General features: G+C 41.1%; 3 protein-coding genes and 1 long non-coding RNA gene across 7 annotated transcripts in view; 2 read left to right on the top strand and 2 right to left on the bottom strand.

Moving 5' to 3' along the window:
• Positions 1-14,203: 14,203 nt before the first annotated feature.
• LOC127352597 (uncharacterized) lies at positions 14,204-14,975 on the top strand. 2 transcript variants are annotated; one of them, XR_007881144.1, is made up of 3 exons: positions 14,204-14,459; positions 14,552-14,695; positions 14,925-14,975. It is a non-coding gene; the product is annotated as an uncharacterized LOC127352597 (long non-coding RNA). The 2 variants fall into 2 exon arrangements; XR_007881143.1 differs by having other exon boundaries at positions 14,552-14,709; positions 14,925-14,972.
• Positions 14,976-68,043: 53,068 nt separating this feature from the next.
• Positions 68,044-136,911, top strand: LOC127352591 (voltage-dependent calcium channel subunit alpha-2/delta-4-like). The gene is made up of 40 exons (XM_051381112.1): positions 68,044-68,712; positions 79,964-80,045; positions 84,181-84,297; positions 85,744-85,803; positions 86,897-87,059; positions 87,146-87,277; positions 87,593-87,653; positions 88,928-89,078; positions 90,061-90,135; positions 92,028-92,117; positions 93,076-93,189; positions 93,381-93,459; positions 93,565-93,698; positions 93,916-93,933; positions 95,608-95,685; positions 96,502-96,582; positions 96,698-96,772; positions 96,993-97,079; positions 98,307-98,378; positions 98,630-98,691; positions 99,895-99,962; positions 100,579-100,624; positions 100,848-100,945; positions 101,203-101,293; positions 101,975-102,067; positions 103,118-103,239; positions 103,332-103,400; positions 120,970-121,031; positions 123,859-123,873; positions 124,032-124,076; positions 124,159-124,221; positions 130,081-130,151; positions 130,262-130,337; positions 131,147-131,199; positions 131,829-131,884; positions 132,589-132,609; positions 132,747-132,864; positions 134,133-134,248; positions 134,421-134,503; positions 135,378-136,911. The coding sequence occupies exons 1-40, from the start codon at positions 68,612-68,614 to the stop codon at positions 135,477-135,479; spliced, it is 3,300 nt and encodes a 1,099-aa protein (XP_051237072.1). The 5' UTR covers positions 68,044-68,611; the 3' UTR covers positions 135,480-136,911.
• On the bottom strand, positions 104,423-115,035 carry LOC127352563 (leucine-rich repeat and transmembrane domain-containing protein 2-like). 3 transcript variants are annotated; one of them, XM_051381053.1, is made up of 4 exons: positions 114,558-115,035; positions 107,252-107,391; positions 106,142-106,816; positions 104,423-105,836 (listed from the first exon to the last, which is right to left on the bottom strand). In XM_051381053.1, exons 2-4 carry the CDS (start codon positions 107,295-107,297, stop codon positions 105,355-105,357), a joined length of 1,203 nt encoding a protein of 400 aa, XP_051237013.1. In that variant the 5' UTR covers positions 107,298-107,391; positions 114,558-115,035; the 3' UTR covers positions 104,423-105,354. The 3 variants fall into 3 exon arrangements, with proteins under 3 accessions (XP_051237013.1, XP_051237011.1, XP_051237012.1); XM_051381051.1 differs by having other exon boundaries at positions 106,142-106,825; positions 114,558-115,033; XM_051381052.1 differs by lacking the exon at positions 114,558-115,035 and adding an exon at positions 110,279-110,507 and having other exon boundaries at positions 106,142-106,825.
• Positions 136,912-139,831: 2,920 nt separating the features above from the next.
• The window catches only part of afg3l1 (AFG3-like AAA ATPase 1), a 10,487-nt gene continuing 6,139 nt past the window's right edge, over positions 139,832-144,179 (bottom strand). The window contains exons 9-16 of the mRNA XM_051381012.1: positions 144,090-144,179; positions 143,903-144,010; positions 143,042-143,167; positions 142,796-142,906; positions 142,594-142,709; positions 142,038-142,238; positions 141,741-141,935; positions 139,832-141,619 (exon numbers count right to left, since the gene is read on the bottom strand). The exon at positions 144,090-144,179 is cut by the window's right edge and continues 64 nt beyond it. Coding sequence (XP_051236972.1) covers positions 141,368-141,619; positions 141,741-141,935; positions 142,038-142,238; positions 142,594-142,709; positions 142,796-142,906; positions 143,042-143,167; positions 143,903-144,010; positions 144,090-144,179 — 1,199 coding nt within the window. The 3' untranslated portion in view covers positions 139,832-141,367. The remainder of the gene's footprint in view (positions 141,620-141,740; positions 141,936-142,037; positions 142,239-142,593; positions 142,710-142,795; positions 142,907-143,041; positions 143,168-143,902; positions 144,011-144,089) is intronic.

Below are 144,179 nucleotides of genomic sequence, written 5' to 3'. Positions count from 1 at the left end.
GATTAATAACTGGAGGTTAAAGTTCTGGAAAGTCCAGGTTACTTCACGAAGGGCACGAATATAATTAAAGACGTAAATGAAAGTAAACATGCAAATGTAACAGTTTTATTTGTATTCTGATATTGATTCTGTTGTGTTGTTAGTGTCAGTGTTGTTGATGGGATGTTTAAAAACAAGAAAATGACAATAAACATATTGTTGGGGGGGGAGTTAACATTTATAAGTCCTGTTGAACTTCCTGATGGTGCTGGAGGAAAAGTCTGATGATCCTGAGGGGAACCAACTCCATCCAACAGTTGTTGAGACACTTTCAGTCTGAACCAGCAGACATTGCAATGAAAAAGGTTAATGTAGCTTCAAATAGATCTGATGTTATTCCGACTGAACGCTGTTTGTTTCCTTGAATTCTGTGTTTTTGTCTAACCACTGCAACCTTTCTGCAATGTTGTTTCCGGCGAGTTTCACCAATCACAGCGGTCCCCAGCACTACACATTGAGTCACATAACAACAAACTATCAGCAATTTTATTCTCACTGGAACTGGAACAACAACTATTTTGGCAACTTTCCCTTTCTCTAAGTATTTCATGGCAGTTATTTTGGTAAAGCTGTAGTGAAATCAGACATTTTAGGACGCAACTATCCCAAAAGAAACTAGCAAAATCCTGGAAGGGACTGAATAGCACATTTAAAAACAACAGGAGTTGAGCTAAAGTGCTTTCCAGTCGAGGCAAATGGGTTAGAATCAGTTTCGATACAGGAATACAAGGCAAGGCTTAAAATGGCAACCTAATGCAACCAGATTAAAGTGCATTGAGCGGGAATCAACACAACAATGGCTACAAATGTGGATCAGATGGACATAACCAACATATTTCTTTAACGATAAAGTCTGAAGTGTTTTTATCTGTCTTGTGCTTTATGTCTCTAATACTGCAGTATCTGACCTCAACATAAACGTGTTTTCAGGTATTTCTTAATGATGTTTTATTAGAGTTTCATAAAAAACAATAAAAAGATTTGGGTGAAGCTGGATCAGATTTTATGGAGGAAATATTTCCTGGTTTTCCCTCTGACGTTCTCCAGCTGCTCAGCTTCAACTCTCTGTGATTGACAGAGTTTCCTGATGGACAGATAGACTTACCTAAAGTAGCTAACTGCTAATTAACGACAGCCTCCATAACGTCACAGTACCGAGGTCATTTACAGAGTTTCCTGATGGAAAGATTGATAAGTAGCCAACCGCTAACTGCCGTTAGCTCGATCAGCCGTGCAGCTAACCTAACTGACTCAGCCCCGGGATGCCAGGAGCCAAACCCGGCAAGAAAACCACCTCGGTACTGGATTCCTCTGTCAGACTGGCACCAGATTGTGTTCGGAAAGTTAGACGCTGACACTAGCTCATAGTGCTAGCTGCACACTGGGCCAGTGCGCCTCCTATTCGGCTCTCTTCCTCTCCTCTTGGGGTGGCAGCAGTTGTGGGCTGGTCCCGCTGATTACAACAACACAACCCTCTCAGACATGAAGTTTATGTCACTAACATAAAGAAACCGAATGATGATTAAACCTTCAGCGGGTTCGACCTTGTATAAAACATCTGTGGCTCTCAGCAGCTTCTCTCCGCAGACAGAAATATAGAAAACGAAGGCTCCCTAACACCGCTCAGGAACGCCGCCTCTCATTTCGAATTCCTGTCTCTCATCACATGACCCGACTTATAAATGCGTCCCTGCTCTGGGCTCACGTCGGGCCTCATGTCTTCGTGCTTTAGACAGAACAGCTGGTGCACGAAACAGGACAAAAACAGATCGTCTGACGCTGCTCAGGATCCGATATTTACTTTGTTTTATGAATGAGTTCATCCTGAAGTCATCAAAGAGGTTTGACGTCTAATTGCACATTAAGAAACTAGAGACACTAACTGAACAAGTTTTTATGATTTTAATATCTTAAAATATATAATATAATAATATAATATCTCGTCTGAACGTGTGAGGAACTTGTTTAATGCAGTTCGCTGGATGCAAATCAGTAAATATCGATTTTTATAAGGATTATCAAGAAATTAAAGTTTGCAGTCATGCTAACCCACAGAGAAAAGGATAAGTCAGTATTTATTGAATTAACATATAAACGATATATGCAGTTATTTATTTACATATATACATACACGTATACACCCAGTAACAAGGTGTTACAAAGAATCATCGATGTAAACATAAAGTTTGCCTCCTCTCGTTTCTCGTCCGTTGAGTGTTGATGGAGCAGGTCTCTGTAAAGACTGACATTATCCAGGAGCAGCCTTAACTCCAAGCGTGGCTCCTATCCGGATCTCTTCCTCTCCTCTTGAGGTGACAGGACCCGCTGTGGTGGAGCTGGTCCAATCCGGCTGATCTTGCTCCGCCGCTCTTCAAGCCAAAACCCAACACTTTTCTCTTTGTTGGCTGAAGGATATTTTATCATCTTCTAAGACGTCATAGCTATCAACCCAACACTTATTAAACATACAATATGTAAGTTCTCCCACTAGAAGGTCTCTAACAACAGAGGACGTTTGATAAGGTGGTGAAGCAGCGTGGGATCATGGGAGTTGTTGTCTTCACCACCATTGGCGTCATTGCAGTCAGCTTCTCCCGGTTAGGATTCCTTCAGTGTTCATGGTTCAGGAGGTTTCTACCGGGAGCCCAATGATCCACAGAGGTCTCCTCCTCTCCAACACAAACAGACCCGCTGATTAAAACCACTAAACACACTGAATAAAGCAGTTCCACCTTAACAATCACTGAATAAAGCAGTTCCACCTTAACAATCACTGCTTCTCCCACGCTGTTGGACAGACAAAGGACGTCCCGGAGGGGCTGCGAGCCGAGCTGCTGCCAACGTTAGCTCAGCTTGTTTCTCTGATAACTTAAGATCCAGACGTCCGATGACTAAAATCCTTCATCCGGTTCAAATCTAGAGTTAAAAAGCACCAAGATCTAAACAGTGGATGGTAACAATGTGGCTTCAGACTGGATAAACAGTCAATGTGTGACAGCTTCTGGCAGACAACCACAACGCTGACGCAGGCACAAAGGGGATATGACGCCATCGACAGGCGACCGGAGAAACACAGCGTTACCTGAATAAAATGACAGATTTCTCTACAACTACATAGAGAACATAGAGTTTATACACTGTTTAATGATCTGTACACTGTGTGTTTCTCAATATCACCTTTATTATCTGATATTCTCCTACATGGACAACCTACCCGGCTGGATTAAAACCTGCTTTATGTCTGATCGGCTAGCGTGGCAGGCGTTGGCCGCCGGCGTTGGCCCCCGGCCTGCGGCGGGTCACAGCTGTCAAACAGATCAGCAGGACTCCGCACCAACAGCTGTCTATTAAGAATCCTCCGGATCGTCATCAGCGGCAAACTCCTCAGCTCACAACTCGCCTCATTACCGCCCTTAATGGAGGGAAGACAGAGACAAGGTAAATACAATTACTGATCAGAGCGCGGGACACCCGAGCCTGCAGTGGTGCCCCGTTTCACTGCCGGTACCCGACACCAGAGTCTGCCTCGTTACGGGCACCATAACCCCGTCACAGCACCGCTCCTGCTTTCATGGGTCGCTGTTTTTGTTGTAAACTTCATCGGACGAACGAGCGTTTGAAGCGCGTTGTTGCCGTCCGAACATGGGTGGAAAGTAAATCTGAGTTTGGCGCTGAGGCCCTGGTGAGGACACCCCCTCCTCCACCCTCGCCCTCCCCCAGGATGCCTTTTGTGCCAGACGCTGTGATTACCCAGAAAGCCCCTGGAATGCCCCCCTTCCTCATTAAAGAGACAAATATAGCGCGGTGTGGTCCAGGGAGGGTAAATGGATGCCGCAGTGTTATGTGGCAGAAATTAAACAATGATGAATGATGACGCTCAGAGGATGGAGGAGGAGGAGGAGGAGGAGGATGAAAACAGCGACTATTTCCAGCGATGGCAGAATTCTTTACACATGTGAGGCGTTTGGGGTCTGTGGGTAATCAGATTCAGGTCTGCCTGAGGATCATCACTGCTGTTATTAATAATACAGACATTATTAGTTGTATTACAGAAACTATACTTCTGTTGTGGAAGAAGTATTCAGATCTTTTACTCAGTTACAAGTAAAGTCCAGCATTTAAAAACTGTAATATTTCACATTATTAGGATCAAAATATATCTGATTCTAGCCGTGGATGCCTCATTTCTTCGCTCTCTGGTGGTTTTATATTGTATGTATTTAATATTTACTACTATTGACTGCTGTTTGCAGTACTGTACTGTAACATCCACCACCTCCCAGTACAAGGTACCATTTAAATCCAAATCACCACAGGAGTCATGGTTTCACGCTTCCTCTGCCTGAAACTGCTGTTTTCATCATCTACGTCGGTGAATTAAGGATTTATTTCCACCAAACCAGAGTCGGTGATTGTTGGAAACACTAACAGAGACGGTTTTGGTGAGTTTTCTTTTATATAAAAAAAAGTGCATTTAAGAAAAACAACTTTCAGGCTGATTTCCTCGTAAACTCTCAGTCACTTTAATTACTTTATGTTGCATTTAAACACAAATTCAGATTGAAAACTTTAATTTTTAGTGTATGACTTTAATTTTAATGCTTTACTGAATGTGAATTAATACAGTGATGTGTGATTTTTATGCAGTGAGCTGGTTGTTTTTGTGTTGATCAGATTAACGTCTCCTGTTTCTCCACATAGTGACGATGACCCAGATATCGCGCTGAGACGATCGCTGTTACACTCACACCTCGCTCTGCCCAGAACAGATAACATATCAACACGTCTCTGATATCGGTTTCACTAATCTCTGTAAAACACGTCAGGAAAATATGTTTGTGTAAACCATCAGTGGGAAAACTGGTTCAGGTTGTGACTGGAGGCCAAATGTAGATTGTTCGTTAGAGGAAATGTGATATAATGATCCAATCGTACACTGATATCCTGGGAGACATAACTTGCTATAATAATAATATAAATAATAATATAATAGTTGTTCAAGGTGCTCACAAGACATGAACGTATGTGTATATATTTATATATATATTAATATATAACAACAATATATATAGAGCTAGCAAGTATTTGTTTTTCTTTGTTTTCCTAAGCCCCGCCCAATTTTGTTCCTAAGCCCCGCCCCTTTTTGTTATAACAGTTGAGCAAACCTTCTTCCTTTCCTGTGCTTAGATATGCTATGTGCTAAGCTAATCTATGTTGAAAAGACAACCACATGTTGAAGATGTTAAAAGATAAAAGAAACTTTATGTATAGTCACATCTTAAGTTAGCTAATGTTAGCAAAACACTAGTTAACCTACAGCAATCGCTAACGTTTTGCTAACTTCCGATGTAAATATTTATGTCGCTTTTTTAACCATCTTCAAAATGTTGTTGTCTTTTCAACATAGATAAAAGTTGGCCGAGTCTTTCTCAACTGTTACTGGAGAACAAACCAAAGAGGGGCGGGGCTTAGGAAGGAAGTAATTAGCTGCTAACAAGCTAACATGCAAATGTAAACAAGGAAGTCAGAAACACGTAATCGGCTGCTACAAAAGTAAATGTGTTAAATTTGGGATGAGCAGAGTATTTGTTTGTAAGTTCTCTGAATAAATATGTTTATTATTATATTTCCCAGCATGCACTGCAGCTCAGAAACAAAAAAAAGACAAAAAATACGAAGAAAATGTAGAAAAAAGCAGCTAATAATCTCATAAAATCCCAGTTTGGATTATCATTGTATCCACTGCAGCTTCACTCCAGTTCCAGAAATATAATTTTAATAAAGTTTTATTCTTTAAATCCTCCTGCTGCTGCTTTATTTGCTGTTAACAGCCGTTTGTGTCTCCGTCCGAGAACCTCGGGATGAACGATTCTTCACGGTTGCACAAACTGAAACCCGATCGCTGGTCGTTCCTGGGGGCCTCCCTCGGCCTCACCGCTCAGCGTTTATGGCCGGCGTGCTACGGTTACAGCGCCGCGGCCAGACGGCTCTTTACTGCAGTCAACCCCGGCATTCCTCTGCTTTTGTCACAGCCACGCTCTCCTCGCCGCCGCGCCACGCTGACGCAGGAAACAGAAGAAGAAGAAGGCAGGAAGTTGGGTTCAGTTTCCATGACTGAGGACATTCTTCAGTAAAAGATTATAAACAGCTCCGCTGACTCAGTGAGCGATGAGAGGAACACGGCAGTCCGCAGATGAGCACGTTTTTACATCGTTGGCCCTTAAAACCAACCCAGCTGATGAATAATGATAAAGTTTCTCAACAGGGTCTCATTAGAGTCCGCCACTACACATTTAAACACCGCGACGAACGCCACGTTCGTTACCGGCAACATCGGCAGTAACAACAGTTGATTTTCTGTGTTTGAACGTTTAACTGGTGCTAATAAAGTTAATATAATAACCAAAATATGGACAAAACAGTTGATAAAATCTAAATCTTGTGTGATGCTGAATGTGAGAATCTGACTATAAGTATTGTTGTCTATAATAATCGATTCGTTTTGATGCTTTAAAAGTTTCCGTTGGCTGTTCGTTTGTTCTGCGCATTATTTAGCATTAGCCTCAATAGAAGTTGAAAATCAGTTAGTTCACGCTGACGTAAGCACGCGTCACATTTAGTTTTACAGGAAGACACAATGATTGGATTTTAATATAAAAATACAAATAGATTAAGTTTTTGTGAATGTTTTAGTCTATATTGTTGAATAGGGGAACAATATAAAGAAGGATGTGATCTTACTGACTTTAAATACTACATATTATATCTGATATATAATAATAGTGTCATTTGTGAGTGTGAATGTGTGTGTTATGATATTGTTGGTTGTATTTGAGTTTTAATAAAAACAGCACCCTCACTGTACCACGGATGTTCGGTCTCAGTCTGGCAGGTTTTTCGAATCTTGTGTGGCTTCGGATTGGAAACGACCGGCGTGACGTCGAAGTGTCAAGCAGGAAAGCATTGTGGGAGGTTTGGAGGTGTGATGACGTCCTAATTACGGCAATTCAGAGACAGTTTGAGTCCGTCGCTGCAGAGGAAACACATCCTCACATTGGCTGAAAAACTGAAGGAAAAACCAGAGAAACTCAGATATTTTACCTTTTTCCTTTTCTATCATCGACTAAACTGACAACCCCGACTTCATTACATATATTATGGATATTTAATATTATATATTAACAACAAAGTACAGAACAACTGATAAACTGAACTCAGTAACAGGAAGTTTGTGTTAAAAGAGCAATTTTTCAAGCTGATTATTTCCTGTGAATATTGAGTTTACTGATATTTTGAGGAACTTTTTATATAATTTTCTGTCTGTATTATCTATTTTTAAATTTTGATCATACAGACTACAGGATTCTTTCTTGACAAATTCAGTGTTTTCGTCTCCCTGATGGTTACAGGAAGATGAGATATAGACCTACTGTGTATATATTTGGACTATGATGATTAATAAACTGAACATAATGTTTACGTTTTTATAATGATATAAATGAGTCAGTGGAACAAACTGGAATTAAATCACCAATAATTAAAATACTGCACAAATTTAAGTTCACTCAAAACTGAGTTGCTTTAACAATAAATGTTTTAGTTGAGATAAATTAATGTGAAGCCTTAAATAATGCTAACTTACTTCTTCTATCAAGATGCTTTCGGGTTTTACAGTGACGCAGTAATTAGGAGGTTACTGAGGGGAAATAAAGCATTAATAAATACTTTATAATGACTAATAAAGGGCTAATATGCTGCTAATATGGACACTAACAACCAGCTAGTTAAAGGTGAACTTGTTTCCTTTAACATGAAGTTTTTCTAACCGCTTCAGGAATGTTTCGTCCAACTGTCGACGCTCTGCTCATCAAATGTTCCCGCGGAGGTGTCGACGTTCGACAGATAATTCACCATTTGTACGCAACAAGAATGTAACAGAGTGTGTGGACCACCAGGACGGAGAGGACACCTCTGAGCCATCGTTAGGCTCCAGAGGACCGGGGTCCAGTCTGTGTCAGCTGCTGGTCCCGTCAGAGCCGCCGGGCCCCCTTTCCTCCCTCACCCGTCCAGCCTCACCCACCCTGAGAGCTCAGCTGGAAGTCCGAGGGGGACGCTGGGACTCAAACGGCCGGAGCTGAAGGTAAACACTGAGCTGCTGTGATCTTAGCTGAGGTCTGATGATGTCCTGCAGGGCCGAACGGGAGGGGGGACGCCGAGTCTGCAGGGATCAGACTGAGGACCGACCTCAACCTCTCCTGGGTCCAGTAGTTCAAAACCTACATCTACACTACCCACAGACTTTTCAGATCAGGATCACAGAATCAAATCAATCAAATGTTCCAGTTTTTAGTTTTAGTGAACAACCTCGGTCTCTACATCCACCTTGGATCCAGCCTTCAGGTGGGATCTGTATCGCAAGATTTAATCCTATCCGGATATTTATGATCTAGATTAAAAGTTTTGAAACCCTGGTCCCTGGAGGTATTGATTTCATATTAATAAACTGTTGTCTCAGTTATGTTGTGGTGACAGTCGTCTGTTTTAAGCTCACTGACATCGTTTACAGAGCGAATGGAGTTCATGATCTGTATCAGAGTCACAGTGAGGTGGTTGGGGACTGATCTGCAAACTGAAGCATTATTGGATTAATCAGGAGCTTTTATCTGAGAGCAGAAACAAACACAATGTGACTCCTGAGCAGATCACAGTGGCAGGAAGTCAGACACAGAAAAACCACAGAGAATCCAGTTAATTTTCAAAATAAAATGCAACGTGCAGACTCTGGATTGAACATTGTGGCACCAGACAGGAAGTCAATCAGTCAGAGGAGATGTGAAGCGGAGAAACACATCATATTGTTTCCTTTTTAAGGACAAAATACAGAAAACAACTGATTTTAGTCATCGGACGTCTGGATCTTAAGTTATCAGAGAAACAAGCTGAGCTAACGTTAGCAGCAGCTCGACTCGCAGCCCCTCCGGGACGTCCTTTGTCTGTCCAACAGCGTGGGAGAAGCAGTGATTGTTAAGGTGGAACTGCTTTATTCAGTGTGTTTAAGGTGGAACTGCTTTATTCAGTGTGTTTAGTGGTTTTAATCAGCGGGTCTGTTTGTGTTGGAGAGGAGGAGACCTCTGTGGATCATTGGGCTCCCGGTAGAAACCTCCTGAACCATGAACACTGAAGGAATCCTAACCGGGAGAAGCTGACTGCAATGATGGTGAAAACAACAACTCCCATGATCCCACGCTGCTTCACCACCTCATCTAACCTCCTCTTTTGATATTGTTTTGATGTGAGAAACCCTCCTAGTGGCAGAAACTACAGATTATATGTTGAAGTAAAAGATCAGAAACGTCTCTTTCTGTGGTGTTTAAAGTGTGAAGAGCAGCAGCAGCGTGTTGACTCAGACCTGCAGGTTAAAGGGTGACAGACCACACAGAGAGGACGACCACTTCATGGCCACACACACACACACACACACACACACACACACACACACTGAGTGTAATCTGACTCTCATTAGTCTGTGAGGGATTACTGTGATCTGCTCTCCGCTCATCACAACACCGACTGCTGTGTAACACACAACCAGCTGAGTGTGTTTACTGTGTTAAACTACACACAGAGGAAGTTCTAGTTCATCCTCAGTCACAATATAGTTTATATTATATACAATGTTCTGTTAAACTCCAGATGTTTACTGTAATAAATACGACACTATTACAGTAAAAGGATATTAGTACTGTGGATTTTATGGTTGTAAATTGGAGTTTTCTTTCATATTTTAGCGTATAAATAAAAGTTTTTACCATCAACAGAACCCGTTTTGCCACATGAGATATGATGGTAGTTTTTTGTGCAATTTACAGTAAAAAAAACTGACTTTATTCTGTATAAATTCCTTTAAAAATACCGTATAAATAAAGCAATTCTTTATTAAACCGTGAGAAATGGCGGAGTTTAAACTGTATTTAACCTATTGAGAGTTGTATTATTGTATTATTTAGATATATTGATGATGTATAAGATGAGACTTTATGTAGAAGCAGATAAATTAACATACTGTTTAATAAATTGAACCCATTTGTGAGTTTTTTCTTATCCCAATATTTTTAATCTTTAAGCAAAATTCCCTAAATAAGCAATAAAAAGTGAAATCGTCATCATCTCCACTGATTAATAAGGGATCAGTGGATCAATAGTATTTATTTATCCCACAAATGTAATAATCCAATCATTATAATTACTCTAAAACATTTAATCTCATCTGATTATATGATATTTATGTCTTTTTTATGCGTCTATGAGAAGAGTTAAAGTAATAAAACGTGTGAAAGATTGTTTGTCCTCTCGTTATAAACCTGATTTAAAACGTAAAAAAAGACTTTATTCTTGTAATCTAAAATAAAAACGAACCACACAAACTCTTTGGGGGGCTCGCTGTGTTTTTAAAGAGCTCGTCTTCAAAGGAGGTTTACAGGGAGGACGACACACACACACACACACACACACGCACACAGACACACACACAGACACACACACACACTTAAGTTACTTCTACTTTGAGTATTTCCATTTTATGCGTCTTTATACTTTTTCTCCACCACAAATATTCTACAGCTTTTATATTTCAGATTATTTTGTTTATGTTTACTTTTACTCCCCTTAAAGTAAATGAACGATTTATAAACATACAACATTTAACAAACATTTAAACTCTGGTTCCTCCTGCTGCTCCTGATTGGATAAGGATCAATCGGCCCGAACGACAACAACCAATCAGAGCAGAGGAAGATATTGATTGTTGTGTCTCATTCTCAGGGCGACAAATACAGACGGACTCAATAATCAATATTATTCAACCCTCCAACCCAGTAAAGTTTATCTTTATGGATGATATTGATCAGAATACACTGTATGTTTATGGATTATTGATCAGAATACACTATCTTTATGGATTATTGATCAGTATACACTGTATCTTTATGGATTATTGATCAGAATACACTGTATCTTTATGGATTATTGATCAGAATACACTGTATCTTTATCGATGATATTGATCAGAATACACTGTATCTTTATGGATGATATTGATCAGTATACACTGTATCTTTATGGTTGATATTGATCAGTAGACACTGTATCTTTATGGATGATATTGATCCTGTATTGACAGTCAGACTGTGGACATATGACGGCCTTTAGCTCGTGTTTCTAGAGTTACGTGTTGTTACTAACACATTAGGAATTGTTAGAATGTGATATTTCTTAAAGGGAGTTTGGTGCAGGGAGCTTTTAGTTGGATTCAAACTGCTGATATGGATCATTGTTAACGTTTAGTCTCCACTACAGAAACACTAGCTGACTGCTGAAGGCTGATCAGCTTGTCTGACATTGACTGCTGTTAGTTAATAGTCTGATTAATGCTTTAATAATGTATGTATTGATTACTGACGCTGGCTGATCAGGATCATTACCAGCTGATTTCACTCAGTTTCTAACTGCAGTGTGCTGTAAATGGCCCTTTGTGTGTGTTTTTAACCTGCTCTCCTAATTAAACATGACGTGTTTGTTATTAATGGTTTTATTTAAAGACTCCTGATGAAACTGAGTCAGACTGGTTGTGAAAGATCTTTGAGTGAAAACAAACATCGACTTTAAGACTCCAGATTAAGTGGAATTAGTGTGAACATGATCTGATGACTTTTAAAGTTTTCTAGTGACAAATACTTTAATGTTTCACTGGTTGCTGTTATTACCACTTGTGGCCACAGGGGGCGCTGTTCAGCAGAAGTCACAAAGGTCACCACAGGTCACTGTTTGAGGGAGTTTCTTCAGTTTTTGGGAAAGTGTGAACCACATTTAATTTACTACTTTACATATTTAGACCCAAACATAATCAGATTTGTTCACTTTAATAACTCTAATATCTACATAACCGCAGCTCTATGAGGATGTTTGTTGCAGTGAAAGCTGATCCGACGGGACTGTAACGCTTCACATTATTCTGGTTTTAACCTGCCGTCCAGAGAGGAACACTTCCCTCCCACATGAGCTCATCAGTCTTCTGAAGAACAACAGCGTCCACAACAGAGGATATTTTCCACTGGCAGACTCACCAGAACCGACGCCGCTCAAACACACTCTGGCATTTTTTAGTTTTTTCAGGCTGCCATTAGCCTCTTGGCTCGCGGTTCGACTCTGCGTTATGGAGTTTATCCCTATCAGCACCTGCCCGCCTGCCAAAATCTGCCCCCCCACCACCCACCCCGGCCCCAAACAAAGGTCTTTAAGTAGCAGAGGGTCGGGGCAGGACGGACACATGAAAGTTGGAGAGCGCTGGTGGCTCTCAGAGAGGCGAAACACGAGCTCGTGTTTTTCCAAAACAAAATTATGGAAGAGAGAAAAAAACCCCGGAGAATAAAAGTGAGTGTGTGGAGGAAGTCGAACCAGTTGGCTGTCAGCTCCATTTGGCTCCTGTCACACTCTCTCCATTTCTCATAGAGAGCCATAAGGAAGGCCTCAGCATGACCAGTTCCCAGAATGCCCCTCTGCAGTTCCCAACGGCAGCCATTCATCTCTTCCCTCCTCCTCCTCCTCCTCACCGCTCCCCTGAGCCCTCATTTAAACCCATTTAAACCCCTCCGATGTGACCGGGATCGAGTGTCCCGTGCAGCTCCGACGGGGCAGAGCAAGGCACTGCTGAGGTCGAGGGTTTGAGTCCCACTTTAAAAACTGCTGCAAGGTGCTTCACGCCGGATACATGTTCAACATGAGTCCAGTTCTCTCATTGTTAGTATTTATTCATTACACTGCTTTTCCTTAATGGACCCTTTTGTATCATTTAATAAACATATTTTATTAATATTTCATATTATATTAAAACTGTACAATGAACCCAAACAGTGAACTCTGCAGGACGTTTGTGTAAAACCAGAGATTTGGATGAATTTTGAGCAGATTATTTCCTGTTTAGGGAACTTTTTATATAATTCTCTGTCTGTATTCTGTATTTTCATATTATTTAACAATCATTCATACATAAATCTTCTATTTGACAAAAATACATGTTACAATACAATACAATACAATACAAGGGGATACCCTTCAGCTGCTCTGTCAAAACAAAGGCAATAAAAACTTCCAAAAAGTTTATATATAGAGTTTAGAGTTTATTGTTGTAATAAAATGTTCCTGTCATTTTAAAATACAGTAAAATTTGTTAAATCTATTTAGAAAAACATTGGAATTAATTTTTTTTAAAGCTCAGTAAACAGTTTCCTGATGAGTTTCTGGTCTCAGTCTCTAGTTTCAGTCTTCTTCCATACAGCATGATGTTCATTTAGTAACTGATGGTCCCATTTAGAGTAAAACAGACCATAAAGCAGGGTATGCTTTAGGGCGGGGCTACCTTGTGATTGACAGCTCATTCTCAGTGACCAAACTCAGACTGAGAAATGTATGGAAGCCCATTTATGCCAATATGATGGAGGAAAAAGGGATTCTGTAAGTGATTATAATGAGAAACCTTCTCTAAATATTTATAATACTGCTTTTATATTTTATATTTCTTTATAAAACAAGGTCCTATTTCAGTTGGTTGATACTTTGAACTGTTTATATCATTAAAATGTTTGAGTTTCAGCCTCGTAAAGCTCCACCTGCTGCAGTCAGTGCCCGTCGCTCGGCTCTCTGGCAGCTGAATACCTCAAATGTTCTGTAATGGTGTTTCAGGCTCTTAATCAGACATCAGCCTCAGAGAACCACAGTGAGAGCTTTTCTTCTCCCCGGGTCAGTGGATTTAGACAAACCGCAGGATGTAATCCTGTTTTCCACTCACAGACGAAGCTGTGAACCCGGCGAATCTTGGCCCTCTAAGTAGCCGAGGCGCCGTCCTGCTCTCCGCGGCCCGGCACTCAGCCAGGGCAGGGTGGGGGGTCCCCGGGCTCGAACCTACCAGGAACAGCAGGAACAAGACCCATCAGGGTATCTGAGAGTGTTAGAGAGAGAGAGAGAGAGAGCAGTGTGGGGTCCAAATGATGAAAGAGAAGAAGAAGCTGTGGCTCAACTGCTGGAATACAGAAAGTTTTTGCCATTAAAGGTTTCATAATGTGAGATTCTGAATCATTTTACATTTTATTTCTATGTATTATTTATTGTTTATCAGCAGAGAGTGAACGGGTTGTAGTGTAGCTTTGTCCCTCTGCTGCCTGTGGACTGATCTCTATGTGTCTCTATGTAGGATGAGGGTCAAAGGTTGTGACCTTTATGCTCCCGAGTGCCAACAGTGGGCAACACAGAGTCCAACACAGAGTCCACAACACAGAGTCCAACACAGAGTCCACAACACAGAGTCCAACACAGAGTCCAACACAGAGTCCAACACAGAGTCCACAACACAGAGTCCACAACACAGAGTCCACAAACGCAACACAGAGTCCAACACAGAGTCCAACACAGAGTCAACACAGAGAAAACAGAGTCACAACACAGAGTCCACAACACAGAGTCCCAACACAGAGTCCAACACAGAGTCCAACACAGAGTCCAACACAGAGTCCACAACATAGAGTCCACAACACAGAGTCCACAACACAGAGTCCAACACAGAGTCCACAACACAGAGTCCACAACACAGAGTCCACAACACAGAGTCTACAACACAGAGTCTAACACAGAGTCCAACACGAGTCCAACAACCAACACAGAGTCCAACACAGAGTCCAACACAGAGTCAACACAGAGTCCACAACACAGAGTCCAACACAGAGTCCAACACAGAGTCCAAACTAACACAGAGTCACAACACAGAGTCCACAACACAAGAGTCCACAACACAGAGTCCACAACACAGAGTCCAACACAGAGTCCACAACACAGAGTCCCAACACAGAGTCCAACACAGAGTCCAACACAGAGTCCACAACACAGAGTCTAAAAAGAGTCCAACACAGAGTCTCAACACAGAGTCCCAACCAGACACAGAGTCCAACACAGAGTCCACAACACAGAGTTCCAACACAGAGTCCCCAACACAGAGTCCACAACACAGAGTAAACAGAGTCAACACAAGGTCACAAACCAGAGTCAACAAGCAACACAGAGTCCAACACAGAGTCCACAACACAGAGTCCACAACACAGAGTCCAACACAGAGTCCACAACACAGAGTCCACAACACAGAGTCCAACACAGAGTCCAACACAGAGTCCACAACACAGAGTCCAACACAGAGTCCAACACAGAGTCCAAAGTCAAAGCTAACATTACTGCAAAGCTCGTGGAACATATTATTATATTGTGCTTTTAGCTGGATAACATTATATAGGAACATTGCAGATAGTAACGTTATTCTAAATATGATTGATACTGAACCTGTTCACACATAAACTACAGACTGACAGAAGGAAATCTTCTGTTAACAGGTGGACTTTCGGTTCTATATAAACACTGGATGTTACGACCAGCAGCCGGTTTCAGGTTTAATATCAAACCTGCTGAAGCTCTCGTTCGCTGCACCTCGGGGGGCCGCGGGCCGGGCGGGGCCGCAGGGTACGGTGGCGGTAACCTGAGCGGGCGTGGAGAATCAGACTGCACGCTCAGGTGTGTTTACAATGATTCAGGTTTCTCCAGATTTCATCTGCAGTGCAGGCTGACAGCTGGAGGCAAAACAGAGGAGAGTTTTACCTTCAAACACTCACTAGTGCTAATTAAGGAGAGTTTACAGAGATTACGGAGAAGCCCATGATTAAAATACAATTACTGAGATAGTAAGTGATAAACATTTGACTATATAAGTCAAACAAATGCACAAAGTCACAGGAATGTACTGGTGGTTTAGGGGTTAATGTGTCAGTAGATCCTGCATCCTCAAATTTGCAATAAAAAGAAGAAATACTTGTTGTTGATCAGTAAATTATAGTAATAATTATAATATAGTTATATAGTTATAGCATTAGAGAGCAAAAGGAAATCAGGAAGTCATTTTAAAGATCCAGAAGAAACTTCTCTCTCTCGTACATATTTATTATGGATGTTTATTCTCTGATGATCCGTCGTCTCCACGAACCTCCATCACTTTTGTACCGTAACAGACAGTAAGATACGCTAATTATTGTAACTTTATTATGATATATTAGATTATTTACCACTGTGAATATGTCTGCAGCTGAAACTGTCAGAGAAAACCATGTTTCTTTCTTTCTTTCTTTCTATCTTTCTTTCTGTCTTTCTTTATTTTTGCAGCACACAATTAAATGTAACTGAGTTAGCTGACAGCTAATTAGCATCTGTTGTTTCCCTGTGCAAGTAAATAAAAAACAACTACAGAACGGTAAATAAATACATCAAATATCCATCAGTGTGAGATAATAAATAGAATCAATATGATAATGAAGAGTCTGTTCCAATCAGTGCTTACATACAATATACAATCCTTCATTAGGAATGATTAGGGAACTTGTTAACGATTCATTAACTGATCAGTTCATTAGTTCCTCGTTTGTTTCCAGCTTCTCAAAATGTTGTGTCTGTTACACTGTTCTTTTATTTATTTTGTAATCATTATTTTATTATTTTAAAGATTTGATATATTTATATATTTATAGTATAAAACTGGAGCCTTCCTGCATTATTTCCACCCTCCAGCTCCCAGACTTTCGCCCTCGTACTCCGCCGGTGTTTTGGGTTCCCAGGGCGGCTGTGGAGAGATTGGTCTACCACATTGAGTCTGATGTAGAAAACAAGACTTCCAGGTCGCTGCGTCCCGTTCGGTAACATGGCAGGATCGTTTGTCCCCCCCGTGGGAGTTTCCCCCCGGGTCACTTCCCTCAGGGTCCCTCAGGCTGGCTGCTGTCCCCTCCAGCAGGGTCCTCCACCCTGCAGTGTCCCCCGGCCTGCAGCCTGCTGGGGGGGTGGAGGGTGGACGCAGTGTCAGAGGTGGAAGTGGATGAAGTTTCCAGATGCTCCACCAGTGTTTGCACTGCTGACACTGCAGCTCCGCTCTCTATGTGCGCACTTAAGTCCACGATTTACGGTTTATTGTGTTGACTTCAGGACATCCCGCAGTCCCACAGTCCCACAGTCACCTGAACCTCACAGATCCACCATCAGTTCATCTCTTCATTAATGTTGGACCTCTAGCTCAGACCATGAACCATAATGCTGCCGCATCCCTCCTTCCCTTGTCAGTGGTGTAGTAGCAGATAGATAATAATAAGAATATTACTTATATCTGATACGAACCAAATGATATATGTGTTTAGAATCTAATCGATCTGATGGTGTTCGGTTTGTTCTTATTGATAAAAGTTTAAACACGGGAACATATAATACCAAACTCCCTTTAAGAAACACAACATTTTAACAGTTCCTAACGTGTCTGTAAAACACAAAATACCTCTAGAATACGTCCACACTGTCAATTCAATATCAATATAATCCATTAACAGACAAACTGTGCATTTAGGATTTATTCTCCTATCTTGTCAGTCTCTGTTGGTTCGTGTGTTATTTTACTGGGAGAAGACTGTAGAATGAGAGGCCGATTGTTTTATAAACAGATGATTTCTCAATAAAATAAGAGCTTTTTGGTGGATCGATATACGCAGAATTAAACACAGACTCATTCAGTATCTGTGTGATACCATAGTAACTACACGATTCGCCGGTTGCTGTTTTTATAGATCTGAATATTTTCTTGTGAAGAAGATTTTGAAGTTTGTGAGTACGCAGTGATTTAGGATGGAAGCATAATGGAAATCTTAGGATATTCAAACTGTAGAAACACGGCGGTTCAACATGACGGACTCTGTAGAAGAGGACCAGCTCATTCAGGTCATTATACACTAATGAAAAACATCTATCTATCTATCTATCTATCTATCTATCTATCTATCTATCTATCTATCTATCTATCTATCTATCTATCTATCTATCCTGTTCTGAAGTTGGCCAGTGTTTGTGCTGCTCTGTGACCTTTGACCTGCTGACTGGGGGTCATTGTCTCAGTACGACAGGTGTCTGTCCATCTGTGAAAGACATAACAGCTCTGACTCACTGCGAGTGCAGGAAACTTTACTGTTTACAGCCTCAACTCATCCTCATATAGACGGACAGATAATATATTTTTTATATTTGTAAAATTCACATAGATACAACCAAAACATTACAAAACAAACAAACAAACAAATAAACAGATAAATAAGTTACTATGTAAATAAATCAAGTTTAATGCTACAGAGACATTTTGTTCTTCATTAAACATTAACAATAATAAATAATAATATAATAAATAATAATAATAGTTTTCTCAAGTATTTTTTTACTTCAGGACATATTTGAGGTATTTTACTTTTAGACTTTATGCCACTTTATACTTCAAATCCACCACATTTTAGAGAGACAAATACATTTTACCTTCTACCCAACACTATAATAAGTTGTTAAAATAAGCTCTACCTTTAAAATTTTAAAATGCTTCTTGCATAATTAGTAATATTCCACTAATATATAAAATAATATATAAAAAACACTGATTGGTACTCTTATTTCTGATACATTAAGTACTTTTAGCTGCTAATATTTCTGCACTTTTAAAAATTTTTTTGAATGTATGACTTTTACTTTAACTTTACATTTATTTATTTTTATTCATTTTAAGGTGGCATTGCTTTTTTTGTCCAATAACAGTTGCCACCATCTTTCCCTTCAGTTTCATTGAGTTCTTTAAACGGGTGAAACAGCGCCTCTCTGGGTTGTAACGGCAGGTACATGTAAGTTAATGCGAGCGGTCGAACAGGGTATTGCACCCCCCGCGGTGGAGTGATCATCGGAAGACGGCGGTGGTATTATTACCTGTTGATTATTAAAGGGCTCCTTCCGTGGCGGAATGATCTGATAACGGCGTTTTGCTCGAGGTGGTTGACTGGGGTGGTGTTTTTGGTGTGGTTGACTGGGGCTGGTGTTTTTGGGTCTGATGGTTGACTGGGGCTGGTGTTTCTGGGTCGTGATTGACTGGGGCTGTGTTTACTGGGTCTGATGGTTGACGGGGCGGTGTTTTCTGGCTGTGTTGGGGATGTTTTGGTGTTTTTAATGTTTAACTTTGGGTTTAAAATATTGTTTCTAAATATCTATAACGAATAATGAGAAAGACCCATTTCAGAATATTATATATTATTGGATTATAATGATTGATGCATTAAAGGGTGGTAAAGTTATTAGACGACATCATTTATTTTTTAACTATATATTCAGGGTTCCTACACATCCTGGAAAAACCTGGAAAAGTTGCAAATCTAGAGACTAAGTTTTCAGGTCATGGAAACAACCTGGAAATTAATTGAAATGACCAAAAATCCTAAAATAATCTATGTTGTCCTGGAATTTACTGTATTTAAGTATCATGTAGCACAACATAGAGTACAACTGGATTCCTATACAGTGTGGAAAAAAACATGGAATTAGATTTGAGTAATTTCCAGGTCTGGGTAACTATGGAAAAAAGAAAAGGCAGTATAGATACAATATTTATGTTTCCAGATTATTGCACTTATCATGTTTTCTAAGTATAATATTTACATATTTATGAATTTCCCAATGTAAATATTAACGTCTGATTGATCAGCCAGCTAAACTAATCCACATATCTGTGACCAGGTTAGTTTCAAAATGTGGCAATATCTTTGATTGGCATTTAAATCAATAACATCACAAATGATCAAATATTTTCATGTTTTTCTGCGCGAGGAAACCTTTACTGCTGCGTTCACTGTTGTTGCCATGGAAACAGTGAGTAAACAAGGCTGCACAAACGCTGTAATAGCAAACAACAGTTATTTACATGACAAACATTTAGATATTTGTACTCGGATGTCACACACAATATGTAGGAACGCTGTCAGTCATACTTTAAGTACAGTACTTAGTTACTCTCCAGCACTGGTTATGGAAGTCGTATTGAGCCTGAATACAACTGGAGTTTCCTCGTCAGATAGCACGTTGACTCCGATTGTTTGTTGCCTGTATGAAAGCCTCCTAGCACCCTTTATTACCCTTTTTCTGTTTGTTGTAGTTGTGTGTGTGTTGTTGCTAATACTGATCAATAACCTTGTAGGTGGACCAACGGCTGATAATTGTGTCTCAATATAGCAGATACATACACAAAGAGATAGGGCTGCACTATTAATGAATTATATTAGATAAAATGTGTGACAGACAGCATTATAATGGAGAACTGTAGTGCTGCAGAGATACTCTGACCTTGTTTGTTTGTTTGTTTGTAACAGACACAAACAAATGTCACAATATTTTTGATTTTAATAGTTTGTTTGCTGGAAATTAGCGGTCGCCAAAGCGTCACTGATTTTAAGGTGTGTAAGAAAACTTTAGGTGAACACAAACCCTGGGTTTATTAAAAAAGAAGCCTGTTCTGAATGATTGTTAAATAAACATAAAACAATACATAATACAGATATAACTGTGTTAAAAGATCCTAAAAGTATCAGGAAAACTGATCTCTGATCAATATTCACAGGAAATAATCTGCTCAGAATTCATCCAAAATCTCTGGTTTCTGCTGTTATTGTTATTTATTGAATATAATATACAATATGAAATATAGAAAAGGGTTCCTTAAGGTAAAAAGGTTGTTAATCACAGCATTAAAAGAACATTATTTGCATTAAATCCCATTTCAGGAACGCTTACAGAGTGTAGAGGAGTGTATCTTCTGTATTTGATTGATGCTTTGATATTTGTGATGTGAACATGAGCTCCAATGAATGAATGAATGAATGAATGAATGTGTGTCTGTGTAGGTTGAATGAGGCGTCTCAGGGTCGTTGTTATGTTTGTGTTTGAACTCTTTAGGTTTCACTCTCCTCCTCTAACGGATCCTTCAGTGTAATCGCTCCCCTGTTTACGACTCATTCATCTTCATCACCGCGGCATCCATTATAAATCATACTCTCATGATGTTTTGTCTCTGCTCTTCCAGGCTAACAGGTTGGTGGGGGGGGGGACCTTAAGTTACAGGTTACTTCCTCTGCCCCCCCCCCCGGGCTGCTTTCTTTGACTAACAGCTGTAACTCCCTCAATTATCACAGTGTGACAGCTTCAGGTTCAAAGGTGTGTTAATATAGTAGTTAAATAAAGTATAATTACTTCACACAATATACTACGACCAGACTAACTACTAACTACTTTTTTTTGTTTTTTGGAAATTGCGAAAATAAAGTTGCAATATTGTGAGAATAAAGTCGTAACATTACGAGAATAAAGTCGTAACATTACGAGAATAAAGTCGTAATTTTATGAGAACTGTCAGCCTGTAATTTCCAAAATGTTATTTATTTATTTTTCCTCTTAGTATGGCCTTAATACTCCGTCGTAATATAGCGTATCTGCTCTATAAATTATTACTATGGCAACAAATTATAATATTATTAATTAAATATAACTGTTTTGTATCGAGTTAATATAAATAAACTAGAAAGCCAAAAGGAATTAACACCTTAAGAATAATACTGAGTTGATCTGAAACACAGAAACTTATAAATTGGTAAATAATCACTAATATAATTTAATTTCTACATATTAAGGATAAATAATTGAGTAATAATGATCTACATTAATCAGAGTATTGCTTTAAATGTATTCAATACAGTCAATTATTACGGGTTGATTGACGACTGGGTGATTTTATCTTTTAATATCAGTTGTTATTGTTATTTATCACAATATAACTCACACAGTTAATTAGATTAGCTTTGTTTCTTTCATCAATATTTATATCCGTTCACTTCATTCATGTTTTCTTTTCAATGCTAATTAATTAAATCATATTTAAAAGCAGATAAACAAACACATGACATTCAATGACATTGACCAAAATCTTCATTTTATGCACAAAAAAAGTTTTTTTTGTTTCCCTTCAGATGCAAATGTTCCCGTCTTAAACCATCAAACTCCTGCAGCTAAAGAGAATCAGTTACCAACATTACGAGGAACCAAACAGTAAACAGGTCAAAGGTCAGTGTCTCTATATATTGCAAATATTCCTCGGTTCACCAGCGCTATGAAGAAACCGCCAATTAACCGAAGTGTAAATTCCTGCAGAAAGCAGCTCAGGACGTCTCTCTTCACCCAGGACGCTATTTTAAGTAGGAATCTGGTCCCGGGGCTTAGAGGGCGTCCATAGCTCACATTCCCAACCAGGAGCACTCGAGTCTTCAGGCTTTATTTTGAGACACGCCGGCTCTCCCGAGTCCTCGCTGCAGCGCTCTGACTCCTCTAACTCGCCCTCACTTCCTGTTGTTACGTCGTTCAGCGTCTCTGGTTCAGCTCTTTGTCCTGTAAAACATCGTTCTGCTTTATTACAGCTTGTTTATTACAAACACAAACATATTTCCATTGAGTCTTTAACATGGTTGTAACATTGCTCCATTGTTTAAGCTGCTATTTAAATTGTTTATCTCAATATTATTTGGTTTCTCATTCGTCAAATCTTAATTAAAAGAATAGGTTTTGTTAGTGTAAACAAAAAAAGTTTAGAACAGTTTGTTGGAGCCAGCGGAGGTCACGTAAAGCGAGTTGAGCTGCTCTCATTGGCTGCTGAGTTTCGTGAACATTTGTATTTTTGTGAACAGATTTGAGGAGAGAAACAGTCAACAACAGAATCTGGATCAATATCTGATCAGCACCGTTTGACAGTTTGATCTGAGTTTGGTGCGTTGAGCTGGACGGACTCACTGAGAATGAGCTGTCAATCACAAGGTAGCCCCGCCCTAAAGCATACCCTGCTTTATGGTCTGTTTTACTCTCAATGGGACCATCATTTACTAAATGAACATCATGCTGTATGGAAGAAGACTGAAACTAGAGACTGAGACCAGAAACTCATCAGGAAACTGTTCTACATAAGACTGAATGGTATCCATATATATGTATATATTTACTGTCTAATGGTGCCTAATAACTTTTATGTTTTACATTTTGACCTCTCAGCCAATTTCAAATGAACCATTTAATGCAAATGACCTAACCCCGACCTGTGACCAGCGAACCAAACGGTTCAGATTCTTGTGTTTAACTTGTGTGACCTGTCTGTAGATGTACTGCATGTACAGTATGTGTTTGAGTATGTACTTGTGTGTGTGTGTGTGTGTGTGTGTGTGTGTGTGTGTGTGTGTGTGTGTATCCTGTCTTCGCCTTCATCGAACATCTTCCTCTGACACAACCAGCTGCAGTCGACATTCACCACTGAAAATAGACACAGGTCACCTTTTGGGTTTTTTTTTCAAATATATATATATTCGATATTCTCGCTGTATCGGAAACGACGGAACGGACTCACGCTTCTCTCGTTTCTTCAGCTTCTCAAGTCAGCCTACATTTTAATGTTCAGTCAGTGAACGTGATGTGTGACTCCTGTTCTGCTGTTACTGACCAAAAGATATTAAATCATTCAGATTAATAAATTGTAGTAACACGGCACAGAGTTTTTATTCTTTCTTTATCTTAGTGTTTCTTCTCTCTTTGTAAGTCCTGATTTTTAGACCCTGGAGCACTTTTATCTTTATCTTTTATCATGTTTGTACAAATAAATTAACCATGAACCTTTTTTATAGAAAGACACATTAAAGGCTTAATCCAAATAAAACTACTCTTGAAGACAGTAGAGTCCGACTGCTATGGGATTTTTTTATACCAACACAGATTACCAACATGAGGCTGCTCTCATAAACAAATAACTAATAACAAATAAAGTTCAATATTCTTTAACATGTTAAATAATTTAACATATAGACACTGTCAACCAATTCTAGAAATGAACCCTGAGAAAATAAAGAATAAATAGCTTTCATATTGGAGCATGTCGGCTATATATACGTCTGTGATTGTCTGATAGTAACGGGCTGACGGTGACGGTGATAAGTTGGCGGTGATGTTTTTACCATCAGTACATCATAAAACCAGCTCACCGCGACACTTCTAGTGTCATAAACCTTTTCTTTTACTAAATAACTGAACTTGAACATGAACATCCAAGTCACTGAACGCCGCCACAGAAGAATCCCCCAAGATGGCCGACCTGTCAGCGCCACCCGGCTCTGAGTGCTTCGGGCTGTAAGAGGAGAAAAAGTCGACCCCCTCCTCGATGAAAAGCTCATTTAAAGCTCCGGGGGGGTGCGGGTGCATATGGCGGTTCCATTTTTAAGAATCTCTCTTTTAACACTTGGCAGAGAAGTGCAGGAGAACGAGTGCTGCCCTGCGAGCTCGGGGTCGGGTTATAAATGGCTCCCAGGGGCCCGCTTCCTACTGACGAGGTCCAAACTCTGCACTGGGGCCCCCCCGGGGGACGCCGTGGTACGAGCCGCAGGATTCAGGCCGGTGAAGAGCTGAAACCCAAGCATCATTGAATATTTCAGCGGCCGCGCGGTGAGTCGCCGCTGTTTTGGAAATGTGATAGTTTAGTGTCAAACAGTGAGAAGACGACGCCAAGTTCAATGCCAAACCAGGACCAGCAGCAGATAATCCACAATGTGGTGTTCACTGCTTCCTACCAGCTCCTTAAGACCTCAATTCACCAAAATCAACGTTGGTTTTTAAACCTTCACGATACATTTTTAATCCCAAACTCTTGAGAATGAAACAGGACTGTTTGTGTGACTATAAAAGTGACCTTTGCATCTCAGCTTTTAGTGAATGTAACTTCTTATTGTTTGCTGTGTTTCACAGAAGTTTCATTACTTGATTGTTTTAGGATTCAAAGTTTTCCTACTTTAGAAAAAAGGTGAAACTTGTTTTTATCACATCTTGTGCTTTACGTCTCCTCTACTTCAGTGTCTGACCCAACAGTCACAAACAAAGTCATGTTTTGGGTGTTTTCAGGTATTAATGATATTTTAGAGTTTCCTGAAACTGGGGCATATATTAATTTGACGTTTTCTCTCTTATGAGTGTTTCTAAAGGCCGACGTGTTAGAGACGTCTCTGATTACTGATTACTGAACAAAAGCAACAACTTTCTAACTCTATTCGGTGATTTTGGTGAAACTGGATCAGATTTTATGGAGGAAATATTTCCTGGTTTTCCCTCTGACGTCCTCCGGCTGCTCAGCTTCAACTCTCTGTGATTGACAGAGTTTCCTGAAGGACAGATAGCTTTAACTAAAGCAGCTAACTGCTAATTAACTGGTGTTAGAGGGCGACAGAACCCGGACTGACAGAGAATAACGTTACAGTACCGAGGTTATTTACAGAGCTTCCTAATGGACAGGTTGATAAGTGATTAAAGCAGTGAGTGCAGTGGAATTAAACTGTTGCTAATATTTGTTTTTTATAATCTAATTATTTAGCTTTTCAGCTCCAGACTTTGTTTGTTTGTACTTTATATATCAAAATGTTGAATAATGATAAATTCCCATCATCATTAGCCCAAGCTGATGTCTTTAATTAGGTCCAAAGTAGTCTAAAAAAACCAAAGGACATTTACAATAGTGCAGAATGAGACATTAAAGTACTCACACTGAAATAACATTTAATTTAAGAAACTGTTAAAAATGGCACCATGTTTGTTTGAGGTTAAATCCCACATTAATGTATGTTTGGAGCAACCTGCAGGCTGAGGGTGTGGGTTAGGGTCTGGGTCTGGGTCTGGGTCTGGGTTAGGGTCTGGGTTAGGGTCTGGGTCTGGGTTTGGGTTAGGGAAGAGGTTTTCCCTCCTGACAGGTTCGGATTAACTCACTAACAGACTCGTTTATCGGCGGACTCAGAAACACTGAATCTCTCCTCGGCATCCGTGACCTTCTGATTGGACATGAACCCCCGGACAGCTGAAAGGTCGCAACCTTTCTGACCGTTTCCTCTGTTTGGCTTTACGGAGTTGATACTTCAGAGCCAGCTGGGAATTCACATACGCAAACAAAAACAAGCTTCTGACCCGACTGACTCACTGACCAGGAAAGAAACCGCCTCCAGCCTGGAGAGAGGCGATGTTATGGAGGGTATGTTGGTTTCATTATGATGTGTTCAAGCACTATTCAGTAAAAATGAGTATTGGTGAAGGCAAATTATGACCTTATGGTGCGTTCTAATGTAATCTTGTACAATTAAGTTTTGTTGCGTCATTGCTAGAACTGTAATGGTATTATTAAGGACTCATAGTGGTACTCAGTATTAGCAAGTTCCCAAATGTAAGTACTTGTACATGGTGTCAGTTATCAGCTCCTGAAAGTCGACTAAGACTCTTCACTTCGACTAACGATTAAGTCGACTGTTAGTGGGGAACCTGAGTATCAGTGCATCCCCACTCTTATCAGTCTAAGATGGACTTTGTGTGTGTTTAGTAAAACTGTAAGCGAACATCAACCAAGAGTGAAAAGCGCCCCGTTATCTCCAGCTAAAACGTATCCTGCTAGTTAACCCTTTCAAAACGGACCTTGTTTGCATGATCCTGTTTAAATCGATCTAAAACAAAAACCACAATAGCTAGAGAGGTTTTGTTCGTGGGCGGTGACGATAAATTACGAGGAAGAAGCGCTTTCCTCCGGTCCGGATTCCTTCTTCAGTGAGGATGAAGATCATTTTGTCGAAGGCGTCGATTATTGTGGTTCATTGACTTACATAACCTTTTAGCTTGGGTTGTACAGATTTTAGAAGAAGAAATTACATCACAGTAAGCAAAAATACCAATGTAGACACTGCCGGACCATTTCTATTGCAGAGTTTAAAGGGTTAATTAGCTGTTGTGGATGCCTGACTTAATGTTTCGTCGTACCTGGAGGGTTCAGCCTCTGTGCTGGCTGCAGGCGTGCTAACAATAGCTGTGTCTACTTAAGGGGACTTTGCTTTCAGGCTATGTGAATCGACACTCTGTTGTACCGGCGTAATTTGGTCGTTTCTCTTAAAAGTAACGAGTTCGGCACCCAACCCGATTGCTAATGGAAGTATTCTGACTTGTAATCACACTAAGCATTAAACTTCAGTACTTTTTTGGTATCAATTAAAATGTGTCTTTAGCACTGATTATTGACAACTGATAGAAAGTTAGCATTCAATGTCGGGTCAGATGGTTCAACGTTGTTCATGTTTATATTCCTCCAATAGAAGGTGCTGATACTGGTGCTGATACTGGTGCCAAACAGTAGTCGTATCGGCATATTTTTAATCAAACCAACAGATGAAACCTGTCAGATTTAAGCCGCCTGTGTTGGCGTTCAGGGGTCCGGGTGCAGCAGGTCACAGTCTGACCTGCAGTGAAAGCCTCCACTCAGACAGGACACCAGATAGCACGAGACATAAACACCCCGTCATCATCTGTCTGCTCGCTGAGCTTCCTCCTCCTCCTCCTCCTCCTCCTCGTGTGTTTCTCAGTCAGTCTGACAGAGATGAGACGGTATTTTAGCGTAAATCGCGGGTCGGTTTGATACCTGAGCGGCGAGCGTGGACGCCGCCTCTGTTTACCCCGAGGTGAGGCCCAGCAGCCGGACTGAAAGCGATACCCCGACTGGTGTTTACTCAACTGCTGTGTCCTAACCTTGGTACCTACGGTGGCTCCCGACATGATCCACCTTAATGCTGACAAATGACTTTCTGACCAGGAAGTCCCAGCAACAGAGGGGGGTTGTGGGTAATCGATCTGTGAAGAGGAGACTAAAGATTTTTTATTACTAAGTTGAAGTTCAGCAGTCCGTCGTTGATCAGGACGAAGGTTTCATCCGAGACAGATCAACGTGAATATTAAAATGACAGACACACCAAAACTTATTTTATGACATATTAGTGAGTAAATGCTCATTTATTAAGTATTTAAAATGTACACATTGTTAAGTTAATGATGGAAAAATTGTAGTTACCGCTATTATGACGAAAAAATGAAAGCCTCTTAATCAAAATACATTTATTTTATCTCATCTATGAAGCATTTAAAATGTTTTTTGACATTGTTTTACAGATTTTTGAGATTTATCTCTTCAAGAAAATATGACGTGAAGCAGAAACCGCCGTAAAAATGCTCAATAAAACGTTTATTTCTGCACAAATTCTCTGTCTACCTTCAGAAGTCTAAGAATCCCTCCACAGACCTGCAGTCAGATCTCAGTGTTTGGACTCTTTTCCTGCGACACTTCGAACTCATCGCCTGCTCCTGATATTTGGACTGTGGCTTTGACCTCGGCCTGACCTCCCCCCTCTGACTGGTTAGTGTCGGGTTTCTCTGTCCAGCTACTGCAGAGGATGCTGGGACAGCGGAGGACAACCAGATGCTGTCGGTCCAACTTAAAGAGTGATTTCCTGTAATATCAGTGCGTTCGTGGTCCATTCCTCTGAATAATCGATGACGTCTCCGCTCTTCATCCCACCTACAGAACTCTGGTTGTTTATTTTTCCAACCAGGGAACCGCCGACAATAAGCACAACAGAAAGGTCGGTGGTCGGCAACTGTAAGAGTCAATTAATGTTTATGTTGTGACCACATTTTCTACAAGTTCTAGAATTATTTATACATTATTTATGTGTATTTTTAATAGTGTAATATAGGTGCGCTATGCTAAGGTATTTATATTTATATTTGCTATTCTATTTTAAGTGGTAGAATACGTACATATAATCTTTTTATGATAGGTCAGAGTTCTCTTAAGCTGTTTTTAGAAAAAACCAACACACAGACACACACACACACACACACACACACAGACAGACAGACAGACACACACCTGTCTCTCTGTGCTGCGTATTGAGAACACATCAGTCGCCTCCTTCAGACCACATCGGCGCTTTTTCCTGCCGAAGGTTACGACTCCTTCGGACGCCGCGTTCAGAAGTGTTGGGTCACTTCCTGCGGGGCAAAGGTCACCGCCCTGTCACTGCATCATCTGGCCAATCACTTCACTCACCTGGTTAAAGCCCCGTGACGTTTGGTAAACTCCACCTGTCTGCTGAGGTTAAGATCAGGTTGATGAAGGATTAACAATAAAGTTTTCTTCTTTAAATTAGCTGTGACATCGGTTAGCGTTACCATGGAAACTCTGGTTTCACGTAGTACATATAGGGGTTGTAATCAATGATTTTTATCATTATTTATTAATCTTGTTGTTGTTTTCTTGATGAATTAATATTATAAAATTGTGAATAATGTGCCTCACAATTTCCCAGAATGCATTTTGATGTATTCTGATTGCTTGTTGTGTCCAAAAACTGTAATATTAGTCGGTTTGCTATCGTAAAGCTGAATCTTTTTCCTGCCCACCGACTGATCCAGAGGTTTCATATCAAAGAGGATCCACATTGGACAACTTAAGCCTGAAGGAATCTCCTCAGCAACCTTTTTATTTTAGTCTTCACTCTAAATTACAATCGATAAAAACAGCCGACCCCGCTTCTTCCGCCGTTCGAGCTTCCAAAAAAAAAGTGATATTTAAGTTAAAATATATTGGACCCCCCCCACCAACTGAACTCATCTATAAATCACCTCATCGTTCCAGCTCTAATTACACGGCCACCCACCGTCTCACTACATCGCTGCATCAACAGAACCAGTTAAATAAAATGACCTGTCAGACACACAGGCTGAAAAACGGATTTTATTTTGGGTTCTAAAATAAAAAGTTTCCCACATTGTGCTGAGGTTTTATGTTTAAATCTCTAAACTCTCTCTTACTTCACTTATCTTACAGTATCACCAGGTTCTGTTCCCCACTTCCTGCTCAGTACTGAAATATTGATTAGCTCCTGGACAAACAACACTGCTATTGGTGTTTATATTACAATATCGAACACAATATTTATAGAACATAGACAATGTATTTAGGTTTGTACATATAAAAATATATAAGCGTATGTACATTATATACACACAACATATAGAGATAGAAGATGTATGCAGTGTGTCGGTTCACTTTACGAAATCTGATGAAAATGAAGCTAAATGCAAAAACTCGGAACAATCAACGTATATTTTAATAAGCAGTATCGATATCGGTATCAATAAGACACGTATCCCGACTGCTCAGTGTTGTTCCAGGGGTTCACGCTACCTCCTGGTTTGGCGCTAAACGTTGGATATATAAACGCTGCAGAATCGACCAATAAGAACGTTTCTTATTGGGCTGCACAGATCCGGCTTTGTTTGCACGTACAGCTTCGGTTCAGCCCTGGTCAGCCCCTGTGTGTGTGTGTGTGCTGGTATGTAAGCTAACACCGGTTTAGTGAAGCCCGCCTCTCGTCCCAACAGGCTCTTTACACGTCCAGCTGCTAACTGCAGGATCAGACCCAGAATTATGTTTCCTTGTTGTTGAATCTATATGGAGTCTTTTCTTCTGCCACAGTGGGACTGAAGGAATGGTGTTTACTGCACAGAGCCAACTGGACTGCGCTGCCGACACACACACTCTCTCACACACACACACACACACACACACTCTCCTACACACACTCACGTACATGCTTCATACAGTTCGTGGAATAATCTGGATCTAAATTTCCCAGGTTTCATCGTTTTCTGTCCATTTTATTTACAAGTAAAACCGACTTTTATTTAATCCTCGCCACTTGATACGACCAGCCTCACACACACACACACACTCACACACACACACACACAGGCCAACACACACACACACACCCCCGCGCCCCCCAAAGCCTCCCCACCCACTCCCTCATTGGCCGATCGTGTCGTCACGGAGACAACAGCTGTCTCCAGGATGAAGAAGCTACTTTGAGGGTGCCAGCCAGTCTGCAGGCCTGCAACTGGAGAGTCCCATGGGTCCGTCATGGCCTTCAAAACACACACACACACACACACACACACACACACACACACACTGGCAGTACAGCAGGATTAGCGCCCTCTAGAGACGACAAGAGTGTTTTCCCTCCGTGAAGAACATTGTGTTCGTCCTTCATGTTTGTCCTCAGCAGAGGGTGAAGGGCCTGAGTGAGTCCAGCTAATAACGATCATATTATTAGTGCGAGCGGTACGCGGCGGCGATACGCGGCGGCCATACACGGTGGGGGGGTTTCACGCTGATTGTGTAACAACTGAAGTCATGTTTGGATGAGTCTCATACAGAATAATGTGTGTGTCTGTGTGCTTTCCGTTGAAATAATGGAAGCTGATTTCATGCAAAATGTGCGAACTGACCATGAAATTACACATCAGAGACTCGCTGTCACCACCACAGTACACACACACACACACACACACACACACACACACACACACAGTGCAGGACCCACCAGTGTGTCCATCATTACAAACATGTTCAGCTGAGTTTTGTTTAAACTGTTAAACTGTTAAACTGTTAAACTTTTGGGGGACTTTTAAATGAAGCTGAATGAAAAAACAAGAGAAAGTGTCCCTGAAGCTCACACATAGTATAAGTATATAAACCCTAAACCGGTGGTTCCCAACCTTAATCCTTAAGGGATCCCTTTTCTATTTTCAACCCCTGACTAAAGAGTCAACTGCACAGTGAACACAACCCATGAACACAGTAACTGCAGGAAGATTTGGATGAATTTAGAGCTGATTATTTGAGTTTTCTGGTGGTTTTAGGAAACTTTTTATACAATTCTCTTGTATCCAAGCAAACTTTATCCAGTTATTTTCACAGAATTAAACAAAATGCAGACACATCTGCTTACTGTGTAAATGTTTTAAGTTTTTTTCTTACACCCCTTAAAATCAAGAAGGCCTTGCAAACCCCCCGTAAATCTTTGGCGACCCCTTGTGGCGACCCGACGCCGAGGTTGGGAACCAATGTCCTAAACAGTTCCTGTTAAAAGAGAGCTGTACGGCAGTCTTTTTATTTTTAATTCCATGAATCAACGTATTGGCACACATTGTTTTCTGCAGGAATTCAGCAAAAAAATATCAAAATGATTTAAAACTTAACATCAAGGTAAACATATTCACCTTTTGTTTATTGGTTGTTATTAGTTATTATAAGATGAGTTATGATAGATGAAGATGAATCATATCAAGGAGAAAAGAGGAAAATATTTTTATATTTTTAGTTATTTATTAGAGTTAAAATAAACTCTAGTAGTTGTAGAATACAGTAATAAGTTCTTTATAATGACTAATAAACAGCCAATATGCTACTAATACACATGCTAATAACAGTTCAACCTTTATTTCTCTGGAGTACATTGAGGGCTGAACCCTGATCGTCAGTTGATAGATTAGATTAGATTAGATTAGGCAACAAAAACAGATAAAATATTAACAATATGAACAACAAACAAAAACAATAAAGACACAAACATCAACATTAGTTAAAAACAGACTCATTATTAGAAAACTTACCTGCAAAATCATTAAGATTAATAAACTCATTTTTAATCTTCTATAATCTTCTAACTTCTAATATGAGTATAACTAAAGTTCTAATTTATAATATTTGCATAAAAATGTATATATAATGTAGATTTGCACAATAATTAATAATTATTTTCTATTCTAATTATGTTTTGCATCATTCTGCAACATCAATACAACAATTAGTACAAGATCATTTAAAATAGGCAAATAAATAATCCAATTTACTGAATTGAAGGAAAGTGTGTTCAAAGTTTACACACACACACACACACACACACACACACACACACACACACACTGTGCTGACTCACTGAAGGAGCTTTGTGTGTGTGTGTGTGTGTGTGTGTGTGCATGTGTTGCATGTGTTGTTTTGGGTCGGCTGCAACTGTCAGGACAACGACCCATCTAATCTGCACCTGCCACTGACACAGCAAATGTACGTCTACACACAGACACACACACACACACACACACACACACACACACACAGACACAGACGGAGCCGAGCGTCCGACTGACCGACTGCAAGGCATGCTGGGATACTGACTGTGGTTGTTTTCAACTTCAGATCTTAATATTTTGTATCTGTTGGTCTTAAATCTTAAATCAGTGTGAACTGAAACTGATGTTTGATCTCAGGAGGAAACAGAAGAGGAGATTTATTGTTATTTATTTATTTATTGTGGCTCCTTTTAACTCTTTGAAGCTGCTTTTATAACAACACACAGACATAATACAGACACTGGTAGCGGTATATCTGTGGTAAAACCGCAGGAACCGGCTTAAAGATCACGTTTTAAATGTTTCTCTCTCTACTTCTTCTTCATTATATATATATTTGGGGTCTTTTTGCCCTTCTTTACTTTTTAAAATTGTCTAAAAAATACTGTAAAATACCAGAAATTAACTAACGACTAAAGAATGAAAATACCGATTAGAACAATAATACTAATAAAATGAGACATTAAACTGAGCTGGAGTAAATAAAAGGAGATATATGTTGTAAGAAGTGATTTTAAAGATGTCACTGACTCATCAAGGTCTGTTTAAACCTGTCTGTCTGTCTCTATCTGTCTGTCTCTCCTCTCTCTCTCACACACACACACACACACACACACACACACAGTCTCACACTCGTGGCTGCCAGTTGATTGACAGGCGGGGCAGGTGTGGTCGCTCTGTAGCAGCGTCCCACCTGTCGATCCGACCCCCCCCCCACACACACCCCCTCGACCCCTGACCCCGTGACCAACTTCCTATTCCCGTGGGCATGGTAACGACTCCCCCTGTCGCCCCTGGCAACCACAACCCAGTGCCGCCGCGGCTGCAGCTTCATAAATAACACTGAGGCCGTACCTGCCCGCCGCGGCCCACCACTGCTGTTTACAGCCTCCCCCGTAACCCGTGACCCCTGACCTCTGCACCCACCTCACCCCCCCTGCTGACACCACTGGGTGGGGGGGGCACAGACACTGCTGCAGTACAGTGAGGCCTTCATGTAATCCTCTAATCACATCTATAACGCTCTGATACATCGATGAGGATCAATATTAACAGCTGCTCACTTCTAGGGATGATTAAGGGGATTATTGATACCGAAGCCATTATTGATTCTGCTTATTGGTTCCTGGTTGGCCTACTCAGATTATCAGTTAGTGCTTCATAATTAATCTCAATAATCAGAAGTTATTTATTCTGTCTGATGTTTCACTGTGTAAATGGACTAAAGGTTCAGTCTCCTCGCTGGTTCACAATCGTTATTTAACAGGCAGCAGTTAAAATCTGTATATTTAATATTTCAATTAATATCATAAACCTGCTGGTCGACTATTGGCTTCATCTTTAGTCGGTACAGCGCCCAACAAATGTCACATCATCAGGATTTTAATAGTTGTTTCAGTCCAAATTAAATTCTTTAAGGCTATTCTTGAATCATATCTGTCATTCTAACAGCAATATGATGTTTTTACTACACTGTATTTATAGTAGAAACAGAGTACAGACACAATCTGTTTATTCCTCTTCTGTCCAACTGTCAGAAAAACATCAATAAGATTAATTGATAATCCGATGGATGGGGCAATCTAGAAACCGGTCTCTGTTTTTGTCCAAACAAAATGATCCTCCCATCGGAGTCGTGTTTGTGTAACCTGATGAACGTCTGATATTCAGTCTCTTTTAGCCCTTGTTGTGGTCTCTACCAACTCTTTACCAGCTAACTGTGTCTGTCTGCTATTTATTTATTATTAGGAAAAACCAGGAGCTGAAAGAGGCAAAAATAAATATAAAATCAATAACTCAGCTTCCTAACATAACTTGGATTTATTAAACTAAACTGCAGCAGATTCAGCCACAACTGAGTAATAAACGCAGCCCTTACCATTAACATCACCTGTAACCATGGTAACTGTAGTCTCAAAATGCTCAGAAGAGCTAAAAAATTAAAGGTGCCGTGTGAACGATTCCTCTGGGTGCACGGACTGCGTACGGAAACTACGGAGGTCGTAGCAACGCCCGTCTACAGCCAGTGTTTGGTTTGTCCACATAAACATATTCAACATGGCGGACTCCAATGTAAGGTGACACATCTCATTCTAAGGTGATTATACACGAATGAAAACACACCTATGAATATTATATTTTATGTCTGCCAATAGATTCTCCTCAGTGGTCCTTTAACCTCTGACCATGTAGGTAAAATTACCTAAAAACAACATTTACTCAAAGGTAAATTGGTCTCATTTAAAAGATAACACTGTAAAAAAAACAGCTGTTCATGGTCATTTATCTACGTGCTCATGTAGTGAGTGGATATATTGGACCTTTGGTACTGAAACAGGACTGTTCTTGTTGGATTATTACTGATTCCTGGATTACAGTGAGGCTTCTTGGGTGAGTTGGCTCAATTTTATGATTGCTTGCTAGTTTGAGGCGCAGATTGTGCCCGTTGTTGTGACTGTATCCTAAAAGCGTTTTGATCAATAAATAGACGAGATTCTGAGCTTTCCAATGATGCATGGTACTGGTACTAAATCCAACATGGCGGAATGTAAACAACACGGGGGCGAGAATATGACGTCAACAACCCCGATGCGGGAGAAAGAAAATGTTAAAAATGCAAAACAAAAGTATGAAATTACTAAAATTTGACTTAAACGTATCCACAGTCTCATCAGAAATCTGAATCCGGTTCAGAAATAAAGCCTCCAGAGCAGCTTCAGAGCTCTTCTACACGGGTTTAACAAGCCTCCGGAGGCACGAACAGAGTTGTTGTCCGTCATTAACCTCCAGCCCGGGAAGCACCGAGCTCATTACCGACCCGACAGTAAACTGGAAAGAATGTCTCTGTCGGAGCGTTCGGGCCTCTTTACCGTGCAGAATCGGTGAGGTAATCCTTGTTTTTAACAAGCGCTGACTCTACTCTCAAAGCATGAGGGTGTTTCACAGCGATGAGTAGGGAACTGCATTGTTCTCCAGAGCCGGAAGGTTTTCTCTCTGATTCATGAGCCGAGACTGATGGATATGTTCACATATACAGAACATACATACACTGTATTCTATATTATCCCACAGGAGGGACATCAGGGCTTTAATTACCTGAATGTGTTAAAGCTATGATCTGTAACATTCCCACATTAAACAGTGTATAAACTCTATGTTCTGTATGTAGTTGTGTACTTACTTTATCTCAATGTTCAAACTCAGAGAAATCTGTTATTTTATTCTATAAGTATTCTTATAAGTTATCAGAGAAACAAGCTGAGCTAACGTTAGCAGCAGCTCGGCTCGCAGCCCCTCCGGGACGTCCTTTGTCTGTCCAACAGCGTGGGAGAAGCAGTGATTGTTAAGGTGGAACTGCTTTATTCAGTGTGTTTAAGGTGGAACTGCTTTATTCAGTGTGTTTAGTGGTTTTAATCAGCGGGTCTGTTTGTGTTGGAGAGGAGGAGCCCTCTGTGGATCATTGGGCTCCCGGTAGAAACCTCCTGAACCATGAACACTGAAGGAATCCTAACCGGGAGAAGCTGACTGCAATGACGCCAATGGTGGTGAAGACAACAACTCCCATGATCCCACGCTGCTTCACAACGTCAAACTTCCTATTTTATTATCGTTTTAATGTGTCCTAGTGGCAGAAATTACACCGAGCCATGTTTATTTTTACCATACACTTCCTGTTGTTACTTTTAAATGCTCTCATGTGCTTTCAGTTTCTTAATAATAGTTTTAAAGCTTATATTAGCTCTGTTCATTCACAAACTGGCTGTGTTTTGAATTACGAGCTCCCAGAGTCTGTGTTGATGAGGTGTTTTTGTCTAAAGAGAGAACCAGCAAATCCTCACAGTTGAGAAGCTGCAATCAGAAGATGAAAATACAATGGGACTGGAAATGTTTCATTTACATTGTTGGTACGATAACCTGCACTGTGAGACACTCTGAGGCAGGTTTACCCGATGTGGAACAAACACTTCTTACTTTTTAGTTGTCTAATAGATGAATTTTCTATAAAATAAAATAACTTTTACTTACAGACTCTGGACAAAGTCTTGTTACCGTAGTCAGTTCAGTGGAGACGGACGGACTCAAACACTGACCACCGACCTGTAATGAACCTGAGACACTGGATCGCAAATTAGCTTACATGCAACATACTTAGAAATAAACAACAAAATACATATATCGCTGCATATGGAGGTCAAGCAGGTTGTTTTACATTCCTTATTTAATAGATTTTAATAGTATTTTCTGTGTAATACTGCCTCATATATGTCCTACATACCAAATAATACAAAATATGCTAAACTTAAAATCACATGACAACTTGAAAACCCAGTTTATTAAATTACACTTATTCTTAAACACACATTAGTTTAATGGGTTTTGGTACAATTTTAAACTAAATACTCTATAATATAATATAATATAATATAATAAATCAAAGATGAATGAACAGTAACAGTTGTGTTGTTTTCCGTCACGTTGTCTTACTGAGGTCAACTTTAACTGAGAGTCATTCAATCCTCTCTAAGAAAAGCTCCTGGAAATGTCGGCTGAGGTTTCGTCGCAGAACCAAGAAAATACCCAGAATGCCGAGTGTTCTTCACCTCGGCTCACATGGTTTTTCTCTTTTTCTGGGGGGGGTGGGGGTCGTGATGATCTCGGCCCGGCACGCCGCGGCCCCCGCCGGCCCGCAGGCGCTCACCCCGCGAGGGATTATCCAACCACGCCCGGAAAAGACGTGTGAAATTGTGACGGGCACGAAAATAAAATGACAAAGTTTTGCGAGGCTGTGCGTGGAGGAGCGTGTTAGCTGTTGGCACGCACGCCGCTGTGTAAGCCGATATGTATGCATACGTGTGTGTGTGTGTGTGTGTGTGTGTGTGTGTGTGCCCTGTCAGTGGACGGGCCAACTGTGAGGCCGGTGTGAGTCAGTGAGCGTTCAGCCGCAGAGGGCAGTGATCACGGCTGATAGCAGGTGCTCTGAGTGGGAAACACGATCAGCTCAACACACTGCAGCTGTACGCTTTAATTGATTAGGGCGAGTTTTATGAGAGTAAGGCCTCAGGCATGCAGCCGCAGCCAGCAATCAGACGGTAGCGCTCAGTACCAACGCTGCACGCACCGTGAACTGAATGTAAGGGAGGAAATAAAAGTGTGAGTCGTATTTTATTAATGCTGAGGAGAGGATTATGGGAAAGACTTGAAAATAACTCTCATCTTAAAGGTTGAAGTACCTGAATCATACAAAGACTTCTCATATTTTTATTTATGTGTTACTATTGATTTTAGTGTAGGACAAAGGGACATTTAAGTAATTGCCCCTCCCTAAGTCCCGCCCCTTTTGGGGACGTGGACGGGGGACAGGGAGGAAGAGCGTCAGGGTTTTATTCTTCTCAACCGAATCTCTTAAATGTTAAAATAGAAGCTTTATAAAAGTTGGAAGCTATCACAAGTTTACATTTTGAATGTGGTTTAATTATAAGTAATATTATTTTTATATTAATTGAAATTAAGTGTACTCCACTACAATGAAATATTAAATGTCAGTTAATATAAAAGGGTCTCTCACAGAGTTAATTATAAAAAGCCGCAACACAGAAAAAGGACAAGAGGTCAACCTTGGAACTTTAACTAGTACATAAAACACACAAACATCACAACAACCTGCATTTGTTAAATAGAAATACCTCAACATCTAAAATTAAATGTTATTTTTCTCCAATCAGAGTTGAGCAAAACCTCGGTCAGCTTTATTTTATTCTTTAAAAACATGTATTTATTGATTTAACATCATTAACACACACACACACACACACACACGTGTGACTGAAGCTTCCCCCAATTTGAACATGCAGTAATTTATAAAACAAAATAAACACAATTTAAAATGAAAAGTCAGTAAAACAAATAGAAATTGGATCAATAAATTAGGAATACATTCACAAACAAAGAGCACATGTTCCTCGACATAACTTCACTCTTCCATTGCCTCTTCAGTGTCACCAATTTTAACAATATCTCCCAGATTCAGACACTTTCTTCCTCCTCAGTCAACTTCCTCCTTTCCTGTACTTAGATACGCTATGTGCTCGGCTAATCTACGTCGAAGAGACAATCCTGTTTATACGATTTCGGGCCCTCGCATCCTCTCTTACTCGAGCGCTCACAGGCGACGTCAACTGAATCTGTGAGAGTTCAGAGTTTAGGCTTTAAAGTGGAGATTGGGCCCCTCAAAACATGTTACGTGGCCATTATTAATAACTGTAATAACTGAACTTACTCTGTCTTTGAAACAGGCTTTTAATTCCTTTCCAAAGCTGGGAAATAATAACTGCTCCTGAGTTTTGTTCAGCAAATTTTACACCCCAACAGCTTGAATTTGAACGTTTAAAAGTAATAAACCGATTGATTGAACTGTAGAGAATCTAACTGATCTAACGATGTGCAGCAGAAATGTAAACATGTATTTGTGTACGCGATATAAGCAGCTTAAAACTCACTGAAGCAGGCGACGCGGTGGGTTTTTTAAGAGGTTTTATACATCCAGATAATTTCTATAAAATCCAGACAAGGCCTCTAATGGAGACCTGCCTTTATTTGTTAAAACGTGTAGCCACACCAGGCGAATAAAGTAGACCTGCGTCTGTTTGGGACCCGGCTTTTATTAGAGGTTTTACGGTCATTAAGAGTCATTTACTGCCTTTATTGCCCTCTATTTGACGTCCCTACAACAGAAACCAGCAGAGAGAGAAGATCATATGTGAGGTTCCGTGGTTTTGAAGCCTCGTTGTTCTTCATGTACCGAAATGCTTCGAGGCTTTGCTGCTGCGCGTCATCGTCCTGGTTGGTCAGAGAGAGAGAGAGAGAGAGAGAGAGAGAGAGATGACTTTATCCCCGAGGATCGACCCCGGAGAATGAGAACTCCCTCACAGCCTCGATATCAACATGATGAGTCACACCGTGGCAGGATTACCAGTCAGAGTTCAGGCACTTCAGAGTGTCATCAGTTCGCTATGTGTCATCATCCATAAACAGATCGCGTTTCACTTTGGCGTACAGCAGCATTTCATTTTCCCACACTGAGGTCAGAGGTCAGAGCGGCGACCACCTGACCGTTGGAGTCGGTGCCGAAGTAAGTGAAATTGAGTTGAATTTATTTTCCATTATGAATTAAAATAGGACTTATTCTATTAATGTGACATTGTTTAGCTTTTAAATACACATATTTTATAAAACACCAGAGAATCACAAGTATTTTTTGTCCTTCTGTTTGTTGCTTTTCTAACAGACAGACAGACTTAGTGCATCACTTTAGACCTCGCCCAGTTGGAGCTCAGTTGTGTCTGGAAAGTGTTTAATATCTTGCGTGTTGTTGTTGGTGTTAGCTGTGTTAGCATCCACAGACTCCTCGTTGCCTGTGTTGGTGACACCGTGCCGTCTCACGAGGTGAGAGTTACGATCTGTCGTCGTACCGCTGGAATCCAAATGTCTTTCTAGACTTTAGACTTTAGATTGCTCCGCTAACGTTACTATTGTCCGTCTTGTGGCAAGAGGGTTGATCTTTGACCTTTCAGGAGATTGGAGACTCTGTTAGCAGAAAAACTTCAGTCAACAGATTTATAACTTTAGAATCGGACCATCGACCGGTTTTTGGTACATGTAGATCCATCCAGGGGTCTGCGTACTGATGTAGTTGCATCTATAACATTTTCTGACTCGTATCGGTGAATCTTTACACTCCGATTATTTCTGCATTAGAAAACACTGAATTTGTCAAAAAGAAGCCTATTAAATAAGTAACATAAAAAAAAATCACATATTACAGAAAAAATATCAGGAAAACTTCTCTGATCAATATTAACAGGAAATAATCTGCTCAAAATTCATCCAAATCTCTGGTTGTCCACAAACTTCCTGCAGTTATTGTGTTTCACTGTTTGGGTTCATTGTTCTGTTATTGTTGAATATAAAATGAAATATCCATAAAATATGTAACTTATACGGAACTGCTGCCCCGATTGATATGAATTGATGATAAAATGTTGCTTTCCGCTGTTTTGTTTCCGACTCGTATCGGTGAATCTTTGTACTCTGATTAAGACAGAAAAATCTGACAGCTGTGTTTTCTTGACTGAAATTAGTTCTTGTCCTTATGAGAGAAATATGATCTCACACTGACCCAAACAGTTGGTTTTATTTTCACTGGAACAAGTTGCCTTCAATTTGTAACGAATTATTTCACTCTCTCCTGCAGTTTAATAAAGATAAAGTAAAGCAGAATCCTGTCCAACTGACAAGATTCCTCTGAATTGGACCAAGAAGTTACGGCTCATTCTTCATCTTTACAGCTTCACTCTGCAGGTGTTCAGTTCTTCACACATCTTCTCTGACCTTTGACCCTCCATCTCGCCTCTGCTTATCCCTTCCTAATGAAGCTGTACTTGTCGCGGTGGCTGACAGTCAACAACCACCGGAAGATTTGGCGAGATAGCTCTTTTCCCTCTCGCCCTCGTCTCCCCCCGTACGACGTCTTTCTCCCCTCGGTGAGCCAATTAGAGGAGCCGAGGAGGGCAAACCGCGTCCTGGGACTCGGCTGGATGTGTCAACAGGTCTGTTTTGATCAGGGGATGAGAGCGTCTTGGTCGCCGAGCTTAAAGGATTGGTGAAGAATGTAAATTCAGCTCTGCTCCGGTGAGGGGTCAGACAGGACAACAGGGGAGGGGTTGGCCAGGCTAAGGTTACTGAGAGGGAGAAGTGCCAAAGTCAAGGGTAAAGTCTGAGAAGGCAGTGAACGCAGCACAGATCAGCGGCTCTTTAAGGGAGCCTTTTTCTACGACGACGTTTAAAATGCTCAGCTCACATAAAACTCCTGCGTATCAAATCAACCACCTCCCAATCTAACAGCAGCCACTGGATACTTCAAACTGCAAAACTAAACATTTCCTATTGCTGCAGCTTCAAATTAAAAGCATTTAACTGGCGAAACAGGAGTTGAGTTTTATTTTGAAGTAAGCTAGTCACAGAAAACGGTTCACAGATATTTTTTGACAGCAGATCAGTTGTAAATATGTCAAAGAGGAAGAGCTGCAACACCTCCAACTTCTCAGCCACCTAACCAAAGTTACTGTCGCTGTTCACAGACTCATAAAATCAGATAACGGTTGCTCACAGAAAGATGAAAACAGGCCAATTATAGTCTGAATCTCTCTGTATTGTTAACTAGTCCAGATATACTGCAGCAGCCAATGAGGTATCTACCTTTTATGTCTATGGTGTCCAGCTCTTCACTGAGTGCACTTAAAATTTATATAATCAGGGCTCCAGACTAACCTTTTGCATTGGTTGCACTGGTGCGCCTAACTTTTTTTTTAGGTGCACCAGCACAAAATGTAGGTGCACCCAAATTTTTCATTGCGTCGCCTTTAATGCCATAAGGTCACCTTTTTATCGCTCTCCATAACTTTCATATAATGTGAATGATTTTTAAACAAGAATAAGGTGTAGAGAAATGCTGGTCTTTATTTGAAGCACAATTATATATAAAAAGAAAAATAAAGTGTTTAAAGTGCTTCACTGAGCTGAAATTGAAGCTAAATTTCAAACTAAAACACTAAGCACAATAAAACATTTCCAAATAAAAGTTCGATACGAAACGTTGTTGACCCGCTCACGAATGCACTATTTCCGGCCATATTCTGACCGCACTCCTGACAGTACATGCAGTGCATTGCATTACGTCCTTTGTTGTACCTCAGCCAGGGAAATTGTTTCAGCCAGTCCTGTCTGAAGGAATCTATTTTGACCTTTTTAATTTGGGTCTCGGGGCCGGGCTCTATCCCAGACTCGGTTGTCTCCTCCTCTGGTTCCGAGTCTGATGCTGTCGCCGAAGGACCGGGGCTCGGCAATTTTTAAAGACACGCAACTTAGCACGGTGAACAGGACTACAGCCAATCAGAGGCAAAGACCCGCCCGAGCTCTGTCTCTTATTGGTTTAGAACACGATATGATCCTACCATGAGTGTGTGAGTTCGGTCACAGGAGAGATGATGAGAGATGATGCGCTTGCGAAATAAATTTATGTTTTCACCCGGGCAGCGTCAGGTGCACCAGTGGGACCTAGAAAAATTATTAGTCGCACTCTGGAGCCCTGTATAATGTTTATGTCTTAAATAATAATCTACACTTTAAAAATAAGAATTTATTTCATTTTTTATCACAGAAATTAATGAAATGCTGAGATATCATCCAAATGTAAACTTTAAACAAATCTTTTTCTGCAAATACTTGAACATTTAGGGTCTATTGTCAGAAATTGATGATAATATTATATAATATCTGTGTCTCCGTTGACTTTCTTCAGCAGTAACTCTTATAAAGTCGCCCAGAAAGCAGCTGACTTTCAGGATTGTTTCACCTACGATTCTGTTCTAATAACAGCAGGAGGCTCGTTGATCATTATGATCGCAAACAACGTGGTAACGAATGACATTGGCACCAGCTGATAAGTTCACTGCTGTTCACTGTTGCTTTACCTGGTCCACACTCGTAAAATAAACACTGTCTCTGTGAGTGTCTCTGTACATCAGTGTGATTGTAAAGGAGGGACACAACGAGTGGAGATCACTAGTTAATCGATCGTGACTTGTACTGTGAGAGAGAGATGCCATAGTCTTGGTAATTAATGGGAAACTGCACTAATAAGAACAACATCGACAAGTAAACAACATTGGGACGCTTCTGAAACTCTCTGTGGGATCCGAAGATGTGCAGACGACGGAGTCAAAGGTCTTAAAGTCGTGTTCTCTTTTAAAATATAAAGTTGACCTTTGCTATCTCGTGCTGACCTCAGCTTTCCACAGACCTTCCTTCTAATAATCGTCTCTGTGTTGAAGTTGTATTTGTGAACAGGCTGTTAACACTCAGAGAGCCTGTCAGCAGCTGGAAACATCTGCAGTTTATCAAACACGCTGGTTCCTCCTCGTCCTCTCTCTCCGCTCTCCTTTCAGCGTTAGATAGCGGACTCTGGTCTACAGCTGGTGCTGACGACTTGACTTTGAAACGTGAGCCGGCTGCGGAGTTGTTTGCGTACCTTTTGCGAGTGTTTTGGCAGAGTAAGGTTGGAGGACGTTAATTATGGGACGGGTCCGGGCTGCGTCCCCAGAGAGCAGCACTTCCTATTTCGGCCCTCAGCTCTTCTGGCTTCTGCACTGGACATGCAGCTTCAAATGACTCGACTGACCAGTAAAGATGTGCTGTCAGCTAATAATGGCCAGCAGGGGGCAGCTCCAGTGGCTGCAAAACAGAAGTCTGATAGTATTGAATCTTATGGAGAAATTAGCCGACTTCTCAGTTGATTTATGAGTTTCCTGATGAGTTTCTGGTCTCAGTCTCTAGTTTCAGTCTTCTTCCATACAGCATGATGTTCATTTAGTAACTGATGGTCCCATTTAGAGTAAAACAGACCATAAAGCAGTACGTCACCTCCAATGTCACGAGTCATGTGTTTGTAGCGACGCCTTAGATCATTGGTTCCCAACGTGGGGTGTCCCGACAGCCACTAGCTAGGCCTTCCTCCTTTTTCTATTAAATTAATCTAGTCTATTAAATAAGTAACAGTAAAAAAAATCACATATTACAGACAGAATTGTATAAAAAGTTCCTAAAAATATCAGGCAACCCCTCTCTGATCAATAACAAACAAACTTCCTGCAGCTACTGTGTTCACTGTTTGGGTTCATTGTTCAGTTTATCAGCTGTTTGTGCTTTTATTGTTATACATTGAATATAATATATTATATATATCCATAAAATATGTAACTTATACACTGTTTGTTTTAGGGACCGCTGCCCCGATTGACGTAAATTGATGATCAAATGTTGCTTCCTGCTGTTTTATTTGCAGCTCTGTGAGAATAGAAGTTGTCATCCTGGGCTGTGGATCAGCAGTGCCAAGGTACCACAGCACAGAAACCCTCCTCCTCCTCTTCCTCCTCTCATTATCCCGTGCAGATGTTCAGCGCCGGGCCCTCGCAGTATCAGGTGACCACAAATCTAATTGATATCAAAACTCTGGCGGGGGAAGCCTAAGCCCCTCTGCGCTCTCAGGTTACGGCCTGTTATAAGCCCGGCCCGACTTCTGACAGCCACTTTCAGTGTGAAACATGCACTGTCCTCGCTTCAAAGGAGGGCGGGCGTGGAAAAGAAAACGCCACCTAGGAAGAACCCCCCCCTCTTGCAGCCATGTTGGGCCGGCCTCCACAGCGTCCTGAATGCGATTAATCACGCTCAGGACTTTTATCTGCCGCGGTGGAGGGCATTTGTTTTGGCACGCCGAAACAAAAGCATTAATAAGCTCATCGGCAAACAGTGAGTTTAATATGGGAAAGTGATCCGAGGCGGGGTATTACAATGCAGCTGAGAGGGGGGAATTGGAAGCTTAAGGAGAGGATGTGATGGTAATGACTTTAAGGCGACATAATCCTCTCCATCTGGGCCCTGCGATTGTTTGATATTTATGGTTGATGATCGGCACTAATAGGTTTGTTATTTTCTTATGGGATGAGTATGAACGGAGGGGGGGCATGGGAAGAGGGTGGTGATTTGTTTTGTTTTCATTTTGTTTTGGGCAGATCGGTTTCAGACGGAGACGTGTGCGCTCTTTGTCTCGCCGTGCGGACGCAGTGGGAGGCGTTTCCCAGACTGAAGCGTTGTACCTTCTCAAGTCAGATTAAAGCTGATTCTCACAGAGGGAGTTCTGTTTCGCAGTAATCCCGCTCGTCTTTTAGAGTTGATGTGATTTGTGTGATGATGGAAGTGCTACTGATGCCTCACACTACTGCTTTAGCTCCATATAACTACAAGTGTGTATCTTACAGCACTGACGGATTATAGGCCTGGAATAATTAGTGAGAAAAATCTATTTTTGTTTTTATTCTGGCATTTTCAGCTCTTTTTTTATCTTCTACCAACGACCCAGGAAGGTCAAAGGTCAAACGTCATCAATCAGGTGACCATTTGTAACCTGGGCTTCTGCGAGTGTAGCCTACACAATCTATTTATAAAGTTATTTACAACAACCAACCCGGCCCACCGGGAGTCTTCCTGTCTCTCCCGATGAACCCCTCCGTGCCTGGAGTCACAGATTGCTGCTATAGGACAAGATTATAGAGTTTTATTGTCATTTATAAAGCGAAACGGCTAAATCTAAAGTCCGAACCACTGCGCCAGGGTATTAAAACACTAAGTAGAGGGTTAACAACAGATAGCATAAACTGAGGATGATGAGTCTCCGTCAGTTCAGGCTGATTTCAAACTGTTGAGACACAAAATGCAGATTTTAAATAACATTTTATTGGTAATAATGTCATATTTTATATTATATTTATATATTATATTCAGTTTACAGCTCAAAAAACACATTTTACCCCTTAAATGAAAATGATTTGATTTATTTATTTGCTCAATAAGAAACAACAGCAGAACCACAAACAAGAAGTTAAGTGTGCAGGTGAGATTTAAAAACCTTTTAGAGGGTTTAAGCATTATGTAAAAGTCAAATTATCCATAAAGTAAACAGACAAACAGGAACAAAAGGAAAACATGAGATCAGCAATGTAAGTCAGGCAAAAACAAAATGAGAAAATTAGATGTGACTATATTTATGTTAGATTATATTTTATCTTTTAACCATCTTCAAAATGTGCTTGTCTTTTCAACATAGATTAGCTTAGCATAGCATATCTAAGTACAGGAAAGGAGGAAGTTGAGAGGGGCTAGCTCAACTGTGATTGGAGCACAGAGAAAAAAGGGGCGGGGCTTAGGAAGGATCAATTAAGGCATGTCGCTCTCTTCTCTCTCCTGTTTCATGTTTCCTGTCACTAACAGCAGCAGCTCTCTACAGGATCCATTCTGAGTGAAAATCAAACCCAACACAAGATTTAAATAAAGTGTTTTGCTGTGAAGGTTGCTGTCCAGCAGGAGCCACGAACGTCTGATGTCAGAGTGTCCTCGAACGCACCTCCAGAAATAGTACTGCATTAAAATCTCTGTAAGATGATTATTATAGCACGCTGAAATAAACCGACTGACATCATGGGGATAAGAGTCTCTATTGGTGCCTTCAAGGACACGCCGATAACTCACAGTAAATAACCAAACTCACATTATTCTCATCCAAATATAATGATGTTTACTTAATATTTGACTTCTTAGCTTTCATTATCTATCTCCGATCTATCTGAGAGTGTCCTTGAACGCAGCACAAAGAAGAGTTCTGACTCTGCGTCCCGACACGACGCTAACGAACGTAGACGGCAGAATAAAGCTGAGTAAATGTTAAATAATCTCTCGGCTGCGAGGTCGACCTTTACGGAAGTGAACTGAAAAAAGAAAGTGCGGAAGGAAGGAAAAATACTTTACGGTCTAAAAATTGTGGAGTGTGAATTCAGGAGTATTCTGGGATGTTCCCACTGGGGTCACTTTTATCCCTGCGGTTTCCCTCGGCTGCCGGCTCGTTACCGACCCTTGGCCTACTTGTTTGATGGATGACTTTATGGCACTATTTTAGTCCGGAGCGTCACTGAGGGCCGGGCTGCCCGAACCCAGGGTATGAGACCTTTCTCTGGGTATGTCTTTACTGGAAAAGACGTCAGGGCGAGCTTAATGAATCCACAGGAACATGTTGAGCACGCAGAGCTCGACAAGAGGAGGAGGAGGAGAAGGAGGAGGAGGAAGATCCATCCAGAACGTTCCAGTGGACCGAAGCTGCTTCATCAAAAAGCTGCAGCTGGAAAAACAGAAAAAATACTTCAATGTCTCTCTAACATGTGACAGAAACATTGATTGCCTTCTTCTTCTAGTGAGCGAGACAACAAATGGTGCATATTTAGTTTTTGAAGCCAAAGGACAGAAACTTTAGTTTGAAATATGAAGCTTTTTTTGATACGAACAGTTAAAGTAGAAGTTAAATTGAGGCTAAAAAGGATTTTTATGTGCATAAAAGCTCATTTGAGCAATAATCAATATGTTTATCAGGATGTGTTTTACATCGAGACTTTGTGAGCGATTGGTTTGTTATTTGCATATTTATGGGAGAGAAAAGGATCTTTGACTTTGAGTCTAATGCTATGTAACTGCTAGGTGTTCACATTACTTTTATACCCACATTTGGGCTGTAAGCAACCTTTATCTCTGCTGCAACGATTCCTCTAGAAACTAAAAACTACTTTCTTACTGTAAGTACAGTGGAGGTACAACAGAAGCCTTTCTGCCCCACTGATGGAAAACAAATCTGGAAATACTGAAACCAATTAGTTTTTCATTTTAAAGGACCTGTCTGTGGGATTGAGTGGCATCTAGTGGTGAAGTTGCAGATTGTAACCAACTGAACACCACTCGCGTCCGTATTTGACGACCTGGGAATGAGAAACAGGCTGTGAAACGCGAAGGAGAAACTACCACTGCTGGGCTACTGTAGAAACATGGTGGACTCCTTGGACTCCGTACTGTTGCCCTTTAATAAAGCAAAATCATCTCTCATTCAGTTATTCTGTTAATTGATGGAATAATTGGTAAAATACTAAAATAATAGACGACTACTCTGCTGCTTTTAAGCTCGGTGTAACTGTTGCATTCACACAGAAAAAAACATTGCTGCTTGCAGATATTTTTAGATTAATAATGTTTGTCATTAATGAACTTCCATAGCTCTCATGTATCTCTGCTGTGTCACACAGTAGAAAAGTTATTAAGTCAGATTTCATCCTCTAGGATATCATATATGTCTTCCAACATGGCCGCCAGAGGACTTCTGCGAGCCTTTATTCCCACCGGATCCTCCGACCGCTAAAACCGCATCTGCTCCAGATACCGTCGGATATCTCGAGGAGCGCTCGCAGTACAACATGACATGTGTTTTCATAATTCTCCTGTTGCCCTGCTGGGGACGTCATTCTGGATAAAGAGTGTCAGCGAAATGCCTGAAATGTAAAACGAGAGAGCGGCTCGTATCGGGGCCAAACTCCCGCGTCACAGATCATCCGCCTGAGAGACGTTTATGTGCCGCTCGTTCGGCGGGACGCCGCTGTGTTTGTGTAGGATGATGTTGCACAGAGAGAGATTGTCCCGTTGGTAAAAGTTGGTGGAGCAGTTTCACTTTTAAACAGAGGAGTTATTAGAAAGCTGTTTTCTGATGGGCTGTGAAGTTTTAGGGTGTTTTTTTTTGAGGGGGGGGTTTGAACAGCAGGATAAAGAAATCAGATACATCAACAGCTGCTAAGAAGTATTATAGATATTAGTTTGAAAGAATACCCAAAATAAAAGATTATCCAAAACAAACACACAGAATCAGCTCCGAGTTCAGGATGTGAACACGTAGAATATTTGAATAAAATAAATGAATAAACAGCGTTATAATGAAGGATTGTAGAGCTGCAGACGTAAGAAAATGTGTTTGAGAGCCCGACAGAGTTTAAAATGTGCAAAGAGACCAAAGTTTATTATAGTTACTAAACTAGAAAACAAAACTAGGTGTGGAAAAAACATTTTAGTTACTGAAATAAAAATAACTGAATGATGATATCGTGTACTTACAAAATTAACTAAAGAGAAATAAAAATATACAGGAAATGGCACCTTTTCTATCACTATGTGAAATATTTTACTGATAACACAATAACTGCAGGAAGTTTGTATTTAGATGGATATTGACCAGAGATGAGATATTTTTATACAATTCTCTGTATTATGTATTTTTTATTATTTCTAACCATCATACAGACTTAATAAGTCTAAATAAATCAAATATTGACGTTTCCCCTCTCGGTCGATCAGCTCTTCGTTGTTTTAACGTTTCTAAAGCAAAAAGTTTAGATCTTCAATAATAATCTAAACTTTTCTCCCTTAAAATAAAAAAAGTCCTCACCACCCCTGTGAAGCTGTGGCGACCCCTACTGGGGGTCCTGACCCCCAGGTTGAGAACCACTGACTCTACATGACTGTTGAAGCTAAAACACACCAGAGCCGCAGTACGTCAGATGACCCATAATCCTTTGCTGTTACAACCTAATGCTGCTGCACATTTACAACAGCAGCTTGAGTAACCTCAATCTTTACTTTATTCATGCTAAAACTGGTTTTACTATGTAAAATGTCCACCATAAGACAGCTTAATATCATGAGTGGACACTATTTAAACTCATTTGAGCCATTGCCTTTATTATTGATCATTCACTGATAAATCAATACACTGATAATAGGACAGTGTCCAGGTTATACATAGGAAATAATGGGGAGGCTGTTTTTAGTCAGTCGTATTTTAATACCTGTTCTTAACTTCTTTAATCTTGCCTCTGACACATATCCCTAAGACTAAGACTGAAACTAATAAAAACTAAAACATTTTAAACAATAAATATAAACTGAAACTACAATAACTTCTGATCCTGACTGTCTCTAATCTGGCATTTCCCCATTAAAGTCTGAGCTTTTGGGTTATTTTCAGATATTATACGACTGTCGTCTCAAGCTGAGTCGCAGCGACCATGATGACAAACTGTTTATCTGCATTTAAAAGCCAAACATTTAAAATGTCAACTTGGAGTCTTTGAGCCTTTTTTCAGCTGAGTGTCTCCCCCCTGAGGCGGGGCGCGGCACTGCGGCGTGTTTCCTGAGTCGTCTGGCATGTTGGTAAATGTGTCCACTAATGCACAGTAAGACCAGGGACATGCCGGGAATGCACATACACACACACACACACACACACACACACACACACACACACACACACACACACACACTGGGTTTATCAGTGTGAGACATGAGGAGAAAATGTTCTGTCTGAATTTAAAGAATCCTGTCTGAGCTGAGGCACCTGAACGCCTCGTACATTCTCGGTGCTCAACCGAATTAATCTGTAAATCGTTTCATTTTTAACTTCCACTGCAGCACTTTACTGAGTGTAAGTAAAGATTTTGAGGTATTTGTCATGTGTGAGCTTGTCGTGACGTCTCCCAATCGGTTTGTGGAGTCCAGTTTGGCGTTACCGTCGTCGCCGTGGCGGTTTGTCATTTACTTTCTAGAGGTACATTTATGCAGTATTTCCTAAAAGAAGCAAAGATGAGCTGCAGGTAAGTAACAGTAGGTGGAGTTCTGTCTTCCTGTAGTGACGTCTTTGTTGTTCAATGAGACTCTAAAACTTCCAAGACGTAGTTGAACAACGTTGAGAACAGCTGAGATCTGACTTACAGCCAACAGTAACTTTTCTCTCCACCACGGTCATGAATCGTGATTTAAAACCTCTCATCGTGTCTGTGTTTCATCTTAACGTCCCGTACGATCTCTTTTAGCACAGACATTCACAGGGCCCGTTCCAGAGCCAAAAATATGCCCGAGGCGTGACCGGAGGCCGAGGTGTGACCGGAGGCTGTGGCGCTCCGACCAGCTCGTTCTGCTCTCAGCACCTGCAGCGACATTCAGAGCGTGAGGCAACAAAAACTACCTGAGATCACTTGTCCGTCATAAATTACAGCTCACAGACGGATGAGTGTTACAACCTCACACCTCCGGACGGGGCAGGAATGTAATGTAGTACATTTACTCTTCAGTTACTTTACCCTCCTGTCCAGTGAAAACCACATATTGATGTATGAATGTGTTGGTTTTTAAGGTTTCCTTTGTTCTTTCTTAATAAACTATTAAAAACCCTCTTGGATTAACTTCTAGGTCTGCACAATTAATCAGAATATTATAAAAATACGGCAATATGCAAAGTAAAATATGACAAACCACATTATAATGAAGGACTGTAGAGCTGCAGAGATTCCCTGGACTACAAGATCTTCTCCAGATGTAAGAAAACATGTTTGTTTGGTACAGACCCCCCCCCAAAATATTCACATTCACTAGAAGCACATTCACGGCTAAAAATGTCCGGATTTGTCCCTGAATTGATCAATAACGCCACTAATACTCAGATACAGACGTTTATCGGTTTCAGCTGGTCTTTAATTTAAACTCTTGAAAATTAAAACCCAATTATTTGATTGCACATAACTTATTTTCATCAGCAGTCATGTCACCTGAGCCTTCAGCGTCGACTTACTGCGTGCCACACGACCTCATCAACCCCCCCCCACACACACACACACACACACACTCTGCTATAAAACCTCTGGCAGCCTCCACCTGCCCTCCTCCTCCCCGACTGCACCATCATACCATCACCGGCATGTGCATGTTTATACTGTATACGTGTGTGTGTGTGTGTGTGTGTGTGTGTGTGTGTGTGTGTGTGTGTGAGGTTCAGGAGTCCATCTTGTTTTTTCATTTGCCGTGCTCCGTGACATTTGTTCCTGCAGCTGAACATGTGCAGGACAATTTCTCAATTCTTCCAGCAGTGGACAGCTGCGGCGTGAATTACACTAAAGCTGCTGCTTTGTGGGGGATTAGTGTGTGTGTCTGCGTGTGTGTGTGTGTGTGTGTGTGTGTGTGTGTGTGTGTGTGTGTCTCCTGGGACATGTTAACCCTGTGCAGTCAGAGGTCCTTCAGGTCCCGGACCAGGATCTGAACTTTTACTGTCTTTCTGGCACCAAACTTTTATCTTTTCTGACTGATTAGAGGAGATCTGCTCAGGTGGACGATCGCCTGCATATCTCTAACTTCTACTTTAACAATAAAAACTACACGTACCACAAACCGTCAGCCTGTTATATTATAAGATATATTATATTAAAGTGAACATTGCCCACAGTAAGTTAAATTAAACAGAATATCTGAACAGTGAACCCAACAGATGAAAGACTAACATTTATGTGCTCCATATTAATCACATCCGTATAAAACAGCTGCATATAATGTTCATATAACTCTTGTTTAACTCATTATATCTTGTATTTTTCTTATTTTTTTAGTATTTCTCATGGAAAAGTTCCATAAAATCATTTTGAAAGCAGAAATACATTTTACAAGAATCCTGTCACATCTAAGCTGATTTTTAATAATGAAACTTAAAGTTAACTCCAGATAGTATTTACATCTGATGGCATTTTGCCTAAATATTAAACAATTAGTCGACTTTGGGGCCATCAGATCTCAGTGTCAGTGTTCATGGAAACAGGAAGGGCAAACAGGATGTCCTGGTCACGTGATGGGATGTGTATTTGTACTATCAAAATAAATGACCCTCTTTTCACAGCTACACTAAAGTAAGTAAAATTGACACCATACAATAAAGGGTGAAGAGTCCTTACATGTTCAGAAAGAAGTGTATCTGCACATCGAGTTCTTAATCAGGATGTTGAAATGCTCTCAAACATAAACCTGCTTCCAACTGTTGTCGTGTCAGACCTTCATCAGGACACAGACGTTGGTTTGTGTTGATCTTTGACCTTTAACAACCTTAGTTTCATGTTACAAAATGATTCTCTTCTGTGATCAGGATAAAATCAGTTAAGTCAAGATCACAGAATAATTAAACAACTGTTTTCTGATCTTTTGTTTCTATAACACCAAAAACACTTTTCAGATAGATGGACTCCTTTATTTATAAATTATTTACGGAGACCCAACAGTTCCCACTGTGAGCAAGTACTTGGCAACAGCAGCAAGAAAAAACTTCCTTTAAAGAGGCAGAAACCTCGAGCAGACCCGCGTACTTACATAAAGAAAGTATGAAACCATAAAGAGAAACACAAAACTAAACCAAAGACGAAGAAAAATCAGGTCAGGCCTGGCTTCAAGTCAAGACCACTTTGGTTTGATAACTACAAATTTATGTAAAGGATGATACCCCATTATCAGGAATGAATGGTCGCAGTGCGTCTTCGCAGTGGGCTTCAAAACGGGACTCCACAAACCGATGGGTGACGTCACGATAGGTTCACACTTGGTCCAACTATTAACCACAACCCCTCACGTCTGTTTCTACTGCCCCTGGTTCAAATGTGCAAAGGTCCAGAACTGGATTCAAACTGTCGACATTAGAGTTACAATGCATTGACCTCAGACCACTGGAGCACCAGAACATCCCAGTTTACCCTTTCTGAACTTTAAAGGACAAAATGTTTAACCTTGAAACCTTAAGATTATGTAAGAAATGTAGTCGTAAATATCATCTTCAGCCTGTCTCTTTATCTCTTCAGACTTCTTGGTTGTTACAGTGACTTTACTTCCTCCTGTAGGATTAACTTTATACCTTCTGACAAATCACAGATAATATCTGTAGTGGTAAAGTAAGTTGGCCGCCTGCTGGCTGAGTGGTTCGGGGGTTAATCTGAAGGTCTGTGGATGAGCACTTTGAAGTATGGCCTTTCAGCAGCAGCAGCAGCGGGCGGTCGCTGAGCTCAGGATTCGCTTTGGTCAGACCTTCACCGTGAATCATTTTCACCACAGAGAATATATTGATTTCCACAGGAAGACGCTAAAACCCCTGAAAATTGTTCTGGGTAACAGGACACCGGGTCGCAGAGAGGAGATTTCTGCCGCTCTGAGAGCCTCTTGTGTGTTAATCGTTTGCTCAATCTGCAGAATCTGAGCGTCGTGCCAAGTTGGAACCTTTTTATTGATAGTTTGAAGGGGCTGAGTGGGAGGCGGCGGCCGTGCCAGAGGCTTAAAGCTGCTCTGGAGCTTGGTTTGTTCTGCTGGAAGGGACCTCTGACCTCTGACCTCTGAGGGAAAAGGTCAAGGTTGATTTTTTTTCTGTCATTGCCAGAGTTAGAGGTTTAATTCCGTTGATAGCATCACTGTAATGGGAGAGATGAACTTGATTTTCTTCCATATTTGCATTAATGTCTGTAATAATGGAGCCTGTGACAGTCCACTAGCTGAATGTGCCAAAAAATTACAAAATTAAGTCAGTGTCACTTAAAATTACAAACATTTCTTGATCTTCTGGTTTTCCAACTGTTCACCTTGTAAACCAACTCCTAATATTTGCATTAAGGTAGAAACAAGCATTCATAAGCATTTTCTTTAGCTGAGCTACTCGAAAATTCAGTTAATTTTTAAGTCAGTTAAGTAAGTGAGTTGAGGTGATTTACACTGATATGTTTGGTAACAACAAAAATCGATATGTCAGACCTGTGTGCCAAATATTACCCTTGTTGAGTCACTCAGTATCTGGTTTTAACACCCAGGCGGTCTGACAAACACAAGAAACATCTTTAACAGTGAATCATTGCCTCTGAACGCTGCCATTAGTAACTGACCTCTGATTCAGTTTGGAGGAATCTGTTTTTAACCTGCAGTAAAAAAAACACAACATGTGGTCAAAGACTTCAACCTCTTTATTGTTCAAAGCCACAGAACTTTATTTCATTTGTGTTGGTGGACATAAATGATGGCATGATGGATCTCTCCTTCCTCTTAAACCTCCACACTCGTTTGACTGCCATTAAAAGTGCAAACACCACAGAAGAAGACTCCTCTACCGTCTTAAGTGAAGATATAAAAGCAGTTTGTGACCCGACTGTAACACAACGCGACCCTTTGCTTCCTTTAACAGGTGAATGAAACTGCATCTGGGGGTCGATCAGCAGTGAAAGCTCTTTGTTTTCGGGCGGATTTGTTTGTTGAGGTCTCGCTGCAGAAGTGGAAAACCATCTGTGTGTTTGTGAGGTTGTCTCAGAGCGCCACGCCGTCCGAAGGTAACGGGCTCTTTAACGAGGTGTTTTTACGCGCAAGGCAAGTGGCAGCGTTGCGGCCCGCCACGAGGACGAGTTTACAAGTGACCACACAGGGAGGCGGTGGGCGAGCGGCCTCGGTTTGATGGAGGGCCCCGAGCTTTACTGCGAGTCTGTTTGGGGGCTTTACAGCCTCTGAAAACACAGCGAGAAGAGGTGGATATGAGGATCAGGTAGACGGGGTGAAGAGGTGTTGGCGTCTGTGATGATGTTTAAGGTTTAACAGACGAACAACTGCTGCAGTTACTGATCATCAGAGCTGAAGTGACCTTTCCTCCTCAATCAGGACCCAACAGATCCTTGTATCCTAATCAGGAAAAAGGTTGTTTTGTCTTCCAGTGTTTCCTATTTTTATGTTCAGTTCAAGGAAACCAGTGCAAAGACCCAGGTCCTGTCTGAGGCTCACAAACCACTTCATCAAACAGATTTCGATCTGACAAAGAACTTCCTAATTTGTGTGATTGAAGCAGCCACCTCCTCCAAGACTTTAAGAAGATTGCAAAAGGGGATTCACAAGGTTAAAGCAACTAAAACTACCCCATCATGAGTCAGCTTTTAAGCCGACATGAATTCCTTAAAGTGCTCCGAAAAATGAGAATGCGATCATCTACAAATATGTGACAGCTGGACTAGGGATGGGAATCAAGAACCGTAACAAATTGTCCGATCCATTGAAATCGTATCTCACGAAGCTGATCAATTCCTTTTATCAACGCCTGCATGTTTTTCTGACAGTTGCACTTTGCAAAACGATGTAAAACTTGTGTCTATGCTGCTGAAAACTTGCAGCTAGAAGGAGTCAGTGTGGAGAGGAAGAAATGGTCCAGAGTGGGGCCTCATTTCACAAAGAAACTAAAACTACTCTAAATAAGGGAATAAACAAAGAATCAGACCAAAAAGCACAATCTTTAATGGCATTGGTATCAATAAAATCTGATCAATTCCCATCCCTAAACTGCACAAACTTCACATGCTGAGGTGAATAAAAGGTTCATAAGAGATTCTAAATAGGATCCTCTAATAAGATTTGTTTCTCAACTACTTGATCAAAGAGAACGAAAAAATCACCCTCATGGTTAAAAGAAACCATCCAGAACACTGTGATTGTAGCCCCTCACTCAGATTGCCTACATAAACATTGCTGCATAATTGGCTTGAAACTCGGCTTTGGGTAGACTAAGCTGTGTGTTATAATACTTCAAAGTGGCAGAAGATCTTTTCTGTGTCAAGTCCGGGAGCAAAATTCTCAGAGACGCCCATTGCTCAATGGAAATGCTGTAGACGGACATATCTACATGCATACAGCCTATTAATGACCACATTAACATTGGTTGTTGAAAATGTATTTTCTGTACTGTTACTTACTTAGGAGGAGGTTAAATGGGGTTAAATCTGTCAATACTAGGCCTACCGGTGGATTATTTGTGAGAAAATGCTGTCCTGTATTATCAAGATAAACACCTGGAAAACGAAGAGTAGGAACCCTAATGTATGTGACCATGGGATATCTATATGTCCAGTATCTATTTGCAATGAGATCAGGAACTGTCACCAACTTCTTTAAAGCCAAAATCAAGGAATGTTCTGACTTTTTCCTAAAATATTCTCCCCATTTGATCCGTCGTGTTTTCGGAGTGAAGTTTTCTGCAGACGGTCTCTGAGCAGCCGAGGCCGCATTAGTGAAGTGAAGTGACAGCTCCAGGTGGCAGCTCCGGGGCTTCAGAGAGGACAAGAGGCAGAACAGCAACTGTTGGCCCAATGCCGGCAGATAAATAATAAACCAACTGTGAGCTGCTCTTCAGGAAGAACAGAGAACAAGAAGTGATGCAGAGGGAGGAGGAGGAGGAGGAGGGCGGCAGTTTAAACCTCTGCACTTGCGGTTTGGCACAGATCGATCAGGGTCTGTTTTTTTAATTAAACAGATGTCGCCGTGAATATTTCAACTTTTGAGCAACACGATATGGACGAGAGTGAAGTAATACGTGGCGGGATCAGCCTGTAAGTCGAGGAGCATGTGCAGAAGGCCAACGACCACAGAGACGCTACTGCAGATGTACAGTACACTATGTACAGTGGAGATATTAACATTACGCTTTTATTTACTTTTACTTTTTTGTGCGGTTTTTAAAATCCAACCAAACAATGACAGAGCACAATGCATACTGGGTAAGACGTGACTCTGGACAGTCCATCATAGTGAGTGAGTCTGAGTGGGACGAACTATTTTGGACGCCTCCGGTTCAGTTAAAGTCCCATTAATTTTTCAATGTTACGTGACTCACAGTTGGAGCTTCTAAGGTCGGTCGGCATCAAACATCAAAAAAACATCTGCTTCGTTAATAAAACGTTGAAGGTATAAAAACTATTCAACAAGAAACAAAGTTGAAATAATTAATAATTTATCACATAAACATATAGTTTAAGTATATATATAAGTATAATATATATATAGTGTTGTTTAAAGATTGGTTAAAAACCTGCGGCACCTGCCACTTTGGGACCTTTTCTAAGCCCCGCCCCTTTTTGGTTTGGGCTCCAAAAGTTGAGGAAACCTCGGTCAACTTCCTTCTTTCCTGTACTTAGATATGCTATATGCTAGGGTAATCTATGTTGGAAAGATAAGCACATTTTGAAGATGGTTAAAAGATACGAGACACATACATACTCGCATCTTAAGTTAGCTAATGTTAGCAAAACAGTAGCTAACTGTTAGCTCCTTAGCTCCTGTCTAGTATCTCCCTGTGGCTTTGACGTTAAATGATAATGACATTTACATTTATCATTGCTGTGGGTCTAAAATGATTCTTACATTCTCCAATTGTAAACTTGTTTAGCTGTTACACACCAAATAAAACATCAACTAAAATACAAGTCATACGTTACGTCCTGATGCTTCTTTCTATGTATTTTGTCAAACTTTGCTCAGCTGTTATTGGAGCACAGGTCGAAAAGGGGCGGGGCTTATGAATCAATTCACTTTCATTTTCGGACTATTTGAGTGTTATTGAAGATGTGACGGTGAAATGAAAGAAATGTGTTAAATTCTGTCTTTTGAGGGTGAAACTGCCTCCTGAAGATCTTTAAAGGGGGCTCTGAAAAGCTCAAGTATTGCTCCGTCATGGCGGTTGGCAGCTGAATGAACTGTTGTGTGCTCAGATTCACAACATACTATGTAATAGTGGATTGTGACATAGACACGGAGTCACCAAAGTGACCAAAAACTGTTCAAATGTCAACAGAAAACCGTTTTAAAGGAGTATTCCTGTAGCTATGACTTATTGAAGTACAACGATACACTTTCCGGTCCAGTTCCAGGGCTTTGGTACAGTGCATTAACCAACCTTCCTAAAAGTATTTATTATTTTTGTTTGTATTGAACGATGTTTGTTGAACGCAGGTCACTCTGCTGCGTCACTGTTAAATGTGTCCTATAAATACATTTGACTCAACTTGACTCCCCAGTTATTTTTATCTAAAACCTCAGTAAAGCTGTGTGTGTGTGTGTGTGTGTGTGTGTGTGTGTGTGTGTGTGTGTGTGTGTGTGTCAGGAACCAGTCTGTACAGGATGAACTGACAGCTCATGTTTTACTGCACGTTTACAGATCTTCACTTTACATATGACGTACAGTAAATGTTAAACAGTGTTTCATATTTTCACATGAATCTTCTCGGTGCTACCTGCAGTGGTGGTTGCAGCCGTTCCAGCCTCGTGGCTTTTCGTGATCCAGATGTTTCCACCTGTAAAACTGATGTAATCAACTCATATGATTGGTCTTTGTGAGTTGGCTGAACATGAAAAAAGGTGCTACTATAGCTGTAGCGGTAGTCTGTCGCAGCGTCAGTCCAGAATAAACCTCCAGGCCCTCTGGCTTTCTCTCTTTTATACAGGTGGGCTCCGCCTACTCAAGAGACCCTATCAATTAAGTCATTCAACACTGTAATACAAATTATTATCAACTAGAAAAACATCTTCTTAAAACATATTTGTTTTTAAAAAAGACAGTGTAATCCCTAAACAGAAACAAAACACCCCTCCTTTATTCAGATGGATCGCTTCAGGTTGAGTTGGGTTGTTCCCGCTCTGGCAGAGGAGGAGACACACAACTTAAACTCAATAAATACAATCAGTATCAGCACACATGCTAATTAAATAGACTGTTGGATAATATATCCGAGAGGGTTTGCTGCCTGTTTATGGCACGGGATTTACCTATACCTGTTTCTTTATGACGAGACACCATCACCATAAAAAAACAATATTTAACCCCTAAAGTCGAGTCTGTGTTTGATTTATTTATTTACGGTTTATTTGATGGGGACAATAAACGTAGGCAGACTGAAAACAGCTATCAAATGCAAGTACCATAGTGTTTATAGCAGATGCTATAAGCCATTAGGGCTTTTATGTGAAAAAGAGTTTAAACAGGAAGGTAAAAAAGAAAGTAAACAATACAAAAAAGAATAAAAACACCCACATAAAACACAGAATTAAAGACAGGTTTGTTGGTTAATTAATCAAGATTTGGCAGCTTAAGTTAATAGCAAATTTCAAGTAATCAGTTAGTTTAAAGACTCCTCAGCTAGAACAGGGCTCAACAATAAGGATTGCCTGCTTGCAAGGGTCAAGTAAAACGCCAAAGCTGATGATGGAAGGAACTAAAGAGCCATCTTGCTTCGTCTCATCTCTGTTGAGAGTTGCACCATCCTCGGTATTGATCAGGGGGAAATGAGGAAAATGGCAGCAAGTAAAGACAAAGTTTATGAGGCACAAGGGAGCATTTCAATAATCTTGGAAACAGGAGTTTAGTTGGGTGGCGTTAGAGGATGCATACGAAACTAACTCACTAAATTGTCAGGGCTCCTACACATCCTGGGAACTGATTAATACGACCAAATATCCTGGAAATGAACTACATTGTCCTGGAATTATTTCCTTGTATGCTATGAAAGCGAGCTAACGCTGTGTGTCCCATTAGTGCTGTCTTCTGTTGTCTAGAAAAACTATTGGAAAAGTCCTGAAAAATGACTTCTCTTCTTAAGAAGAGTTTGAACCTGTGTGCAGAAAGTTTGAGAGCCGACAGCATTTCGCTTGAATGGCGGCTAAGAGGGTCTGAATCTGGACTGTGTTGTTGGTTCAAACTACTTCCTGTACACTATGTATGGTCTGTATGGTCGATGAGATTGACAGCTGCTGGTTTTGATGCTCTGATCACGTGAACGGCTCGACGCTCAAACGGTGACACGTTCCATCTTAACGGGGCATCAGAGGGTGAAGCAGCTGGGTGACACGCAGCCCAGGGGTGAGGGGTGGCGGCTGTGGGGAGCTCTTGTGGTCTTGTGGTGGTCGTTAGTCCCCCCCCCGCCACTTTACCCCCTCCCTCCAGATGCCCCACGATGACAGAGGCCCCCGCCATCGGCCGCAGCAGGACACTTGGCACTGACGTGAGCTGTCGGTTCTCCCCGAGGCCGGAGCGTGCCAGGCGACAGCTGCAGGGCTCAGGGTCTCTACGCATAACAACCCCGCGCCCCCCTACACAAGAAACATCCCCATCAACCCCCAAAACCCCCTCCATAACCCTCCATCCACGCCAGGCCACGCGGGGCAACGTCCTCCTCAATACGACCATTGTTGTGCTCCGAGTCAGCTAAGCCCTCCATATCAGAGGGATGAACCCCCCCTCAACACACACACACACGCGCACACACACACACACACACACACACGCGCGCCACACACACACACACACACACACACACACACACACACACACACACACACACACACAGCAGTGTGGTGGTGTGTTAACACGAGGCCGAGGATGATGGACTGGACTTTGATAGCTCAGCAGCTGTTTGCTGTGTAGAGATGCAGGAATGAAAATCCACCGTTTAAAACTCCAAAATACTGCAGAGGAGAAGAAAATACATTTATGTTAAAGTACAGAGGATTCGTTCTGGTTCTGGTTCTGGTTCTGGTTGTCCTGTTACACACTTATTTTTCAGTCGTTAGGTTTTAGATGTCCCTCCTTCAGTGCAGCCGTTGGCGTCAGTTCAATTAACTGGATCTCGCAGAGAGTGAAAACCTGTTTAAGATACGTAATCCATCACAGTGAACTCGATGCTGCCTTTATTCTTTACTCAAAGTTGCATCATCAACAGGTGTCGATGCAGCTGCAGGCGGAGCGCTGAAAGTTTAAATATCTGAACTCAACTCACTGGGCTGCTTGTTGGATGACTGTACGGTGACCAGAGGTCCCGGTTTCAAGCTGGGTGCCCCGAGTCCCGACGATTCACAGTTTATATAACGGAGCTTCCATGTCTGTGAAGTGTATTAAAACCTCCAGTTTAGAGTAAAACAGACCATAAAGCAGGGTATGCTTTAGGGCGGGGCTACCTTGTGATAGCTCATTCTCAGTGAGTCCGTCCAGCTCAACGCACCAAACTCAGATCAAACTGTCAAACAGTGCTGATCAGATATGGATCCAGATTCTGTTGTTGACTGTTTCTCTCCTCAAATCTGTTCACAAACACATTTTACTGTTTATCTGGAATACCAGATCCTGTGTGACGGCTCAACTTCTGTGAAACTCCTCTGCTGGCTCCAAAAAACTGTCATGGGGACGGCTAAAACGCCAAACTGGAAGCTTCAAAATGGTTCTCCACAAACCTTGTGGCTCAGCAGAACCTGTCAGGATGCGGTTAGCTCTCACGCCAAAGAGGAAGTTGGTCTTTTCTAAAGATCTGCAGGAGGTTTACTCCCTGACCGCCGACCACTGAACAGCAATATGTATCTCTTCGTCGGTGCTGATGAGACGAGATTCTATCCTGCGTAGTCTCCTCCGGCAGGTAATCTCCATCCTGACCGGCACATGTCAGACGACCCGGCAGAGAAGAACTAATTAACTGAAACTGACACAAACGAGAAGTTCTGGTGTGAACTTGTTTGTCTCAGTCAGACTGCAGTAAACAGTTTAAACAAACAACTGTTTATTTGTGAATGAAGCACAGACATCAACTCTCAGGACGACATAACTTCAGTGTGAAACTGATCAGTATCGACTGAAAGTGAGAGCAGCACTTGCGTACGTGTGTTCTGTAACTGGCATGTCGCTATGGACACCAACTGACCTCCGACCCGGGCGGGGTGGGGAGGGTGGGTGTCAGAGGATCCAGGCTGACCCCCGGCGTGGTGACCATGTTCATCACGTCACATATTACGCATGACACAACTCAGGTGTCGCAGTTATACAACTGTTCCTGGGGGGAGAGGGAGGGCTGTACTGAGCATGTGCAGAATTGTTTTTGACACAAGTTGAGAGTGAGCTCCGATCAATAATCAGGGAAACTTTTATATCTTATTCATTTTAATCTCCTCAAATTTAATTAATAAATAATTTTGGTGAAAGGTTTCAGTAACTTTTATTCCATTTTGGCATCTATTTTATATTTAGTCTTTAGGCTCCACACAGGAGCTAATATTACCAAAGCATCAAGAAATTATAAAAAAAACATTAGAATGTATAAAATCAGATCAAATATCAAAACACAAAACTTGTGCAAAGATGTTATAGTTCATAGTCACATCGACATACCAGCAATATATAAACCTTTCACTACAGTTTCAATGTCTGTATCTGTAGAATATCTCACAGACGAGGAAATAAATAACTCCTATTAATCCTGTAACTGCTTGTTCATGTGTTCTTTTATTGTATTTATCAAAGACAGCAACAGAACCGAGTCCGCCTTCGTACACTGCTCATGTATCCTCTGTGGACAACGGGTCAGTTTAAGTCCTTAAACATTATCCTTCATAGTTTAAGTTTTAGTCGGCGAAATCTTTCATTCGATGATCAGTTTATTCCTCTCTTTACGCTAATTGAGTAGGCTACTGCATGTGTCAGAAATTGGAATCAAGGGATGTTTATTTTATTTTACCAGGAAGTCTCAGTGAGATCAAAAAGAGAAACAAAACGTATTAAAATAAAACATTATATACAGAAAAACTGCACAATAAAACAGAAACACTAGATCAAGGTCTTTTATCACTTTAAACTTTACAACCAACATTTAACACAAAACTCTAAACCATATATTCAGTTTACTGTCACAGAGGAGTAAAGCTGAGGGTCCCAACCTAGGAGTCGAGACCCCCACTAGAGGTCGCCAAAGTTCAGACCCCCAAAGTCCAAAGGTCTTCTTGATTTTAAGAGGGGGTAGGACGATATCTCAGCATCTGGTTCACTTCTGTGAAGAAAGATACATGTAAACTGTCTAATAGAACAATGGTCAAACATCAGGGAGAAGAAAACACTGACTTTGTCAAAAAAAGAAGCTTATTAAGTGTTTGATTGTTAGAAAATGATAAAAATACAGAATACAGACAGAGAATTGTATAAAAAGTTCCCTAAACAGAACAAATCTGCTCAAAATTCATCCAAATCTCATTTTACACAAACTTCCTGCAGTTACCGAGTTCACTGTTTGGGTTCATTGTTCAGTTTTAATATAATATGAAATATGCAACATGTCACTGAGTCAGTTTGATAAATTAAAGAAAAAGGTTCATTAAGGAAACAGGTTGGGAACCAGTGAACTAAAGAAACCAGGAAATATTCACATTTGTGAAGCTGAAATCAGAGAATTTGGACATTTTATTATTAAAAATGACTCAAAACGATAAATTTATCATTAAAATAGTTCCTGTGTGTGTGTGTGTTGTGTGTGTGTGTGTGTGTGTGTGTGTGTGTGTCAGTGAAGCACTCTAACCATGTGATTTACTCTCAGCTCCGACACTGAGACCAACACCGTTACCAGATCCTCCAGGACACCCCGTGTACCTGAAACCCACCTCATCAGCACCTTACGACACACACACACACACACACACACACACACACACACACATACACACTTTGTGAAGAATGTGCTGGTGTTGAAGATTCAGTCGCTGGTCGAAGGTCGACTGAACTTCCTGACCTCGATCATAAAAACGAACCATTACTCTGCTTAACTTTCCTGTTTGTGTTCTGATCACCAGGAACAACGAATTATACACTTTATTACACATTATTACACATTATTACACAATATTACACAATATTACACATTATTACACATTATTACACAATATTACACATTATTACACATTATTACACATTATTACACAATATTACACATTAAACACGTCTCAGCTACAGATTTAAAACAGTTTTAAAGTGTATAAGCTGTTGGTTACATCTGAATGTCCAGTAACAGGCAATGTATTATGGGAAAACATATCAGTGAGACATTTTATATGACAATGTTCATGAATAGAGAAAAAACAGAGCGACTGTCAGAGTTGTGTTAATCACCACAGAGCAGTAAAATAATAATACGGATTCAAGATTATTTCATGAATCGTAACAAACTCTGTGTCCAGTTTATGTTCTCAGGAAGTAAAGTCTGGTGTGTGTCTAAAGGTTGAAGTTTGTCTGTTAGCAGCTGATAACCGCGCAGGTTCATCGTTGTAAAAGTAACGTAGAAAGTAGAGACAGCGTGGATTCAGCTTGATGGCGACTGGATTCATTGTGTATGGGAGATTTATCATATATGTAAAATGTTTTAAAGTCTAACATTTCACATAAGAAACTATCTGAAAGTCAATGAATGTATCTCGTGTAAAATAAGGTTGAGATCAGATTTAGTTTCAAATTATTTATTCTTTTAAGATTCACGTGTTTAAAGCTGCAGCAGGTAACTTCTATTAAAAGAAGGTCTTTTTGTCATATTTGCTGAAACTTTCACTGAATCCTGACAGTCCCAGAGTCCTAAAGCGTCCGTATTTGATGCCCTGGGAATTAGACTCAACAATCAATATGTTTCTCGGCTCTGATTGTTTTCCTTCGGGTCCGGTGGAGTCTTACAGATACCACCGGGAGCAGCCAGAGGAACCAGATTATTTCACAGATTATCTGTCTGATGTAAAACTGTCAGGATAAAGTGAAAGTTTCAGAAAATATAACAAAATTTTTAAATAAAAATTACCTACTGCAGCTTTAATTTGCTGTGTGTGTGTGTGTGTGTGTGTACATACCTACATATATACATAGAATATGGATCTCTTTTTAAATGTTAAACACACATACATACACATGTATATGTATAAAAGAAAGTTCCTATGTTCTTTATATGTGTGTTTATATATATGTTTATATATAAACATATATATTGTTATGAGTCTTTTTAAGGTGGATCAAATACCACTGATTGAATAGGGCGAGTTAGTTGATTGGGAGAAGCCACAAAAACTCAGTCATAACATATAGAAATGTACGTGTGTGTGTGTGTGTGTGTGTGTGTGTGTGTGTGTGTGTGTGTGTGTGTGTGAAGGTCAATAAACAAAACTGGATTGCGGAGTAACAGAAAAGTAATATAACTAGTAGAGTAACTAATTACTGTTGGCAGGAAGTAAAAAGTAAAATAATATTCCTTTTTAAAAGAGCAATAAATTAATACATAATAAATAAATAACATTTTTGAGTAACGAGCCCAATAAAAGATGCACATTAGATCAGTTTGAGAGGATTCTGTGTATCAATAATCAAACATAATAATAATCAATATTAAATACAATGAATAAAAACAATATTTCTTCCAGAAAATGTGATTAAAGTTAAAATATTCCTCCTCTTGTTGGACCCCCTACAACCCACTCAAGGGCCCCTGTCGGTCCCCGGACTCCAGATTGAAAACCACTGAGCTGTAAATGACAAAGTTTATTATTATTATTATTTTATTTATTTTCTTACAGTTTATTTGCATTTATTTACAAAATCATAGAGAATAAGAAGATGGAGAAACAGAAAGATTAAAATAAAGTAGATGACTAAGAAACGTGTGTTAAATAATTAATCCATCAGAGAGCAGATTGTGTGTCACGTCTTTGAACACTAGAGGGCGCCGTTGAGCTGTGAGAGCTTTAATCTGCACACTGAAAACAGGAGGTAGAGTTATAATAATCTATTGATTACTGCCCTCCTCTGATTGGGATCATATATATCACAGTTTGATCAGTTTTTTATCTCTAATGAGGAGTTTGTAGTCAGTGTGATTATCTGCTCAGATCTGCTCTGACTCTGATCTATTGATCACTCTGTGGTTATTCTGGTGACTCTGATCAATAATTAATGAAGTGTGAAAGCAGTAAACTGATGAGATCAATGTGAGCTTTACATTAATAACCTTACAGGTTTATTAGTGAAGGTTCACAGACAGAAGATTTACATTTCAGATCTTCTGTAAATAAAAAGGTTTAAATTATTTATTCAGTAAACAAAATCAATAAAAACAAAGTGATGATATTTTCCCCCAAAATATTCCTTTTGTTATTTTCACAGCCTGTAAATATTGTTTACTGATCACATGACTCTGTCGTCACCAGTTTATTTTATATAATGTTATTTTTAAAAGAAAAATAGTTTAATATTACACTGTGTGTGTGTGTGTGTGTGTGTGTGTGTGTGTGTGTGTGTGTGTGTGCGTCTGTATGCGTCTGTGTGTGTGTGTGTGTGTGTGTGTGTGCGTCTGTCTGTGTGTGTGTGTGTGTGTGTGTGTGTGTGTGTGTGTGTGTGTGTGTGTGTGTGTGTGTGTGTGCGTCTGTCTGTCTGTGTGTGTGTGTGTGTGTGTGTGTGTGTGTGTGTGTCTGTGTGTGTGTGTGTGTGTGTGTGTGTGTGTGTGTATGCGTCTGTGTGTGTGTGTGTGTGTGCGTCTGTGTGTGTGTGTGTGTGCGTATGTGTGTGTGTGCGTCTGTCTGTCTGTGTGTGTGTGTGTGTGTGTGTGTGTGTGTGTGTGTGTGCGTCTGTGTGTGTGTGTGTCTGTCTGTCTGTGTGTGTGTGTGTTTTAGCCTCACAACATGACTCACACACTCGTCAGGTATGAGACTGCCGCTGCCCCTGAGCCAGGCACTGACCTCAGAGCTGCTCCTCTGAACACAGAGGTCCAAAACCCCCACAGTGTGTGTGTGTGTGTGTGTGTGTGGGGCATCATGTCACTGTTGGCCAGTCGCGCTCTCTCTGTCTCTCTCTTTTTCTCTCTCTCTCTGTCTCTCTCTCTCTCTCTCTCTCTCTCTCTCTGTCTCTCTCTCTCTCTGTCTTTCTCTCTCTCTCTCTCTCTCTCTCTGCCTCTCTCTGTCTCTCTCTCTCTCTCTCTCTCTCTCTCTCTGCCTCTCTCTCTCTCTCTCTCTCTCTCTCTGTCTCTCTCTCTGTTCTCTCTCTCTCTCTCTCTCTCTCTCTCTCAGGGGTTTCTTTCCATCCGGCCACTCTGATTGGTCGTGGCCTCCAGAAATCGCTCTAATCCTCTTAGATAAAACAGAGCCCTCGTCCAATCCCCTGCTCCAATCCCTCCCCTTACTCTCCCCCCTCTCTCCCTCTCTCCCTCTCTCTCCCTCTCTCTCTCTCTTTCTCTCTCTCTCTCCCTCTCTCTCTGTCTCTCTCTCTCTCTCTCTGTGGGGAAGAGGAGTTTTTAATCCAAGTGGATTACGTTGCAAATTGGGTGACAGTGGAGGCGAGCGGCTGCAAAATCTGCCCGCAGACTACCGGCTTTCTGTCTTCCTAAATAAACGCAAGGTGGAGAAATTAACCCACTTATTAGTCCTGGTTTCAACGAGGAGCAACCTGGAAGAACCTGGAAAACCCTGGAGAACCTGGAGGAAACTTATAGAGTCTGTGAGAAGAACCAGTTTTCATCTTTAACCTGAAGAAGTTTCTTTCTTCTCCTTGCACCAAAACTACATTTCAGCTCTCTGTCTGTTTGTCCTGGAGGACGTTAAAGCCATCAAAGATCATCTGGAAGTTTCTTCAAACAGGATGAGAAGCTAAACCAGGAAGTGGCGAGAAGATGCCGGCAGCAGGACGGGTTTACCCGGACGTGTCGGAGAGCATTCGGGGTCGTCGTCCGCTCGCCGTCTCCCCCTCGCTTTAGCCAACATGAGGAAGCCGTTTCCCACAAACTCTTTATGATCCTGTCGAACTTTCAGAGCCGAAACCAGTTCGCAAAAAAAACTGCCGCCAAAATTTTTAGTTAAACGCAGGATGGAGGGCAGGATGCCGGCGATGAGGAAGCTCCTGGGGATTCTGGGATTTTTCTGCCTGTGGATTACAGCTCAGGCTCAGATGAAGATCCCACCGGAGACGTAAGTGTCAAACCCAAACAGCGTGTTCACCCTCGGGGTCTTTTAGGGCTTTCTATCATTTTACATCCATTACTGGACTCATATTAGATCTTTGGAAACAGTCCACAACATACGATGATACGACTGAGAGACTGAGACTGATACAGTCGTTTACAATCTGTTATCATTATCATTGACTAAACTAACGACCTTTCAGTAAATCACATGTTTTATGGATATTTCATATTATATTCAATGCAGAGTATTTACTGTGAAGAAGAGATGAGTTTTGCTGATATTTTTAGGAACTTTTTTTGTCTGTTTTATGTATTTTTTTAATTTTCAACTGTCATACAGACTGGTCGTTGTTCAATTAGACAGTTTACATTTACTTTTCTTCACACTGAAATATAGGCCAGTAAAGCCGAGACAGTAATAAGAGTATCTGAAATATTTCCACAAAGACATTTTTTTCTTCCTGTTTAATAATAGGAAACTATTGACTAAAGTTGATTTCAGTTTGGCTTTAAATTGATCCACTCAAACATTTTATTTTCAGCTGAACCTCCGACAGCTTGGACATTTTGTAGGTTAGATTCACGTTGTTCCTCTTATCTCTCCGTGCAGCAGTTGGTCCGTAACACGTAAACCAAAACCGAAACCAGGTCCAGCTGCAGTCTGGTTGGTTAACAGCTCCATTAATGGGACCCTGTTAGAGCAGTGGGCTGAGCAAGGCATTGCACTGGGCAGCTCCCAGTGTGGATGTAAAAACAGTCCTGACTGGACTTGTTCCAGATAAATAAACTCCCAGAGTGCACTGTGTTGCCATGAGGATCCTGAGGGAATATGTTTGTGTCAGCTGACTGCAGTTTCCCCTCAGGACTCACTGAAATCTGCTCTCCTCTGTTTCTGTCCTACAACTGCTTTTAACCTCCAGTGTGAAACATTGAGGAGGATCTGTTGATATTAATAGGTGTGTTTTCATTAGTGTATAATCACCTGAGAATAACAATTGTTGTGTTTTCGTTACCTTAGAATGAGACTACAGAGTAGATTATACGTAGTCTGCTATGTTTCTACAGTATGACCAACAAACAAACCAAACACTGACTCTAGATGGTCTTTTTTTGCAGCCACCGTAGTTTCTCCTATATGCTTGGTTGAGGCGAGGGGGTTTCAGTTGGTCGAAATCTGCAATTTCACCACTAGAAACCACTAAATCCTTCACACTGGTCCTTTAAATCACCTCCTGTTGGCTGTAAATGAACTGCAGTTCCTGTAACGGCCACTAGAGGCTCCAGCAGTGAGTCAGTCTCCATAAGGCCAGTAAGTTTCAGTAACCAGGCTTCGTTCAGCTTCAGCGCCACGCCTTTGGCCCTTTTTAGATTAGCCTGGAGCCGGCAGTGTCAGGACTGCCAAGGTGGCGACGGCCAGAGCCGACCACACTGAGGTCCGTCTAATCAAACCTTTAACATTAACCAGCACAACTTCATGTTTAACCTTCAACCTCAACCACAACACCGCATCGTAACCTCCAAACAGCTCTCTGAGGAGCTCTCTCCATCAAAACATTCCCACTTTCCAGACCCAAAAAGAGAGAGATACAGGAAAACATTTTATTCCCAAAGAAAGGAAATGTCACAATAAATACAAAATAAAAATAAAATATAAACACTCATTAAACTAAAACAACTGATCTTTAAGACAAAAATGTATCTAAAGGTTAATTTTAATATGAAATCATTGCAGAAAATTTCACAAGAACTTTTATTTTAAAATCCACCTCAACTGCATTTCCCAGAATTCACCTGTCAGACAGTCGCAGCGGTGCCGTTGTTTTCCTTCCTGTTGTGGTTGCTCATGTTAACAGCCTCATTAGCATGAACCTGTCAGACAGTGTTAGTGGAGCAGCAGTGGCTCCCTGCAGCAGGACGATCCTGGAGGGCACGCTCTCCCTCCTCCATCACCATCTGTGTGGCCAGCATGGCTCGCTATCCAACCCCCCCACCCCACTCTACCGTCAGCCCGGTCACCTTCTACCCTGACCCACATTCACCGCCCGACTGACCACTGCATGCCTGCACGGAGACCGCCATGTTACCTGGTTACAAACACGCCTTGAAAACAACGTAGAAAGTGAAAATTAAGTTCAGAATTAAAGTATTTGTGCTTCTCGTCGACCAACAGTCAACGTTGTTTTTAAACTTGAATGCAAAGAGTCCAAAATGAGATCTTACATTGTTGCACATGTGGGTCGTTTGGAGGACTTTTAGTTTTTAGTCTTATATTTATTTTTGTTGAGCATTCAGACTAAATATCTAGGGATGTACTTTACCTTTAACTTATAATCCAGTGTGATATCGGCACTTTTTATGACCGTTTTTAACGATACGAATATCAATATTGATCACTTGATGAGTTTGTGATTTTTATAAAATAATGGTAATTTTTCTTAAAAGAGAATGAAAATTACGCTTAAAGGCAAATCACAAACTGGTCATTAATAAAATAATAACATATCATCACATAATATAACTGATTAGCACAATGACAACAAATTTTAGAACATGATAACCTTTTTTGTCATAATGTCACATTATAACTGTTATCACTATATAAAAGGAAACCTCTTTTCCACAACAATAATCTATTTATGTTGTCTTGTTGTTATGATTTATTACATTATAACTTATAGTTATAACAAAACATTTCATGACATTACGTGTTAAAAAATATACAATTGATCTTGTATTACAATGTGAAACTCTTCATATTTTAACCTAATAACAATAAATGTAACTTACGTTACGTTATAACATACAGCTCAGATTTTCCTTTTGTGGCAGTAATAAGCTTCCATCGCTGTGTGATTTAGGACTATTTGAGTAAAACAGACAATCACAGAGCGTTGGTTTGATGTTGCTTCTAGATTGATCCATCTTGCTTTCTCGACCACAAAGTCAATATTTCAGACTTGTCAGCTAGAGCTGGAAAACTGATTCAGACTTCATCAGAATATCTGTTTTTGGGACACTTGTAGTTTCTGCTGGTGGTTATTTGTTATTGCGTCACATGACTGGCAGTTTGACCTTCTTTCTGCTGGTTGTAACTTGTAAAATTAAACGATGGCTGCGTTTGTTATCCGGTCAATCCGTCGGGCGGATCGGCCTCAGCAGGAATCAGAGTCAGCTGATTAGATTTTGGAGGTGATCTTGATAAAGGATTTAATTTTATTGGGTGTTTGTAGTTGAAATTGGTGACAGATGGAAAGACGCTGTAGGTATATAAGCTGAAACATCAGGGCCCGTTTATTTGAGTGAGCCTGGGTGTATTTTTGATGTTTGAAGCTCTTGTTAAGAGCCCGAGATAAGAGATAGAAAGTAAATCTGTGGAGAGCTGGAGGCCACACAGAGGGATTTACTCAGCAGCTGCAGAAGTCGTTCTGAAACTGAAAGACAAACAGGTTCGATCCCGAGTTGATCAGCTTTGTGTCCTTAGACTGAATCCCTCACTGGCAACAGATAAAGTCTGTAAATGGAAACTACACACGAGGCCAGACTTTTCTCTTTCTATAGGTCAAACACCAAAGGGGCCAATGTTGGTAATAAACCCTGAATAACCCAACTAATGCAGTCTTATAGTAATTGTGTCCAATTAAATGGTGGAAATCGGTCCCCAGGGGAGATTAAATGTACTATATGTAATTTCTGCCACTAGGGCGATCATGGGGCGACCACCGGTGCAGGAGGTTTTTAGGGGCCCTGCCACAGAGGTCCCCTCAAACAAACAGACCCGCAGATTAAAAGTTGATGGCGAGGTCCCGCCCAACGCTGCTTGCAGATTTAATTTATGTTATTTTTGTTCATTAAGTTTTAGCTAAGTTTGTTTATTTTTAAATATTTTTATTGTCGGACTCTTTTGTTTTTTTATTCCTTTACTCTTTTTCTGTGATGTCATCGAAATGTGTGATGTCATTCAAAGAGCAAAGCCAGTAGAATGTTCCTTTGATACAAAGACGAACATTCCGTCTGAAAATGCATAAATAGGATCTAAATCCAACATCAGTTCAGACTCACTTCGAACACAACGACAAACAGAAAGATTCTTCAGGACTTTGGATTTAAGGACATAAACAAATACAAGGATGGATCAAACAACAACTGAGAGCCTTCGCGCGCACATCCGCCAGTGCCTGGAGAAGCTGACAACCATAGAGTGGTCGCTTCTGAAATCCGGGTCCCTCGAAAAGGAGACCGAAGAGATTATAACTGACATGTGCGTGGATATTGTGAATACGATATTCATCCACATATATGGGGTGTTTAGAGAGAGGCAACTGAAGGGGAGAGACACTCCCAAATCCTCCAAAAGCTCTCCTGGATCAGCCAGATCACAGAAGAGCAGTGTATCTGAAGACGACGTCCGTGGTTGCCTGGGGGACTTCATCTCTCTGGCCTTATCGGAGGCCACCGGTGTCCCAGACATCAGTTCCCGAAGTGTGGGGAAGCTAACGGAGGCCGTGATTTCAGAGGTCACAGAAAGATTCAATATGGTCTCCGAAAGAAGTGGAGACGATGAGGGAGGCAGACCTCTCATCTCACCTTCCTTCACCGAGAGACTAAAGACCATGGTGCAACATGTGGTCAAAATCTTGAAGTGTGCCATAAAGAAAGGTCAGCAAAGCCTGACAACGGAGGCAGCGGAAAGCCAGATAACACTGGACAACTTGCCAGCGCAGGACCCAGTGCTGGTTGGAACGGAGGAGTCCTGCTGCACCCCCGTTGTTCCTTCTCTTGATGAGACCGAAACAGAGTCTCCGAAGAGCTTCACGGACAAAGTCACAGAAGCTGTAAAAATCATTGTACAAGAAAGGGCCAAGATAATCAAACCAATTGATTACTTCGTCAAGGTATCAGAGGAAGATCGCGACATGTTCGAGTTGGAATCCTCCTACGACATGGCTGAGGTGGCTTCTGCAATTGTCGTTGAGATAATTGAGGAGTTGAAACTCAATTCAGAAGTTTCACTGCCTGACTCTCTGGCAATATCTGAAAAGACGTCCCACTGGAAAACAGTGGCAGCCAACCTTAAGGATTTTTATTCTCAGCGTTTTGCCATGGGGTCACTTCTCGGCCTCATGGCAAAACTGAGGCGTAAATATAATTGCGTCCCAGGAGAACAGTCTTCTCTAAGCCAGCTGATGGAGGAGGCTGATGATGTAGTTAGGAGTATCATCTCATCGACTGAAGAGGATCTAAGGAGGATGAGAACAGATGAGACCCCTGACGAAATTATCAACTCTGTTGGCAGTGATCAGGACAACACAGCCGCCATAGAGCTTGGTGATTTAGTTTCTGAACACCTACAGCCAGAGGCTCCCACGGTGGACTTCCGCCTTCAAATACAGGGCGAAGTGGAAACCTTTATGGGGCAGATAAGGCGATGGCTTAACCTGCAGCTGATACGCCACCAACGGCAGAAGGACCACGTAACTCTTGTCCTGAAAAAGATCAGGGAAGTGGTCTGTCAGACAACGCCTCCTGAGACCCCCTCAGTCATAGGAAGTGGCTGCGTGACACCTGTAGGAAGTTGCTGCGTGACACCTGTGGAGGAAACAAAACTACCTTCCACCCCCATTCGGTCCCTCAAGTCACCGGTGGGAGCTAAGACTGGTGACACCCTGGTGGTTCAAGTGGAATCACCTTCCACCCACGTTAGGTCCGTCAAGTCACCGGTGGGACCTAAGACTGGTGACACCCTGGTGGTTCAAGTGGAATCACCTTCCACCCACGTTAGGTCCGTCAAGTCACCGGTGGGACCTAAGACTGGTGACACCCTGGTGGTTCAAGTGGAATCACCTTCCACCCACGTTAGGTCCGTCAAGTCACCGGTGAGACCTAAGACTGGTGACACCCTGGTGGTTCAAGTGGAATCACCTTCCACCCACGTTAGGTCCGTCAAGTCACCGGTGGGACCTAAGACTGGTGACACCCTGGTGGTTCAAGTGGAATCACCTTCCACCCACGTTAGGTCCGTCAAGTCACCGGTGGGACCTAAGACTGGTGACACCCTGGTGGTTCAAGTGGAATCACCTTCCACCCACGTTACGTCCATCAAGTCACCGGTGGGACCTAAGATTGGTGACATCCTGGTGGTTCAAGTGGAGTCACCTTCCACCCATGTTAGGTCCGTCAAGACACCGGTGGGACCTAAGACTGGTGACACCCTGGTGGTTCAAGTGGAATCACCTTCCACTCACGTTAGGTCTGTCAAGACACCGGTGGGACCTAAGACTGGTGACACCCTGGTGGTTCAAGTGGAATCACCTTCCACCCACGTTAGGTCCGTCAAGTCACTGGTGGGACCTAAGACTGGTGACACCCTGGTGGTTCAAGTAGAATCACCTTCCACCCACGTTAGGTCCGTCAAGTCACCGGTGGGACCTAAGACTGGTGACACCCTGGTGGTTCAAGTGGAATCACCTTCCAGCCCTGTTCAATCCACCAAGTCACTGGTCAGTGATGAAGCTGCGGTTGAGGCTGCAGCACCAGCAGCCCATCAGTGGGACGATACTAGTTGCAGGCTTATGGTCATTGCACTGGTTCGTAGAATTATGAAAAGTCCGATACATCTGGACATTCATTTGACCTGCAGTGAAATTGATGCAGTCAGCAGGTCACTGGCGCAGACGTTCCTGGAACAGATCACAGGTTCCGAGTTTGCTCTAAAGCCAAGTGGCCAGCACATCAAGAAGGTCGCCAAGGCAGTGCACAAGGAGTTGTGCAAGCTGACAGGTGATGCAGAGATCTTGAAGATGTGCCTGCTGTCCCGGGATGCATCTGTTTACAGATGCATAGCCGAGACACTAACAAAGCATCTGGTGATGCCGCAGAAGAAGACTGGTGTGAACAGACTCTTCTCACGTCTCTTCAAGACCGTGGCCAAGCCGTTCGCCGCTTGCTTTGGACGCAAAGAGTAATCTTTGGCAGTTTTTGACTGGACGCTAACTGGGTTTACTCCGAGAGGCTTCGGTTCGCCCACATTTTAAACTATAATGAAAAAAAATTATCTCAGTTTAGAGAAGAATTGTCTGGTGGGTTGCAACACTGGACATCAGGTGTTATAGGGACCGGACATGTGTACTAACTGGGATGACACAGGGTTTACTCCGAGAGGCTTCGGTTCGCCCACATTTTAAAAAATAATGAAAAAAATGACCTCAGTTAAGAGAAGAATTGTCTGGTGGATCGCGACACAGGACATCAGGTATCATAGGGTCACACAGGTGCCTCAGTGTAACACTGTGGCCTTGCAGCTATCAGGTGAAGGTTCAATTCCAGCCTTTGACCCCCTTTTGCTGTGAGGAGTACAGAGTGCTCACCGTGTTGGCGTGGGTTTTCCCCGAGTAGCTTCGGTTTCCTCCCACATTTTAAAAAATAAATGATTGAGCCAAACTTATAGCCATGTTTGGCCTACTCAGCAGGGGAGCTGAGGCCTATCCCAGCATGCATTGTGTAAAAGGCCTTGGGAAACCCCAGAGATGTTATTAGTCTAGACAAACACATTCACACCTACAGCCCCCCCCATAAAATAAATAAAATAATAAATCTAAAATAAAAACAAACAATATAACATAAAACAAACAATCCGTCTGATAAGAGTCTCACTATGAACGACCCTACTGTGGTAAATGTTTTATACTTTCATGTACTACTCCGAGCAGATTGATCAGATCCAGCTGAACTTTGCTGGTGATGTTTAGTAAATGTTGTGACGCTTTGTTGAACGGCATCTGTGGCGTCTGGAGTTGAATTTAGAAAAAAAAAAAACTTATTTTGATGCTTTGAGGCATCAAAGTCTGCTAGCAAGTTCAGTTTTGGGGCCTCTGTAGTTGTAAAGCAATGCTAGTGAAGAAAACATTGAAAGGATTCTGGTTTAGGGTTATAAAACTGTAAACTATCTATATTCATATCTGTACTCAAAAATGGGCGGGGCTTCAACCTGAACTTGTTCAATTAAGCCTGAAATTGATATGCCATATGCCATTTTTGGCGGTTTGCACGCTTTGTATTTTAACAAACTCCTCCTAGAGAATTGGTCAGTACACTCTGAAGACGTTCACAATGAAAGAATATCATTAAGTTATTTGTTGTGTCTGTGGCGTAGCGATGAATTTTGATTTGCACCTTTAATTAGGGACCGAGCCAGCGACCACTGAGGACACCCCCGAGTTGCGTGGAGTGCGAGGTGCCGCCCAATGCTGCTTGCAGCTTTAATTTTAAAAGTTATTGAACTTTAATTAAAGTCATTATCTGTAAATTACAGTAATTATTGTTGTTTTCACTGATAAAAACTGTTTTGACAGTTTACCAATGGTTATATGGTTATACACTGATAACAAACATTTATTTAACGTTTTTTGTGAAAATTATACCATATATCTCTCAATTCACAAACAAATACAGATTCTTTCATCTCTTTATGTAATTTTTAATTAATATTTAATAATAAATAAATCTGTAAAATTACAGATTTATTTACAGTGAAGTTGTTCTGTTTTAGAAAAAACAGAAACAAACGTTCTGCTTATGTTTCAGGATTCAGTGCCAGAAAGTAGAAACTAACTTTCAGTACAAACATTTGTTAGTTTCGGGACCTTCATCAGTCAGATGGTTCATGATAACGGGATCTTAAATAACATTAATAACATGTGACATTGATGTCATTGATGTCATTAACGGCGTCCTGCCTCACATGGAGAATGACTGCAGCCACTCCGTTTAAGACGGCTTAATGAACCTTTTACCTGCTGAAGATACCAAACGTTTATTTCTTAAATTAATGTTCTGACATCAGAAATTCCTCTTATCGACTGAATATCATAAAACCAGGAAGAATCCTGCAGTGAGTGTGTTTATGTTTTTGTGTGTGTGTGTGTGTGTGTGTGTGTGAATGTGTTTGTGTGTGTGTGTGTGTGAGCACTGAGAGGATTAATGTCCAGAACAGATGGATCAATAAACTCCTCTGTTGTTCAACACATGCTTGTTCAACACATGCTGAGTAAACACACACACACACACACAGTTCTGCTTCAGTGCAGTAAAGTGTGTGTGTGTGTGTGTGTGTGTGTGTGTGTGTGTGTGTGTAGAATCCCCGCTGTCCTTACAGCAAACACATTTAAAAACAACAAAACCACCCTGAATGCAACATGAAATTCTCCATTGTGAAAACCTTTGCAGCCGTTGAACGTAACGTTTATGTAACCGGGATGAGTTTGTGTCCTTATGGGGACGCGTCCACGCTTTGTTTGTGTCCTCGTGTCGCACCCAAACAGATTAAATGTGACTGAATCCGAACCTGCAGGTGGCGGCGGCTCTGAGTTTATAACACTGATATCTTAATAATTAATGAGAGAAGAGAAGAAAAGAAAAGAAAAGAGATTCTACATCCAATCTGAGATCATATTCCAGGGTTCCCAGGCATCCTGGAAAACCTGGAAATTTGGATTGACAGTCATGGAAACACCTAAAAATGTATTAAAATAGGCAAATATCCTGATAATAACCTCTGCTGTCCTTTAGCCCTTCACTCAGATTGACTATGTATTTTGTTTTCCGGCGTTTTCTGGAGCCGCAATGACAAATCTTAGGAAAAAGCCTGTTGGAAAAATGTCTTGTTTTTGTTAATAAATAATAATCGTTTGTGCAACAAACACTTTTAATTAGGCTAATGTAACCAAAGTCAGCCAGTTCTCACCAGCACAGAGCAGCCGTACTTCTTATTGACTGCTGCCAACCACCTCAGTATTATTATGAAAGTCAAAGACGATCAAATTTGTTAAATGTCTAAAAATAACTTCATTTATGGCCCCAAGTCTTCTCTAGCAAGTCCCATTTCTGGACCTCTAAAACCCTGCGTACAGTCTCCAGGTTCTTCAGCCGGGTCGTTCCAAAGCCGAGGGGTCCTGATGGCAAAAACACGGCCACCTTCAGATTAAAGCCTCGAGGTTGGAACAACCAGAAGGACCTGAGGCAGTAAAATCAGTAAAAGTGATCAACCAACCATCAATTAATCAACCTTTATGCCTTCGGTTGTTCATCCAGGGTTTAACCCTCTCTAAGATCCTTATTCACTCATTTATATTCTTGTTTTAGATGTTCAGGTGAGCAGAGATTCAGTGTCTGCTCAGTATCATTGGATCAGAATTACTTTAATATAATGAAAACTGTTATTTTTAATGATGCTGAAACTCGTGTTGCTGCTGTGTAGAGCTGTTTGTGTGTGTGTGTGTGTGTGTTTCTGTTTTTGTGTCATTGTGACTTTGTGCTGAGCAGACACCTGCAGTTCTCCGCCATGACCCAGATGAAGAACAGATTATCTAAATCTCTCTCGCCGCTGTCATATTTAATGGCCTTTTTCTGCCTTAACCCGTCGCCGCTGCACTGCGTCACCACGGCAACAGACAGCCAACGAAAAACACCGTCTACATAAGTTTTGTCTGTTGGTTTATTTGTTGTTGCTGTTTTACCGCTTTACTTTCTATATAATGTCATACTAAATGCGTAGTTCATCACATTCATGGTGTTTGAATTAATTAATGATAATTTATAGCCTATTTAATAGTTATTAACAACATTTTACACACATTTTATAATGGTTTTAGCTGATACAACTGATAAAGAAAACAGCAAATTCTAGCGTACATACTAAAATCCCAGTAAAAAAGGAACAAGTCATTATCATTATTCATTATCCCAGCGGCTCTACTTCGAGTGCCGATGGCTTTACCTTACAGTCCCTTTTAACTGGAGACTGAAGCGTTTATATCAATCTATTCTCTCCTCAAAGCCACCAGACTTTATTGACAAAAACAGTTTTACCCCTCTGTGATTAGTTTGGATCTGAACTAATCGGACTGAGGCAGCGGTGGACCAGCACCTCACATGTTCTGCGAGGTAAAATTGCTGTTTTTATCTAGAAGTCTGGTGGCTCTGGAGATACAAGACTGCAGTTTCCCGTCTGAATGGGCGAGCAGTGAAAATATTCTACATATAGCGACTGAAACTGATATGGATTGTTGTTTGTTTTAACCTTTTAAGATCTCATCCTCACTTATATTGTTTAACAATTTATGCTAAAAACATTTACAAAGACTCAATTTCTTTGTGATTTAATATTAAAATACGACAATCTTTCTGTCTGTCTGTCTCTCTCTCTCTCTCTCTCTCTCTCTCTCTCTCTCTCTCTGTCTGTCTCTCTGTCTGTGTTTCAGGGTGCAGCAGTGGGCGTCTGTGTTTTCTGTTCAGCTCCGAGAATCCACAACCAAATACTCGGGCTCTCTGCTGCTGCAGAAGGTAAACCCTGCTGAATCCTTTAAGGGAAAGATCCTATTAAAGATTGACTCGCGCTGTGTGACAGAGCTTCAGTTTTCAGTGCTTTTCCTACATTTCCCAGAATGCCAGTCGACCGCACACGCACTAATAGAGTTGGGAGCAATGTTTGTATTGTTTTCAATGTTTCCATCACAACACAATAAATGACATAAACCCAAAACAAGAGATTCTTTAACAGTGAAAATGAAACAGATAATTAAAGCAATAAATAGATAAACTAAATACAAATAAAGGGATAAAAAACTTGTAAAAAACGTTTAAAAGTTTAATTTCCTTTTAAAAAATGAGGAGAGCTCGTCATTTTAAAATCCAGTTACACTTTAAATGAGGATTTAATTTTTATTTATACCAGGAGCAACTGTCTTCTAAGAGGTTGTCAGTCAGCATCATGAAGAGACGTCGGTCGAGTCCGAGAGAGTTTCCTCCAGTGGCTCCTTGCGACTTTCACAAAAGATTTAATGGAGTAACTGCTATCTATCTATCTATCTATCTATCTATCTATCTATCTATCTAGCCTGATTTCTGATTGGAAGTGAGCTCTCTTAAAGACAGAAAAAGACTGAAAACAGCAAAACCACCCACTCATAAAGCACATAAGGGACTAAACTGAATATAAAAATACACTGGTGCAAGACAAATAACTATTAATTATATCGTTATCTCAGGAAAACAAAGTTTCGTAATCTCGAGATCTCGAGAAAATTATCCCGTTATCTCGGGAAAACAAATGGAATTAACTCGTTATCACGGGAAAACGGAGGAAATAAAATGTATGAATGCATGGCCCTTTAGGGCTTCCATACATAACACAATAATAATAATAATAAAACCAGATTTTCGGGGGCGTTTTCCTTTAAATATTAAAAGCAGGATGAGAGTTTGTTTTGGATTAAAAATGATATGATGTAACATTTCTACTGATCAAAGTAAAACCAATGAAAAGCAGCTGAAACTCAAACTGGTCCGAACAGCAGCAGCCTGGTTGAACTGGGAACTGGGAAATAATATGGACTGTTTGTTTGTTTGTGTCTGTCTGTGTGTTTACCAGACACACACACACACACACACACACACACACACACACAGAGGGATCATGGTAATGCCCAGATTGAGGACCGAGCCCTCTTTACCGGCGTCAGGATTTGTGGCCTGTTCTGATTTTAGACATTCATCCATTTATCTGTCAGATTTAGATTTATCACAGGCAGTCTGCAGTTTGTCTGCTTTCGAAACCACAACCACCTCCCGTAGTTCAGGCGACGCTGCAGACGGCGTCAACCAGCACCGAAGAGCTCTTTACCCTCCTCAACAACTACTGTTCTGCACCGAACAACTACAGCAATGTCAGATTTAACTTGAGACTGAAAAGTGTGAAAAATGTTTCACTTTCAGCATCACAGACAGCTCAACTTAGAAATAATACACACAATTCCTTTAATTACAAACTGAAACAACCCAAACAAACCAGGAAAGAGAAATTAATCGTTATAAAAAGAATATTATAATAGTATTACTGACTTTATTTCTATTAAAACGAGTTAAAAGACTCAATCTGAGGCGGTCCTATCCAGAACTTCACCCTCCTGTGTTTGAGTACTGAGAGTAATTGAATAAGTTCGTCTTTGTCCGGCGACCTCGTTGCTTCTCGCTCAGTTGAAATCCGAACTGACAGACTCTCCTGTAGTGAGGTTGTCTTCAGACAGGTCTTCAGTGATCGCCGAACGCCCATTAGTGTTGGTTGAAGCCTATAGGCCGATATAGTTTTAAAAAGGGGTGAAACATAGCTAAGGCCGCCTCTGGGCTGTATGTCTGGGACATACTGGGTTGGGCGATATGTTAAAATATTCGGCGATTTCAGTGTCTGTGAGTGTGTGTTTGTGCTGCACCAGCTCTCATTGCTTTAATAAAGAAAATAAACTCACAAAATGTCAAAAAAGGAAAAGAAAAACACAGATTTTTCCTTCTGAATTCAAGTTTCTCTCCCTAACCGACCTTGTTATCTTAAAACTTAAAACATACTTCAAACTTAACTCACCTAATCGTCTTTATTAGTCTTTATACTGTTCCAACAAGCACCAATTCTGCTGTCTAACAGAGTCACAGGTGAAAACATAAACAGAAATGTAACATTCAGACTTCCTAGATGGAAATGAAACAATCACTTCCAATATCCCAGGTTTAGTTTCCGGAACAATCACATCCCTCGGACACATCCCTGAGAATCCACTTATAGACGATACCTGCCTCCTAAAGATATTCTAGCAGCAAGTAAAAAGGCCGTTATAAAACACTGATGGAGAGAGACGGTGTGGAAAATGTTATATTTTGACTCTCCGGTTCCATGTAGTTGTTTTCTGTCGTAGTGTTGAGTTAAAATACAGAAATCTCTCATGCGAAATAACCAAAACTGGAGATTCCTGAGCCGATTCTCAAGATCGGGATCAAACAGAGTATATTTTAAAGTCTGATCAGAATCGGATATTTTCTTTTACTGTTTTCTGTGTTTTGTTTACTTCAGTCTGCTTTAAGTTGGAGTTTTATTCCATATTTAACTGTAAAAATACAAGTTTTTACCATCAATAGAAGCAGTTCTGACACATGAGATATGAAGGTGGTTTTCTGTGCAGTTTACAGTCTGTAACATAACAAAAAGACTTTATTCCCTATAAATTATTTTAAAATGCCATATAAATAAAACCATGCTTTATTAAACCGTCAGATATGACGTTAGAGAAACTGCATTTAACCTATTTACAGTCTTTTACTGTCATCATTTGAAAAAACAAACAAAAATCTGATCTGATCACCTGCAATTAACAGATCTTAGCTCAGAAACCAATGTTTGGCTCCGCTCATTATTGACCTCAGTAAGTGGGTTACTTGACTGGAATTAGCGAATGACTTAATCGAGTGATTCGGAGTGTAAATAACACAACTGCGGTGTCCCTCCTCGCTCTCCGCTGGCTGATCCACCTCGAGCTTCTTGATCCAGAGAAAGTGACCTGATTACCTCAGAGAGTCTTGCTGTACAAACACACATAAAACACACATCGACACACAACAAACACACATCCACACACATCGACTCACATCCACACACGTCAACACACTTCAACACACTTCAACACAGCCCATTTAATCTGTTCAAAAACGAATTGCCAGCAGCATTAAATCAGTCTCACTGTTTCGGTCACTGTGTGGAAACATCCCAAAATAAAGCCGATCAAATCAAGACTGGAGGCCTGTACTATAACTAGAGAATAGAATAATACAAGATTTTTCTTTGTTTTGATATCATTGCTATATATCGGCCATTAGCAGCCCATATCAGTTGACCATGAGATGACACATATGGTTTGTATTTATCAAAGTATTTATTCTTTAAAAGTGGATAACGATTAAAGCAAAGAGCAATTTAAAATCACACCAATATCAATAGAACAAGAAAAACAAGCCAAATATAAAGATCAGACAGTCTTTAAATGACTTTACATATGAAATAATAGTCAGTACCTCCAGGAAGTTTAACACAAATCAAATCAGTCTTTCCAATCAGCAGCCCCAAACGCAAAACACTGAGCCATACATCACCAACTACTTGCAATTTTACCCTCACTGGAACAAGTTGACTCTGCTTTTTTATCAATTGTACCAAAAAATGCAACAGTTTTTTGCAGTGTTCACTTTCTCCTGCAAATCGGCAATCTGCAGCACTTATAGGCTGCAATTATCCCCCAAAAAAAGGGTTAAGAGAAAATTTTATTTAAAAAAAAAAAAGGAAAAAAATAAAAAAAAAAAAAAAAAGGTCAAACAATGTCAAATGTGATATACTTTAATTTTGTTGACTTTATGGAAGAAAATCTAGTTCTGATGAGTCTGATGTCGGTGGGTTTGATGTTCCAGACATAAGTTCTCTAAAGAACAGTTCTCAGCATATAATACCAAGCAAATATAGAATGGAGGACAACTGACTCCTGGTCTTCTATTGATGAGGTTAAACTATATAAGTGTCTTTGTTTTATTTATTTGGATCCACTTTAGCTGAAACTAGCGTAGCAGCTACTCTGTTAAAACCTTTGCCTTTGTCTCCTCTCAGAAACTGAAGGACGTGGAGTCCATCATTAAGATCGTGGAGTTGAACGGAAACGACTTGGTGAAGGATTACTCAGATGAAATCGAACGAATGTTGGGAAGCAAGATGAAGTCAGTGAAGGTGAGAACAAAGAGTCTCCTTCAACCTTAGATGTGTGTTTAACAGGATGGAAGGCTGCGTAGATCGGTGCCGTTATCAGCTGCTCGTATTAAATCCATTAATGTGTTTGAACTCCATGAAGTAAGAGACAGAGGAGGAGTCAGATCGAAGCAGTAGATGCTGAAGCTTCTTGACTTTGAGTCCCTAATGTGTTTTTAGCTCTTTCATGCTAAGTAAACACACATCTATCAAATCTAATCTGTGATCCGAACTGCCTCCTACATCCTACACGACAAACTCTCAGTAGTAAGCAGTACGAAAGGAGGTCGTCAGATACCGATGCTTTCAGTGTAGGAATGAGTCTCAACAGAAAGACTGACCCTGCCTTTAATACATGCATACTCAGTTTGTAATACTGTAAATATCGTGAAACTTCAATTAAAAACAGGGTCCCAATTAGACATAGGTCTCCCCTACTGGCCTGGTGTCTCAATTAGTGGCCTGGTCTGGATTTTAGAAGTTTTTTGGATCTATAAAACCTCTTAAAACCCACTGGGTCGCCCGCTTGAGTGAGTTTCAAGCTGTTTAGATCACCTACACAAATATAAAGGTTTAATCTTTTGTCAAATTATTAAATGAATGATTCATAATTGATATTTTAAAGTGATTTTAATAGTGGTTTAAATAAACAGTTTGATAGAGTTGTGTACAGTGATTGAAGCAAATTAAAGCCTGGGCTATTAATTAAAGTTTAAGAGTACATAAATATTAAAATAGTTTCATCAGTGGCCATTCTGCGGGCTGGATGTGGTTGAATAACCGGCATTAGGACATCTTCGTATCCTCGGCATGCTGCAGATTTTGCTTTTGTGGTGGTGGTTATGGGTTGCTTTATCTTATCTGATTGCTGACTCGTGTAAAACTGGTGCAGTGCCCCTTTTAAGACCACTGATATGAAATACTGACTTTTAACAGAGTTCCTGGATATTTAGAGACTTGTTTTCCAGACATGGAAACACCTGGAGATTGATTAAAATGAATGAAAATATCCTGGAAATAATTCATGTTGTTGTTATGTATTGAAGCCCCTCACTCAGATCCCTATGTAAACGCTATGATTCCAGCAGCTACCTGTAATGAACTTGCATCATTAAAAAAGGAGGAATAAAATTGGTAAATTTTATGACTGTTTGTGAGAAATTGTCCCATATTGTCAAGAAAACTTGTGGAAAATAAATTAAAACTTATTCAAAAATGAAACAATGTGAGAAGGTTTTAAGGCTCTAACACTCCGGTTGCTCTCCGTCTGATGTAACCGGTGAATTAAACATTACTTCTTTTTATGGGGTCACAATCCTGAAAAGGTTTGTAATGGCTGCATTAAAGGATTATTATAACGTTGCTTTTGTTCTCCGTTTCAATCCGTGCGACTCATTCAGACTTCTGTGTTGTGTTTCTTTGCTTCAGAGGTTAGCGGAGTCTGCAGAGGACGCCGATCTGTACCACGAGTTCAACGCTTCATTAATGGTTGGTGCTCCTGTTTTATCCTGTTACATGTTACAGTACAGGCAGCCATTAGTGTTTATTTGTTTCACTCCGAACTGAAACCTGCAGAAGTTAATCCCTCAACAGTTTAATTGGTCTTAGCCCCCGGTGTGCTTTGGCTCAGCTGAATGCTAACGTTAGCATGCTAACTCTCTGTGCTGGACGCTGCAGCAGATTGAAGCTTTAAAGCTTCAGCCGACACCTGAATTTAGATCAGGTCAAACTTCACTGATCCTGTGAGGAAACTGGGTCGACACAGACACACGGGATGAACACAGGAAGTTTGTTTCTTTGTTGCGGTGCTACTTCCGGCTACGTTGGGAACTTTAACATTATCAGTGGTTTGAAACAAGAAATCCACAGAAGCCTTTATTTGCTGAGTCAGCACTATCGGATCATCCACACGGTGTGACACAAACTGTTTCTAGAAATCTGTTGTTATTTGCATTTATGGGACAAAATAAGAATATATTATCACTGTATGTTTCACTAAATGGTCCGTTACAGCTAATTAAAAGCAGATAAAGGTGTCCTGAGCCACGTCTTTGTTTTATACTTTAATAAATGATCGTGGAAAGTTTTCAGGTAATTCAGCTAAGTCTAACATTTGACCTTTTCCAACCACTGACTTTATCTTTGACTTTACCAGAGTTGGTAAAAGGTGTGAGCAAGGGCTTTGAAATATACAGGCAACCTTTTAAAGGACCAGTCTGTAGCATTTAGCGGCATCTAGCGGTAAAGTTTCAGATTGCAACTAATTGAAACCCGCTGGCGTCCGTATGTGACGGCCTGTGAGGTGTGTAGGAGAAACTACGGTGGCCACAAAGCTCGCAAAAGACAAATGCAGACTACCACCACCTGCTGGCATGGACTTCAGTATTAAATGGAGAAATGTTTAATTACCAGTTAAGTGGTATGTTAATGCAGTTGTATGTCATTTATTTACCAAAGTTCTTATTTTGGAGGGACACCATGTTGTCTTCAGGTTGTTTAAGGTTGTTAATGGCGACGCCTGTCGGTTGAGGATTAATATTTGAAAGGAAGCTCTTGACGCCCTCTTCCTGTGTCCTGTCAGTTCGACTACTACAACTCCATGCTGATCAACACGGTGGACGAGGACGGGAACAACGTGGAGCTGGGCGGAGAGTTTGCTCTGGAGGAGAACGAACACTTCAACAACATGCCAGTGAACACGCTGCAGAGCGACATCCAGATTCCCACCAACGTCTACAACAAAGGTCAGACGCTGTCTCTCGCTGTTGTCTTCGGCGGTTTCCCGTGAGCTTCACCCTCGGGTGTGACTCGGTTCTGTTTCTGTGTGCAGATCCCAACATCCTCAACGCCATCTACAACTCGGAGGCGTTAAACGACGTCTTCATCCTTAACTTCCAGAAGGACCCGACGCTCACCTGGCAGTACTTCGGCAGCTCCACCGGGTTCTTCAGAATCTACCCCGGTGAGAGAAGAGCTGAGTTCACACTGCAAGCCTCAGCGCTCAGTCATAGGCCTTTTTCACAGCAGCCATTTTGACATGAAATAGTAGGGTAAACTCAGGCGTTACCAAGTAGCACCCTGTGTGTTTACCCCACTGTTTCAGGTCAAAAAGGCTGCTGCAGGAGGCCAGCAGATTCGTGAGGAGATGATAACGAGGACAATGAGACACATGTTTCTATTTTATACATTAGAATTAATAATTTATATTTATTGAGTTTTAACTGTCGGCACTAAGACACGAAGGTAAACATGAACCGACTCCTTGTCTCTCTGTCAGGTATTAAATGGACTCCAGACTCCAACGGTGTGGCAGCTTTTGACTGCAGGAACAGAAACTGGTGAGTTCAGTCCAACAGGTTCACACACACACACACACACACACACACACACACACACACACACACACACACACAAAGTTTACAGGATGAATCTGTTTTACAAAAGACAACAATAACTTATTTTATTGCCTTCAGTCGACATTATGAGCAGAAAAGTGTATTTTTATTATCCTCGTAATATTAAATATCTGCTGTTCTCTGTTTGTTGATCTTTACCATGTTGCATGTTATAAAAGACAAATTTGCATTTTCAAAGCAGAACAGAATAAAGTTTCTATCTGCAATGTTCATATATTTTATTTGGACCATCCCTCATCCCTACATAGAGACACATAGAGATCAGTCCACAGACAGCAGAGGGACAAAGCTACACTACAACCCGTTCACTTATTGGGAATGAATGCATGAATACATAAAAATAATTCTGTTTATAATCTTACAGATGGAACCTTTAAAGTGCTAATTACAAACTCTAACCTCAATAAGAATCGGCACCTCTGACAGTAAAAACAACATTAAAAACTTCACTAACTGTTAAATTCTGGGATATTGTGTTTTAAAGAGTCTCTGCCTATTTTCCGTATAACAACAGAAATTAGCACAATACAAATAAAGGATAAACTGCGGGTGTAATGCTGAGTTTCAGTCAGTCTGAGGCGCCGTCCTGCTGGCTGTGTGTCGGCTGAGCAGCGGCCAGCCAGAGTCCTGATCCTCTGCAAAAGACGATAAGCTGCTCCTTAGCCGGGTCACCGCAGCCCACATGGCACCATATGTGACTGTTCATGCATTTCTGAATAATACCAGAGAGCTGCATATGTCCCTGAACGCCCCGCCACGCCGCATTACTGCAGCTGAGCTGGAAAAGCTGCAGTAATGCATCTGCTGGGAGAAACTGCAACTCCGAGTGACACGTTTTCACTTGTGCATGTCAATAATGTGGAGTCACATCTGATCAGCTCTGAAACAAAATCATGTTTAAGATCACCAAAAAACGAAGGATTAGCTCTTTAAATGTATAATATATTATATTAAGAGCTGCAGATACACTCCTGTATGTAAGACTGTAAGTGGTTGAGTTTAAAATGAGTTAATGTCCAATAAAAGAGATTTTTCTATAAAAAAAACAGGAACTTCTTGAATTGTGTCTCAATTTATTGGATAATTTAATTTAATTTTAATTTTAATTTCAGTCTCCATTTACTCTGTTTTAATAAATGCAATAAAGAGTGTAACATATGTGAATAAGTAATCAGCGACTGTCATGTTGTGTTCAGGTACATCCAGGCAGCCACGTCTCCCAAAGACATCATCATCATGGTGGACATCAGCGGCAGCATGAAGGGGCTGAAGATGACCATCGCCAAACACACCATCAACACCATCCTGGACACGCTGGGAGAGAACGACTTCGTCAACGTCATCGCTGTGAGAAACACACACACACACACACACACACACACACACACAGTGTCACATTACATCAGTGACAGAGGAAGAAGTCAGAGCCTTTATTGAAACGTGCTACAAGGTTTCCCCTTGAAATCAGTGAAACAAGGTGGTGGAAATTCCTTATTTTGTCCACAGGGGGTCGCCAGAATCAATACAAAATGAAAAGTCCTTGTTGGACTTTAAGTAAAATTAATACCACGCAGCAGCCGTAGGTTCGAATCCGACATTCTCTCTCTCTCTCTCTCTCCCCTTTCTTGTCACTCTGCAGCTTTCATTATCAATTAGAAAGCAATACAAGCCTCAAAAAGTATTGTAAGTATGGAAGTATAAAACTGACTGACGTCAAGTTGACAGATCTTATTAATTTCTTTTTATTTTAACGCCTACAGTCTTCAGTTTTTCCTCTTAAAAAATACAACCATTCTCTGTTTGTTGATCTTTATCATATTTCATGTTAAAACACACAAATCTTCTTGGTACTAAAGATGTTTCTGTCTTAAAGTAAATCAGTCTCTGCACATTTTTATATTTTGGGAAGAAACATCAAACACTGGAAAACTGCATTTGCAAAGTGCAACAGAATAACATTACTATCTGCAATGTCCCTTTATTTTATTTGGACCATTGACTCGACACTTTAGTATAACTTCTATGGAATACTATCGTTACAGACATTTTCAGTTAAACATTGTGACGTCTTTTGAGTCCGGGACCGCTGATTTCTGATTAGGTGGGCTTGTAGGATAAATCTTTAGACACGTAATCAAACCATAATCAATACATACAAAAAACAATGTGACGGCACTAAAAGGGCTCCATTCTGTCTTATTATCATTTCGTCTTAATCGTCTGTGAAGCACTTTAAACTACAGTAAACTGTATAAAGGTGTTATACAAGTAAAGTTTGATTGATTGATTGATTTATTGAAGTATTGAACCTGTGTCCTCCTCTGTGCAGTACACGGACTACGTTCGGTACGTGGAGCCGTGCTTCAAAGGAACTCTGGTCCAGGCCGACTTGGACAACAGAGAGGTAAGACCATTATCTGCATCATGGAGGCTTAAAGAGCACACACACACACACACACACACACACACACACACACACACACACACACACACACACAAGACGCACGCACACAACACACACACACACACACACACACACACACACACACACACACACACACAGGAATTCCCTCAACGTCAAATCGACCTCCTGGCCTACTTCCTGCAGTGTACAGAACTTTAATCTTCGTGGGGACCAATGAGAGGGTGAGGATATCTCTGGACTGTGAGTTTGTCTTTAAATGGCTGAGTGAAGGTTAAGACTTTGTTTTAGGGTTAATGTTAAGAGGACCGGAGGAACTTTTTAAAATAGTTTTAAGAACAGTCGGAGGTCAACAGTTTGTTTTTGTGTGTTGTTTGTGAGTTTTTTGTGTTATTTTAGTTTTTTAATTTTTTATTCAATTCAATTCAGTTTAGTTTCAGTTAGTTTCCTGACTAATTGTTTAAAATTTTTTAGTTTTGATCAGTTCCAGTTAGAGATGTCCCAATCCAATCCGAGTCATTAAGTATCGATAGATTAAAGTTATTCAAATCAATCCAATGTATATGGTTGATAATTGAATAGCTCAGCATTGCATTAAGAAATAAATGTTACACAGATACACAGAGCAGAGTGGAGGACAGAGACAGCGAAGAGAGTCAATCAGATCGGGTCAATAAAGCTTGATATAGCCGATACCAATCAGTTAAAAAATGATATGCGCCAATCGTTGAGATTGGATTGGGACATCCCTAGTTCCAGTGTTAGTTATAATAGGAGGTATTTGTCAGACATCCAAGTCTCAATAAACTTAAGCTCCAACGCCTCCTGATGCTTGTGTTAACAAATTTGACCAAACTGACAAAAACTAAAACAAAAAACATTTCTGCTAGATTTTTATTTTAAGTTCATATTTCAGTTGACTGAAGTTATTTTTCAACCTTAGTTTTAGTTAAATATATAACGACCTTGGTTCATACTGCAGGAACTAGAAACAAGCGTAGTTCCTAAAACGCCGTTTTTAGGAACTTTTTTTAGCTCCTACGTCAGAGTAAAAACTCTTTTACCGCTTGAGGGACGAAGTGTCAGTGGTCCGTTTTGTATTTCACTTTAGATCATTCGTTCCCAACCCGGTAGTCCCCCGGCACCAAAGCTTTATGGGGGGTTGTGAGACCGTCTTAATTTTAAGAGGTGTAAGAAAACCTTTTTTTAAAATACATCTCAACATTTCTGTGATGAAAACTGAATCAAATCTTTTTTATTTTTTATTTACGATATAAACTCACAGAAGATATCCTGTAAGACTGTTTGCTTTACACTGTTGTATTTCCCCTGAAATATTTTGTTTACACGCCAGAAAACTACAATAAGACAACATTAAAGTTAGTTACCTTTGAACGCAGCGCTGTGTGTTTCTCTCTCTCACCCTCGATAACATGAAGTTGTCGCACAAACGTAGCTCTCCTTTTTCTCCTCTTCCAACCACATACTCCAAATTCATTATTAACCATTAAACCCACGACACAGAACAAACACAGCTCCGACCACGGCCTCCTCCATCTCGTTGTATTGTTGTCATAAACAGGACGTTGCTGTAATAACCAGCTAATTGTGTCTATTGGCGGCAGGAGTTCTCCAGGGAGAACAGACCTGCTGCTGTTCAATGATTTTTTTCAGTGCTTTTTAAACCATAAATAAAAACCCCTTCCCCTCCATTATGGGTGTTAGACAAATATCTTAAAAGCTGGACAAATAAAACCATCTTCATGTCATTACAATATAATCTGTATGTTCTGTATAATCTGTGTATTCTGTATAATCTGTATATTCTGTATAATCTGTATATTCTGTGTAATCTCTCTCTCTCTGTCTCTCAGCACTTTAAGATGCTGGTGGAGGAGCTGCATGTTAAAGGAGAAGCAAAGATCAAAAACGCCATGAAGGAATCCTTCAAAATCCTCAACGAGGTTTGTGTCCTAAACAGGAGATAATGAAACTCAACACTATAAGACTTTAACGCTCTGTGTAAAGTCAAATATTGATTAAATTGGCACCACTGTTTCTGTTGATTCTTACATAGGATGTTACAAAACATTTAGCTTAAGAAGATGATAACAATAAGACGGTACGCCACAGCAGTTTCTACAACCAGCTGACACTATAACACGTTCATACCTGGTAGTATTATTCCTCCTGGGGGATTTTAGAACTGACCTATATGTGAGCAGGACACACACTGTTACTTCCCTGACTGAGTGGGAATCTGATGTTTTCACATCACAGATGACCAAAAAAACACAATGTCAGAGAAAGTAAAAGTGTGCCTCCTGCTCACATCACAGAGAGTCTCGCTGGGACAAACGGACTCAATGTTTTTTGTGCAAATAAATTGATTAATTAGTGAATAACGTTTGCCGGATTTACAAGAATGTCCAAATAATTAAGAATATGTTGTATACAGCTTTCCACAAAGTTTATAAAGTTTTCCTCGCTCGACAACTCTTTAAAATGCGTGATTTTTAAAGGGAGTCTGGGGATATTGCGGTTACTTGTTCATCGGTTGAAACAGCGTGTTCACAAACTTCTGCTGCAGGTAAAAGAGCACAAGCAAACAAAATGGAAATCAGACAGCGAGAGTGACACCTGTACTTAGAGCTGTCCACTTGTGCTGAGATCACTCAAGAAGCATGTTAATATGACATCTAAACAGGACCACAGTGAACCTGGAGCACTTTAACTGTCCCCGCTTTGGCCGTGACATAAACACTGACTCTAAAAATAAATCATAAGAATTCAGGTTTTCTGGACTCAAATCTTGAATTGATTGAGACTTGATTGATTGAGTATAGCTGGTTCTCACATTGTGTTTTAAATGAAGTGGACTGCAGTAAACTCTCTGTAAAGTGTGTGTGTTTGTGTGTGCAGGCGAGGGTGAACGGTCAGGGCAGCATGTGTAACCAGGCCATCATGCTGATCACAGACGGAGCCATGGAGGACTTTGAGTCTGTGTTTGAGGAGTTCAACTGGCCCGATCGCAGGGTGAGAACCGGGGCTAAGGCCCGGAGAGGATGTCACAACCTTTGACCCTCATCCCTACATAGAGACACATAGAGATCAGTCCACAGGCAGCAGAGGAACAAAGCTACACTACAACCCGTTCACTCTCTGCTGATAAACACTGATTCATTTATAGAAATAAAATGTAAAATGCTTCATTCATTTCTGCTCAGGTGCGAGTTTTCACCTACCTGATCGGCAGAGAGATGACCTTCGCTCAAAACACCAAGTGGATCGCCTGCAACAATAAAGGTCAGCGGTGTGTGTGTGTGTGTGTGTGTGTGTGTGTGTGTGTGTGTGTGTGTGTGTGTGTGTGTGTGTGTGTGTGTTTACCTGTGTTTCCGTGTGTTACCTCAGGTTACTACACACACATCTCCACGCTGGCCGACGTGCAGGAGAACGTCATGGAGTACCTGCACGTGCTCAGCCGACCGATGGTCATCAACCACGACCATGACATCATTTGGACGGAAGCCTACATGGACACTGTGGTGAGCCGAGCCGGCCAATCAGAGAGCTCGTGTTTGGATCTGAGATATGATGTGTTTCACCATTTCTTGGGGTCGGGGGGGGACTTTCTCCTTTATGTCAACATACTGTACATCTTCATCATCATCTTCATCATCACTTCACCTTCATCTGTCTGTCTGTGTTTCTGCTCATTCTCCCATGATCCTCTGGGCCTTTCCCTCCACATCGCTCCGGCAGCTTCCCAACACCAAGGAGGTAAAGAAGGAGAAGAAGAAGTTGTAGTTTTTAGATCAGTTCTATATAATATGTAGTTTTTTTATTTCATTTAAAATAATGTTTTAATAGAAGTGGTTGTACAAAAACACAAAAACATACAAATACAAATTATCATGGTCGTCATATTTTGGTATTTTTTATCCTCAAATCCTCAAAAACAGGTAGAAAATAAATAAGTTATAAATAAAATAAACATTAATAACTGTTATAAAATAGATTTAAATTGCTTCATGTGAAAATTAACTACTAGTTGATATTTTTATTTACACATTTTAGCAACTGAAAAAAACAAATACTTTGTGTATGCTGTAAGCAGGAGCGTGTACAGAGCGTGGCCACCCCATTATCCTTCCCTCTAGTCTTCCAGAGGCTGCAGTGGTCTCCATTTTAAAGCTAAAGTTAAGATACTGATATCATATGAAACTAAATGACCGAACACATCCGTTGGTACCAACTGTGTCGGGAAAGGAGATTAAATAACGCTTTAAATAAGGCAACAGATGGAAAAACTGGCAAGAGATCCCTTAACCTTTGACCTTGATCTGAATAAAAATAGGTTCTGTTGGTACCCACAATTCTCCCCTGTACTGACACGCCCATTTTATGCTAATCTCATACCGTTTTTGTGAGTGTATTCAGATATTTCTGCACACTGAGGTCCAGAAACAGTGTTGGAATTATATAAACTGGGAACAACTGAGTCACAAACTTCATACCACCCCTGTATGAGTCACTGCCCCTCTTGTGCCACCCCAATTAAAACAGTATACCTCTGGCTGTATGTATAATAGTGCTCAGCATCCAATTAAAGGAAAAACATTCAGTACAAATACGAGTGGTCTTATTTAGAGAGAAGCTCTGTGAGTCAACGTAAGATAACCCTCCCAGGACCTCCACCACAGACATTAATCAATAACATAGAACCTGTATCAGTATACAATAACTAGATTCATTTGTCAGAGACACTAAGATAATATATCTGACAGCTGAGGGCTTCAATAAGAGAACTGAAGCAGATATTTCAAATGCAAAAAGTAACTTAACACAAATAATTACTTTCCTATGCAGTAAACTGCAGTAAAAAGAGAGAAGTTCCTGATTTTAAATTTACATTAACACACATTAATGTTATTCCCTGAGCTCCTGGAGGGACCGATTGTACTGCAGCAGTCCGTCAGCGCCACCTGGAGGTCGACCTCAGAGCTGTTGCACTTTGCATTTAGTGTCACAATAAATATTATGATCTGTGTATAGAGAAGAAAGAATACGCTTTATATTATATAGAAATATAACAAGAACACCAGGACAAAGTCAGCCTCTCTCTAAAGATATTATAATATAAGATTGTAAGGTGTTCCTGTTATTTTGTCCACTCAGTGAGATTGTTTGAGGCTCGTCAGTTGTAGTTTCATCGGTTACAAACAACTCAGACAATAAACTAACATAATACAACTTGATAAAAGTGCTCCGGAGTCTAAAAATCAGGACTCACAGACAGAAATAACAATAAAAAACAGAAATAATTAAGATACAAATGCAGGTTAAAAACAATCTGCTGACGCTGTGCGCCTCCATTTACCTTTAATAATCTCTTCCTTGGTTCATCATTCCTGTTTATTTAAGTGTTTATAAAAATGTGTTTTGCTGTTTCAGCTCTTCACCACCAAAGCTCAGAGTCTGCTGCTCATGACCTCGGTGGCCATGCCGGTCTTCAGCAAGAAGAAAGAGACGGTCAGTCGGTCACCTCAAGTACAATGTGTTTATATACATACTGTAAATACAGTATATCACATTAACTGTAACCACAAACATTAAGAATGAAGTACAATGTGATTCTTTACTCAAGTAAAAGTGAAAATGTACTCTGTTCTACGTCTAAATAATTAACTGACGATTCCCTCAAACGCATTAAAACTGAAGTAATTAACCTGTTTTTAATTCTAAGCTGCAGAAAGTTCAAATATTTGTGTAACAATGTTAGAAATAAAAGTAAAAAAGTCCAAAAGATCCAAATATTCCGGTATTTGTTACTTCCCAACCTCTGAATATGTACTATGTGAGTGAAATATCCCATTAAATATTAGATTTTACTGTGATTACATTTTGTGTAGACGTGTAACTAACGTAAATAAATGAATTACAATAAAGTGAAATGTATCTAAATGCCTCCACACAGGAGCACAACAACAGAACCAACAGACAGCATTGTGTTTATACACTTAAAATCCTAAAATCTACAGTATTTTCACTTTCATCTAAAACAACTTTTTAATGGATAATATAACCATAAATATTAGATTATAATGTGAATGGATTAATGGAAATATACCTGACTTTGTTGTTGATATCTGCTTTATATTATATATTATGAACAGCCAGTTAAAAACCTCTATTTAATTAACAACCAGCTGTGTAAACAAACAGGATGTGATGGAGGGGATTTCCCTCCTGAGGTGCAGATCTTTGACAGTCACAAATAATAAAACAGATTAAAACTGAATATAATGAAGTATTATTATAGTGACCCTGCTTCCTGCCTCTCTCCAGCTGTCCCACGGGATCCTGCTGGGCGTGGTCGGCTCCGACGTCCCGCTGTTGGAGGTGATGAAGCTGGCGCCCAGATACATGGTGAGCTCCAGGTCACACACAGATTTCACAATAAAAGCTTTAAATGTCGACATCCGCCTGAGCTCTGTGTGTGTGTGTGTGTGTGTGTGTGTGTGTTTCTTTCTCTCCTCCACAGCTGGGAGCTCACGGCTACGCCTTCCTCATCACCAACAACGGCTACATCCTGGCTCACCCTGACCTTCGACCTCTGGTGAGTCCACGACTGCAGAAGACAAATTTAGCTGAAGAGCCGCAGTGGCTCTGATTTACTAGCTCTCTATTTAAAGTAAGAGATCCTGAAGGGTACATTAAAGGGGAGAGGTATTAAGTATTTATGAGGACAGTTGTACAGTATTTCACACACACACACACACACACACACACATACACACACACACACTCACAGTAACAGTGTGTCCTCTGTCCTACAGTATAAAGATGGAAAGAAACTGAAGCCGAAGCCAAACTACAACAGTGTGGATCTGTCTGAGGTGGAGTGGGAGGATACAGAGGAGAAAGTAACGTTTAAATTTACTTTACACAGACTCACCTTCATTTCCTGTTGACTTACACTCTAACTAAAACCACTGACCCCCAAAAAATCTGCCTTTTTCTAAATTGGGGACACGGCCTTTTTGTCCCTTTCTAAGTCCCGCCCCTTTTTGGAGCCTCAGTCAACGTCCTCCTTTCCTGTATGCTACGTGCTAGGCTAATCTATGTTGAAAAGACAACCACATTTTGTTCAAAGATATAAGCGACATACCGGAAAACTTCCAATAAAAGCAGCGTCCCTAATAGACGCAGGTCTCTTTTAAAAGCCTGGTGTGGCTACAGGTTTTGACAAATAAACGCAGGTCTCCAATAGAGGCCTGGTCTGGATTTTATAGAAATTATCTCGATGTATAAAACCTCTTAAAACCACCGGGTCGTTTCAATCTCCTACACAAATATAAATGTTTAAACTTCTGTCAGTATGTACATAATGAACATCGTTAGATCGGTTATAGATTATCCACAATTCAATCGTTCAATATATTTTACGAAAAACTATCAACAAAGTAAAACATTAATTCTGAGTTACCGGTAACACGGTTAACAAGAGAGACGGAAAGAAACTAGTCCTCATGTTAGTTGAAATTTGTAAACAATTAGAGTTTAGTTTAGTTTTTGAAAAAGGAATTAAAGGCCTGTCCCAAATAAAGGCAGGGGGAGTTCAGTGATTTAAGCAGATAAACGCCTGGGCTATTATTAGAAGTTTTACGGTATATATATATGTTTATATATATATAGTCACATCTTAAATAAACTAATGTTATATAGCAAAATGCTATAACTAGCTAGCTAATACATAAATGGTTAGCTAGCTAGTTAGCTAGTGTCTTGCTCAGGATTTGTCTTCAAATGTACGGGGCGATTTAAAACACGACGTGTGTTGAGCTATTTCCTGGCCACAAAATGCAGATTTTCATAAATTTGGTAATAATGTAGATTAGCTAGCTAGTTAGCTGAGGTTTTGCTCTGTAGCAAAATGCATGCTAACGAGCTAGTGTTTTCCTAACATTAGTTAACTTAAGATGTGACTACATTCTGTATATCTGTCGCTTTTATCTTTTATCCATCTTCAAACTGTAAACTAATGGATTTTGCTACAGAGACCATTAGTAGCTAACTAACTAAAAAGTGTCCTGTAGTCTGAATCTGACACAAGAGGAAGAAACTAATTTGACTTTGTATTAAACTCGTAGCTGAGAACAGCCATGGTGAGAGGAGAGACTGGCAGCAGCAGCCTGAACATCAGAGCCTCAGTGGATAAAGGGGTGAGTCACAGCATCTTAATATAATCCTACAGATTAGAAACTGATTAAACAAAGCAGAATAACTGGAATCAAACACAACCTGTAGTTATTACCAAGCAGAAGAAGAAAAACTCTTCTCTGATTGGTCTTCATTAGGTTGCCAGTTGTTGTGCTTTTAAAATGTCAGTTTGTCTGAACACAGCTGGTTTCTGTCACACGTATCAGACGAGCTGAAGGCGCTTCATAAACCCGGTTCCTTTCTCCTCCGACAGAAACGACCTCTGTTCCTCGTCAACGAGTACTTCTACACAAACATCGACGAGACACCTTTCAGGTAACTCATAGAGGGTTTAGAGGATCTGCTGCATTTTAAGCAAAACATGAATTCAAACAAAAACAACGACCTGGAAAACCTGGAAATTGGAAACACTAGTTTTCCAGACATTTTGGGGTTCATGGCTCACTGTGAAGGTTTTTGAAATGCAGAGTTTTTAGTTTCCAGACCGGCTGACGGACGCTGAGACAGATTCTTCAGTAAACTGCAGCTCACAGCCGCCTTCTTTTAAAATCGAGTGAATTTTGAACTGACTGTGGTTCGTGACATTTAGATTAACTTCTAATCAGACAGATGGAAGTGATTCACATCCTGGAAAACCTTTAGACGCCAGTTTTACAGTCATGGAAACACCTGGAAATTGATTAAAATTATCAAAAATTCTGGAGATAGTCTTTGTTGTCCTGGAATTCTTTTATTGTATTATAGCCCCTCATTAACATCAACCTAAGTTTGTATTTAGTTTGAGACTCGACTGTTGGTAGGATAAAATGGGTTTTCTTTCTGGAGCATAACTCTCATAGAGGTCATAACTTTGAGAAAGGTTTTTAACAATAAAAGTCAGGATGAGGGAAGTTGTACAGACAGCGAACTCCTTCGCTCTCTAGAAGATTAATTTATTGTAAAATAAAAGATTCTACTTGATTTGAAGGGCTGTGGCTAATTTAATGACATAAAAGTGGGGTTAAATGTGTTGATAGTAGTCTGTTTGGGAGCAAGTGCTGTCCTGTAAATAACTCCTGGATAAAGTCCTGGAAAGGTCCTGGAAAATGCAGTGTAGAGTACTATTAGATTCAAGGTTACTGTATTTGTTAAAGCATTCCTTTTGACAGAAATATAAAAACAACTCAGACAATAGACAAACATAATGTAATAATAAATAAATAAAGATAACAGATACAAGTTCTCCAGGATTTATATTAACCATTAGAATAAATCAGAGAGAAATTGAGGTAAAGACAAGAAAAACTGCTGGAAAAAAAGCTGTTTTGTTTTACATCTTTGGAGTTTTAATCTCAAAAGGTAAAATATTAAAGGAAGGATGTTTGTAATGTGTCAGCTTGTGTCAATAAAATAATATTCAAACATATTCAGTATGTCAGTATTGTGTATGTGTGCGCTTCGACCACCAGAGGGCAGCGTTTCACTCTGTTTATTGTTAAACGCAGACGTTCAGTCGGTCTCTCCTCTGTGTCTCTGCAGCTTCGGCATGGTGCTGACGAGGGGTCCCGGACAGCTGATGTTCATGGGGAATGTGTCTGTGGAGGAAGGTAGGATAATCCCCTGCAGCACAGACCCTTTTAATCAACTGCTGACGATTAATCGACACCCTCGACCCAAACTTGTTTATTCGTGCACAGAAATACAACCTCATCTCCACGGCAACACGTATAGATGTTTTGGAAAATTGATTAATTGGTATTTTCTAATGTATCTCAGATAAAATGACCTTTTATGCTCCTGAGATTGATGTGAATTTAACATTCATCCAACTTTTAACTTTAACTTTAAAAACATTTAATTAATTAAATAATTAATTAACTATTTTCTTTCATATTCGTGTATAAAAAGTGGAAAAAAGTAAAAGAAAACAATTATTGTTATACGTTCTGAACGCCTTTTATGAGGTTATGGTAATCAAAATTTCACACTTTTAATATTATTGATTATCTGTAGACTATAGGCCTCTAAACATGTATATATCTGTGTTTAATTATCCCTGTTTTATACCTTTTTTATATTTTTATTTAATTATCTGAGCTGTTTAAATATAATCCATTATTTTATCAACAAAAACATATAAAATCATCCCTAAGAAACAATATTGTGCCCCCCCATTTAAGAGCTTACGTAAGAGGAAGTAAAACTGTTTGTGTTCCTCTGCAGGTCTGCACGATCTCACCTCCCCAGACCTCAGCATCGCCTCTGAATGGTACGTACGCAGCGGATGTTTTAACCTTCAGTTTATATCTGCTGACCACACAGAAATGTCTGCCCCCCGCCCCCCCCGGACCAGCCCTGATCACATAGATCAGCAAATAATGTCGTATATCTTAGAGCCGTAGGAGATTTAAAGTCTTTCCCTTCCCGTATTAACCTCCCAGCAGCATCCAGCAGGTTTCTGTGCTGGACTTTAATAAACCTCTTTTCCTCAGGACGTACTGCGAGACGGACATCGACCCCGGCCACCGGAAATACTCTCAGCTTCAGGCCGCCATCCGCTACCTGCTGGGGAAGGAACCCGACCTCGAGTGTAGGTTTTTTTCCCACCCCTCCTGAAGAACCTGATACACTGCTAGGTCTTCTGTTACATTATATGACAAACCCCTGGAAAAGGTCCTGGAAAAGGTCCTGGAAAATGATTTCTTAAAACCCCGATTATGTCCTTCCTTACATTTGTCTCCACCTTTTTAAATCACGTATACGTTGATGAAACTGTCTGAATCTGTCTCAGAAGAGAAGTTGTTGCTCAGAGTGACAGAGTTTAAAAACGACCTGTCCGTCGCCTAGGTGACGAGGTGTTGCTGCAGCAGACGCTGTTTGACGCCGTGGTAACGGCGCCGCTGGAGGCCTACTGGAACGCCCTGATGCTCAACGACAGGTGAGACCCGACACACTTTGTATTTTAGTGTCTGAAAAAGGGTCAGTGCTTGGATTTAACCTGTGAAACCATTTTTATAGACTTTCTCCTGTAAGTTTCACAGGATTTAAGTTATAATTATGGTTGGAAATCCTGTTTTATATTTGGATATAAATGTAACTATTGATGAAGAGGCCAGACAAGAACATCTTCTTTAAAATGACATTTTGTTTAAACACCAAAAACTATTTATCAAATAGATAATATTCAATGAGACCTCGCATCATTTCCATAATTTAATGGTAAACAAGATAAAAAGTCATAATACAAAAAAGAAGTCTTGTATTTGTGTTTCATGCTGATGGAATTTAAAGTCTTTGTACAATACTACTCTGGGTTAGACTGATATATGTGAACATTTACATGAATTATTGGCCCTTAATTCTGAAATATTTCCTTGAAAAGTTCTTAAAATGTATCCTGACAGAAGGAGTGGAAACGCTGCATATAAATGAATAACTGCTGTAAAAGAAACACTGCTGTTGAGTTTCTCTGCTGCGACCTTCGTAAATAAAACTGTTCCTGTTTGTGACATTATGAGCAGAAGAAACACAACAAGCTTTTATACAGATAATTAACTTCTGTCATCTGTCTGTGTGTCTGTCTGTCTGTCTGTCTGTCTGTCTGTCTGTCTGTTGTCAGGGTGGAGCCGGGGCTTGAGACCGCCTTCCTCGGTACTCGTGCCGGCCTGATGAGGATCGTGAGATACGCAGGAGTTGAGACCAGAGTGGCAAAGTAAGACTCACACCAGTCAGTTCAGTTTGTCTCAGAGAGCTCAACATCTGAAAGAAACAAAGACAAGAGGATTATTATTATTATTATTATTATTATTATTATTATTATTCATGCAGGGACTGTCTCTGCTGTCCCTCATTCATTTGGTCCCGCTCACATTTGGAGCCGATCAATACAAACCGTTCACATCTGCTGTGTTTGGTTTGTTAACTTACACACATCACAGGTTGATAACGAGCACCACCAACTTCAGGGCTTGTTTCTGGCCTAATGATATAAATACAAACATCGAGGAACTCCAGTTGGATAAATCAGGAGTTCCCAAACTTTTCCCTGACGAGGTTCTTAGTATCGTATATAGTATATGTTTATTTCCCTCTTTTGTGAAATGTCTTTAAAGCCACATTGACAATATACTGTACAAATGCAACACAAACATCTGAATATATTTCCTTACTTTTATTAATGCAATCATTATTACATTTGTATTTTACATATTTAATAATGACATTAGATTTAATAATAAATGGACACTAACTAGCCAGATGCCAGCAAGTGCTAACTCACAATAATGGGCACATATTTGGACGCGTTATTGAATCTAATGTAAGATTTTAAAGTTTTTTTTTTTAGCTTGCTAGATGCCAGAAAGCTAGTTAAAATACCCCTTTAAAATGCTGGCAAGGTGATGTGATGGATGATGTTTAGACTGACAGGCAATTAGAGAGCTGGACGTGATGAATAAGATTTCCATATGTTATATATTATTATTTACTATATTTATTTATTATCTATAATAATAATACAACACAAAAAGTCAGGATTAGTAATTTATTTTTATTTATTTATTTAGCAGAAAGTAGCAAAATAAGAGTCTAAGACCCCACAGCATCCCCAAAAAGACAAAAATAATTGTCTGCTTGACAAATTCTCATCAAAACTGATTATTTTCCAGCACTTTATGTTTCATGAACTCAAGTTGATGCTCATTGGCTAACAGGAAATAATGCACCTGGCTCCCTATAACTTGTTGTTGTTGAACTTCAACAGACGGTTTCTGACTCCTGTTGATAAAGATAACCTGTACACCATCGATCACTTCCCTCTGTGGTACCGTCTGGCCGTGGAAAACACTCCTGGAAGCTTCTACTACTACCCGGTCAACGACAAAGGTCCGTGCCGTCAGCCTTCCACCTCTCTGTCCTTTTATCTGATGAGACATGTCCCAGATCAGCTGATCCCGAGGTTTATTTTCTCTCCACAGGAGTAAAATACATCATAGCGACGACAGCAGTGACGGTGTCATCTGAAGGAAAGACGGCGATTGCTGGAGGTGAGTCACCGCTGCAGCTCTGATTCAGAACAACATTCAGGCTTTAAAATGTGACTGTGGACCTGATGTGATATTAATCTCGTCTGTGGGAAACTTTGTGGCTGTTTTTTATTATTGATTTTGCTCGTTGATTTACTGAAGACCACAAACTGTATTCTGTAGTAGGTTACAGCTTGTTTGCACCAATCGGTTTGTGGAGTTGCGTTTTAAAGCCTTGAGTTTGGTGTTATGGTCGTCACCATGACAGTTTGTTGGAGCCAGCCGAGGTCACGTACTGCAAGTTGAGCTGCTCTCATTGGCTGCTCTTGGTTTGGAAACAATGGCGACTTGTCTGCTCACACAGGATCTGGTATTAAACAGTAAACAGTAAAATGTGTTTGTGAACAGATTTCAGGAGAGAAATAGTCAACAACAGAATCTGGATCCATATCTGATCAGCACTGTTTGAGTTTAGTGTGTTGAGCTGGACGGACTCACTGAGAATGAGCTGTCAATCACAAGGTAGCCCCGCCCTAAAGCATACCCTGCTTTATGGTCTGTTTTACTCTAAATGGGACCATCAGTTACTAAATGAACATCATGCTGTATGGAAGAAGACTGAAACTAGAGACTGAGACCAGAAACTCATCAGGAAACTGTTCACTGAGCTCATAAATCAACTGAGAAGTCGGCTCATTTCCCCATAAGACTGAATGGTAACTGCCCCCTGCTGGCCGTTATATAGACTGCAGGTTTAAGGCTCTGTACTTTATTTATACTGTCACGTGATTCAGATGAAATTGAGATGGAGGGCAGGAAGTGAAAAGCAGAATGGATGAGATGGAGGATAGTCTGCTAGTTTAAACAATATTGGAGAAAAAGATTCAAACAGAAAATCACAGCATACGTTGGATGTGATTCAAAGTCTTCGGTTCCCCGTCAGATAGCCGTCTGACAGCAAGGTAGATATAGATTGTTTAAAATAGGCTTCGTCTGGCTTCCGTCAGTAGTTTGATGAATGTGGTTTCAAAGAAAAAAAACAATTTAGATAAATATAGAGTTTATTATCTCCGGCATGATTAACAGTCCTTGAGTTGTTTCTTAGACAATGTTTCATGTGCTTATCACAAACAGTTTGGACTAAATTAATAAATAAAACACATGGAAGTTACAGTTAATGTGGGCTGATAGGACACACGCTTTCAGACAGTATCTCGTACTTTGCTATGTTGGGAATAATTGTGTGTTTGAGCTTGTTTGTGCTGGGTTGAAAGCTGCTGTAGCTCAAAGCTTGGCCTCTAGGTGGCAGTACAGCTCTACTATTGTTTGAATGCAGTTTACCTCAGTGATGAAGCTGAAAGCAGCATTTCCCTGACAGCAGCAGGACTCTAACACGGTTTAAAGTGTCTGTTATTTGGAGGGAATTCAACAGGGCTTTCACCTCAACAGAGGTACAAAGAGCTATCTCTCAAAGTCGGGGTGTTAAATATAACATAAAATACACACAACTGATGAAGAAAAAGACAATTTTGTGCAGAAAAAGGAGAAATATCACATTTCACAGATTCACATTTGTACTTTTGGAGCTTGTGCTTGTTGGGCTCGGATCCAAACAGATTGAACAAAAAGGTAGTTTCATATTTCTAAAGAATAAACAAAAACACAGATGAAAGGAAGTCGAGGTGCAGAAGTGCCAAACAGCAGCTTCAGAGGAGTTTAAAAGCTGGCTGAGGGATGCAGCGCAGGGAATAACAATTCACAGAGCATCCATACATTAAAAGAAGTGCTGCAGCATTCCAGTTTCACTGAATCTAGTCCGGTCCATTAGCTGTACAGTCAGTCCCCGCCCAGAGCAGCACAACCACAGAACCGCAGGGTTTTCCTCTCCAGACGTCGTCTCCTCAGTGACGAGATCCGAGGAGCAGAAGCAGCCAGAGCGCCCTGGAAGGATCTAAAACCAGTAAAAAGCGGTGGGTCAGAAGCTGCTGATTCGATACCCGTGCACGATGCCGCAGGTCTCTTTGGGTGGCGAGTCCTTCGGTGAGGTCGGTGTTGACATTTGCCCGTCCTCAAGGTCCGTCTCGCCTCCGGACTCGGCCATCAGAGGCTGGCCTCGGTTCTTCATCTCCCTCTGGTACCGGGCCATCAGCGAGGCGTAGACGCAGCCATAAGTTGCCGCGACCACCATCATGACGCACACTGTGCCACAAATCACGCCCGCAACTATTTGCGTTCCGTGCGCTCGGCGGACACTGACAGGTCGGTAGCGCTGACGAACACATTCGTCGTTGCTGCTGACCCGGCCGGGCGGGCATGGAGGCCGGGTTGCGTAACCTGACGCGCCCTCCTTGGTCGGACTCTGCAGGCAGTAGCTGAACATCTCTGCCGGCACGCTGCGGATGTCCCTGCCCTTCAAATCCCCCGGGAGACTGCACTGCATCGCATCTACCTGCCCATCTATAAAACAGACAGAGGAGCGGGAAGGACAGGGAGGGAAGAGATGAAGTGGAGGAAAAGAGGAAGACAGAAACAGGGAGAGACAGGGGAGGATTGAGAGAGATGGAGGTCATTATATTCTTAGATGTCTTTGCTCAGCATGCATCCATCCTGCATAGCGGAGATTAATTGCTCCGATTAGACAGCTTTTGAAGTACAGACTCAAAATACAAAGTGATTCGCTCCGGTACGGCCTTAAAGCACGGAAAGCCCACTGCCAAAACTATAAACTTCACAGGATTTGAGATCTGGAGAGACCTGCTCACCCCTGTAAATCAACCACTCCATCCAGTGCTTGAAGTCCCTCAGCTTGCAGTCGCACTCCCAGGGATTTCCCGCCAGCTGGAGGTGCTGTAGCCCCAATAGGGGCTCGAAGGTGACTCTGTCAAGGGCCACCAGCCGGTTGCTGGCCAAGGAAAGCCAGGCGAGTCTCGGAAGTGCATCCAGTAGGCCCTTGGGCAGCCACAGGAGGCCATTGGAGGACAGGTCGAGCCTACGCAGGTGCCACAGACCCTTAAAAACCTCCTTGCTCAGCCCAATGCTCCCTTGACTTCCATTCAAGCCCTGGAGGACCTCTGTGGTGTTGTTGGGGTCAGAGGTCACCAGGCGCACCCCGAGGTAGTTAGCAGAGAGGTTGAGCCAGCGCAGGCTGCTCAGGCTTGAGAAAGCTCCAGGCAGCAGGGTGGAAAAGTGGTTTCGGGAAAGATCCAGGAGCTCCAGGCTGCTGAGGTTGGACAGCTCAGTCGTGCCCATGGAGGAGAGGTTGTTCTGGGGTAGGCGGAGGATCAGAGAGTCCTGGTCCAGCAGCGCTAGGATGGGCGTCAGAGAGAGAAGGCCGACAGCAGAGCAGTCAGTGGTGTTACCGTAGCAGGTGCAGACACCAGGACAGCCGTGGACCGAGCCCAGTAGTCCCAGTAGAACCAGCACCAGACTGGACAGGGCTGCACAGACTCAAAGACATGAGAAACAAACAGAACGACATTATTTAAACTTTAAACATTAACCTACTTAATTATTAGACTATAACTTAATCTGTGAACTTGAGCTCCTTTCTGTTCACTGAAGTTTGTCTCATGTAACCCAACCTCTGAATCATGGAGCTCAAAAGTCAGAAAGATACAGAACTGGAAATGTGAATGTGCTGTTTTTGGGAATATCCATGTTGAACATATTTTTGGTAACTCCTTTTTATTCCATGAAGAAAATAACAGAAAGCAAAGCTGAACCTCTTGTCTGCTTCATTTCCACCTGTGGAGTCTATTAATGGAAGCAGATTACAAACTATATAAACTACAGAATATATCCTATCTCTCTCAACGTGGATAAAAGCCTCAGTTAAATGTCTACAGTGTCAAGGATGAAGCGTCCAAACTCACCCAGACTCTCCAGCTGACTTCGTCCATACCGGTCCAGGTTCTTCATTTCTGTCACATTGACTCTGCTCCGGGTTTAAGCTCTCATCCGGCTGTCTTCGCTCTCTGCTAGTTTACACCAACGTCCGGCTGAGGAGAACGTCCTGGAAAATGGAGACAGAAGAAGAGATGTTACTTCAGGAGAGTTATGAAGTTAACAGTAGTCAGTCAGAGTTGGGGTTACTGAGAAACTCAATTTATTTAATGACGTCATACTAAATGCCACGCAACAGATTAATACTCTGCCAAACCACAAAAAAGTAGAGCAACCTCTGGTTACCAGATATATTTCATATTTAAGATCTACAACTAAATCACACATCCTGTTGTACTAATGGCCTACATGTGTCTCTGTACAGTGGCAGCAACTCTAGCTGGGCAGCCAGCGTCAAGCTCACAGATAAGCACTTTGCATTTCCTGTGACGACTACTTCATAATAAAAGTCAACTTGTGTTTCGCCAGTTAAATACTTTTAATGTGAAGCTGCAGCAGTCGGAAATGTATCCGTTTGCTTTAGCAGTAATTTCAGGAGCTGTTCAGATGTTCAGAAAACGTCAGCCGGGCCTTTTATCCTTTTATACTCGGCAATTGAAGAGGTTGTGCCACTGTCACGCCTGTCGTTACTAAGCAACCAAATCTTCAAGGCAAAAGTCAAAACAAAGATACATGGATTACGAGCACCCCTTGCAGTGGCTTTACTGCTCCATTTCTGAAGAGTCTTCAGTTTGTGACCTTTAAGCAGGATGTTGTTACGTCCTTTTCCACAAGTGCTGTGGAGGCGATTGGTTAATTCTTGTCACATGACCTATGGTGAGGTTTCTTCATCTTGTTGCGCCATGGACTCGATTCAAAATAGTGTGTTTGCGTTTGCAAAAGATGTAACATCTGAACAGCCTCTCTGAAAGTTACATATGCACATTGCAACTAACTGAACACTGCTTGCGTCTGTATTTGATGACCTTGGAGTGAGTATGGGCTGTGAAGTGGGAAGTAGAAGCTACAGTGGCCGGGAAACTTGCAAAAACCATGAAAAGCCCTTATCTAGAATCAGTGTTTGGTATGTCCGTTCTGGGTTACTGTAGAAACATGGCTGTTCAACATGGCGGCCTCCATTGAAGGAGACCTGTCTGTATATAAAAACATCTCGATCTAAGGTAACAAAACCCAACAATTGTTATTTTCCGGTGATTAAACACTAATGAAAACATAACTTAATATTAAATTTATAATAGATAGATCCTCCTCAATGTTACACACTGAACCTTTACTGACTCTGACTCCTCTTCACTACTGTACGATAACGGATAATCCCTTTTGTGAGCTGTGTTTTAGATTTACTTTGCTCTCTTTCAGCTGTCACGCTGGCTTGACTTTGATTCATCTCGGTGTTAACAAATGAAAGATTTACTCGTTCACACTCGCTTTGCACTTCACATCTGCTCCGGGGATTCAAATTGACGATTTTCCTCTCAGGAGCCTGTCTCTCAAACCTCTCAGCCGCCATGAAGAGTGCAACTCGATGTGGAAGATTAAGTGTTAGTGTTTCGTGTGTGCTGATTAAAAAACATCAACAGCTTAGTCTCTGGCAGAGCTGATCTACAGTATATTGGCATTACAGGCCGGAGTTGCACCGTAATTCACAGCGTTTCGTCCTCAATCCTTTTCATTCTCTGCCTCGCTTGGGGAGAACACACAAGGAGCTTCATTATGAAATGAAATAATCCTCAGTGTTTCCATCCAGCAACACCAACACCGGAGGAAAAGTCGATGCCAACTTCTATCTCCTGAACACCCACTCCTGTACGCCGCAGATACAGTACAGCGTCAGCATTGTTTCACACATACAATCAAGAAAAATGTTTTGTATTTTTTGATGATTCGTTAGTTTTTAATTCACTCGTTGATATCTCTGGCAGTTTGGGGCACTCAGATATGTAGGGAGGGAGGTGGGGGGGAGTATGCACGAGAGATAAAGCTGCAAAAGTGCTGTCACTCCATCATCCGTCTGTGGCTGCTATATAGAGCCAGAGAAACACTGCCTCAAGGTCTTTCTTTTGTTGCAGGTCTTTCTTTTGTTAAGTTGGCACAAAGATGCCAGTCACTTTGCTGCGGACCGCGTGAGGCGGGAAGGTGCCTCCAGGCCACAACTGACATTACACAACAGGAGAAATTACAATACGGGTAGAGGAGGGAGATAATGGGAGGACATGTGAAGAGACGCAAATGTGGCTCCCATAGAATATCTGACGTCACTTCACATCATCCAGAGGCTGAATAGAAATAGAAGTGCAAAGTCAGAGCATTAGCTCCCAGATGATAATCACAAGTAAATCCTCTGCATATGTAAGGAGGATAATGTAGAGCAAGTACTGATGCTCCGGGTATCTGCAGGTTTTTCTCAGCACAAAGAGTTTTAACGCTTAAAAAGATCTTTACGTTCTCTGAATCGACCTCTTCAATTGCGGTCATGTAAATAATGACTCTTCTCAAAGAGACTAAAGCCTCTCTCTTATATTCTTTAAAGAGAAAATATAAGATGCACCAAACAAATCTGTGTGCCGAATGATCATAAATTGGAAGCATGTCGCCTCCCAAACGCACTATAAGGGCAGTTTTTGTGCCTTGTGCAAATACCCGTGGGCACATGGGCAAAAACTGGAGACATGCCACCAAAAAAAGACTGTAAGAGGAATTTCAGAAGCAGTTATGGAAATCACCACTGTGATGAAAAAAAAAGATTCTGTAAGTCGTCATAATGAGAAAGGGTTGAGTTAGGGGAAAATCGATTTGAAATTGCCTCAGCGAGTCTAAAATGTACTTCAACTTTATGATTCCACCTTAAAAACATGCAGACAAAAGGAAAAAGGAGTGAGATCAGTCAGAGCCTGACCTGCAAACGTAAACAATTATAGCAACAATGGTCAGAAAATGCTCCTATAAGTCAGCATCAGACTGTTATATGTGTTGGTTCCGTGGGCGCCGACACCAACCTGTGTTGTCCTTGAAGAACGAGAACTTGTTGGCTGGTTTCAGGTCCAGTACGGGTGCAGCGTTACAATAACATGCTCTGTAACTCAGATCCGACGTTGAGTGACAGCTGTCACATTAGGTCTACTACAGCAGCGTGTAAGAGGATGAGCGTGGACTAGAGTTTCTTATGGAAAAGATGACCTCCGACCACTCTCGCTGTCTGATGGTTGTAACAACAGATGGACACTGAATCCTGAAACAGGAGGACGGATTTACAGGAAAAACACGATCTCTGCTTACATAAATCCCACAGACGGAGCGGAATAATAAAAAGTCCACTGTGACAACTTCCTTTAGAGACTTTTACTTTGGGAGTACAATATCGTACGCCTTCAAAACACTCCACACACCCACCGCTGCACGCACTCATGTATAGCTGCGAGGCCGAGGACCAAAACAAACGTAGGGGTTGGTATGTCATCTTCTGTTTATCAAGAGCTGAAGTTGCTCCTGGCTGCCTTTCTGCTGTTCACCATCTCTCTCCTCATTGATTCGTCTCTTTGAGCGTGCCCTCCTCGCTGCACTACTTGGCGTCTCTTTCTTTGGACTCGTGACTTTTAAGAACACCGCAGAGAGCGTAGAGGCTGCCGGGTGTAGGTCGAGGACGTCACATTCACCTAAACTCAAACTTTACTCGGCAGGTTTATCAGTAAAATACAGTCCACCAATATTCCCAGGCCGAGGGAAATCAGGGTGATTTCAATACATCATACTGTATTGTGCATTTTATTTGAGGGCGTAGCTGATGCTTTTATTTAGAATAACTTATAAAATCTCCCATCAACCTCAGCTGTACTTTGTGTTTACTGCTAATTAGCAAATGTTAGTTTGGCAGCATGTCATAAACTAAGATGCAGAAACATAGATACCTCAATGGCCGCCGCTTTGTATCAGAAAATACTTCCACAGTTACAGAAATTGAAGAGAAAAATGTCCTCAGTTTCTTGGTGTTTATGGAGATTTTGGAAGCAAACAGACATTGAGGCAGCTTGTCAAAAGCGCCATCAACCAGATTAGACCACCGCCCACACAGCAGCAGCAACGGGTCACAGATTAAAACTATAGTTTCAATCCCTGAGTGGGACAGATGCCTGTTTGGGAGTCCAGATGTTGGACCAATTGGACCAGTAAAAACCCCCTCGAGCCTCCGACGCGCTCGCTCTCCATTTTTAATGTTGCGTCGTCATCGCACATCTGCTGCTGCGACTTTCTTTTAAAGCACTTTGACGAGTCCTGTAGTAAATACACAGTACAGGCTTCATATGTCAGCTGATAACCTCTTAACCACTGAGGCTACTCATGACGAGGAACAGATATGAGAGCAAGGCGGTATTTCTGGCAGGCTTTTTGTCACGCTCGATGGCTGCAAAACCCACACGAGATGTTCTGCGGCAGATCTTTTATGTCTTCTGCTGGAAGTCGTTCGAGCGTCTATAGGTCGAGCTCTTTTGTTGGCTCGTACTGGTGTTCGTGCTTACATTGCCTTTATACAAATTTAAGGTGTAGTTCAGTTAGCATGACTGACGACATGTCTGGTCACTGGATATTTTATAGGAATAGGAGGGTGTATTTGAATAATCGGAATTTTAGGCCTTTTAAAATGTCATAAATGTGATTTTGAAAGGTTTTTTATTGGATTAATTAATTGTATAAAGTAAGTTTATGTCCAGTTTAATTTATAATGGTTTTTAAAGTCTTATATTTAACCTGTTAAAACCTATAGATATCAGACTCCTGGATGGCAGTGAATGGGAAACCCCCATAAAGTTTATTATATTTTCTTTTCCTTAAATAATTCAGACTCTCAGCAGCTAATTTTACTGCTCCTCTAACTGACGACGATGGCAGCAATCAGTAACTCCAACCCCAAAGCATCCCCTCAAAGAAATGCTAGCGATCTGCTTTTTATAACCTTTTTCATGGCTTTCCAGACCGTCGGGGGATTTAATGTTTGAGGGTTGACATTGTGTTACAAAAACTGTCAAAACAGCCACTTTCGTACGTGGAGAAGTGGTGGCTTATTATCTCGATTTAAAACTCCGCTGTTTGGATTTTGTCATTGAAGTCCTGCCGATGTGATGTTCCCTGCTTCATCTGCAGTGCATCGCTCCAGTTTTCTGGGCTCTAACGTGGCGTCCCACTGGCTGCTTAATGGCCTCTGACAGGCAGCCCCCCCCCCCGGCTGCACTTTTCCTCCAAACAGCCTGAGAACGAGGCAGCTGAGCGCTTGGTCCAAAAGGCCGAGAGCACAAACACACTGCAGCATCCACACTGAGGCGGGATGAGCGAGGAAACCACAGAGAGCAAGTAAACACTGAACGCCAGAACGCACACACACAAGCTCACTCCTACATGCTTTTAGACTCTATTAAAAGCACAGATATGCACTTATGCACAACATGGCCAAAAGTATGTGGACAGCTAAAGATTCCACCTATACGAGTGTGTTTGAATGTTTTATTCCAAAACCACCAGCATCCACTCCTCTGGTTTAAGGATGTCCACCACGCTGCAGGGAAGTCGTTTTTGGGAACAGTTTGGAAAAGGGAAGGCAGATGATTGGATGAACCGTAGAAACATGGCGGCACAGGCGAACGTCAACCAATCAGATAAACGAACTATATAACCTAGTCAACCACAAGAAGTCAAAAGAAGAGAAAAACCTTCAGTGCCGCTCTTTGTTAAGTAAAGAAAGACTCTCCAGTTCTGGTATAACTGATGCTAGCAGCACCCACGCTAACCTCTTTAGCAGCCACCATTGTTGTTTAACGAAGAGCATCTTGTCACTGCGTCACACCTAGCGCCCTCTCCCTGTAGCTGCCAGCACTTCCTCAAAGGACGCTGATTGGTCCGCTACAAGTGTGGCCACAAAAGAAAGAAAGATAGATTCATGCGTGATCTCACGAGTCCGGCTGCCATCACTGACGTTGGTTGATCAGGTCTGACTCACAGTTGGTGTTCCAGTTAAGGTCCGGACAAACCAAAACAACGTCTAAGAACGAGCAGGGACAAAAACTGTTGCCTGCATGTTGGCCGAACAGCGAACGACCAACAAGTTATAATAACTCTCCATACCAGCAGGTGGCGGTAGTCTGCATTCGTCTTTCAAAGAAGAAAACCAGAAGACTTGCAGATATACACAAAAGGCCTATGGATGTACGTTTGCAACTGCTTCCAATCGAGAAATATTTGCGTATTTGAGTGATCAGAAGACCTGAAGGTAAAGAATTAACAAAGTCAAGCTCACCTACTGTTCTCGTGAGCTTAACAGCCAATCAGCTGCCACTGATTCAACGTGCTCATTGTGCTGGGAAACCAGAGCTGAAGACACTGTGTGGTATTACAGCCATTGTCAACGGTACAATCTTTCATCTCAGTAGCTGCTTGTACTGATGAGCTGCACTCTCCCTCCTCCCGCCTCCATAACTGTCGATTCTCAGTGAGTAAAGCCACCAGTTAGTTAACATATCCGGCTGAAAGTGGCCAGTTAACAGGGTCACTCGTTAACCCCAAACACTGGCGGGTCACGGGACGCAAATGTCACAACTGTGGAAAATTATTGAGATAATTAGCAGACCAGTTGTAATTTTCTACCACAAGATGACTGCAAATGTTTCCAGAGCGAGTGAGACTGTGTGACCTTCTACTGTAAGTTGCTGTAATTCTGGAGGGATGCTGCGTAAAGTCTCTTCAGCTTTCTCGTCTTAAAACACTGAACGTGACGAGATGATGTATTTCGTTGTTGTTATTATCGTAACGACGAGCCCAGAAGTGTTGGATGAGGTTGAGATCAGGGCCGGTCAGATTCTTCCACAACAAACTGGGAAAACAACTTCCTTTATGGAGCTTTGTGCCATTGTCATGAAACAGGAAACTGTTCTGTAGCATCTTAAATACAACAATTAGTGGATTGACAGAAAAGTAACTTTTGATCATTTTAAAGTAATTTTTAAAGCAACTTTTCAACTATAGTTCAGACAAAACGAGAGATTTTACGTCATCTTGTTCTCGAGGAAACAGGGATGAACATTTTATAAACAAAACCAATAATCGTGACAATAACCAGAATTGATTTATAATGAAAGTAGTTGCAGTACACTGAAGCATTAAGATTTCCTTTAGAGGCCCGAATGGGTAAAGAAACATGTATGTGCACAGGAGTGTCCACTTACTTCTGGCCATATAGTGTGTACACACAAACAGACACACACACCACACACACACACACACACCGCTCACCATCTGCTCTGCTGCTTTAAGCCTCCAAACAGAGAAAGAAGACAGAAACTCTTCTCCTTCATCTGCAGCGTTCACAAAAAGAAGCTGAAGAAAAAAAAAAAAACAACAACCTAAAAACCAGAATCTGGATTCGTCCCAGAAACCGAATTCTGGTCTTCGAGGGGAACCGGTCTCGACTTAAAACGCCAGGAGCTCGAATTCCCTCGTAGAGTTTTATTCCGGATCAAACACCGCTCGTCATCCTCCTCTTCCTCCTCTTCATCCACATTGCTGCTCACTGATCGTCTCAGAGCTCCGTCCAACACACACACAGCCCGCTGACTGAGGACGAGCGAGCTTCTGTGTGTGCTTTAGAGAGAGAGAGAGAGAGAGAGAGAGAGAGAGAGCTAGAGAAGCCACATGCTGCTGCTAATGGTGTGTCCTGTGTGTGTGTGTGTGTGTGTGTGTGTGTGTGTGTGTGTGTATGTATAAAGTGCATTAAAGCAGTTTGACAGAAATAGTAACAGCATAGTGTGTTGCAGCTGCAGGCTGAGCGTTGAATGAATGAAGATGGAGAGAGAGAGAGAGAGAGAGATACCCTTTGTATGAGAGAGAGAGAGGCAGTAATGGGCTGTATAGTATTTCTTTGCAGCAGCAACACACACACACACACACACACACACACACACACCTCAATTTGAGTATAAAAAAATGACTGTATGAGACATTTTGTGCCCCTCACTGCACGCAGGAAGTTAGGGTGGGGGCTGCGTGTGTGTGACTCCGCCTCCAGCAGAAAATACCCCAAAGTACCCTCACCATGTTTGCTGCCACCCTGTGGTATAACTGCACCACTGCAGCTTCCAGAGATGTTTCAATCTAAACCGAGTATCAAATATAACGAGTCATTACCCCTATCGTGGCGTCACCCAATGACGTCGCCATGTTAGTTTTTGTGGTTGCCCTCAGTTTCGACTCGTCCGTATCAGGAAACAATGGCGGCTCTCCTGCTCACACAGGATCTGGTATTAAACAGAAAACAGTGAAATGTGTTTGTGAACAGATTTGAGGAGAGAAACAGTCAACGACAGAATCTGGATCCATATCTGATCAGCACTGTTTGACACTTTGATCTGAGTTTGGTGCGTTGAGCTGGACGGACTCACTGAGAATGAGCTGTCAATCACAAGGTAGCCCCGCCCTAAAGCATACCCTGCTTTATGGTCTGTTTTACTCTAAATGGGACCATCAGTTACTAAATGAACATCATGCTGTATGGAAGAAGACTGAAACTAGAGACTGAGACCAGAAACTCATCAGGAAACTGTTTACTGAGCTCATAAATCAACTTCACCATAAGACTCAATACTATCAGACTTGTTTTTAGCCCGCTGCTGGCTGTTAGACAGAATGCAGGTTTAGCTTTAAGTCCAAATCATAAAGGTAAGGTAAGGTGTGTAGGCCCACTGTTGTTTCTCCTACACACTGGTCCTTTAATTCCACTCCGGCACTGTGTTACAGTATATTGCAAAGTAACGTCACCCAGTCTAATAATGTGGCTGCTCCGGCCAACTGGCACTGTCTTTCATCCTGAATCCAAGGAAACGAGATGAAAGTAGAAACCAGATTTTATTCCGAAGCACAATATGTGACTGAGGGACAAACAGAACGTCCCTAAATAACCTGCAACCATCACTATTATTGACTTGATTTTACCTTTCATGCTGCTCTCACTTTAACTGTCTGTATATTCATCCATTACCTGAATGTCTCTCTGTAAATGGACTGTCTCATTTACTAATGTAAGCATTTCCCCTATTAGAAATAATTGTATTGATTTTGATTCTTTTTTAGATGTTTTTCGTTGCAGTAGAGTCTACAGAAGTTAATTAAACTGTGTGAGACAGAGAGATCATTCAATTTAATGACCTTTTTTTTGGCATTAGTTAACAAACAGCATTGCTATTATATAATATAGTTAAACAGAATATCAGCTCCTTTGCAGTGATGACTAACACTTGTGAGATATTCAATTAATTTAAGAGTTATAATTCTGATTTGTGGATTAATAATGTAGATTTAATGACACTGAAGTCATATTACCAGAGCTTTGGAGCTGCTGCAGGCTACATTAGCCACACTTGGTAAAGCAGGTGACCCAGTGGGTTTTAAGAGGTTTTATACATCCAAAGAACTTCTATAAAATCCAGATTAGGCTTTTAATTGAGACACCAGGCCAGTAAAGGAGACTTGTGTCTTTTTTAGTGTAATTTTGAACTTTGGTTTCCCGTTGCTTCCAGTCTTTATGCTAAGCTAGGCTAACCACATCCCGACTACAGCTCCGTACTTAACACACAGACATGAGATTGTTGTTGTTATTATTATTATTATTATTATTTTTCATACAGTTTCATAGCTGTGAAGAATCTTGTACTTTTGAACCCATTGTGTGTTTTTTGTTTGCTCACTTTTTATTACCAGAAGCACCTTGAGTCCTGTAAACTCTGGTGTTCTCACAGCAAGACATTAAACTACTTTCAGATTCATTAGGACATTTTCTCTGTATACATTTTTAAAAACCTAAGAATGAGCGTTGTTTAATCACCGTTAAAAACACAACTGGCAGATCATCAGACTAACAGCTTTGTTTCTAACGAGATAAAACTGGATCAGATGAAAATGTATTAATCACTGTGGTGAAATTGGCCGTAGCGGCGGCCAGAAACAGCATCTGCAGTCAGTAGAGACAGTGAGAAGTATGAAAATCCAACAGGAGCACATGTTGGGTGGAAATAAAAATATGAATCAGCAACCTGTGAAGGCACATAGAGAAACAGTGCTGGTAGAAAATTGCACCATAAAATTTTAATGTTTTGCAGATTTTATTTCAACACACACTCGGATGAAAAGTTGGTCGATAGCGAAAACACCAGAGAATAAAGAATAATAATGCAGCTGCAGATTCTCTCATTGTCTCCAGTGAAGTCCACAGACAGACACCTGAGTTATTGATGCTGGGTTGAAAAGTAGGATAAATGTCTCGGGTGTGTTTGGTCCTGTGACTCGTCCTCGTCCAGACTGCAGACTGCAGCAGAAACCGTGCAGCTGCAGCGCTGAAGGGCGGCGATAAGGACGCTGCTGACAGGAAAGGAGGAAAAGAAATTTTAAAAAAAGAGAGAGAGAGAGAGAAATGAAATCAAACAGTGGTGCAAAGCCGCAGACCACTGAGTCTGCAGAGAGGCTATTTTAAAAAGAATGAAGGAGAGCGATGCCTTAAGAGGTTTAAAGGACTCAGAGGTCACAACTCTGAACACAAAATGCAGTGTCACATTTTACTACGACCCTCCGGCTTTGCACTGAGCTTGTCCCAGTTCAAAACTCTTAAATGGCTCTTTACCGTGCAAACAGGGATTTCTCTCCATCCTCAGCATGAAGGGCAACACGTATTATTACACAGCAGGTTGAACTCTTCATGGATTAACAAGAGGGACAAGACGAGACCTTTTTATCAGTCTGTACTGAATCAAAACAAACTACAGATTTCTGAATACATTCAGCATAAATACCGCAGTCCACATATCTACATTGTTCTTTTAAGGTTATATGTGCAAAATTAAATTAACAGCTCCTTGCGGTCCACCAGACTCCATTGATAAAACTGGTAATTTTACCTCACAGTTAAAACTCACTTTAATCTGGACAGAAACAAGATAAAACTCACAAAAAAAATTCTTTATTAGTCTTTCCACAAACGCTTGGTCAAAATAAATAATTCATTACTGACGTAGATGAGCAAATGAAATGGGCAATGTAGCTATCTTTGGGGACAAATGACGCATTAAAAGTATGTAAAAGTAGTTTCTGCCACTGACAGACTCAGGTTGTTATTGTCAGTGTCTGACAGCATTATGGAAAGGATCCCTACAGAGATAGACCTTTAGTTTAACCACAAACAGCCGTAATATCACTATCACTCTCCACCAGACTCCAGAGACAAAAACACTCATTTTACATGTCGTAATATTGTAACTTCATTCAAAGTGGACAGAAACATTTAAATCTCTACGTTTTAACAGCAGTAATGATTGTGAATCAGAACAAGCAGCAAGGAGACATTTAGTTCCTTTATTCCAACACAGTGTAACATCACACAGTCTGGTTGTTCATCACACAGATTAAATAACTTCCAACTTCACTGAAACTAATCCTGGTGGACTGATCTTTATGATGGATGATGGATAACGTTAACAGTTACTGACTAATTAACTGGTTTCATTCCTCTCCTGTCGCTGCCTGAACCCACCATGTCTTCATCCCCAGAGTCAGAGTCCTGGTCGGAGCCGCTGGGAATGCCCACTCGCCCGGCTCCGGTTCTGATGCTAATTCTCCTATGTTAGCTCTTATGATAGTAGTGTAAACAATCCTCCTCCTGTCCTTCGAGCTCTCAGTCTGGGGTAGATATTGTGTTACAAGAGAAAAGGTCCGTGTTGCAACAATCCGCTGATACTTTAGTCTTGTTCTTTCTGCGACTATCCGACTGAAAAGTGCGCTGACTGAGACTCTTCTCACCGATTAGCGGTTAGGTCGACTATTAGATTGCAGACCTACTTACAATGACAGTAAGAAGTTGATCAGTTGTTGTTTTTTCTGTGCAGCAACCTCCGAGGAGAATCTGCAGTCTGTGAAAAGCTCAATAACAAGAAGCTCAATAGCCAGAAACAACCAGAAATAAAAGGTTTCACAGCTGCTCTGCTTTTCCAATAATACCAGTACACAAGAGGCTCGATGTGTCGCCTCGTATCACTCATCTGTGTGTGTGTGAGGCTGCAGTCCAGCTCTCTGTGTGAAGAAGAGTTTTCATTATTGAAGTGACAAAAACAGTTGCAGTTATTATGTTGGTGCGAGTGGAAACGACCCCCGTCGGTCCTCTAACGCTGCCAAGGCCGCTGGATCAGACCCGACGTTTGTGTCTCAGCAGGCAGACGCTGCTTTTCATTTTCTCCGGCTGTGACTTCTGTGTGCCAACAATGTGCTGATCGGTTGGCAGCACGACCAGAATACAGTCCGACCGTAAAGGGAGGCTTGAGGTTTGAGGTTGATGTTAAATGTATTTTTTACAGCTGAAAGGTTGTCAGTGCTCTCTGAGAACAAATCTTTTAAAGGAGAGTCTGTTCCTGTGTTTCTTTATACTCATACTCTGATAACTGTGGTGGCAAAAGTACACTCATTCTTTACTCAAGTAGAAGTAGAAGAACTGATTGTTTACTCGAGTAAAAGTAAAAAAGTACTCTCTTGGTCTCTCTGAAGGACGTTTTTACCGGCAGTTTCTGTTCAAACTTAACTGAAACTTCAAACATGGTCGAGTCTCCCTCTCGTCATTTTCATCATGTTGTGTCTGTAATGTTTGATCTGCACCGGTCTGAGTGTTGGAAGAAAGTAAAATGTTGGGGAAAGTAAACTTAAGTAAAGTGCCGATACCTGAAAAAACGACTTCACCTGGGGCTGATAGTGACATTAATGTAATTAACGAAGGTCAACGGTGCATCGTTTGACAGGTTTGGCTAATTCTTGTTGCCTTCGTTGGTTTGAGTTGGTTCAGAGGGAGAAAATCTGTGTTAGCCAATCAGAGTCAGAGTAGGGCGGGTCATTGTTAAAATGAATGTACATCATCAGTGCGAGTAAAATCCGTTATATCTTTCTAACAAAACTCTGTTTGGATGCTAATTATAGAAAAACAGACACAACCTGTAAACCCGACATAAAAATATAGATTGTTAATGATATGCTAAGTCACTAAGTTATCACAAAGTTTTGACTATAGATTGTAACTTTCTATAATAAATGAATGCTTTGGAAACATTGTCTTTGTGCCAATAAAGTATATTGAATATAACTGGTAATAAGCCAGGTGTGCTAACATTAGTATTGTATATTAAAGCCGTTAAATGTAATGTTTATTCCATTCCTTACACTTCAGCTCTTCTTTATTTTTTGGTTTTGGAAACATGATATAAAACACCTCCCTTCCCCGAATGGACGGCTCTGAAGACAAAAGGTCGTCGTTCGGTGCCGGGGTTAGTTAGATGGTTGTGAGTTTAAACACATTGTTTGACGCCTCCGGCACACAACTGCTCACCTTACTTCCTAAATGCTTGCTGTGCACTTCACTTCAGAGTAATAAAGCTGCATTGGAGGGACTGAGGGTGTCATTACGAGTCTGCAGGGAGCGCACACACCATCAGGCTCATCAGTGTTTACATCCCTTCATTAGCGGAGGGACACGACAGAGGTGAACCCAGGGTCGAATTGATTTCCTGTCCCTTTCTCCACAAACACGGCAAACTGTTCGTCTCTGCAGAGTCCATCTTGTCCTGTGTCTGTCTTTAATACGTGCATATGTGTGTGTGTGTGTGTGTGTTTTTTCTATTTTTAGCTATCGGGCTGCAGTTGTCCTTGGATTGGCTGGAAAAGAGGTTCTGGGCCATCGCCAAGCAGGTGACCGGAGGACGCACTCTCACACATGTTGACTGATGTCATTTTTGGGGACATTTTATTGACTTTTGGTTTAATTTCTCAGACTTTAACCATCACTGATTGATAACAAAGAGCAAAAAGGGGCGGGGCTTAGAAAGGGTCAACTGAGCTGGGACGTTATTTCTGATGTTCTCACTGTTTCCTGCCAGGTTTTGTCCCCAAAGTTCAGCTCAATTAAACTTAACAAACGTCACGGCGAATGAATGAAGGACGAGTTAATTCTGTGAATCTCTGAATTCTCAGAGTTACATAAACTTTCTGAAACTATTCTCTGTGGCGGGTTTGGTGTGAAACCCCCGACTGTGCTGACCTTTGAGAGAGTCCAGAACGAGGCAGGCGATCACATTAGCACATTGCTCCCTGTTCTGTGGGAGTATAAAGAGACGCAGCTATCACACTGCAGTAGTTCATATTAACTGCAACACAAAGTTTCCAAGGACGAACAAAAGAATTTCGCTGTGACCATCCCATAATTATCTTCTAGATTCAGAGGTCATTTTTTTTAATCTTCCTTTTCCTTCATTAGGGACCACAGCCCATTAATTGTATTCATTAAGTCTCTCAGACTTTAAGATTAAAGTGGAATCACCCAGAATAAAGTCCCAATAAGATGTGAAACAATCACATTTGACCCTTCTCAAGAGTTTACATTATTTAAATTAAAGGAAGGCTGAGACATTAAATCAAAAGGTTTAAACGCACAATCAACGATCTAATGCTGCATAAATATAAAAAAATCGAATCCCAATGGTACCTGTGCTAATACAAACATGCTCTATTCAACTCATTTGTGCGTCTTTGCAAAATAGTTTGTTGATGTGGCGACTGCTCGAGGTAGCGAGTGGATCTCTTTAATGAGAGGCTTCCTTCAAAGGTCGGCGCTGTCGTGATGGTTCGACGCAGGTCAAAGGTCATCAACAGTGAACTTTGAATTGACAGCCGATCCTCTGATTGATGAAAGTTGAGTCTGATATGTCCTAAAATGACCACCGTATAAAAGCTTTAGGTTCACGTCACAGACTTTATAAAATATGGACATAGTTTCTGAAGAGTCAAATTCATTCATTTAATTTTATTCTTATAACGCTGATGTTTGTTCGAGGAGTTATAATGAGTTATTTTAGGCTGTAGAAAGTGGGTTTCACCTTATGATTGAAAGCTGAGCCCCGCTCGCGTATGGGCGGGACCTCGATACCGCGTTCAGTACTGCAAGGAAGTGGAGACGCAGCGTTCATCTTTTATATGACGACAGAATGTCACTCAAAGTAACCACGCCTTTAATTATTATATTTAATTATATAATTTAAACAGAGACCAAAAGGCTGTAAACATGTTTATTTCTGCTGTAATTTGGGGGCTTATGATGCCTGACTTACTGCTGGAGCCTCTAGTGGCTGTTAGAGGAACTGCAGGTTGCTGCTCGGCTCCAACTCAGGACAACCTTTGGTAATTGTAAGGATGTAATACTTAAAAATGTCCAACAGTTTTATTTTCTGCACCGAGCATCACGACCTAGTTTGTCCCCAGACTTTCTGAATTAATCGTGTTAAAGAATGTGTCCCCGGATACGACACGAGGCCGACAGCCTCCACTCTCTCTCTCTCTCTCTACAGGTCTTTGACCTTGTGAGTCTCTCCTGCGGTTCAGTGGAGCAGAGCTGCAGCTGAATGTGTGCAGATGTCCTGTAGAGGTTGATGGTGCAGATAACATTATTAATGGGAGCTGACAGCTGTGACAGGCTGCTTTAATATATTCACTGCTGATATTAGATCATCCACAGGCCACATTTACATCCTGCCGCCTCTGATTTACACTTCCTGAGGTTTTTATAACGTTTCTGCCATTCGGTGAAAACTAGGAGTCAGTCTGTGTGTTTAATCTCACATTTACAGTCTGCTCTGTCCAGTTCTGTCTCTGTGCTGAATAGTAGATTCATCAGTCCCTAAAGGAAGTTGTGATCACAACAAATAGCCACGAGTTTCAACTAATCGTAGCAGTTGATCTGTCACCAAACTACTAAAAGACATTCTCACTTGCCTTCAGTTCTTAAAGGACCAGTGTGCAGCATTTAGTGGCCTCTAGTGGTGAAGTTGCAGATTGCAAGAATCTGAATACAGCTCAGCCCTTCAAGCATGGAGGAGAAACTACAGTGGCCACAAACTGCACAGTGCATCAGAATATTGTCAAAATCACAATACGGTGGAGTGAAATTATTGTTTGATAAAGGTTAAATGTGTGAGAATTAGCATTATAATAGATAAAGTATTGTAGTGCTGGCTGACAAATCTTGTTCTCTAGTTTGTTTTTGGTACAGACCCCAAAAAATATCACAATTTCAAGTTTTTCAGTAAAATAAATTTATTTGTAATGCAAAAATTATCCTTATCATGCATTTTTTTAGTAAAAGCTGCCATGAAATCAGGAATTTTAGGCAAAAATCTCAAAAACAAATCCTGATTCATCATCAATATTTGTGGCCCGTTGAGGAAAGAACTGCTTAAAAGCTGAAGATCTCTGTGACCATTTAAACCAACTTAAATCTTTAAAGGTCAGTGAAGCTCTGAGCCGTGACTGTAAAAGTATTACTTACTTACTTACTGAAAAGTAAATACTGTAAGTATTTTTGAAATTAGACTACAAATACAGTGAAAATATATTTGGCTGAACAGAACAGTAAATACATTTTATATCGTTGTTAGGATGTTATATAATATATTTCTATCAGGTTATTGATTCTCATACAATTATCTTTACTGTGTTTATTTTCCTCGACTCTCCACGCTTCCAGCCGAGCGACACCGACGTAAGTAAACATGGATTATTATCCCAATAAAACAATAATGTTTAAATTGAGATAAAAGTGTTTATTAAGTTTATACAATCAGGCGAGGTTCAGCTTCCTCCTGTGTGCAGTGACCCGGCTCCTGATGACCTTTGACCTCCCCTCTCTCTTTCTCTCAGTGTTCAACCGTGGAAGGCGTGTGTCCTCTCAGCTGTGAGAGTGCCGTAAGTATCCCGCCATCTCAACGCCAAACGTCACGTTGAAAAGCCTGAAAACTCACACTTCCTCCTTCTCCTCCCCGTTCAGGATCTGAACTGCTTCCTGGTCGACAACAACGGCTTCATCCTGCTGTCCAAAGAGAGGAACGAGGTAAGATTCCCCCCTACCCCCCAACCTCGCCAGACTCCAGTCTGAGCAGGAAAACATGAGAAAAAGCTCATTTATAAGCTCCTTTAAGTCTCGGGTTAATTAAACGGGAGCACTTTGGCTGACCTGGAGTCAGGAAGGTGATGAGTTCTGGCGTCAGAGGCAGCAGGTGACGTTTCAGCAGCTCTTTTATTCAATGTGCTCATCAACAACATCTGGATGGCTCACAGGATTTGAGGATAGTTTTAATCTGTGTGTGTGTGTGTGTGTGGTGCATTAACAGCGAACTGTAGCAGCTGCTGCACCTGTCGACCTCATCTGACCATGGGCGGATCTTAAACAGTCCCTTAAATTGACTAAAAGATGTGTTTGGGTTTTTTTTTTCCTGTGTTTAATTACACATGAATGTCACATTTAATCTGAACCACCAGAACTAGTTGAATCCTTAAAGTCTCCATGAAGTCAGAATTTATGTTTTAGTGTTTTTATGGAATATGTCTCCTAATCTCCAGCTTCTGTCCAACAGGGACAAAAAGTCATATTTCAGGTGTTTTTAATGGGATTTTAGAGTTTGTCATTTCCTAAAAAAAGAGACTCATTCTGCACTCAGGCGCCGCCGGAGCGAGTGTTTGAGTTACTGATGTGTTACAGACGTCTCTGATTACTGATTACTGAACAAAAGCAACAACTTTCTAACTCCGGCTGCTCAGCTTTAACTCTCTGTGATTCACAGAGTTTCCTTATTTTTATGGTACAACACAAAAAATTGAAATTCATTAATTGTTATAACAAAAATATTCACAGCAAGCCAGTTATATTTGCAACTAAAGATCATTTTTATTATCGATTAATCCTTAAGGTATAATAATCAGAGTCTTGTGTTGTCCCTCCAACAGTAAAATAATATAAATTTACCTCAAAATGTTCTTATTTAATGTCTCAATTATGATTATTATAATAATGAGTGTTATCTCATAATGTTCACTAAATATTTTATAATTTTGACTTTTAGAAATTAATGTAAAAACATTTAAATTATATAACTTTGTCTGACTATAATTAAGTCACAATGTATTTATTTTCTCACAGTTTTTACTGAATATTTGTCCCTGCCGGGCCTCCGTACGCCGCAGATATGGTTTTTAAAGAGTCGCTGTGCAGCTTGTGAGCCTGCAGTCTGTCTGACAGCTGCTGGTTAGCTGCAGATTAACTCGGCCTGTTTGGATCCATATTACTGAGGATTAATCCAGAGCCCATCATGCGACCGTAAACACACACAGCTGAGCAGCCACACCTCATCTCCTCCTCTACCCACGTGTTTACGTCTGTCCCGGCTCTCTGGTTCAGGACTTGTTGCCGGCAGTCGGACCTGTGATGTTTGTGTTACAGGACGGCCTTGGTGACCGCGAGGGCTGCCAGCTGTGCAGCAGCAGCTGGCTCTGCTGAGGACAGATGAGGTTTAACTGTGACTGTGTCTGTCGGGGTCAAATGGACGTACAGCTGGATGTAAACTGTGGAATTATCTCTTATATAATAATGTGTCTGTCTGTCTGTGGGTCCAAGTGAACAGTCAGATGTTAACGAGTAGGGCTGCCCCCGACTAAAGACTCTACTAGTCGACTTCAAATGTTTATGATGTTAATTTAATTATTTAAATCTCTATATTTTAACAGAAACAGCTGTAATGATTGTGAATCAGAACAAGCAGCAAGGAGACTGAACATTTAGTTCGTGTATTCCAACACAGTGTGACATCACACAGTCTGGTTGTTCAACACACGGAATAAATAACTTCCAACTTCACTGAAACTAATCCTGGCTGATCGATACGATGGATAACGTTAACAGTTACTGACTAATTAACTGGCTCCTCTTCCTCCTCTGCCTCAACGCGCTGTGTCTAGTCCGGGTTAAAGTCGCTGTGAACCACCGTGTATAACCGGTGCGTATGCTGGTTTTCATGCACACGGTGGGATATGTAAAAAGGAACGCGATCTCTTGTCTGTCTCTCTAACTTGCTGATTTCAAACTTTAAAGTGTAGTTTCCATCCAGTTACTGTGTAATATATGTTTATATCCACTGATACACTGTGACAGTTGCATAATCTCTGTAGATAATGTTTAACATCAGAAAGGCTAAAACCCAAACTCTATAACACAATATGAGGGTGACAAAATCCACTTAGGAAACAGATACAGGCACCCTCTGTATGGCAGTACCGTGCACCCTCGGGCTCATTTCCCACAGATTAAATGCTTTACTCACTGCGCTAACATCAACACCAGCGGGGAAAGCAGCAGTTCTCTCTGTTTATGGGGAGAAAGAGATGTTAACGCACCTCTGAGTCTGTACACTGATCATCTCAAAGGATCTGACACAGGAGCCCTTCTGAATATGTATACGAGTACTTTAACTGGTTGAACAGATACAGATAAAGGTTGGGGGTGAGCTGGCCGACGTTATCTGCATCAGTTTAACTAAAATTACCTTTATTTGTAGCCATACGTCCGTATCAGACCTCATTAGTTTTAGCTGATGTACCTAATAAACTGGCAGAGTTTTAAAAGAAGAGTTTTTCAAAAAAACCTCCAATATGGCTGCCAGAGAGGAGAACTTAATCCCCTGAAAGTCTTAATGTCCTTTTCTTTATAAATAACTCAGTGTTGAGATCTGTCATTAAATACTTCTACAGACAGCAGCACAGTGTTCCTGTTGTAGTAAGTAACCTTAAAGCAAGAATCGTTTACTGTAGAAGCTCATTTTTCATTATTTGCATGTCTGCTGCGTTCCCAGTGGCCTTACTAAGCAGATATTATGATAAAGTGCTTCCTCGATGTTTTGCTGAGCTCTGGACTTTCACGGGAAGTTTGTGGAAACACCCAGAATCCCCCCCGGCGTTAAAGCCGCTGTGGTGCGAAAGGTGCAGCTCGTAGTGCGTTGCAGGGCACCGTAAATATTTAATCAGGAGAGAAATTAAGTCAGTGCTGACTAAAAGAAATGGGTCAGAGTGAGGAAGTGTAGCGAGCAGGGTGACGCAGGGTGTTGTTATTGGCCGTATGCAGAGGAAATGTCTGTTTGATCAATGATCCTGTCTGAGGAGCTGCTGCAGGACGCCGCTGTTCATCCTCAGGACGAGAGCAGGTTGGACTGTTCTGTCCAACAATGTCCTGAAATTAATAATAAAAACGAAATTACTGGATGGATTGAGACTATTTCACTCTGGTTTGTCCGTCACGCCTGGAGGGGATCGTGTGTTTGCTCTAATCTCTCTCATACGAGACTCATTAAACATTGTCTGTGCTCAGTATAGTGATCGACCGATGTTGGTTTTCAACAGCCGATGCTGATATTAGAAAGAAGGGCTGCTGATGGCCGATATATAAAAAGTCGTGTATGATTCTATTCTGCAGCAAATTCAGGTGTATGTATGGATGCACCAGAGTTATAATACAGACCTCGAAACAAACGTATTTTTGTCTCGGACTCGACAAAGGCGGTCTTCACTACAGCACTTCCTGCCAGTAGGGCCACAAGTGATCAACCCTCCACCAGTGCCTCCAGACTCACCTGGTGGAGACCGGCACTCTTTTTTAGGGACTTTGTGATGAACCGCAGCAGTGAACGAGTGTAACTGTAGAATCAAAGACGGTGCTGAGTTACTGATTTACTGATGTTTTGCTGGTAGCTGTACTTTCAGGGTGTAAATGCAGTCGAGGATATAATACGGCAGTTCTACTAGAAGGCTGTGTTTTGCTGCTGTGCGTCCGCAGAGCTCCTGGCAGGAGTTTGACTCTGGCACTTTTGCTGCCCTTTGTTTTTTTTTGTTTATTCCAGCACGTTTACCCTCTGCTGCTGCTGCTGCTGTCAGATAAACAGAGGGTCAAGTTTCAGCGTAAGCAGCATCCCACTGTTAGCGCCCGGCAACCTGCGAGTCCTCCGAGGCTGCTGGGAAAATCCCGTCCAGACGGAGAGCAGCTTGTAAACTTGAACAGAGCTGCTGAGACAAAACACTCTGAATAATTCAGAGACTCTGCTGCTGAAGGCCAGAGAGGACCAACACACTGCAGACGCACTGAAAGGACTTTAAATCACAGTTTAACACTTCACACCATCTGTTTCATTCCTGGTGCGCTCCTACTCTCAGTATCCACTCAACAAGAACTTTTATTATTTATTTACATCTATCTGTTGTGTGTCTTCTGTAGACTGGAGGAGATAATCTGCTGCAGGAATTAAATCAACTGCAGGAAAGATAATTGAATTTATGTCATCATTTGTCTTTACTGGAGAACATTTTAATATTTGTAAGAGCTACTTACGATATGAAAGTTTTGTTTTTTGGGATTCAGACATAAATACTGCTGAGAGAATTGAATCATAGTCACAGCAACATGGGGGAGCGCAAGATTAAAACATTGATCAGAGAGACAAACTCAATTAAAGCGATGCGTGGCTCCTCGCAGTCCACAAGCCGGCATCATGTGTGGACCACAAATCGGAGGATGATTGCCACACAAGCGTTACTTCCTGTTTCCAGTAGGTGGCGCTATGAGTATGACTGAATATTGGCAAGTAGATGAGTTCAGGGCGGGACTCTTATCAGACGTGAAGTTTGGTCGAAATTGGACAAAGTACACTGAAGTTATGACAACTTCCTGTTTCATGGCAATACGTCGAAACCTGGCGCCACGGCTCGGACACGCCCTCTGACGCACAGTCACAAAGAGCATGACTTTGAATCCTGGTGGTTTTAAGAGCACATTGACCAAATTTGAAGTCCGTCCGATCAATTACCATAGGAGGAGTTCGTTAAAATAAATCACCATGAATAACCAACTAAATTCAAAACGGCCAACTTCCTGTTGGGTTTGGGGTCCAAGAGGCTTTTTTATACCTCTGGACATGATACACATGATTCCTGATGTTTGCATGTCTGGTTGAAATGTGCTTTCTAGGGGGCGCTATGGAACCAGTTTCACTAGATTCATAACACATCATCATCAATCTCTGGTTTCATACGTTTTTCAGCGTGTTGTGTTCGCCTAAATGTTGTTTTGCATTGCATGCTTTTTGCTGGTAGCTGTACTTTCAGGGTGTAAATGCAGTCGAGGATATAATACGGCAGTTCTACTAGAAGGCTGTGTTTTGCTGCTGTGCGTCCGCAGAGCTCCTGGCAGGAGTTTGACTCTGGCACTTTTGCTGCCCTTTGGTTTTTTTGTTTATTCCAGTACGTTTACCCTCTGCTGCTGCTGCTGCTGTCTCTGGTTTCATACGTTTTTCAGCGTGTTGTGTTCGCCTAAATTACGTTCTGATTGACAGAAAAATAATAATTCCTCACATTTCATTGAAGTGAATCCAATGTGTAACCTGCATTCTTTCTAATGGCCAGCAGGGTGCAGCACCATTGGCTGATAGTATTGAGTCTTATAGAGAAATGAGCCTACACTGTAAAAGAGAAAAGCTCAGAGAACTCAAAACAACTTTATTCACAGACTTTTAAGTTTTGAAATAAACTAAAAAGAAATTTGTTTCCTTCTTCTTTAGAAAAACATAAATCTAAAAGTTTTGGAAACAAGAAACTCTATCTTACTTTCTCATTTCTTTTTCTAAAAAAGAAACATAAATTATCATTTATTATTAGAGTAATACTCAGTTGATTTATGAGCTCAGTAAACAGCTTCAGTCTTCTTCCATACAGCATGATTTTCATTTAGTGAATGATGCTCCCATTTAGAGTAAAACTGAACTTCATTTCCTGCTACAGACCACCAGCCGGGACGTGGTTAGCCTAGCTTAGCATAAAGACTTGTAACAGGGTTGTTTTAATAATCACTGCTGTTCCTACTGATGTGTCGTTCCAGGTTGGTCGTTTCTTCGGCGAGGTAGACGGGTCCGTGATGGCGTCGCTGATCAAGATGGGAATGTACAAAAAGTACGACTGACGACATAAAAACCTCCTGAGAGTATTAATGAATGTGAAGGATTCCTCTGATTGATTGTTTGTTTGTTTGTTTGTTTGTTTGTTTGTTTGTTTGTTTGCAGGGTGTCGTTGTTTGACTACCAGGCGATGTGTAAGAACAGTCATCATCACGCCAGCAGCGCCCGACCTCTTCTCAGTGTGAGTGTAATCAGTTACTGCTGAGCACTTCAGTAAGTTACAGCTCTACGTTTAGTTACTGCTGTTGTGATAAAGTACTTTTATAGATTAGTGTGAATTTGAGGGAGTTATACTTTATATTTGGGTACTTTTTACTCCATTACATCTGTCTGACAGCTTTAGTTACTTCACAGATTACAGTTTTTAGAGATACGTGGTTCTCACAGGACAAAATATACGAAGATCTTATAGAATCTGATTTATTGCTGTAGATTAAACTACCTGTATATACAACAGTATATAAAGCAGTTAAAATGAGCTCAATATTAAACATCTACAGCAGTAAAGTCCAACATTAATGCAGCAGTAATATTCTATCCATGCTGATAGATTAAGCACATTTTTCTGATTATATTCATACTTTTACTTTAAGGAGTTTTTAACTGGTTATTAAACAGTTTAACAGTGAAGCCTCTGAATGAGCAACAGAAACAAACAAGACCATCAGAGAGAAGCTGTTTCTATAAAGTTATTAATGTCTGCAGTCGGGTCGGATTCCTCTTGAAATCAGTGGAACAAGGTGGTAGAAACAGTACCATTATTGTCCACCGGGTGGCGCCAGAGTCAACACCACATAAAAGCTCCTTGTTGCTGCTTTAAGTCGGGTTCTGACTGTAGTGGTATAATTCCTCAGTGAGGAATTATACCACTACACTATCAGGAAAGGACCTGAACGGTCTTTAAATCTTCAGGAGCAAGTTTTTGTCAGATTTATTGTGTTTCAGTTCTTCTTTTAACACACAGTTGTTGTCTTTCTTCCTCTCCTGCAGCCGTTCTATGTCATCGGTGCGTTAATAAAGTGGTTCTTCTCCAACGCGCTCATGTAAGTTTTCACTGCTGTTTGTATTCAGTAGGTCAGTGAACTAAACTTTAATCCACAGAACATTCATTATTAGATCTACAACGATGTAATATGTAAAATCCTTCATCAAAAAGCGCCAAGATCTAAACAGTGGATGGTAAAAATAAACAGTCAATGTATGACAGCTTCTATAGAACAGAGCTCTAGAGTTTATACACTGTTTTGATGAGGAAACGTTACAGATTAAAGCTTTAACTCATTCAAAGAATAAAATGTTATTATTTAAGGTTGTTAAAGGAGTAAATTAGAGTTGAATCAATCAACATTCGTGCTGTTCTGGAGTCGATTTGTTTGTATTGATTGTAGAAAAGACTTAAAACATACATTCATTTGTTCAGTAAAAGCAGATGAATATTACAGCGAATACATGTTAACTGTTTCAACCCTTAAATGAGATTCATATTTAATATTAATGAGCCGTCTGCTGGGTTTATTGTGTTTTAATGAGCATAAATCAAACAAATAATCTGAATGAAGAATGAAATTCACCACCTGAGAGACCAAAGGGAGGATTTTTACACGAATGACGGTTGGAGATCGAGGTAAGTTGGAAGGTCTCAGATAAAACGAGTTGTTTGTGTCTTCGTCAGGTTCCTGCTGGACTTTAACCTCTGCGGACTCTGGCACTCGGATTACTTTGTGGACGGTAAGAAGTCTGACATCAGCCTCAGCCAGCGAAAGATCTCTAAAGAAATTCAGATTTAATGGCAAACAATCAAATCTAGAGTTGTATCAGCGGTTACTGTGGTGGAAACGCGGCAACGTGAGTTCACGCTGCTGCTTCCATCACAGTTATTAGCTTTATGGTCTGTGGTCATACCTGTAATAAGTATATATATATATATAAAGCACTGGTTCAAACAGACTTAATAAGCTTCTTTTTTGACAGATTCTGTGTTTAATTCTCGTTCTATCGCCTCTTTGGTTGTTTTCTAAAGCAGGACGAGGCTGTTGATCAGAGAGTTCACTGAGTCTGAAATGAGGCCATAACAGATCAATACATTAGTTTCTGTTCTTTAACGCCTCATTTTTAAATTAATCTAAACTAATGTGTTAAATTTGACAGCAAAATTAGAGCTGGAAAAACATTTAGCTCAAAACTCAGTGCAGCCTCACAGAGCTGCAGGAGTGTCTTTGAATGCATCATTATCTGTCAGCTGTGTTTGAGTTCTTCATCGCTGCTTTGTGTCTCATTTACAAACATTCTGTTTCAAAATGGCGGCCTCATCTTCGTCACCATCCTCATCCTCATCCTCATCTTCACCATCATCATCACCTCCTCCTCCTCCTCGTCCTCCTCCTCCTCCTCCTCCTCCTCCTGGTCCTCCACTGTGATCTTCATCCATTCAGCCAAGGCTGGCTATCACACCTGTGAGTACAACCTGAGTTCAGAAAGAGGAAACGTTTCACAATTTACAGACTCTGACATGGATAAAGAGTGTGTGTGTGTGTGTGTGTGTGTGTGTGTGTGTGTGTGTGTGTGTGTGTGTGTGTGTGTGTGTTCTCAGCTCATAAGCAGAAGAAGGTGGACGCTCTGCAGCCCTGCGACACGGCGTATCCCGGCTTCATGTACGACTCGTCTGTCAGAGAAGCAAACAGCCTCATCAAGTGTGGACGCTGCCAGAAGTACGACACACACACACACACACACACACACACACTCTCTCTCTCACTGTGAAACTTTGTTTGTTTTTATTAAATATGAACTAAATGATTAAAATTGTGTTCAATGTTCATAAAACACTCAAAATACATTAAAGTGATAATAATAATCTTATAATAAGTTGACAACAATACCAATAAAACCAGAAGGAAAAAGAAGAATTACATCAGTCAGATTATCTCAAATTAAAAAGATATTTCATTTATTTCTTCTTAAAGAATAAAGTTTTCTGTTGTGAGACGTTGTAAAGAAGTAAAAAGACGTCAAATCAGTTCTTAAAAAATGTGCGACTTAAAACTCCAGAGGAAGGTTTGTAATAGCTAGTAATAGTTTTTAATCATTTAAATATAAGAATCTTTGTGTTTTTGTTACCTTACAATGTTTTTTTCTGCAGAGGGAGCGGGTTCTCTTCTGGTCGCCGTGTTTCTGCAGAAGTTTTTAGAGAGATCGATCTATTGTTTGTTGTTTTGGTGGTTTTATTGTGATTGAACCACAGAAAGAAAGCTGCAGTCCCTTAATGCCAGAGAATAACACATTTATAGAATAAGATATATAAACTAAATAAAATGTAATATTTTAGACTTTCTATGATGGTTGAAAATATATTTAAAGTTGTTTTCAACCAGTTCTTCCAGCTCAATTTGTTATAAAATCCAATAATCTTAAAAATGTGTTGAATCAGGTCTTAAACTTTGCTTGTATTAATGAATTTGATGTTTTCAGTCTCTTAAATCTGTATTGATCAGGGTCTAACAACTACACTACACTGATATTCCTTTATATCCTTTGTACTTTTGTTGCCTGTAAGGACGTAAAATACATATTTAAAAGCTTTAATAAAAGTCTTTGGAGGAACTAAAGGCCCTGAACTGTCCCCCTTTAGTTCTGTGTTTGAGGAGAATCTCTCTTAAGAATAAAAACACCTACAGCCCCACCTAGTGGTCAAACACGAGCTTCTGCTGCATCACTTTTACTGTCTTTATTCATGAAAATGTTATAAATCAATTAATTAAAGATTTACAGGGAATATTCAACAGAATTTAAATTCCACCAGGGTCCAGCCAGAAATGACTCGATTTAACAACCTGTGTGTGAGCTGGTTGTCTTTCTGTCAATACACTGACATCAATCTTTAGGAACCACAGAGACACAAACTCTCTGAACCAGATTTCAGTTTATTGGCTGTGTATTGATTATTGATTATTGATTACTGTCGTCTGTGCTGTTTCAGGATGTTTGTGGTTCAGCAGATTCCCGACAGTAACCTGGTTCTGGTTGTGACTCAGGCCGACTGCGACTGCTCTCGTCAGTACGGACCCATCCTGCTGGAGCCCAAAGAGATCAAATATATCCTTCACACAGCAGCATCAGCGCCCCCTGCTGTTCAATATATATATGTATATAGATATCTATATATATCTGTTATAATGTTAAACTGGTTTATGTTCCTCAGAACGTTTTTAAACTCATTAAATTATCTCCTGCAGTCAGTGCTGTGTTTTCCTTAACGCCAGTGAACATAACGCCACAGTGAAGTGCAACAGGATGAAATCCCAGAAGGTGCGGCGGCGTCCGGAGTCCTGCCACGCCTACCACCCAAAGGTGAGACAGACAGACAGACAGACAGACAGTCAGTTAAATTACAGCAGATAATAACAATAATTTATTTTCAATGAGTTTTATAGAACTTGAAGCCAAAGTCTCTGTGAAGCTTTTTGATGAACTTGAAGGCAGAAACTGTTTGTTGTTACAATAGAGAGTTAGATCAGATCAGAGAAGAATTTAAATCCATCTTTACTCACTACGTCTCAGCCTTTATAACCCTCAGCTGTGTAAAAACTACAGGTTATAAACTACTTTTTAAAATAGAAAGATTTGAATTTTATCGGCCGATTTAAAAAATCTGTATCAAAATCTGAGAACGTAGAGACTTGAAATTGATTAAAATGACCAAATATACTGGAAATAATCTAAAATGTTTGTTGTATTTAATCATCTCACTCAGATTTACATAAGAGTTTGTTTAGTTTGACACTTTAAAGTTTCCAGTTATTTATTTTCTCTTTTTGAACATTATTTTTTAAATAGATTTTAGATTTATAAATCAATGTACTTATTAACTGTTTTATGTTGTTTTTACATGAATCTATTTATTTATTTATTTATTTTTTATTAGAATTCCTCTTTTTGTTGCCCTACAATAAAATAATAAATTACTTTATTCATCTATAAACAAATAGAATTATAAATTAATTTACAAACGAATTATTTTCACAGCACATTTAATTTAATGCTTTATTACTATTTCTGTGACACTTGTTGTCCTCCGTACCCAACTATAGGAACAAGATTTTTAAGAAGTTAATCAGTAAATTTTTATGATAAAACTCATCAATGAATTAAAACTTTAATTTAATTAATAAGCTTTTAGTTGATAATCATTAATTAATTTAAATGTGTTCTGGTTCTCCAACAGGAAAACGCTAAGGAGTGCGGCGGTGCGTCGGCCATCTCCCTGTCGCTCTCTCTCTTCTCGGCCGCTCTGCTCGTGTCGTCGCTGCTCCACCGCTGGACGTAAGAAAACCCCACCGACCAATCAGCACGCTCTGACGGCGGCGGCAGGAACATAGAAACAAAAACAATCGAGCAAGTAGCGAAGGATGTTTACTCCACCAGAGGGACGTCGGCTGTTGAGACGAGCGTCGGCTCAATCTGCAGCTTTTAAAGGGCTATTTCATTTATTTTTTACAAACTTCCTGAAATAAACTGAAACTTCGGATTATCTCGCGAGCTGTCGGACGGATGTGAAACAGCGCAGCTCCTGGAGAAACGTTGCCATTACACCCAAAGAATGTCGCGTCTTTGTAGCTTTTTTTGATACAGAAATATTGTGTGCGAGTAGTTTTATACGCTCGAATGATTTTAAAAAAACGTAGGAAAATAAATAAGAGGTCAAGGGTCGACAGGGAATACCAGACGTTAAAGGAGCAGCTAGACTTCCACCTGGATACATACTGACCTCTAGTGGCAGGTAGACGCACTATGAGCGGTTTCCTGAACATTTATAAATACGAGAACAAAAAATGACCAATTTTATGTTTTTTAACCCTCTGGCCTCACTACCCTCTCACCAACAGATTGAGTCTGTCATTTTTTAGGTTTTGTATGTTTTTTGCTGCTTTTACTGCGTGAAGTTTTTAATTAATATCAGTTCTTGTCATAAATACAAAATATCCATTCCGTTTTAGTTTTTTAACCCCTCAAATGCCAATTTGTGTGCACAATGCGCTTGTTGGAAAACTACCACAAAATGACCACTGCCCAGCTTCTCAGTGCTACTGGTTTTTCTTGTATTATTAATAACACAGTCTGAGATATGTAACTGATAGATAAAACTCCCTCTCAGCTTGTTCGTGGCCAAAAATGTCCACCTCCTGTTTACATTTCCAAAATGCTATAAAATTAATATATATATAAAAAAATTACACTTTTACTGACTGGATTTTTAAATTTACATCAGTCCTGGTCATGAAAACCAAAATTTCCTTCAAATTCTGAATTTTAACCCTTTAAATACCTGTTAGATCACATAATGCTAATGATTTATCACATTGTTTTTACGAAATAATACATGCTACCTGATTTATTCTTTAACCATCATTGCAGCCTAATGTGTGTCAATAATAATCACTATCAATGATTTTTATGCTTCATTAGTTTTTTGTGCAGTGACAGAAAAACATAAAAACTCCCTCTCAGCTTGTTCGTGGCAAAAAGTGGCCACCTCCTGTTTGCTTTTACAAAATGCCCAACAAACACTATAAACTGAAAATATTTGCTTCTTTCACTGGTTACATTTTTTAATTTGGCATCAGTCCTGATCATGAAATCCAAAATTTTAATCAATTTGAGAACAACAGAACAACAACAGCGTGTGTGTGTGTGTGTGTGTGTGTGTGTGTGTGTCAGAAAGAGAGAGAGGACGATAAACAGTGTGTTTCAGTGAGTGTGTGTGTGTGTGTGTGTGTGTGTGTGTGTGTCTGTGTGTGTGCTCAAGGGCAGCAGGATGTGCAAACCACAGCAGAGTGGTCCTTGCAGACACACTTTCCACAGTTGGAGCAAGTGGTTGCCATTCTTCTTCTTCTTTGGGTGCACAGTCCACACCTTCTCCTACTCTTGTTGGCGGGCTCTGGGTCACACTCTGATTCACCCTCTTGTATCCCGGCAACAATGGCAGCAGCAGCTGCTGAGCGCGGGGGACATGGCCGTCTTGCAATTGCTGGAGTCACCAGCATGTGCCCCAGCCCCTCCAAGAACGCCCTCCGCTGTTTTGGAAGACTCCCACTCAGGATGGACAGATTTCCACAGGACGAAGGCATTGTATGCTGAGATGTCCAGGAGGTTGTAGAAGAGAGCCAGTGGCGGGTGGCTGGTTTTCCTTCGACAACTGTAGGTGCCAACAACCTTGTCCAGGTTATCCACACGGCCTTTGCACCTGTTGTAGTCCAAGATTGCTGCAGGCTTCTTCTTTTCTTCTTTTCTTTGTGCTCAAAAGAAGCACATTCTTCCCTCGCTTGGGCATGTAGGATACTGCCATGGTAGTTTTGGTGAAGGCGAAGACAGATGACAGTTTCTTCCTCTGTCGCAGCTGGAGGAGCTGGGGAGGTAGCTCTGGGGTGTTTCTCCTGATTGTGCCAACCAGAGCCAGTTTTCTTCTGAGGAGTTCCTCTGCCAAGGCGAATGAAGTAAAAAAGTTGTGTCCTTGGAGCCCCTCTGTGAGTCGGACTGTGACCATCATTCCCTGGTTAACTTCCCGGGAACTACCGGGTGGTTTTCCCATGTAAATCTCCATCCTCCAGGCATAGGAGGTTGCCACATCACAGGTGACCCAGATTTTAATGCCGTACTTTGCAGGTTTGTTGGGCATATAGTGTTGAAATCCACAACGACCTTTGAATGCAACAAGCTGCTCGTTGACACACACATCAACCCCTGGATTGAACAAGAGGGGGAGGCGAGCCACCCATTTTTCATTTCTTGAGCGGTAGACGCCAACCAGAATCAGAAACCCAATGTAGGCTCTCATCTCCACTTTATCCACCTCCCTCCGATCCTCACACCTTCATCTCCCATGCAGGTTTGTGTGGGTGCACAGCAGCTGAATAATCTCCTCTGATATAAACAGGTCAAAGGCAGACCTCAGGTTGCTGATGCAGGGTGGGCCCTGGGGTGATACCAGTGGGTACTGGATTGTAGTGCAGGGTCTCTTCAGCAGTGGGAAACCACATCATTTTCCCATGACGAGACATCCACTCACCCGCCGGCTCCACTGTCTCGGCCATCAGCTGCTCGGCCTCCACCGCTGTGTCTGTATCGTATCTTCCCCTGAGGAAGAGGTATCAGGCACTGGCTGGTACTCCTCATCAGTGATGTTGCTGTCATCCTCTGAGGAGGGTGTCCCCTCATCTTCAGGAGAGGACGTGTCCTCATCTTGGGTAGAAGATGTCTCCTCCTCAAGCGCAGAGGATTTCTCCCCATCTTCCCTCCCCGAGCCCATCACATACTCAAGTGCTTCAGTCAGTGAATATGACCTTTTCGCCATCTTGCCAGAGAAAGACTGATCTGGGAGCTGTTAGGCTCACTTATAGCATTAGTACTGACTGCACCTGCATAAACTCCAGGACAGATTTATAAACAGCGTCTGACTTTGTTTTTGTTTCCCCCGAAGCCAGAGGTCAAGATGACCTGTGATCCTTTTTTTTTTTGGAGAGCAGCGATTTGAGTATGTAAGGGCTATTGTGTAGTTGTGTGTGGCATTCTTTTACAAAAAGATCAAAGCTACAGGTGTTTTCAACTTGTGCATCAAAGCCAAGTTTGCCTTGGAAACTCAAAGCTCAATAGCCTGTACCAAAAGAAATTCACTGAAACTTGGAGGTATGATACACTGTAATTTACGTCACTCTATCTTGCAAATACATATTTGCAGGCACTATTTTTTTCATGCACAAACACACATCATTATCTGACATCCTTAAGATCACACCTATGTCAAAATTGTGTCATTCATTTGCTCCATTGGAGTGCAGTTAGCCATCATACGCCCCTAGTGGAAACTAAGAATATTACCTGAAATTGCTCCCTTGGCCAAAAATGGACAAATGACATAATCTGGTAGAAAACATTAAAAACTAAAATTGTCAAGTGTTGAGTTTAGAATGAAATTTTACCTAAATTATATGATTTAATACTGTAAATCACAAGGAATTGTTTTCATGGGTTTCAATTGGCCAAAAGTGTCCATGATAGAGCCACGAGGTACAATTGGAGATATACAGTATAATATTGACATATTTAAAGAGCAGGTTTTGAAATTTAAAAAATCAGAAAAAAATCCAATCTCTTGGGAAATACCATTCCATATGCATTAACACAGCTAGAGTCGTCAAAAAAAGGAAGTGAAGTGGACACAAATGGCCAGCATAGAGTCCAGAGGGTTAAATTTGAAAACAGAAACCAAAAACAGCTGTTTTTTTTTGGTTTGAAAATGTTAAAAAAATTACCCATTTTCTGTTTTTATGATTTGAAAATAGATATTTGTTTCCATATTTATAAATGTTAGTCGGGGAAACGGCTGGAGTTTGGTTTAAAAACTAAAATCTGTCGGCCGCACTGACCCAGTTCAGGTTTCTCTGGACAGGTTTGATTGGTCGACTGATCTGTTTGTTTGTGTGTTTGTTTGTTTAACGGAAGTTTAACGGGACCTGAAGTCTGACGTTTAGTTTCAGTTGGTTAAAAACTGACAAAAAAAAACAAACCAATAAAAATGTTACTTTTTTCACTTCATGTCGGTTCGTTTGTATTTTATTCAGTCCCCCCCCCATCAGGACCCCAGAGAGACCTAAAGGTGCGTTCAGGAAGAATGTCCACTCATCCATTGTATTATTTATTGATTGGTGATCGGAGCACTTTGAGATTAAAAACAAACAACTGGAGTTCAGATTCAGCAGCTTTCAGTCGGACATCCCCGCTGGACGACCGTGCTAATGACAATAATGTGACATTAAAAAAAAGAGAAAAATCCCCTGACAGGCGATTATAGGTTATTGATGACGTTATTAGAGACAGAGTCTAAAATTCTGAGTTTATGTAAATTAGAAGCTTTATATGGTCTTTAAATTAAATCCAGCTGTCATTAAAACATTGGAAAGCTTTTATTTTTACTCTTTTTGGCTTAAAGTTTAAATATCTTTTATGAAATATGTGTAGATATATGTACGTATATGTGAATTAATATTAATTTTAAGTTTTAATGGCGTCTTTAAGTGTTAAATTCTGACCTGGAATCAGTCAAACGAGTGAATAGTTTTACTAATTTCCACAGTTTTAACATTAAATATATAAACACTCATTCTGCTGCAGACGAGATCAAAAGAAAGTGTTAAAGACTTTAATTAATTAAAACTTTAATCTCAGGACACGTTAATCTCTTATTTTATCAGCTGGACTAAGTCTGTGTTTATAACACGTTAATAAGATTCATTTAATTAGTTTTACTCTCTTCAGGGGAGCCGATAAAAGAAAGAAAGGTCACGTTGCTGTCTGATGAAAACTGAGTTTGTGTATTTTTCAACCTGGAGTTTATTTTCTGTTTCAGTCTGCAGCCAAACGGGAATTTTATGAGATCTGGAGTTTTCAGCAGATCATTTCCAGTTTAGGGAACTTTATCCAATTCTATCTGTATTTTTATCATTTATAACCATCATAAAGAGTCAATAGGCTCTTTTTTGACAAATTTTGTGTTTTCTTCTCCCTGACGTTTGTTTTATTAGACAATTTAATTACTTTACTCAACAGAAGCGACCCAACCGCTGAGATATCGGCCTACAGCTCGAATCCCCGTCGTACGATCCGACCCCAGGTTGAACAATACACAGCAAATAACACACACACATAAACAATCACACAAAATGTCCACAATCATCTGTTTACAGCATCAGTGCGTTTGTAGAAAACAGTCGCTGTGTGTTTGTTTGACCCTACAAAATAAAAACCAACAACAGGAAACAAACAACTTCACCGTCAGTTCTTCGAATTATTTCAACCAGCAAAGAGTTAAATTTAAATCAGTCGGGGAGAAAACAAACTCCCTTTTAATGGAATAAATACTCAGAGTGTTCAAACATTTACACTTCAGGAATATTATAAACAGTCTGTTTGTTGTTGTTTTCCTGTTTAAGGCGTTGGGAGCGTCTTCCTGTCCGAGCGAGTTCCACAGATCGAATTCACTCCTCTGTGCGTCCAGTGAGTTTTATCTCAGCCCAGAATTAAAGTCGGATCCTTAAACCGGGAACTTTGCTGTTGGGAATTTGAGGGAAACTGAAAAAGTGAAAATAATTTATAAAGCAATCGAACACCTCCTGGGCCACGTGGCGTCTGCACGGTGTGTCTTATCTGGGTGTTTGGGCTCTACATGGCCTGCTGTCTGTCCTGAGTCGGAGGCGCCGCCTCCTCCTCGGCCTCTCCTCCTCCTCCTCCTCCTGCTCCTTTCTCCTGGTTCCAGTCCCGGAGGCCCTTCGGGAGGCTCGTATCCTCCTCGAAGCTCCCCGTCCCCTCCACAAACTCCTCGTACGTTGACTTCTCCTCGAACGGCCGCGGGCCCAGCAGCTCCAACATGTCCGCCTTGTCCAGGACCTCCCTCTCCAGGAGACGCTTCCCCACCTGAGGAAGAAACCCGAGCTGTTACACAACAAAGTGAACTTACGATAACATCTCCAAACGCAACCCCGGACCAGGACCAGGAGGAGACCCCGACCCTCTAACGGATGTCTCAGAGTCTCACCAGCTCCACCAGCTCCTTCTTCTCCTGGATCAGCTCCATGGTCCTCTGGTACGCCTGGTCCACCAGCTCTCGGACCTCCTGGTCGATCAGCTCGGCCGTGGCCTCGCTGTACGGCTTCTCCATGACCATCTCACCCTGCCGGGGCAGGTCGAACGACACCTGCCCCACCTTCTCGCTCATCCCGAATTGCACCACCTGGAGGAGGAGAGGGGAGGAGAGAGAAGGAGAACCCGGCGTCACAGCAGATCTTCTACCACATCAACACTCAGAGAGGATCAGCAGGCGGGTGCCGTGTACCTGAGCGTAGGCGGACTGCGTGACCTTCTTCAGGTCGTCCTGAGCTCCCGTGGTGATCCTGCCAAAGAAGGTCTGCTCGGCCACGCGGCCCCCCAGCATCATGCACATCCTGTCGAACAGCTGCTCTCTGCTGTACAGGTACTGCTCTCTGGGCAGGTACTGAGCGTAGCCCAGACCCTTCCCCCGCGGGATGATCGACACCTGGACACACGAGGATCCGATTATTTAAGATCTAAACTTTATCCAGAGAGCTTCAGTCTCTGATCGACGGACTTGTCCTGCGTTAGAAAAGTTAAAACAACCAAAGAACTAACAGAACCAAACATCAGAGAGAAGAAAAATACTAAATGTGTCCAAAAAAAGCAAATTCTGAACTTCTGATTGTTCAATAAAAACCTTTGTGGCGATCGGCTGCAATCCAGAGTAAATAAACTGTTCAGAGTTTGACCCCTCTCACCCGTTAGCTCCAAACGTCGTCACTACGAGAGCAGAACTGGACCCTGAAGGTATCAGACGTGTGTGTTTGTGTGAGAGGAGTAACAGATGTGAGCTGTACCTTCAGCAGCGGGTCGGCGTGCTCCAGGAACCAGCCCACGATGGCGTGACCGGCCTCGTGATATGCCACGGTCTTCTTCTCCGTGGGCTGCAGCACCTGAGTCTTCTTCTCCAGACCTGAACGAACGACACAGGAAGCACAAAGGTTGGCGTCTGTCGGTCGCTGTTGAGGAACCGCGACGACAGAAAACGGGGACACTGACCTCCGATGACGCGGTCGATGGCCTGTTCGAAGTGTTTGGCGTTGACGGACGGGCTCAGGTATCTGGCGGCGATCAGCGCCGCCTCGTTGCAGACGTTAGCGATGTCGGCTCCTGATGACGTTAAATCAAATAAAGAATCTTTTTACTAGAACATGTTACCGGATCAATAACCTCCCATTGTAGGATTTAAACTCCTCTACGTGTCACTAACTGGGTTAATGACACCGGGCTGAGGCGTTAACGTACCGGTGAATCCCGGCGTGGCAGCCGCCATCTTCCTGGCGAGAACGTCTTTGTCCATGTTGGGGTCCAGTTTGATGGGTCGCAGGTGGACTTTAAAGATGGACGCCCTGCCCTTGATGTCTGGAGGACCTGAGAGGAGACGTGACGGAACCAGAGAGCTCAGTTAATGATACGATTTTTATTTCGGGGTAAATAAATCTGCATTTGGTTGTTTTTTTAATAATAAAAATAAACATTTGTGTCTTGCTGTTTATTATTATTCACATTACAGTTAATCAAATCAATCAAAAGAAGCAATATGAAGACGTCACAGGGGCGTTTTCTGATGCTTAAAGGTTTTATATGAGATTTAAAACGTTAATTTATTCTGTTTTTATCATCTACGTCGATGAATTAAGGATTTATTTCCACCAAACCAGAGTTGGTGATTGTTGGAAACACTAACAGAGACGCTTTTAATGAGTTTTATTCTGTTTCTGTCCACTTTAATGAAGTTCTGATGATCTGAAGGTAAAATGAGTGTTTTTGTCTCTGGAGTCTGGTGGAGAGTGATAGTGATATTACGGCTGTTTGTGGTTAAACTAAAGGTCTATCTCTGTAGGGATCCTTTCCATAATGCTGTCAGACACTGACAATAACAACCTGAGTCTGTCAGTGGAACAAACAACAACAACTAACGTTACTTACAAGCACTTTTTGTGAACATTTTCTCATCTAACTTTGTGAATTAAGGATTTATTTCCACCAAACCAGAGTTGGTGATTGTTGGAAACTAAGACACAGGTTCTGGTGTCTGGTTGGCAGTAACAGTGAAATGTCTCTTTGACCAGAAGCGCCAACCAGCTCTCGGTGTTGATCTCCTACCTATGTAGATCTGTCTGTCGAAGCGTCCTGGTCTCATCAGTGCCGGATCCAGGATGTCGGGTCTGTTGGTTCCAGCCAAGACCACCACGTTAGTGGATGTGTTAAAACCTGCGGGACACCAAAAAAAAAAGCTGAAATCTTAAAACCTCAAAACTAAAAACCCCTGAAGGACCAGACTGCAGCTCACCGTCCATCTCCACCAGCAGCTGGTTCAGCGTGTTCTCCTGCTCGCTCTGACCTCCAAAGTTCCCTCCGCCCCTCTTCCTCCCCACAGCGT

The sequence above is a fragment of the Dicentrarchus labrax genome, unplaced genomic scaffold, assembly GCF_905237075.1.
Source record: "Dicentrarchus labrax unplaced genomic scaffold, dlabrax2021, whole genome shotgun sequence".
NCBI classification, from domain to species: Eukaryota; Metazoa; Chordata; class Actinopteri; family Moronidae; genus Dicentrarchus; species Dicentrarchus labrax.
The sequence above is the reverse complement of the archived record's forward strand: the minus strand, read 5'-3'. Positions and strand labels throughout refer to the sequence as shown.

Excerpts from the sequence above, each read along its gene's own strand:
- LOC127352591 (XM_051381112.1), top strand. The coding sequence starts at position 68,612 with ATGGAGGGCAGGATGCCGGCGATGAGGAAGCTCCTGGGGATTCTGGGA. Across the intron at positions 124,222-130,080 it reads TGTCCAAAGAGAGGAACGAG|GTTGGTCGTTTCTTCGGCGA; the intron begins GTAAGATTCCCC and ends GTGTCGTTCCAG. Across the intron at positions 131,885-132,588 it reads CTCGGATTACTTTGTGGACG|CCAAGGCTGGCTATCACACC; the intron begins GTAAGAAGTCTG and ends TCATCCATTCAG.
- LOC127352563 (XM_051381051.1), bottom strand. The coding sequence starts at position 107,297 with ATGAAGAACCTGGACCGGTATGGACGAAGTCAGCTGGAGAGTCTGG. Across the intron at positions 106,826-107,251 it reads AAGTCAGCTGGAGAGTCTGG|TCTGTGCAGCCCTGTCCAGT; the intron begins GTGAGTTTGGAC and ends CATGTCTTTGAG. Across the intron at positions 105,837-106,141 it reads GGAGTGGTTGATTTACAGGG|ATGGGCAGGTAGATGCGATG; the intron begins GTGAGCAGGTCT and ends TCTGTTTTATAG.